This window comes from Saccopteryx leptura, chromosome 9 (assembly GCF_036850995.1).
Source record: "Saccopteryx leptura isolate mSacLep1 chromosome 9, mSacLep1_pri_phased_curated, whole genome shotgun sequence".
NCBI classification, from domain to species: Eukaryota; Metazoa; Chordata; class Mammalia; order Chiroptera; family Emballonuridae; genus Saccopteryx; species Saccopteryx leptura.
The window spans coordinates 42,659,949-42,800,628 of record NC_089511.1 but is presented as its reverse complement, the minus strand read 5'-3'; the positions used below and the strand labels follow the sequence as shown (position 1 = coordinate 42,800,628).

The 140,680-nt window shown below is 46.5% G+C and overlaps 6 protein-coding genes, 1 non-coding gene and 1 pseudogene across 18 annotated transcripts in view; 7 read left to right on the top strand and 1 right to left on the bottom strand.

Moving 5' to 3' along the window:
* Positions 1–37,394: 37,394 nt before the first annotated feature.
* FAM187B (family with sequence similarity 187 member B) lies at positions 37,395–41,225 on the bottom strand. The gene is made up of 2 exons (XM_066350215.1): positions 40,516–41,225; positions 37,395–37,773 (listed from the first exon to the last, which is right to left on the bottom strand). The coding sequence occupies exons 1-2, from the start codon at positions 41,223–41,225 to the stop codon at positions 37,395–37,397; spliced, it is 1,089 nt and encodes a 362-aa protein (XP_066206312.1).
* A 4,511-nt stretch (positions 41,226–45,736) lies between these two features.
* On the top strand, positions 45,737–46,198 carry LOC136380983 (ubiquitin-ribosomal protein eS31 fusion protein-like; annotated as a pseudogene).
* A 16,692-nt stretch (positions 46,199–62,890) lies between these two features.
* On the top strand, positions 62,891–75,688 carry LSR (lipolysis stimulated lipoprotein receptor). 6 transcript variants are annotated; one of them, XM_066349925.1, is made up of 10 exons: positions 62,893–63,275; positions 64,551–64,895; positions 70,069–70,188; positions 72,265–72,321; positions 72,840–72,986; positions 73,977–74,132; positions 74,296–74,352; positions 74,441–74,569; positions 74,843–75,459; positions 75,551–75,688. In XM_066349925.1, the coding sequence occupies exons 1-10, from the start codon at positions 63,074–63,076 to the stop codon at positions 75,584–75,586; spliced, it is 1,866 nt and encodes a 621-aa protein (XP_066206022.1). In that variant the 5' UTR covers positions 62,893–63,073; the 3' UTR covers positions 75,587–75,688. The 6 variants fall into 6 exon arrangements, with proteins under 6 accessions (XP_066206026.1, XP_066206024.1, XP_066206022.1 ...); XM_066349924.1 differs by having other exon boundaries at positions 62,894–63,275; positions 74,438–74,569; XM_066349928.1 differs by lacking the exon at positions 72,265–72,321 and having other exon boundaries at positions 62,896–63,275.
* A 1,078-nt stretch (positions 75,689–76,766) lies between these two features.
* On the top strand, positions 76,767–89,645 carry USF2 (upstream transcription factor 2, c-fos interacting). Of its 3 annotated transcripts, none has more exons than XM_066349931.1 (10): positions 76,767–76,847; positions 77,109–77,155; positions 77,263–77,381; positions 77,518–77,637; positions 78,124–78,274; positions 78,391–78,478; positions 78,748–78,806; positions 88,543–88,637; positions 88,762–88,890; positions 88,982–89,645. In XM_066349931.1, the coding sequence occupies exons 1-10, from the start codon at positions 76,786–76,788 to the stop codon at positions 89,069–89,071; spliced, it is 960 nt and encodes a 319-aa protein (XP_066206028.1). In that variant the 5' UTR covers positions 76,767–76,785; the 3' UTR covers positions 89,072–89,645. The 3 variants fall into 3 exon arrangements, with proteins under 3 accessions (XP_066206028.1, XP_066206027.1, XP_066206029.1); XM_066349930.1 differs by having other exon boundaries at positions 77,518–77,718; XM_066349932.1 differs by lacking the exon at positions 77,518–77,637.
* A 2,544-nt stretch (positions 89,646–92,189) lies between these two features.
* On the top strand, positions 92,190–93,634 carry HAMP (hepcidin antimicrobial peptide). Its single transcript, XM_066349933.1, has 3 exons — positions 92,190–92,347; positions 93,284–93,343; positions 93,425–93,634. Exons 1-3 carry the CDS (start codon positions 92,264–92,266, stop codon positions 93,527–93,529), a joined length of 249 nt encoding a protein of 82 aa, XP_066206030.1. The 5' UTR covers positions 92,190–92,263; the 3' UTR covers positions 93,530–93,634.
* Positions 93,635–99,305: 5,671 nt separating this feature from the next.
* Positions 99,306–113,125, top strand: MAG (myelin associated glycoprotein). Of its 3 annotated transcripts, XM_066349529.1 has the most exons (12): positions 99,306–99,370; positions 101,108–101,236; positions 101,712–101,778; positions 101,935–102,303; positions 103,368–103,664; positions 103,759–104,016; positions 105,149–105,409; positions 110,012–110,299; positions 110,649–110,745; positions 111,524–111,623; positions 111,868–111,906; positions 112,607–112,706. In XM_066349529.1, exons 3-11 carry the CDS (start codon positions 101,733–101,735, stop codon positions 111,892–111,894), a joined length of 1,743 nt encoding a protein of 580 aa, XP_066205626.1. In that variant the 5' UTR covers positions 99,306–99,370; positions 101,108–101,236; positions 101,712–101,732; the 3' UTR covers positions 111,895–111,906; positions 112,607–112,706. The 3 variants fall into 3 exon arrangements, with proteins under 3 accessions (XP_066205626.1, XP_066205624.1, XP_066205625.1); XM_066349527.1 differs by lacking the exon at positions 111,868–111,906 and having other exon boundaries at positions 112,607–113,125; XM_066349528.1 differs by lacking the exon at positions 111,868–111,906 and having other exon boundaries at positions 101,105–101,236; positions 112,607–113,125.
* A 20,872-nt stretch (positions 113,126–133,997) lies between these two features.
* TRNAA-UGC (transfer RNA alanine (anticodon UGC)) lies at positions 133,998–134,073 on the top strand. The gene has a single exon. It is a non-coding gene; the product is annotated as a tRNA-Ala (tRNA).
* A 4,251-nt stretch (positions 134,074–138,324) lies between these two features.
* CD22 (CD22 molecule) overlaps positions 138,325–140,680 on the top strand; it is a 17,667-nt gene continuing 15,311 nt past the window's right edge. For all 3 annotated transcript variants that reach the window (XM_066349560.1, XM_066349561.1, XM_066349559.1), the window contains exon 1: positions 138,325–138,449. The gene's annotated coding sequence lies outside the window, so the exon portion shown is untranslated. The remainder of the gene's footprint in view (positions 138,450–140,680) is intronic.

Here is a 140,680-nt window from a genome sequence, read left to right as displayed (position 1 = left end):
AGGAATATTTTATGAGTACAACCATCCCACTTTTTCCTGGTGTTAAAATACTGAGAGTGGTGACTGATCAGTGACTCATGAGATCAGTGTAGTAGGTCACAACAAGCATTTTGTCTTTTAATGAAGTCAAGTAGAAGAGAAGAAAAATTTCCGAGTATCAGAGTTCATCCCAGGCGGCAGGAAATGTTGTGTTGGGAACTTTTTGTTGTGATCATGTGTTCATCCTGAATTGTGATGTAAGGTGACCTTCTTAGAGTCAAGAAATTTTGAAAACCACTGTGGTTGATGGCAATGCTTTTTCTTTTTAATTAATACATTTTATTTTTATGGCAATTTTAGACTCATAGCAAAATTGAGTAGAAAGTACAAAGAGTTCTCATATACTCCCTGTCCCCACACAGGCACGACTCTCCCATTATTAACAAGCAGAGTGGCTCATTCGTTACAGTTGATGAACCTGTATGGATACCTCACTATCAGCTGAAGTCCACAGCTGACAGTAGGGCTCGCGCCCTTGGTGTTGCGCATTCTGTGGGTTTGGACAAGTGTACAATGGCATGTATCTATTATAGCAGTATTTGTACAGAGTAGCTGCACTGTCCTAAAGATCCTCTGTGCTCTGTCTATTCATCCCTCCCTCACCTGACCACTAATCTTTTTATTGTCTTCTTAGTTTTGCCTTTTCCAGAATGTCATAGAATTGTAATCATATTGTGTGTTGCTTTTTCAGATTGGTTTCTTTCACTTGGTAATATGCATTTAAGTCTTTGTCATGGCTTGATGGCTCTTTTTTTTTTAACACTGCATAATATTTCATTGTCTGCACTGTGCCACAGTTTATCAGTTCATTCACTTACTGAAGGACATCTTGGTTGTTTCCAAGTTTTGGTAATTATGAATAAAGCTTCTATAAGCATCAGAGTGCTGGTTTTTGTGTGGACAGTTTTTTAACTTCTCTGGATAAATGTTAAGGAGTGCAATTGCTGGGTTGTATGTAGAGTATATTTATTTATTTATTTATTTATTTATATTTTGTATTTTTCTGAAGTTGGAAACGGGGAGGCAGTCAGACAGACTCCCACATGCGCCCGACCAGGATCCACCCAGCATGCCCACCAGGGGGGAGATGCTCTGCCCATTTGGGGTGTCGCTCTGTTGCAACCAGAGCCATTCTAGCGCCTGAGGCAGAGGCCACAGAGCCATCCTCAGCGCCCGGGCCATCTTTGCTCCAATGGAGCCTTGGCTGCAGGAGGGGAAGAAAGAGACAGAGAGGAAGGAGAGGGGGAGGGGTGGAGAAGCAGATGGGTGCTTCTCCTGTGTGCCCTGGCCGGGAATCAAACCCGGGACTCCTGCACTCCAGGCTGACACTCTACCACTGAGCCAACCGGCCAGGGCCAAGTATATTTAGTTTCTCAAGAAGCTGATGGCCCCAGCCAGTTGGCTCAGTGGTAGAGCATTGGCCCAGTGTGTGGATATCCCGGGTTCAATTCCCAATCAGGGCACACAGGAGAAGTGACCATCTGCTTCTCCACCCCTCCCCCCTTTTCTCTCTCTCTCTCTTCCCCTCCCCCAACCATGGCTTCATTGGTTCCAATGCATCAGGCTCGGGTAGGTACTAAGGATGGCTCTGTGGAGCCCCCACCTCAGGTGCGAAAAAATGTATGGTAGCTCAGTTACAAGCATGGCCCCACATGGGCGAGCGTGGGCTCCAGATGGGGTTGCTGGATAGATCCCGGTTCGAGCACATGCGGGAGTTTGTGTCTCTATTTCCCTTTCTTTCACTTGGAAAAGAAAAAACAAGAAAAAACAAGGAGGGAACTGAGGCACAGAGAAGGCACTATCGCATTGGGGAGAACAGCATAGCCAGAATTAGGCCCCTGGCACTGCGGGGCTCTGAGCTGCTGGATCTTGAGCTCTCTGACATGTACTCTGTGCCAGGGTTTATGCTGGGTACTGGGGTGACAGTGTGACCACAACTGGCTCACAAACATGAAAGTTTCAGAGAAAGGAAGTGAGAAGGGTAGTATGACCCAGAAGGGGCTACGGGAGCAGGGGGTGGGGAATTAAGTTGGGGTAGTCAGGGAGGGCTGCACTGAGGAGGGGATACTTGGCTGAGACCTGAGAGCTAAGAAGGATCCAACCTTGCAAAATTCTTGGGAAAGGGTGTTCCAGGCAGAGGGAACAGCAAAGCACAAAGGCCCTGAAGCAGAAACAAACGTGGTATGTTTGAAGAACAGGAAAGAGGAAATGAGAATGAGGTAGGGGAGTGAGAGAGGGGGAAAAAGGCAGCTTGGGCCCGGGGGAGGGTTTCCACACTGCCCGGAGAGCCCAGGGAGGGAGGGATGTGGAGCCTGGTCACCAGGGCAGGGTCCACTGTCAACCCTGCCTCCTCACTCTAGAGGAGTCCAAAGCCCCCTTTCCCTTCTCCTCTCAGGTGTGTCTGCACCCCTCACTCCCACTGCGAGGTCTGCAGTCCAACCCCAGCTCCCACATTGCAACCAGGGCTAATGAGTCCCCTTTGAGCAGAAAGATGGGGCTCTCTCTACAGTTTCCACCTGATGGCATTCATTCATTCATTCATTCATTCATTCATTCATTCATTCATTTTGTGTGTGTGTGTGTTTTGTTGGGGTTGTTTTTTTTTTGTATTTTTCTGAAGCTGGAAACGGGGAGGCAGTCAGACAGACTCCCACATGCGCCTGACCGAGATCCACCCGGCATGCCCACCAGGGGGCGGTGCTCTGCCCATCTGGAGCATAGCTCTGCCGCGACCAGAGCCATTCTAGCGCCTGAGGCAGAGGCCATGGAGCCATCCTCAGCGCCCGGGCCAACTTTGCTCCAATGGAGCCTCGGCTGTGGGAGGGGAATAGAGAGACAGAGAGGAAGGAGAGGGGAAGGGGTGGAGAAGCAGATGGGCACTTCTCCTGTGTGCCCTGGCCGGGAATCGAACCCAGGACTCCTGCACGCCAGGCCGATGCTCTACCACTGAGCCAACCGGCCAGGGACCCATTCATCCATTAAATATTGATTTGCCTCAGGTATTTTGCCTTTGCAGTTTCCTCCACTTGGAACACCAACTTTTATCTCTCAGTGCTGTGCTTTCATCATTGATTTTTCCGAGACCCCTTTCCTGACCACCCCCAGCTAACTTAGCCCCTTCACCTTTTTAGCAGCTGTGCCTCTCTTGTGATAAAACAGGATTAGTAACTGCTCCCAGGGATTCTCTCTCTCTCTCTCTCTCTCTCTCTCTCTGTGTGTGTGTGTGTGTGTGTGTGTGTGTGTGTAAGGCCAGTAGCCATGGCCGCCTGTAATGACGGTAATGAAACAATGGAACCAAGAACTGGTGGGCCATTACCTTTAATCCTAGTTAGCACCCAGCGGGCGAGAAATACACAAAGTGGGAAAACACTTCCCTTTCCATTCAGGGCTCCTAAAGCCACTGACTCATCCGAGTTTCCTAGAATCAAAGGTTTCTACCTCACTAGCCGTATTCACCTCTGTTCCCCATCTCCTTCTCTCTGCTCAAACTCTGCACAAACTGGCTTCTCCTTCAGCACTCCGCTATCTTGGCTGCCTCTCCTATGCAATGCTAATCTCAGGAACCGAGAGAACAAGCCCGGTCTGCCCCATTTTATAGTGTAGAAATCAAAACCTTTAAGTCAATATATACAAATAAGGAAGTCTCTGATACAAAATCACTTATCTGAGGCATAAATGGGATTCCTCATAAGAGTGCACCACCCCACATCATGCAATAGTCAAGGGTGTGGGGAAAAGCTTAGTTTTGAAAAGATCTTAGTATTAAAAGGGCAAGGAAGGATTAGTCTTAAAACTAAGCCTTAGGCTATAAGGACCCTGCCTGCTTACAGCCTGTCTCCCACACCTAATGCAAACTATAACCGAGCAAATATATATGTCATATTTACAAACTTATTTGACCGACAATATGCATATGATATATTAATGTGATGGGCATTCATTTCCTCTTCTCACTTGGTTAATCCCACTTTTCAGCTCTAGAAATTAGCAGGTCATCTGTGGGTCAAATAAGGATGAGTCAGTGGCTTTGGGAGCCCTGAATGGAAAGGGAAGTGTTTTCCTGCTGTGTGTATTTTCTCGCCCACCAGGTGCGAGCTAGGATTAAAGGTAATGGCCCACCAGTTCTTGGCTCCATTGTTTCATTACCATCTGTCCAAATCAAATGCAAACCTGCACTGGCCAGGCGGCTGTGATGGTGGCCGTGGCTACTGGCTTTACATCATCCAAGCAAAGTCAATAAGAGACAGCTGCAGGACTTGCTGGAACTATGGGAAACTGAATTTGTGGTCTGCCAGGGTTACTTATCTGGTAGGCTGTGAGGCTGGAACTATTGGGAACGGAGAGGATCTGCCTGAAAATGAACTCAATATTAAAGAAAGCTGAAATGAGAGGGAGAAAGGTACAGTCCTTAGTGTGTCTGAACACCTGGTTTCAGCCACACGAGATGTCCAGACTCCACCTGGACTTTTCCATTATAAAAACCAATAAATCCCCTTGTGTTTAGGCTAGTTTGGGTTTCAGTCACTTGTGACAGAAGGCGTGATTGATAAAGCCTCAAACATCCGCAGGCAGTCAAGCTTAGGCACTTTCCCTTTGAGGGATGTGGGCAGGTCCTTCCTCAGGCAGAAGGCACTACTCCCCTCACCAGCCCCCTCCCATCCCTGAAAGCTCCTATTCTCAGGTTTCTTCAACCAGAAGCAGAAAGTCAGAATCAGAGCTCCGGACTGGAGCCGAGTGACTACAGAGGCAGCCTCCCAACCAGCAGCAGGACTGCCAACCTGTATTATTAACAAGCAAATCCACTTCCTTCTCTCTTCTTTATAGGCAGAACTCTGATTTTATTAACTTGTTTATTAGCTGTCCGCGTGTTCAGGAAACATGGTCTAAGTCAGTCACAGATCTCTAGTTTCCTCATTAGTGATTCATTCTAGAAAAGTCTGTGACATGCTCTTGGCCCAAGATGTGAGGGGAAGTCACTGGGGAGTGGTTAGTGGGAGGTTTCTGAAGTAAGATTTTTTGCTCTTAAAAAATACTGTAGTCCCCCTTATCTCTGGTTTTGGTTTTCATAGTTTCATTTACCCACAGCTCAAAAATAATAAGAGGAAAATTCCAGAAATAAACAATTTTTAAGGTTTAAATTGCACGCCATTCTGAGTAGCATGATAACATCTAGTGCTGTTTTGCCCTACCCCGCCTGAGACATGACGCATCTCTGTCCAGATTATCCATGTTGTGTACACTCCCCACACCTTAGTCACTTAGAAGCTATCTCCGTTATCAGATGGACAGTGTGGGCCCTGGCCGGATAGCTCAGTTGGATAGAGCGTTGTCCAAACACACCACAGTTGCTGGTTCAAACAATGAATGCATAAATAAGTGGAACATCAAATTGATGTTTCCCTCTCTCTTTCTCAAATCAATAAATAAATTTTAAAAATTTTAAGCATACACACACAAAAACAAATAGACTGTGTGGTCTCACAGTGCTTGTGTTCAAGTCGCCCTTATATTATTTAATAATGGCCCCAAAGCACAAGAAGAAGGATGCTGGCAATTCGGGTATGCCAGAGAGAAGCTGTAAAGTGCTTATTATGCATGTGTAGTCGAATGTCAGCTATAGCTAAGTCACAGTGCCTGTGTCATTCACCTCACTTCATCTTATCGTGTAGATACTGTATCATCTCATCACAAGAGTAAGGGAGAGTACAGTATGATGACATACTGAGAGAGACCACATTCACCTAACTTCTATTACTGATATAATTGTTCTATTTCATTATTATTGTTGATCTCTTACTCGGCCTAGTTTATAAATTAAACTTTATCATGAGTATGTAGGATAAGAAAAGCATAGTGTATTGGCCCTGGCCGGTTGGCTCAGTGGTAGAGCATTGGCCTGGCATGCAGGAGTCCTGGGTTCAATTCCCAGCCAGGGCACATAGGAGAAGCGCCCATCTGCTTCTCCACCCCTCCTCCTCTCCTTCCTCTCAGTCTCTCTCTTCCCCTCCCGCAGCCGAGGCTCTATTGGAGCAAAAGATGGCCCGGGCGCTGGGGATGGCTCCTTGGCCTCTGCCCCAGGCACTAGAGTGGCTCTGGTCGCGACAGAGCAATGCCCCAGATGGGCAGAGCATCACCCCCTGGTGGGCGTGCCGGGTGGATCCCGGTCGGGCACATGCGGGATTCTGTCTGACTGCCTCCCCGTTTCCAGCTTCAGAAAAATACAAAAAAAAAAAAAAAAGAAAAAAAAAAAAAAGATAGATAGAAGGTTCAAGTTTTCTTTCAGGAGATGTACCAATCATCTCTGAAGTCCCTGTGTCCTACAAAGGATATTTGTGTTACCAAACCCAAGGGGTTCTCTACTTGGGGTGCTCTGTTTAAAAACTAGGCATTGTTGCAAGGTAGCTTTAATTACCTGCAGCAAGTAAAAGAGACTGGGGATTCACATTCAAAGCTGTCTCCAGGAAGGGAGGCATAGCCATTGCTTATACACACTATTTGGTCAATTACATGTTGATTTCTTCTTTATAGTTGGCTACATTTATCTGTTTGAGTTTCTGTCAGCTCATTCTGTTTATTGCTGATTCTGCAAAATACTGTGCTACATTTTAACATTTGGCAAGATATAATATTTAAAACTGCCCAGACCTTGACACCTTTGTCCTATCTAACTTTTGCAAAAGAAGTTTTATGATGTTGAGGATTGTCCTTCTGCAGTTGCACAGAAAGATATTTTTACTTATCTTTCTGCCATTTCTTTCACAAGCCCTTAGAAGAGTCTATAATCCTGAAAGCCAAGAGCAGGAATTTCACTGATTAGTACCAAGAGCAAGATCAGAGAGGCTAAACACTTAAGAGATTGCGGGAGGGGGTTTAGGATTAGGGTTAGGTAAAGTTGTAGTGTTTTGCATCTATAGGAAATGATGGCTGGAACTGTGGCAACTATGTTGTGACCCTGAGGCTTGTGAACATGTCAAGTGCATGGCCAGTAGCCACGGCCACCATCACAGCCGCCTGTGCAGGTTCACATTTGATTCAAACAGATGGTAATGAAACAACGGAGCCAAGAACTGGTGGGCCATTACCTTTAATCCTAGCTCACATGTAAAGCCAGAAGTCACGGCCAGGGCCACCATCAGAGCAGCCTGGCCCATGCAGGTTCGCATTGGATTCGGACAGTCGGTAAAGAAACAGCGGAGCCAAAAACTGATGGGCCATAGTCTTTAATTCTAGCTTGCACCCGGCGGGCAAGTAAAAATACACACTGGGCTCCAAAAGCCAGTCACATTCAGTGCTCACAAAGCCACTGACTTATCCGAGTTTCCTAGAATCAAAGGCTTCTAGCTCACCAGACGAATTCATCTCTGTTCCCCATCTCCTTCCTTATCCCAAATACAAACTCTACACAAACTGGCTTCTCACTCAGCACTCCACCATCTTGGCTGCTTCTCCTGGCCTCCTCCACGTGGCCTTTCTCTGCTCTCCTCTGCTCTCTCTTCTAATGATAATCTCAGGAACCAAGAGTGCAAGCTCCCGCTCCGACCCCATTTTATAGTGTAGAAATCCAAACCCTTAATCCAATATACATAATAGGGAAGTCTCTAATACAAAGTCACTTCTCTGAGGCATGATAGGATTGTACCACCTCACACCAAAAAGGGTGGGAAAGGCTTAATCCCAAAACCAAGCCCCAGGCTACAAGGATTCTCAACACACATTAATATCACCTGGGCGACGGCCTCCCCGTGGGCAGCGTAATCTCCAACAAAGTGAGCATAATACATTTTATCTGCCCAACATCACACCCACTGGGCGAGAAAATACACAGAGTGGGAAAACACTTCCCTTTCCATTCAAGGCTCCCAAAGCCACTGACTCATCCGAATATTCCTAGAATCAAAGGCCCCACCAGCCTATTCACCTCTGTTCCCCATCTCCTTCTCTCTGCACAAACTGGCTTCTCCTTCAGCACTCAGCCATCTTGGCTGCCTCTCCTCTACAATGCTGATGGCAGGATCTGCACAAGCGTGCCCCAGGTCTGCCTCATTTTATAGTGTAGAAATTAAAACCTTTAAGCTAATATATAAATAAGGAAGTCTCTGATACAAAGCCCCCTATCTGAGGCATAAATGGGATTCCTCATAAGAGTGCACCACCCCCCATCATGCAACAGTCAAGGATGTGGGGGAAAGCTTAGTTTTGAGATCTTAGTCTTAGGAGGGTGGGAAAGGCTTAGTCTTAAAACTAAGCCTTAGGCTATAACGACCCTGCCTGCTTACAGCCTGTCCCCCACACCCAATGCAAACTATAAGCGAGCAAACATATATATCATATTTACAAACTTATTTGACCTACACCAAGGATTCTTTTTTTTTTTTACTTTAAGATTTTTGTTTATTCATTTGAGAGAAGAGACAGAGAAAAGGGGGGGAAGGAGCAGGAAGCATCAATTCCCATATGTGCCTTGACCAGGGAAGCCCAAGGTTTCTAACTGGCGACCTCAGCATTCCAGGTTGATGCTTTATCCACTGCGCCACCACAGGTCAGGGGTGCCAAGGATTCCTAGTCCTTAAGGACACAATTCAAGTGATGCACTGACCACTGTAGAACCTTCCAACCTTGGTGAGACTAGTTGTTTTATAAAATCATAAAGACCCTTATTTTTTAAGATGTTTAGAATTTGTTCTCCCTTTACTTGCAGCCAAGAGCATTCTACATGATACACGCAGGGTGACTGATGCACACAAGATGCCGCAGGAACTTCAGTATAGTGGTGCTCAGACCACTGCCCTCACCAGTCATGGTCCCAGTTGTTAGTACCGAGAGACCCTCATCTTCTCCAGGCCCACTAACTGTTGGCATCATAATGTTGATTATGGTAGAAGGGGACAACAAATTTTCCTTCAATTTGTTACCAACCCACACACTTTAATACTCCCAAAACATACATGTCATCAATCCTCATAATTTAACAGTAAATGCATAAGAAGATCAGAGCCATGATTGCTCTTGGGATTGGGGTAATAATGAGAATAATATGGGAAAGAGTTTTAAAAAAAATTATAAGATGATGGGAATATTCTTTCTTTCTTTCTTTCTTTCTTTCTTTCTTTCTTTCTTTCTTTCTTTCTTTCTTTCTTTCTTTTTTAGTAAGAGGAGAGAAGGCAGAGACGGACTCCTGCATGCACCCTCACCGTGATCTACCCGGCAAGCCCACTAGGGGGCAATGCTCTGCACATCTGGGACTCTTGCTTTATTGTAACTGGAGTCATTTTTTTTTGAGCACCCAAGGTGGAGGCCATGGAGCCATCCTCAGCACCCAGGGCCAACTCACTCCAATCGAGCCATGGCTGCAGGAGAGGAAGAGAAGAGAGAGAGAGAAGCAAAAGGGGCTGGGGTGGAGAAGTAGATGTGTGCTTCTCCTGTGTGCCCTGACCGGGAATCAAACCTGAGACATCCACACACTGGGCTGACACTCTACCGCTGAGACAACAGGCCAGGGTCGGAAATGTTCTTTATCTTTTTTAATTTTTATTTTTAATTTTATTTTTTTGTATTTTTCTGAAGTTAGAAATGGGGAGGCAGTCACACAGACTCCTGCATGCGCCCGACCGGGATCCACCCGGCATGCCCACCGGGGGGCGATGCTCTGCCCATCTGGGGCATTGCTCTGTTGCAACCAGAGCCATTCTAGCGCCTGAGGCAAGGCCATGGAGCCATCCTCAGCGCCCAGGCCAACTTTTGCTCCAATGGAGCCTCAGCTGCAGGAGAGGAAGAGAGAGAGAGAGAGAGAGAGGAAGGAGAGGGGGAGGGGTGTAGAAGCAGATGAGCGCTTCTCCTGTGTGCCCTGGCCGGAAATCGAACCCAGGACTCCTGCATGCCAGCCAACGCTCTACCACTGAGACAACCAGCCAGGGCCCCCCTTTTGTTCTTTATCTTAATAAAAGTTTATACTGTATTACATAGTATATGCACTAGTCAAAACTCAGAAAATTGGCCTTGGCCAGTTTGCTCAGCAAGTAGAGCATCAGCCTGGCGTATGGATGCCCCAGGTTCAATTCCTGGTCAGGGCACACAAGAGAAGCGACCATCTGCTTCTTCCCTCTCCCCTTTCTCTCCCTCTTTCCTCCTGCAGCCAGTGGCTCGATTATTTCCCACATCAGTGCCAGGTGCTGAGAATAGTTTGGTTAGTCCAAGCATCAGCCTCAGGCACTAAAAATAGCTTGGTTAATTCAAGCATTGGCCCCAGATGGGGGTTGCTGGATGAATCCTGGTCAGGGCACATGCAGGGGTCTGTCTCTCTATCTCCTCTCCTCTCATAAAAAAACAAACAAAAACAAACAAAAAAAACACGCCCTGGCCATTTGGCTCAGTGATAGAGCATCAGTCTGGCATGTGAATGTCCCAGGCTTGATTCCCAGTCAGGGCACACAGAAGAAGCGCGTATCTGCTTCTCCACCCTCTCCCCCCTCTTGCTTCTCTTTCTCTCTCTTTCTCTCTTCCTCCTCTCCTGCAGCCATAGCTCAATTGGATCGAGTTGGCCCTGGGTGCTGAGGATGGGTCCATGGCCTCTGCCTCAGGTGCTATAAAAAATGGCTCCAGTTGCAAACAGCCTCGCATAGGCAGAAGCATCGCCCTGTGGTGGGCTTGTCAGGGGAATCCGGTTTCAGGGTGCATGCGGGAGTCTGTCTCTGCCCCCCCGCCACTAAAAAAATAAATAAATAAAAATACAGATTAAAAAAACAAAAAGACTTAGCAAACTTATTAAGATGAGCGCATTATACTGTGTGCAAATTTTACCAATAAAGAACTATAAACACTGAACTCTAGTTAGTAACATAAATGCCGAAATGTTTATGGATTAAGAATACTGATTTTCACTTTAAAATACTTCACTTTAGCTTATTTAAAAATGCACCAACCCTGGCCTGTTAGCTCAGTGGGGTAGAGCATTGTCCCCAAAAACCAAGGTTGTGGGTTCAATCCTCAATCAGGGCACATATGGGAAGCAATCGGTGAATGCACAACTACGTGGAACAAAAAATGGATACCTACCTCTCTTTCTCTTTCTTTCTCTCTTTATTCCTTTCTCTGTCTAAAATCAATCAATAATAAAAAAAAATAATAAAAATCCACCAAAGAAATCATATGGATTGAAGAATAAATAGATGGACTGATAAGTATATAATAAAGCGAATATAGAAAAATGTTAACAGTTGCAGAATCTATATGATGGGCATATAGGTAATATGGTAAAAGTCACTCAACTTTTGTATAGGTTTGAAAATTTTCATAATTAAGTGTTGGGAAAGAAATCAAAGCCTATGTTTAGTTAGGAAATTGAGCCCACTGCTTTGGAAGACACACAAAATAATGGCGGCTCAAATCAGGCAGAAGTCTGGATCTTTCTCCGTAACAGCCCAGCTGGCCCCTCTCTCCTGCTGCAGTGCCACCCATGATGCTGTCCTCGGTAGCTCACAGGCACCCTGCTCACATTCCAGGCCAAGGAAGGAAAAGGCAAGAAGAAATGGAGATCCACCTGTAATTGAAAGTCACAGAGATAATGAATATGGAAACCAAAAATGATGAGGATGATTATAACAACAATGATAACCAACACATCACCCTTACTTATGGGCAAGACCCTATTCTAGGGGCTTCACATGAATGAGTTTATTTAGTACTAACAACGACCTTATGAGATAGGTCCTATTATAATTCTCATTTATGGATGTGGAAACTGAGGCCCAGTTAGGCCGGGTGGTATCAGTACCTCAGAAGGTGCATGTATGAATCAAATCCTCTTCTTGTGGCAGGAAGTCAACAGTGCGTGGCTTTGTGGGTAACACTGATGAATCAAAAACCGGGGGCATAAACATCTCGTTAACAGATGTGAAAGCTGTGATGGAAGATTAACAGCAGAAGCTGTGACTGTTGCTTGCCTCTGGAGGGAGGAAATGGTGGAGGGGGTGAGTGGGGGAGCAAGGCACATTGCAACATCAGCATGTCGGCCATCAGGAAATGAGGCTAGAAGTCATGAGTCTAGAGACTTGGCAGGCTCCCCCCTGAGATCCCAAGTGTCTGCATATCACATTCATTTGAGTGTCCACACCTTATTGATGATAATTTTGGAAGAAGGGGTAACAAAATCACAGCTGATGATCGAGGTTCGGAGGCCGCTATTGGAGCCTGGACAGCCTGCCTGCAGGCAAGGCCCAGAATAGTAGCATGAAGCCAGGAACAGTCCCTGTGGGCACATCCACAAAAACTCTGCCCAGGGCTCTACCCCCGCTCTCCAAAGCCACGATTGAATGATTGTAGCACCAGCTACCACGGCAAGCAGCCATGAAGCCTGTGCTCTGGGCCAGGCAGTGTTGTAAGCGCACATGCATGGATTCCTTTGATCCTCCCAACAGTAAGGATGAGGAGGGAAACTGAGACACAGAGCTGTGACCCCATGAAAGGCCACAGAACTGGGGACTCCTCTGTGAACCTCCTGCCACAAATGATCACTGCAGAGTAAGAATAAAGCAAACATTAGATTCCCCTAAAGGCAGACACACTCTTGACTCATTTCTGTGCCCTCGCTTGCATTTCAGCCACAGTGGTCACGTGGCTAGGAAAGTGCTGAGGGGCCATGCGAATTCCCAAAGCGCTGGGGAGACACCGCGGGGAGGAGCGCCAGGCTTCTCTAACTGAGGTGGGTGTGCACTCACCTGGAGCTGTAAGATGTGGATAATAATGGAATTTACTAGAGAGTCAGCTCAGGCTGGGTGAGTTACCTGGACCCTTTCTAATGCTGGCTACCATTGGTGTTATGATTATGGACTGGATTAAAAAAAAGATAAATGAAGAAAGAAGAAAGGAAGGGGGAGGGGATTAAGAAAAGAGAGACAAGAAAAAAGAAAACATTTTAATTCAAAGAGGAAGGAAAAGAGGAAGAAAGGATAAGGTTAAGGGATGAAACGTTTCCAAAGATTCCCACAAACAACTAAATATAAAGTTTTGTCCTTACGCGTCTTGGCCACGCAGCTGAGGCACATTGCTGGGCTGGCTAAACGTCCACCTGCATTACATCCCTAGTCCTGCCATGTCTGGCTCTCTGGGCTTCAGTTTTCCACACCCACAGGTTGCCATGGGAACCTGAGAAGTCACGTGGCCAAGGACACTTGCTGTCTGTGTTAGGGAGCAGGTGGCATCACCTGGATTTTGCTCCCAGTTCTCACTTAGCGGACAAATCCAAAGGCTATAAATAGCCACATCTTGGTTTCTCATAAAGGCATGAAATATGTGTTGACATCTTGTGCAAGCTCCCTGTTGGGTGGTGGGACTATTCCAATGGTCTAGCAAGTGTCAAGGTATGACTCAAAAGGAACCCCACTGCTCTGTGGCACCAGGCATTGTCCCTTCAACCCAATTCCCTCCTTAGCAAAGGCTCACACCGGCCACGCTGGGCCCTGGCGAGTTCTGCCTGCTGACTCGGGCCTGGTCTCTACCTCTGCGCCTGGGCTCAGCTGTGAGGCCCAGCCTGCATTAGGTAAGTCTGTTCACAAGTGGGCTCTGGGGAGGCTGTACCAGGCGGCAGGGGGCGGAGAGGAGGGAGGGGTGGACACACAGAGCGCTGGCTGGGCTGGGCCTCCCTCTGTCTCACTGCATGAAGTTCTCAGATGCTGACCTCACCTCCTTGCATATCTTCACACTCCTTGGTATTTATCCAGAGGAATTTAAAACTTATATTTGTACAAAAACCTGCATACAGATGTTCATAACAGCTTCATTCATGATTACCAAAACTCGGAAGCAACCAAGTTGTCCTCCAGTAGATGAGTTGATAAATAAACTGTGGTACATTCAGACAGTAGAATATTATACAGTGCTACAAAGAAATGAGCTAGCAAGCCATGAAAAGACATAGAGGAATCTTAAATTCATATGGCTAAATGAAAGAAGGCAGTCTGAAAAGGTGACATGCTGTGTGATTCCAACTGGAGTCATGCACTGCATAACAGTGTCTTGGTCAACAACAGACTGAATATATTATGATGGTTCTATAAGATTATAATGGAGCCTGACCAGGCGGTGGTGCAGTGGATAGAGCGTCAGACTGGGATTGGAAGACCCAGGTTCCGGAACCCAATGTCGCCAGCTTGAGCGCGGGCTCATCTGGTTTGAGCAAAGCTCTCCAGCGTGGACCCAAGGTCGCTGGCTCGAGCAAGGGGTTACTCAGTCTGCTGAAGGCCCGTGGTCAAGGCACATATGAGAAAGCAATCAATGAACAACTAAGGTGTCGCAATGAAAAATTGATGATTGATGCTTCTCATCTCTCTCCATTCCTGCCTGTCTGTCCCTATCTACCTCTCTCTCTGACTCTCTCTGTCTCTGTAAAAAAAAAAAAAAAAAAAAAAAAAGATTATAATGGAGCTGAAAAATTCCTATCTCCTATTGACGTAACTGTCTTAATGTGGTAGTGAAAAGCATTACTAATGTGTTTATGGTGATGTTGGTGTAAACAAACCTACTGCACTGACAGTCATATAAAAGTACAGCACATACAATTACATATAGTACATAATACTTGATAATGATAATAAGTGACTATGCTACTGGTTAATGTACTTACTATACTGTATGTACTCTTACTCATTGTTTTAGAGTATACTCTTTATACTTATAAAATTCCTGTAAAACCTGACCCGTGGTGGCGCAGTAGATAAAGCATTGACCTGGAACGCTGAGGTCACCAATTTGAAACCCTGGGCTTGCCCATTCAAGGCACATATGGGAGTTGGTACTTCCTGCTTTTTCCCCCTTCTTGCTCTCTCTCTCTCTCTCTCTCTCTCTCTCTCTCCTCTCCTCTCCTCTCTAAAATGAATAAACAAATATCTAAATAAAATTTAAAAAGGAATTCCTGTAAAACAGTATGTTGTGTTATGTCAGCAGCAGCCTCATACATCTCATATTTATAGTCTCAATTGCATCATTTTCCTAGTGCTTGATTTAATCTCGTGTTGTTTTGTACAGTAACATACTGTACAGGTTTGTAGCTTAGGATCAATAAGCCAAACCATGTAGCCTAGGTGTGTATGTAGCAGGCTACGCCATCTAGGTTTGTTCATTGTACTCTACGATGCTCACACAATGACAGAATCACCTACTGCCATATATCTCAGAATGTATCCCTGTTATTAAGCTGCACATGACTGTGTATGACATTCTGAAAAAAGCAAACTATAGAGACAGTAAAAAGATCAGTGGTTGTTAGGGGTTAATGGCGGAGAGATGACTGGCAGAGCAGAGGATTTTTAGGGCACTGCAGCTACCCCACCAAGAGTGAGCTCTATGGACTTTGGGTGAGAACATTGTGTCAATGTAGCTTTACCAATTATAATAAATGTGCCTGGTGGGGGGGTTGATATTGGGAGAGGCTGTGCAGGTGTGGGGGCCGGAGGTATGTGAGAAATCTCTGTCCCTTCTCTCAGTTTTGCTGTGAACCTAAAACTGCTCTTTAAAAAAGTCTCTAATGGCCCTGGCCGGTTGGCTCAGTAGTAGAGCATCGACCTGGCGTGCAGGAGTCCTGGGTTCAATTCCCGGCCAGGGCACACAGGAGAGGCGCCCGTCTGCTTCTCCACCCCTCCCCCTCTCTTTCTCCTCTGTCTCTCTCTTCCCCTCCTGCACCCAAGGCTCCATTGGAGCAAAGTTGGCCCAGGCACTGAGGATGGCTCTGTGGCCTCTGCCTCAGGCGCTAGAATGGCTCTGGTTGTAACAGAGTGACGCCCCAGATGGGCAAAGCATCGCCCCCTGGTGGGCATGTTGGGTGGATCCCGGTCGGGCGCATGTGGGAGTCTGTCTGATTGCTTCCCCGTTTCCAACTTCAGAAAAATACAAAAAATAAAAAATAAATAAAAAAGTCTCCAAGAAATGACAGTATGAAAAGGAAAAGGGCAGACTGGATGGTTAAACGGAATGTGGGGCATGCTGTGTGACACTGCACTTGGGAAGACGGCCTTGCCTCTTCTTCTGCTAGGTGATGAAAGCTTCTCATTGTCCAGAGGGCCACATGGAGACTGGCTGCTACTCCCTGCTGCAACCTGAGGGCTTCCTTGTGCTTACCTGTAAAGAAATCCACCTTGTCAGAATCACCTGTTTAAATGAATATCAGATCACACCCCTCCACTGCTCAAAAGCCCCACATGGCTCCCATCTCACTTCAAATAAAGTCCAAAGCCCTCATCTAGGGTCTTACAAGATTTGGCCCCTGGATATCTCCTTTAAGTCCTCCCTGCCCCAGTCAGCTCCATCCAGCAAACATTGCTCAACCATCCCAGAGCCCTTATAAATGTTGCCTCTTCCTGGACCACTTGCAGGAGGCTGAACAATGGCCCCCCAAAGAGCTCTGTTTCTAATCCCCAGAACCTGTGAAAATATTCTGAAAGGAATTTTGCAGTGTGATTAAGGGAAGGATCTTGAGATGGAGAGATTATTTTGGATTATTTGGTGAGCTCAGTTTAATAACAAAGGTTTGTTGTAAGAGGGAAGCAGGGAGGTCAGAGTCAGAGAACGAGATGCAACCCTGACAGCATAGGTTAGAAACTCGGAGAGACAGACTTGGACATGCTCTGCTGCCCCCTTGAAGAGGAGGAAGACCTGGAGAAGGCAAGCCAATGGATTTCCCCCCTCAAGTCTCCAGAGGAATCCAGTCCTGCCGATACCTTGATTTTAAACCCATTTAAGACCCAAATAAGACTCATTTTGGGGCTTCTGATTCCCAAATCAGTCAGATTATAAATTTGAATTGTCTTAAGCCACTAAATTTGAAGTAATTTTTTACAGCAGCCACAGGAAACTATTGAATTATTTCTTCATAATTATACATGTTCACTTCTTTCTTGTTACTTGGGCTCTTCTGAAATTCCATCTCTTCAGAGAAGCTACCTGTGTCTGGCTACTCCAGCTCAATAAATATTTGTTCACTGAATAATTGAAATGGCCTTGGTTGGGTAGCTCAGTCAGTTAGAAGACCCTCCAGAAGCACCAAGGTTGCAGGTTCAATCTGTGGTCAGGGCACATATGGGAAGCAACCAGCGGATGTATAACTAAGTGGAACAACAAATGAATGCTTCCCTTTCTCTTCCTTCCTCCTTCTCACTCTCTCTCTCTCTCCCTCCCTCCCCTTTCTTTCTCTGTCTCTCTAAAATCAATCAATAACTGATTTTTTAAAAATGGTAATGTAGGCCCTGGCCGTTGGCTCAGTGGTAGAGTATCGGCCTGGCGTGTGGAAGTCCCGGGTTCGATTCCCAGCCAGGGCACACAGGAGAAGCGCCCATCTGCTTCTCCACCCCTCCCCCTCTCCTTCCTCTCTGTCTCTCTCTTCCCCTCCCACAGCCAAGGCTCCAGTGGAGCAAGGTTTGCCCGGGCGCTGAGGATGGCTCTGTGGCCTCTGCCTCAGGCGCTAGAATGGCTCTAATTGCGGCAGAGCGATGCCCCAGATGGGCAGAGCATCACCCCCTGGTGGGCATGCCGGGTGGATCCCGGTTGGGCACATGCGGGAGTCTGACTGCCTCCCCGTTTCCAACTTAAGAAAAATACAAAAAGAAAAAAAATGGTAACGTACACTTGACCCAAATAAAGGTTAAAGCAAGATCTCACAAACACCCTTGGGCTGAATGCAACCTGCAGCTATGTTTTATTTGGTTGTATTTGAAAACTCTTTTGAGGCAATAGTCATACATTGAACAGTTTCACTCAAACATCTCAATTTCCAGAATCATTCAAGACTTTCCAAGGAACCAGGCCTGCATTTGTGCATGGCGAGAATAAGCAAGACTGTGGCCTAGCTCCATAGTCCCTCTTCCCGAAGCCACTATAAAAACTTTTACATCATGACAGTTCCACAAGGCCTTTCCCCTTATTTTTGTTTTCTACTTGGCTAATGGAGGCAATTAAGTTAACAACTCTGTTTCTTCAGTTAGGGTTCCCTCAAAAGCAAATATTAAAATAGAAAGTGTCAACAAGGAGATAGAAGGTATAAAGAACAACCAGATGAAAATTTTAGAACTAAAAAATACAATAGCCAAAGTAAAAGGCTCACTGGGTGGACTGAATAGCAAAATGCAGGTGACGGAGGAAGGATTCAGTGAACTTGAAGACAGACATTCTCTAATCTGAACAACAGAGACGTTTGAAAATGAACAAAGTCTCAAGGACCTGTGGGACAACAACAGGTCTACCATTTATGTCTTCAGAGTCCCAGGAGATAGAGAGAGGATATGGGGCTAAAAAGTATTTAAAGAAGTGAAGGAGAACAAGGCAGGGAGAGGGTATACGCTGATAATTGGATTTTAATTATTTGGTTGCAGCTCTATCCACCTGAAGCTCAATGCTTCTGGGGCTCTTTCTGAGAGAATGTGCAGCATGTGCCTCAGAGTTGTACCATCCAGGGATAGGGAAGCTGGATGTCTATCCTCTACTCCCATCCCTTGTGGGAAAGACTTGCTCCTGGGGCAACAACTGCCTGGCTTCCAGTCTCCCCTCAACCCCTCCCTGGCCCAGCAGGCTCCTGAGGGGAGTTAGGAAGCCATTGGTGCCTACAGGATCCATCCATGCAACTGATGAAGCTCCAAGCGCCTTCAGGATGGGCTGAGGACAATGGGTGGGTTTATTAGCTGCCTGTCACTGCATAACAAGTTGCCACACATTTAGAAACTTAAAGCAGCATGCATTCATGATTCCTCAGTTTCAGTGCATCAGGAGTCCAGACATGGCTTGACTGGGTCCTCTGCTCAGGGTCTCCCAAGGCTGGAGTCAAGATGTTCGTCAGGCTATATTCTCGTCTGGAGCATGAATGGAGAAGAATCTGCTTTGATCTTATTCGGGTTTCTGCACAGTTCATTTCCTCGTGGCTGCAACTGAGGCCCTGGTTCTTTGCTGACTGTCATCCGCAGGTTCTAGAGACCACCTGCAGCTCCCTGTCAAATGGACTTCCTCTGCATGCTGCTTACTCCCCCAGGCCGGCCAGCCTCTCTCACACTAGTTGGCTAAAATGGAGGCTTACATAATGTAACCCAATCAAGGGAGTGACATCCCAATACCTTCACCATATCCTACTGGTTAGAAGTGAGTCACAGATGTCATCCTTATTGAAGAGGAGGAAATCACACAAAGGCAGGAACTGTGGGAGGTGGAAATTATTAGGGCTACCTTAGGGTTTATGTGCCACAGGGGGCACCAGCAGCTCTGGGTATGGATTATGTGACCTTCATTCATAGCCTGCGCATCAGGCTCTGGCTTGGCTCCAGCTGCTCCACCTCCAGCTGTGTTGTGGATGCGGGACACCAGGGATTTCCTGAGAGCAGGTAGGGTGGGGACTCAGGTGTTGTCTTCCGCTCTCCTGTTCCTGGTCCTTTCTCAAGTTTACTGTGTGACTCAGGCAGGCTGCCTAAGCCCTCGGTGCCTAGATGTGCTCAGCTACAAATGAGGTTCATAGAAACCGCAGCCTTATGAGTAGCTATGAGGACATAAAGTTTGTGAAGTGTGTGAATTCTGACCTTGCCAGAAGGTCCAAATATTTGCTTTTACTGTATTATTATTGTTATACTGTTTCTGTTTCCCAAATGCACTGTCCTTTAAGTCTCCATAAACATTCCCTCATTTTACAAGATTCTTTAGGTCTCTGGGCACTTGTTACATGAAACAAAAATCCTAATTTATAAGTTACTCACTGGCTTCAGTTCCTCTAACAATGAAGGAGACAAATTCTGGCTTTCCGTCCGATGTGGCGGCTCCGGGAGGTGGGCTGGCCTTCATCCGAACGAATTGTGCCACGGACTCCCAGCCCCCTCCTTTTGATTCCTTTGTCCTAATTTTGTTTATTCTCCCCTCCATCCGTACATAAACCCTTGCCTACAGGAGTCCCCCCATCTTCTCAGGTGGCCAGCACTTGAATAAACCTCTTTCGTTTGCGCCAGCACCTGTGTCATGGTTTTCATGGCAACAGGCAGACAGACCTGAGGGTCATTTTTCTGGTTGCAGTTTGGTGAGTCAGCCAGGAGAGTGGGGGAGGTACCCTGGTAAGTTCCTGGACTTTGGATGGAGTTCCCCAGGCTACCTGTGACTGACTGACCCCATATAGACTTTGGGAGTTCCTAGCGGCTGCCAAGTGATTTTACTCACAGTCTGTCCTTCAGTGTCTCTTGACCGTGGTCCCCTGCTACACCCAGCTGATGAAAGGTAATGGGTTTCTGGTTAAGTCACCCGGTACCTCCACAGGAGGAGTCAGATGTCTGTTTGTGTGTTTGTCTCTACTAACTTTGGAAGAGAGATAATGAGCTCCAAAAGGTAAGCTCACTGGTGTGCACACTGGGAGCCCTCTGCCTTCATCATTTGTATTGGTCCATTATCGCAATGGTCCCCAACCCCTGGGCCGCGGACCGGTACCGGTCCATGGGGCATTTGATACCGGTCCGCAAGGAAAGAATAAATAACTTACATTATTTCCGTTTTATTTACATTTAAGTCTGAACAATGTTTTATTTTTTTTTAAATGACCAGATTCCCACTGTTACATCCGTCCAAGACTCACTCTTGACACTTGTCTCAGTCATGTGATACATTTATCCGTCCCACCCTAAAGGCTGGTCTGTGAAAATATTTTCTGACATTAAACCGGTCCGTGGCCCAAAAAAGGTTGGGGACCACTGCATTATCAGACTTGAATTTTCTGCACCATGTTGAAGATGGTAAGGCACAGCGTAGAGCAGGGGTCCCCAAACTTTTTACACAGGGGGCCGCTTCACTGTCCCTTAGACCATTGGAGGCCGGACTATTAAAAAAACCTATGAACAAATCCCTATGTACACTGCACATATCTTATTTTAAAGTAAAAAAACAAAACGGGAACTAATACAATATTTAAAATAAAGAACAAGTAAATTTAAATCAACAAACTGACCAGTATTTCAATGGGAACTATGGGCCTGCTTTTGGCTAATGAGATGGTCAATGTCCGGTTCTATATTTGTCACTGCTAGCCGTAACAAGTGATATGACGCGCTTCTGGAGTCGTGACACGTGCGTCCTGCGTCACTGGATGTAGTACCGTACGTGAGTGACGCCAAGCTTTGCTGTGCTGCCACATACAGTACTCCAGGAGCACAGGATGCGGGGTGATCCTCTCACTGACCACCAATGAAAGAGGAAGTGTGGTGGGGGTGGATAAATGGCCTCAGGGGGTCACATGCAGCCCGCGGGCTGTAGTTTGGGGACCCCTGGCGTAGAGGCTGGTAACCCCATTTGAATGTGCAGAGCTCATGTCTGTCTGTCTGTTCAGTATCTCTACAGGAGGAGTTGGATGTTTGTCTGTCTGTTCAAGTACTCAGAGAACTCTGTTGGTTTGGTTTGGTCTAGTTGTATATACTACTGTTCTGATTGTATACACTCTGTAGAATAGTCTCATTTCTGCATTCAGATACTCTGGACATTATTGCATTGAAAATGGAATATTTTAGGAGCACTCATTTAAATTTAAATAGAATGGAATTTTTGATCTTGAACTTGTTTCTTTGTTCTTATATTCTGCAAGGTCTTGCCATGCTGATTATTGTGCTATTGAGTGTCAGGGGCCAAGTAACAGACCTCTGCTCTGTGGCTTGATTAGTTTTTATTTATGTATATGTCATGCTCATGTTCCTGTATTGCAGGGGTCCCCAAACTTTTTACACAGGGGGCCAGTTCACTGTCCCTCAGACCATTGGAGGGCCGGAGTATAAAAAAAACTATGCCTAGCGTGCGGAGGACCCAGGTTCGATTCCCGGGCAGGGCACACAGGAGAAGCGCCCATTTGCTTCTCCACCCCTCCACCGAGCTTTCCTCTCTGTCTTTCTCTTCCCCTCCCGCAGCCAAGGCTCCATTGGAGCAAAGATGGCCCGGGCGCTGGGGATGGCTCTGTGGCCTCTGCCTCAGGCGCTAGAGTGGCTCTGGTCGCAACATGGCGACGCCCAGGATGGGCAAAGCATCGCCCCCTGGTGGGCAGAGCGTAGCCCCTGGTGGGCGTGCCGGGTGGATCCCGGTCGGGCGCATGCGGGAGTCTGTCTGACTGTTTCTCCCTGTTTCCAGCTTCAGAAAAATGCAAAAAAAATAAAACAAAAAAAAACCCTACGAACAAATCCCTATGCACACTGCACATATCTTATTTTAAAGTAAAAAAATAAAACGGGAACAAATACAATATTTAAAATGAAGAACAAGTAAATTTAAGTCAACAAACTGACCAGTATTTCAATGGGAACTATGAGCCTGCTTTTGGCTAATGAGATGGTCAATGTGCTCCTCTCACTGACCACCAATGAAAGAGGTGCCCCTTCCGGAAGTGCGGCGGCGGGGGCCGGATAAATGGCCTCAGGGGGCCGCATGTGGTCCGTGGGGCCGTAGTTTGGGGACCCCTGCTGTATTGCATTTGCCTTGTTTGCATGTAAAACTGCACTCAGGTCTATGAAATAGAGAGTCAGTTTCAACTTGAGAGCTCTCTTCTGGTTATCTGGGTATCTGTCTGAAATTCTTGCTGTTCTATGCACACTGGGAATCCTGTCTCCACTAGTCTTTGAGCCATCTGCATCTTGTAAAGGTCACTTGCGATACCAGTTAGTGTGACGTAAGGTTCTAAGACTAGTGTCTCCGTCCCTCCTAGAGGATTTGGTTTATAAATACTTGTTTGTTTGAACTTTGCTTTGGATTTTGTTTAGGTTTAAAAATAGATGGCTCAGTCTTGGTTCCACCAGAGAGTCCATATACCTAACTGGTCAACTTATAGCTGTCAAAATTACTTTTTGCACCAGTTTTCATGTTGTTACATAAAGAGGATTTCACTCAGAAAGGAAACAAATCAATAGTTCAAAGTGGGGGAAAAGATCCCATTCCCTTATCAGACAGTAAAACTCAGGAAGAGAAAAAAAGAGAGAAAGGAGTCTTTTAAACATCGTAGAGCCTCCTCTTGGAGGTCTGGGAGTTGCTGTGGTCACCGGGACAATAGGGGCATTAATGCCACTCCAAACCCTGTGCGGGCTGTGGGAGTAGGAGGGATGATAGCATGACCTCAATGTGGGGGGGAAAACGATGCAAGTGCCTCTATTAAAATTCAAGTGTCTCTAAGTTGCCCATATATAGTACTTCTCCTTCCTCCTCTTCAGCCTCCTTGGAAAGTGGTCAAGGACAAGTAAAAAAATCTTGCCTTTTCTACAACTGTTAATAATACTGTTTATATGTATGGTAAAAATGTTAAATTGTTCCCAATGCTTTTTTAGAGTCAGGTGGTCTGGGAAAGCATTTGATATTACTACTGGTTCAAATTTAATGTCTTTCTTAAAAATTTTTTTTTTTCTTCTTTCCCAAGTGAGAAGAGGTAAGATAGAGAGACAGACCCCCACATGAGCCCCAACTGGGATCCACCTGGCAGCCCTGGTCTGGAGCTGATGCTCTCCCATCTGGGGCCATGCTTGGAACTGATCTATTTTTAGCACCTGAGGTAGAGTCTCCATGAAGCCATCCTCAGCGTCCCAGGCTGATGCACTTGAACTAATTGAACCATGGCTGTAGGAGGGGAAGAGAGAAAGAGAGCAAGAAGGAGGGGGAGGGGTGGAGAAGCAGATGGTCGCTTCTCCTGTGTGTCCTGACCAGGAATCAAACCCGGGACATCCACACAATGGGCCAGTGCTCTACTACTGAGCAACAGGTCAGGGCCATAATTAATGTCTTTTAAAGTCATGAACATAAGATATGTGTTTGTTTTGCCTGGGTTTACAAAAGTTTCCTGTTATCTCTGTTAGGTCTTAAAAATTTGAGTGTGTTTACCAGTGAAAGAACTGTTTCTAAAAGTTATAAAATATGTTCATAAAAGTATCAATCTAAAGAATGCTAATTACTTACTTTTGTCACTAAAGGTTAACATTTCTGAGAATTGTAGTTGGAAATGAACTGTATGGTTTTAGTAATAAAAATATAAGGTATAAAAATATGTTTTAAAAGGACAAAAAACTGAAAATGCATGTTCTGAAATAGTTATTTCTGAATGAGTTAAAGAAGAGACTAGAAAAGTCACAGAAGGTCTGTGCAAGTTGCAAGAGGTTTGTACAGAGGGAAGAGGCAAAAAAAGAGAAAGAAATGAGGAAGTAAAAAATATGAAAAAAAGGATATAAAAAAAGGCACCTACATATTACAGGAAAGAAGGACATTGAAAGAAGAAAACTCAGTAAGAAAAATGAAAATGGGGAAAAAGAAATGTAAATAGATAGTAAAGCTGAGTGGTGATTTTGACAACAAATGGAAAAGCCTAAGAGTTCCCTTTGCTGTTTTAAAAAAACTGTTAATTTCCTACAGAAATGCCCCAGGGATAATTAACAATGGGGAACAAATTGATTGATTTCTTTTTTTTAACTTAAAACTTTATTTTTTTGGCCCTGGCCAGTTGGCTCAGTGGTAGAGTGGTCAGCCCGGTGTGTGGAAGTTCCAGGTTCAATTCCTGGCCAGGGCACACAGGAGAAGTGAGCGCCCATCTGCCTCTCCACCCCTCCCCCTCTGCTTTCTCTCTCTCTTCCCCTCCCACAGCCAAGGCTCCATTGGAGCAAAGTTGGCCCTGGCGCTGAGGATGGCTCCATGGCCTCTGCCTCAGGTGCTAGAGTGGCTCTAGTTGCAACAGAGCGACGCCCCAGATGGGCAGAGCATCGCCCCCTGGTGGGCATGCCGAGTGGATCCCGGTCAGGCGTATGCAGGAGTCTGTCTCTCTGCCTCCCTGCTTCTCACTTCAGAAAAATAGAAAAAAAAAAAAAAAAGTAAAATCTTTATTTTTAATTCATTGTGTTGACATGGTTTCAAGTGTCCCTCTCAATATAACACCCTCTACACACCGCATTGTGCCCCTCATTCCCCAGGCAAAGTCTCTTCCCACCTCTGTTTTACCCCCCTTGCCGCCTAACTCCACCCTCTCTTTCCCCTGGCTATTGCTACCCTGTTTTCCGTATCTGTGTGTTATGAATATGTAATTTGGCCAATTCTTTCACCCTCTCTTATCCTGTCCCCTCTTCCCCTTTCCCTCTGACAACTGTCCATATGTTCCCTGTGACCCTGCCTTTGTTTCTATATTGTTCCTCAGTTTATTGTGTTTATTAGATTCCACATATAAGCAAGGTCATATGGTATTTGTCTTTCTCTGTCTGATTTATTTCACCTAGCGTAATAACCTCCAGGTCCACCCATGCTGTCACAAAAGGTAAGAGTTTCTTCTTTTTTCATGATTGCATAGTATTCCATTGTGTAAATATACACCAGCTTTTTTATCCACTCATCCACTGATGGACACTTAGGCTGTAAACAATGCTGCAATAAACATGTGGGTGTATATATTCTTTTGAATCGGTGTTTTGGTATTCGCAGGATATATTCCTAAAAGTGGTATGGCTGGATCAAAAAGCAGTTCCATTTTTAATTTTTTGAAGAATCTCCATACTGTTTTCCACAGTAGCTGCACGAGTCTGTATTCCCACCAGCAGTGCACGAGGGTTTCCTTTTCTCTGCATCCTCGCCAGCACTTGTTTGTTGATTTATTAATGAAAGCCATTCTGACGGTGTGAAGTGTTATCTCATTGTGGTTTTAATTTGCATTTTTTATGATTAGTGACATTGAATGCTTTTTTCATATGCCTATTGGCCATCTTCATGTACTCTTTGGAGAAGTGTCTATTTAGGCCCTTTGCCTCCCCCCCCCCCCTTTGTGTGTGTGTGACAGAGACAGAGAGAGAGTCAGAGAGAGGGACAGATAGGGAAAGACAGGAAGAAGTGGAGAGAGATGAGAAGCATCAATTCTTTGTTGCGGGTCCTTTAGTTGTTCATTGACTGCTTTCTCATATATGCCTTGACTTGGGGGCTACAGCAGAGTGAGTGACCCCTTGCTCAAGCCAGCGACCTTGGGCTTCAAACCAGTGACCTTGGGCTCAAGCCAGCGACCTTTGGGCTCAAGCCAGCAACCATAGGGTCATGTCTATGATCCCATGCTCAAGCCAGTGACCCCACACTCAAGCTGGTGAGCTCACACTCAAGCCAGATGAGCCCATGCTCAAGCCAGTGACCTCAAGGTCTCGAACCTGGGTCCTCCGCATCCCAGTCCAATGCTCCATCCACTGCGCCACCACCTGGTCAGGGTTATTTTGCCCATTTTTTAATTGGATTGTTTACCTTAGTGGTTTTGAGTTTTAGAAGTTTTTTAAAATTTAGATATTAACTCCTTATTAGACATATTGGGGAATACGTTCTCCCATGGAGTGGGTTGTCTTTTTATTTTATTAATGGTGTCTTCTGCTGTGCGAAAACTTTTTAATATGATATAGTCCCCACCCTTTTTTTTTTTTTTTTTGACAGAGACAGAGAGAGTCAGAGAGAGAGACAGACAGACAGGAAAGTAGAGAGATGAGAAGCATCAATTCTTCGTTGCAGCATCTTAGTTGTTTGTTGATTGTTTGTTCATTGATTGCTTTCTCATATGTGCCTTGACTGGGGGGCTACAGCAGAATGAGTGACCCCTTGCTCAAGCCAGTGACTTTGGGCTCAAGCCAGAGACCATGGAGTCATGTCTATGATTTCATGCTAAAGCCGGCAACCTCGGGGTTTTGAACCTGGGTCTTCCAAGTCCCACTCGGATGCTCTATCCACTCACTGTGCCACCACTTAGTTAGGCTATTCCTATTTGTTTATTTTGTCTTTTATTTCACTTGCTTGAGAAGATATATTGGCAAAAATATTGCTATGAGAGATGTCTGAGAGACTACTGCTTATGTTTTCTTCTAGGATTTTTATGGTTTTGCAACTTACATGTAAGTTTTATCCACTTAGAGTTTATTTTTGTGAATGGTGTAAGTTGGTGGTCTAGTTTCACTTTTTTGCATGTACCTGTCTAATTTTCCCAACACCATTTATTAAAGAGACTGTCTTCACTCCATTGTATACTCTTGCCTTCTTTGTCAAATATTAACTCACCACAAAGGCTCTCTGGGTTCTCTGTTGTGTTCCATCGGTTTGTATGCTGGTCCTTATGCCAGTTCCAGGATGTTTTGAGTACAATGGCCTTGTAGTATAACCTGATATCTGAAAGTGTGATACCGCCCACTTTTCTTTTTTTTTTCTTTTTTTTTTCTTTTTTTTTTTTTTTAGTGGAAGGAGAGGAGGCAGAAACAGATTCCTGCATGCACTCTGGCCATGATCCACCAGGTAAGCCCACTAGGAAACGATGCTCTGCCCATCAGGGGCCCTTGCTCCATTGCAACCACAGCCATCTTTTAGTGCCTGAGGCAGAGGCAATGGAGCCATCCTCAGCGCCTGGGGCCAACTCCAATCAAGCTATAGCTGTAGGAGGAGAGAAGGAGGAGGAGGAGGAGGAGGAGGAGAAGGAGGAGGAGGAAGAGGAGGAGGGGGAGAGAGAGAGAGAGAGAGAGAGAGAGAGAGAGAGGCGAGAAGAAAGGGGGAGAGAGAAACGAGATGGGGAGGGGTGGAGAAGCAGATGGGTGCTTCTCCTGTGTGCCCTGACTGGGAATCGACCCAGTACTTCCACACACTGGGCCGCTGACACTCTACCACTGAGTGAACCGGCCAGGGCTTCCACTTTGTCCTTCATTTTCTTTCTTTCTTTCTTTATTTTTTTTTTTTTTTGAGACAAGAGAGTCAGAGAGAGGGATAGATAGGAACAGACAGACAGGAACGGAGAGAGATGAGAAGCATCAATCATCAGTTTTTCATTGCAACACCTTAGTTGTTCATTGATTGCTTTCTCATATATGTCTTTACCGTGAGCCTTCAGCAGACCGAGTAACCCTTTGCTCAAGCTTTGCCTCCCTGGAAAAGGTTGGGTCCAGGCTGGTGAGCTTTGCTCAAACCAGATGAGCCCGCGCTCAAACCGGCGACTTCGGGGTCTCAAACCTGGATCCTCCGCGTCCCAGTCTGATGCTCTATCCACTGCACCACTGCCTGGTCAGGCTGTCCTTCATTTTCAAGATTTCTGAGGCTATTTGGGTTCTTTTTTTTGGTTTCATATAAATTTTTGGAATATTTGTTCTATATTTTTGAAGTATGCCATTGGTATTTTAATAGGAATTGCATTGAATCTATAGATTGCTTTGGGTAGTAGTATGGACATTTTAATGATGTTAATTCTTCCTATCCATGAACATGGTATATGCTTCCACTTGTTTGTATCTTCCTCGATTTTTTTTTCAATGTCTTATAATTTTTTGTGTACAAGTGTTTTACTTCCTTGGTTAAATTTATTTCTAAGTACTTTATTATTATTATTTTTGTTGCAATAGTAAATGGAATAGTTTCCTTAATTTCTCTTTCTGACAATTCATTATTGGTGAATAAAAATGTCACCAATTTCTGAATGTTAATTTTATATTATGCCACTTTGTTGAATTCAATTGTCAGGTCTAGTAGTTTTTTGAGGAGACATTAAGGTTTCCTATGTACAGTATCATGTCATCAGCAAATAATGATGGCAGTTTTAGTTCTTCTTTTCCTATTTGGATGCCTTTTATTTCTTCTTCTTGTCTGATTGCTGTGACTAAGACTTTCAGTACTATGTTGAATAAGAGTGGTGAATGGGGGCACCCTTGTCTTGTTCCTGATCTTAACAGGTTTGCTTTTCATTTTTGCCCATTGAGTATTATGTTGGCTGTCAGTTTGTCATATATTATGTTGAAGCATGTTCCCTGTATTCTCACTTTGCTGAGAGTTTTTATCATATGTAAATGCTGGATTTTATCAGATGCTTTTTCTGCATCTATTGATATGATGGTGGGATTTTTATCCTTCATTTTGTTTATGTGATGAATCACATTTATTGATTTGCAAATATTGTAACAGCTTTGCCTCCCTGGAATAAATCCCACTTGATCATGATGTATGATCATTTTAATGTATTGCTGGGACCAGTTTGTTAATCTTTTGTTGAGAATTTTAGCATCTGTGTTCATCAGGGATATTGACTTATAGTTTTCTTTCTTTGTAGTGTCTTTATCTGGTTTTGGAATTAGGATAATGCTTGTCTTGTAAAATGAGCTTGGAAATCTTCTCTTCTCTTGAATTTTTGGAATAGCTTGAGGAAGATAGATGTTAGTTCTTCTTTGAATGTTTGGTAAAATTCACCTGTGAAGACCTCTGCTCCAAGACTTTTGTTTGTTGGGAGTTTTTTGATAACTGTTTCAATTTCATTTGTTGTAATCAATTTGCTCAGGTTTTGTGATTCTTCCAGATTCAGTTTTGGAAGATTGTGTATTTCTAGGAATTACCCATTTTGCCCAGGTTGTCCGATTTTTTGCATATGGTTCTTCATAGTATTTTTTTTACAGTCCTTTGTATTTCTTTAATGTTAGTGGTTATGTCTCCTCTTTCATTTCTGATTTTATTTATTTGGGTCTTCTCTCTTTTTTTTTATTGATAAGTCTGGTTAAAAGTTTGTCCATCTTGCCCTGGCCGGTTGGCTCAGCGGTAGAGCGTCAGCCTGGCGTGCGGGGGATCCGGGTTCGATTCCCGGCCAGGGCACATAGGAGAAGCGCCCATTTGCTTCTCCACCCCCCCTTCCTCTCTGTCTCTCTCTTCCCTTCCCACAGCCAAGGCTCCATTGGAGCAAAGATGGCCGGGCGCTGGGGATGGATCCTTGGCCTCTGCCCCAGGCACTAAGAGTGGCTCTGGTCACGGCAGAGCAACGCCCCGGAGGGGCAGAGCATCACCCCCTGGTGGGCAGAGCGTCGCCCCTGGTGGGCGTGCCGGGTGGATCCCGGTCGGGCGCATGCGGGAGTCTGACTGTCCTCCCCGTTTCCAGCTTCAGAAAAATACAAAAAGAAAAAAAAAAAGAAAAAAAAAAGTTTGTCCATCTTGTTTACCTTTTCAAAGAACCAGATCTTGCTTCATTGATATTTTGTACTGTTATATTTTAGCCTCTATGTCAATTATTTACACTCTGATCTTTATTATTTCCTTATTACTTCCTTCCTTCTACTTCTTCTGGGCTTTATTTGTGGTTCTTTTTAAAGTTCTTTTAGGTGCAGGATTAGATTGTTTATTTGACCTCTTTCTTCTTCTTAAGGTGTGCCTGCCACGCCCTCTCAGGACTGTTTTCACAGTGTTCCATAGATTTGGGGTTGTTGAATGTCCCGTTTCATTTATTTCAAGCACATTTTTTATTTCTTCCTTGATCTCATTGTTAACCCATTTGTTATTTGATAACATGCTATTTAGCCTCCAAGTGTTTGAATGTTTTTCAGTTTTTCTATTGTAGTTGATTTCTAGTTTTATGCCATTGTAGTCAGAGAAGATGCTTGATATAATTTTAATCTTCTTAAATTTATTGAGACTTGTTTTGTATCCTAACATGTGGTCTATCCTAGGGAATGTATCATGAGCACTTGAAAAGAGTGTATATTTTGCTACATTGGGGTGAAATGTTCTAAAGATATCAAATAAATCCAATTGATCTAGTATGCCATTTAAGGCCACTGTTTCTTTGTTGATTTTCTCTCTGGAAAAATATTTCCGATGGCTTTAGGCGACCCCTGTGTTTTGGTCATTCGACCCCCGCCGGGGTCGCAACCCACAGGTTGAGAACCACTGCTCTGGAGGATCTATCTATTGATGTTAGTGGGGTGTTAAAATCCCCTACTAAGCAAGAAGAAGTTGATTCTTATACAGGTTGGCTCCTCCCACAAACACACAGGCACAGAAAATAAAGGCACAAACAGTGAATATAGTGGTAGCTCCAGACAAGTAGCCCACAGTGGGTTACAAACAACATTTGACATCAACACATACCCAAACCCCAGCCAGGACGACCCAGAACCAACACAGCCAGTAGTGAGTGGCAGACCACACCAACACTAGACTCAATTAGCCACATAAGCTCTGTCTTTGGATATGTTGCTAGTAAGGTCAGTTGGGTCCTACTCTGATGTTGTCTGGTCTGTAGCTGGGCCTCTTAGGAGGGAACCTGGTGCAGACCAGTATAAGACACTGCCTGTGACTGGCTCTCATCAACCATTTTGGAGATATAAGAAATACAGAATTTGTGGCTCCCTCTGCTAGGCTTAGGTGCACATGGGAGACCAATCTATACACCTACATCGGCTTTTATCAGTAACGGGCCTGGGGCAAGTCAGCAAAAGGGCCAAAGTTCCCTGAGATCCACCTCCTGCTGCCTCCATCTGTTGATTGCTCGTTGAGTTTGGCCCTTGAAAAAAACTCTGGTAGACTCTAGAGGCTGGGGCAATTCAGGCATCAGAGAAGGTGGTAGGTGTGGCTCCAACCCCAGGCTCCAGTTCTTGATTTGTCCTGAATTTTTTCACAGACCTCAGTAGGATGTGGTCACTAGAAGTCCAGTGGGAATGGCCTCTGAAGCCCAGAGATTTGGTCTGCCCACAGTCCAGACACTTTCTACTGAATCTCTCCTCCATGAAGCAGAAGCAGCAGTCATATTCTCAGGAAGGTATGTGTGTGGGGGGGTACTCCAGCTTCAACATCAGACACTTGAGTCATTATAACTCCCTGAGTCTTTTTAGCCCCTGCTTCTTGGCCAAGGCTGCTTACTTCTCAGCAGGGCCCAATCTCCATAGGGTGGAGCAAGAGAGATTCCAGAAGGTGAGGTAACTGCTTTCTCCTAGGCTGATGGTTCCTGAAGGACTCTGCTCCACCCAAGAAAGATGGCATGACTGCGGTATTGGCAGATGACAGTGGCTGTCCCTCACCTTTCTCTCCACGAGGCCTCCAATTTCATACTTTCTTCATGTGACTCCAGTACTCTTAGGCCTCCTTCTGCTGGAGCCCAGGGTAAGTGGCTGTGAATGAGATTTTCTGCATTGGTCCTTTAAGAGGGTGCCTGCATCTCTGAGAACTCCCATCTCTTTCTTGCTGACAGAAATCTCACTTCTTTTCACTACTGCATGCTATGTGGGGACCTCTTCTAGTCTCTGTGCTCTAGGCTGGGGCACCTACCCTGGGGCTTAGGACCCACACTTGTCAGGGAAAACCTCCCCACAGTTGGTATGTCCCTCTGAACCCTCAGCCGCTACTCACTACTGGGAGCGGGGGCAACATTTTCATGACTCCACCCTTCCTACCATTCTTGATGTGGCTTCTTCTGTGAATCCTTGGTTATAGACTTCTCTTCATTTAGTCCTGAATTGGCTTTTCTGGATGATTGTTCTTAAATTTAGTTATAACTTCAGTTTGGTCCTGAGAGGAAGTGAATGGAACATCCATTCACCTACTTCGTTGCCATCTTGAATTTTTTTTTGATTTATTTATTAATCAATAGTGTAGCCACTTATTTAATTTTAGATACAAAATTAGTCAAAAGGAGTCAGGCAGCTATCTCAGTAACAGCAATTGCTGAACAGATGCAACAAAAGGCCTTTCTCCAACCTTCCCAGTGTTTAAATTCTGAGAGACAGAGTGACTTTGGGTTAATCCAGTCACCCCTGGAATACCTCAAGGATTTGTTTTCTCTCCTAGTAAAAGAGAATTTTTGGACTAATCAGGCCTATTTGATATGCTTGAAATTATGTAGGAAGCTTTGCAAAGATATAATAATAAAAATCTATATTCTATTTACATACATATATTAAGTAGGCATTCCGGAAATTCTGTGAAAATCTCTAAGAGTCTATAAAGTTTTGAAATACCTTTGTTTGTATGGTAATTCTGATTGTTATCTTAAACTGTGGTTTAAAAAAGAGGACAAATTCCTTTTGTCAATTGCATTGTAATCACATCTAAAACCATGTAATTTTAAGTTTTTCTGTTTGTCATTTTAAGACAGCTGCTGTTCTGTTCTGATGCACTTGCTGGTACAGTCGTCCCTTACCATATCGCAGTTCAGTTTTCACGGTCTCACTGTATCACAGATTTTAAAATTGTATACAGTATATCTAATTTTGTATCGTGGATTTTTTGCTATATCGCAGGATTTTGCAGTATATAGGTATTTTATATATTTGTTATTTTAATTACATTTGTGGTAAAATAAGCAAAAAAAAGTGTGGAAAAGGTTAATAACAGTGTGAGATAGGTTTATAAGAGTGTGGGGAGGGTTTATAAAGTCTTAAAATATATATAGATAATAAAATAAATATAAGGTTGCTACTTTTTGGGTTTTCGCCTACTGCGGAGGTTCTGGAACCTGACCCCTGAGATAGATGAGGGACCGCTGTATAGTACATCTTCAGGAAGATCCATGGAAAGGACTCAGATTTATTCTAAAACATGCATTTTCAAGAATAAATATTCAAATCAACCATTGGACTGGATGAAGATTTCTAAAATGCTAAGGAATAACTGGATTCATAAAAATATTGATAAATAGCCTGACTGGGTGGTAGCACAGAGGATAGAGTGTTGACCTGAGATGTTGAAGACCCAGGTTCAAAACCCTGAGGTTGCTGGCTTGAATGTGGGCTCTTCCAGCTTGAATGTAGGGTTGCCAGCTTGAGCATGGTATCATAGATATGACCCCAGGGTCGCTGGTTTGAGCCCAAGGTTGCTGGTTTGAGCGAAGGGTCACTGGCTTACCTGGAGCCCCCTGGTCAAGGCACATATGAGAAGCAATCAATGAACTAAAGTGCCGCAACTATGAGTTGATGCTTCTCATTTCTTTCCCTTTCTGTTTGTCTGTCCCTGTCTGTCCCCCCCTCTCTCTTTCTCTCAAAAAAAAAGGAAATGTTGATAAATAATCAGGATAGACAAAGTCAGTTTTATAGAATTGAATGAACAAAGAATAAGTATTATTTTTCTGACTCTGTTCAAAATATTATTGATTTTTAAATCATTTTGTTTTCCAAGTAGAAGAAATATTTTTTCTTAAAGCAATTTAGTGAATTGGGCATTTATGAACAATATTGGAGCATTTATATTTTTCTTCCTCCTTGATCCCTCCAGAATCTAGCAACTTTTAATGAGTAAATATTATTTTCATAGTAATATATTGGTTTGCATAAACCCAATAAAAATCTGCTCTCTTTACAGTAGGACACAAAAGCCAGTTCCCAATTGTGGTGTTATTAACCAAGACTTTGACTCAAGTGTGATGAGACATGCATGGACTCTGAATGTCACCAGAAAGCCATAGTCCAATGAATAAATAGCCTCGTAGTTTTCTTGTTCATGTGGTTTATAGCAGTCTTGCCAGGTAAGGGACAAAGGTTGTTCTCCTGAAAAATGGCAAGAAAGGGATCTCAAGACATCTTTGGGGACCTCAAGGACTTGAGAACCTATAGGTACTGCAGGCAAAGCTTGACAGCAAGGGTGGGGTTTGGTTTCTTCATGTGGAAGGGCTAATTAAAGCTCAATCTAAAGATTCCTTATGATATTCCTGCAAAGCAGATTTGAAAAAACTTATATAATCAATTGCTATTTTTGTTGTGTTTATGGAAATAATCAGGCCAAATTGAAACTGGACTTAATGCAGCAAATAGTCTTAATTTGAGTATCTTTGGTATAAATTAGAGTGATTTTAGGGGAAAATTGTGTTTCAATGCAATCTATAACACGGTTATAAATATCAGACTGTTGACTGGATCTTGAATTTTTCTAGTTTTGTTGAATATTTCAGCTTCAATCCTCTGAACTTACGTTTTTTTTTTTCTTTTATTCTCTGACTTGAAATTACTGAAAACTAAAACTCTTTTTTTTTTCTGAACTTTGCAGTTGCAAACTGCAACTAAAGGACATACATACGCTTGAAAAATTGTCACCATTAACAAACTTGGTGGCTAAGCTATCTGAACCATACAGAAGTTACCTAAGCACCTGATGGTATCACCAAAGAGATTTAAACTGAACATAAGAAAAATCTATCCAATTGCCACTGCTTGCTTTCCCTCCAGCAAAAGAAACCATGAGCTTTGCATTCATTCCAACTGAGATAAATATAAGACACAAACACTAGAGACTAGTTTACAATTTATCCTCAGAGATATCACAGGAATTCCAGTCCATACTTGGAAAGATTTTTAAGTGAGACTAACTCTCCTGTGTTTAATTTTACTTGTCTTTATTTACCTAAAGCTTTTTATAACCTGTTTTTCTTACCAGGTAAATGCTTTTTTTAAATTTATTTTTTAATTGTATTGACATGGTTTCAAGTGTTCAGGCAAATTCATTTCTGCTCAACATATGCTGTTAAAAAATAAACCTGCTTTTAACTCACAAGATTTTGCTTTACAACAGGCCCAAGTTTTTCACTCCCCTAGAAGATTTGAAAAACCTCAATAGCGCCATAGAAATGGAGCCAGAATTGGCACTGGGGAATTGTAACTAGGAATAAATATGTTATATTACTGACTTCCTGATATTAGTCTGACTAACCATAAAATAGAGCTAAATAAGAGTGTACTAGCAAAGTAAGCTTATAAAAGAGTTTCGGTAAAATGTTAAATCCAGTTTGTTGCTCTTATAACGATGATTCCATAGCACCAGTTTAGTGATCACAGTTATGTATTCTGTAACAAATCAATAGTACATAATCAATCTTGTGCTTTCACCTCTGGACACACTCTCATTACAGTTAAAAGGCCCGTTCACTCAGCTGACGCACATTAAGGACTAACATTCAGACAAGAAGAATAAGCACAAGCTCCTGCCCTTCTCCTCACTCCCACTGCTCTGGGGCTTGCAGTTCTCATTCTCACTCACTCAAGGCCAAAGAGGACAGCTTGACTGTGGGAACCTGTGGACACTTGTGACCTAAAACAAAACTCCTAATTTATAAATGACTCGCTAACTTCATTTCCTGTAACAATCAAGGAGACAAATTTCTACCTTTCAGCCTGACCAGGTGATGGTGCAGTGGATAGAGCATCGGACTGGGATGCAGAAGACCCAGGCTCGAGACCCCAAGGTCGCCAGTTTGAGCGCGGGCTCATCTGGTTTGAGCAAAGCTCACCAGCTTGGACCCAAGGTCGCTGGCTCGAGCAAGGGGTCACTCGGTCTGCTGAAGTCCCATGGTCAAGGCACATATGAGAAAGCAATCAATGAACAACTAAGGTGTCACAACAAAAAACTGATGATTGATGTTTCTCATCTCCATTCCTGCCTGTCTGTCCCTATCTGTTCCTCTCTCTGACTCTCTGTCTCTGTGTAAAAAAAAAAAAAAAAAAAATTTCCACCTTTCAGATGTGGCAGCTCCAGGAGGTGGACTGACCTTCATCCACTTACCTGAACAAATTCCCTCAGCAAGGAACTCTCAACCCCCTCCTTTTGATCCCTCTGTTCTAGTTTTGCTTACTCCTCCCTCCTTCTCCCTGTCTGCACCAAAAGGGGTGATGGGTTTTTGAGGGCAGGAGTCCCCACATCTTCTCAGGTGGCCAACGCTTGAATAAACCTCTTTCCTATGCAACAGCGTATGTGCCGTGCAATTGGTTCTCACGGTGACAGGCAGATGGACCTCAGGCTCATTTTCCAGTTTCAGGGTGAGCTGCCCTCTCCTCAGTGACAGAGCTTATGTTCTAGAAGTTTCAGATCTGCCCTGTAGTTGCTTCACAATGAACTATCTGAGCAACGGATTTTACAAGGCATTCACATTTTATTTCTCTCTTGAACTCTGTTAAGCAGTATATATGATTTCTGGCAGAGTCGGTGCTGGTGATTTCTACGGATTGCCTGGACCAGGCCTGGTTCCTTGTCCTGTGAAGGGATCTGCCTCCCTTTCTCAGGATCTGAGGGGGCTCTTTCCACTACAAAAGCCAGGAAGGGTGGTGTGTGTCCCACATCCTGGGCCACCACTCTAGCAACACCTTCTGACTTTGGGAGATAGAGCTAAGCCTCAAAGCCATAGGCACAATTAGGGAAGGGTGGGGCAAGGGACAGGCAAGGAGAGGCAGTGGACCAGTGCAGCTTGGGGGGGGGGGGGGCTGGGGTTGCCTGCTCACATCCCTGTCTCACCTTTTCCTTAAGGGAGTGCAGTGATGAGGTGTCTACAGTTTACCAACCCCAGAAATTCATCTCCCAAATAGCCTCATTCTACCCCTCCTTTTCTCCCTGTGAGGAACACAGGGCTTGATTCAGGCAACCTGGATTTGAATGGGAATCTCCTTCCAATTACTAGGCAGGTAGTCTTGCCTCAATATTCTTATCTGTGAAATGGGGATTGCTAATGAGCTCACAGAGTGGAATCTGGGATGAGGACGATCTCAGTCACTCTTAGCGGTGGCCATGGGTGTTTGGCCTACATGCATTCAGAGTGTATTGTGGGGCAGGCGCAGGGCAGAGGCCCTGGAAAGGACAGTTGAAGCAAAGAAGGCACAGGGAGCCAGGTCTCCTCAGCACTGTGGGTTCACTTTATTTCACCAGTGGCGCCTGGAGCTTCTTTTACTCCGTGAAGAGCAGAACAGCTTGAGCAGTCCTAGCAGGCCCAGGACGGCGCCTACCAGCAGCATTAGCTTTAGCCCCTTGAGGATGGAGTAGGTCTTCCCCTGCCGGACCTCCCCTGCCTCCTGCTGTTTTCTAGCTTCCTCTCTCTGCAGAATCTCCAGTACATGCAAATCAGGCCTGGGGTTGAATCGAGCCCTGAGCTTCTGCTGCACGAAGCACTGATAAATGGCTCGCCGGAAAACCTGCAGGTGGCTGCCACCACTGGAGGGGTCCAGGATGGTGCTCACTTCCTGGCCAGAGAGCTGGCCCTGCCAGGTCAGGGGCTTCCTGTTGGCTTCCCAGATGACAGGCCTGCAGAGGAGGACAAGGTCAGCTGCAGAGTCCAGGGAGAAAGGGGACAAATGTCTGAGGGGGGTGGAGCCAGCATCCTCCTCCTCCCTGGGAAACAGAAAACAGCACCCTCTCTGAGAAGCTCTATGCAGCAGTGAGCAAGGGGGGGGGGCCAAGATGGCCAGGAGTTCTTGGAGGCCTACACCTTAATGAGCAGGCCGCCAGGCCAAAGGCCTCCAGCTCTCTCTGAGTTCCCACTTCCCCAGCTGCACACTGGGGGTGGAGTAATTGTACCTACCGCCAAAGGTTATTTGGAGGAATTAGCAAGAGTGCTCTCTAAAGGATTTGAGCCCCCCATTTATCTGCCTGGACTCAATCTCCCCACTCTGCCCCTCACTTCTTCCTCCGTGATGGTCCTCCGACATGCTGGGCATGGCTCCACCTCAGGGCCTTTGTCCTGGGTACTCCCCTGCCTGGGACATTTGCCCTTAGTGCACTTGGCTCCCTCACCTTCTTTCGGTCTTGGCTGAAGTGGCACCTTTTCAGAAATGCCCTCCCTGACCTCCTTATTTAAAACTTCCACCTTGCCTACCCCCAACCCCTTCCCTGCCTTTATCACCATCTAGAATATTGGATGTTTTATTCACGTGGTTGATTATTGCATGGCATCCCGGTTACTTAGAACAGTGCCTGGCTTATAAATGCTCAGTAGTAAGTGAATGACATTGTAAGTGAATAATATGGAAAGTGAATAAGTGAATCAGGCATATAACCTGCCCGCTGTGGCTGAAGAACAGAGGGGACACTCAAAAGACAACGTGGGCAAGGCCAATAATCCTACAAGATTGCTTGTATATAACTAACAATAACTAACATCTATCGGTGTGGAACAGTTTGTCAGACATTGTTACATCTTTCCAGTCATTTGCTCCCTTAGACATCACAGTTATCCCATGAGATTTCTGTACTGAGTTGGATAAAGTGTCCTCCCCAAATTCATGTCCCAATGGGCCCCAGAACGTGATGTTATTTAGTAGGTCACTGTAGATGTCATTAGTTAAGATAAGGTCAAAATGCAGTAAGGTGGGCCCTAAATCCAATATGACCTGTGTCCTTATACGAAAAGGAGAAGAGACACAGGGCTAACGCCAAGTGGCGACAGAGGCAAAACCGGAGAGATGCAGCTTTCAACTAAGGAAGGCCCAGGATTGCCAGAGGCCATTAGAAGCCAGGAAGAAGCAAGGATTCTACCCAGCATCTCAGATAGTCCATGGCTTTACTGACACCTTGATTTTGGACTTCTGTCCTCCAGAACTGTAACAGAGTAAATTCTTGTTGTTTTAAGCCACCCAGTTCGTGATACTTTGTAATGGCAGACCTAGCAAACTAATACAACCCTTACCCTACAGATGGGGAAACTGAGGCCTAGAGAGATGCCACAGGCCAAAGTTACACGGCTGGAAAATGGCAGAGTGTGGATTGGAATCCAGGCCTGGCTGAAACCAGAGCGTAAGAACAAAAGCCTCACAAGAAATGCCACTCCACTCAAGTCCCCAGACACAGAGGCAATTCCTGAAGCCTCAGTGACCTTCCTTGCCTCAAGTTCCCAATTGACTGTCACTTTCTGTCTTGCAAATAACGTGGAGTAGGTGTCCCATCTAGATTGGAGGAGGGATTCATCATGCCCTTTCCTGCACTTCTGAACTGTGGCACTCTTTAGGGAGTAGGTTTTATACTTAACGGGGGAGAAGGAGGAAAGGAAACAAAATGATATGAGAATGAGAGAGAGGAATAGAATCCACGGCTGCAATGAACAAGGAAAAGAAAACCAGATGGTGGTGGTGAGGCCAGATTCCACAGAGCCCGTAGCTGCGGACGCCCGCCCCGAGAGGTTGCAAGGGCTCAGGGCTCTCTCCCTGCAAGGGAGGGGCTGCCACTAGGCTGCAAGGGGAAGAAGGACAAGGGGACTCAATGGTATATGTGAGATTACGGCGGCACTGCCACCTCCCACCACAAGTATTCCTTGGGCAAGGACGGCATCCCTCTGAGTGGCAGTTTCCTCATCTATAAATGGACCTCCTTGGAGTCCACAGTCCTGGGGCTCCGGAGTAGGGCTGGGAAGGACGGGTCTGTGAAGAGAGTTTTCTAGGGCCAGCCCCCAGTGAAAGTGCTGCACCACAGGTTGTAGTTTTATTACTGGGGCAGGGGCAGGGGAGAAGAGGCAAATGGGGAGACTCCCCGGGGGCTCCAGGCAGGAACACAGGAGCACGCATGTGAGCTGCAGGAGGCAGGCCCTGAGGCCTTGGGCTCTGTCCTCTGCTCCAAAGCCTCCTGACCCTCCCCAATGAGTCAGAGGGCTCAGAGCCACAGCTCCCCAGGCTTCCCACAGAAAGCCCCTCCACTTGCCTCGGCTTCTTCCATCCCAGCCCTGAGCACTCTGGGCTGCCTCCCTGCTGGGCTGGTGGCTTCCTGAGGGCAGGAAGTCTGAGAACCACCATGTCCACAGCACTGGCCAGCCCAGGGCAGGCCCAGTCAGCCGTGCCCTCCCTGAGCGTTAGCTGTCCTTGCTCTACCTGTGGGAAGCAATGGTGTGTGGGCGCCAGGGGATTCTTGCCAAAGGCACATCTGAAGAAGCCAGTGGAAAGAGACTGGGGCTGATTCAGGCAGAACCCCTCCTTCTCTGCACGGATTAACCATGAAGGTTCCCAGACTGGAAGAGCCTGGCTAAGGGCCAAGGGCAGGGCTGGTGCATACTTCCATCACCTGTAGATGGATCCCAAGGGGCAGGTGAGCCACGCAGATCCTGACTCCTCATTGAGCTCAAAGTCGTCAAAAACAACTCTCTCCATAGCTGGTGTTTTACACCGGGCGTGGCATGCTTCTATCTGCATCTCAGGCCGCATGCGGCTGGACCACAGCTCGGTGTCTCCCAGGTACAGCCAGCAGGGCACGGGTTTCTCCAGTGGCTCCTGGATGTAGCAGTAGCCCAGGCGCTTACGCTCACCCGGCTCCCCACAGCGGTTACAGTCCTGCCAGGGCTCCCAGTGGGTGAAGATGAGCTCCTTGCCTCCCAGACTCAGGGTCTCATTCTGCAAGGGCTTTTGGCCTAGGTCTTTGTGCGTAATGTGCAGGGTGCTGACGTCCTGGAAGTCAATCTCATACTGTACCACTTGGATGCCTTTTTTGTCCCAACAGTTGTAGAAGCCCGTCTGGGATGGCAATGGGCTTCTAATGAGAAGACCGCCTTCAGGCATTGTTTCTATGTTTGAAATATTGAGGGGATGGTTGAACCAGTTGGTCCCATCTCGCAGGAAGTAGTACCACCGTGCCCCCGAAGTGTTGCAGTGCAGAAAGACATCATTGTTGGAAAGTAGGGCCCGTTGGCATTGCTTGTCATGGGGACAGCTGATGGAAACATAGAACCCCAGCAGTGGGACAGCAAAGCTAAGCAGCAGCCACAGGGGGGTCACCATGATGGACTGGGACTGTGGCAGTGGGCTGGGCATGCCCTGGACATTGTGAGGTCACCCATGAAACTCAGGCTTCAGCCCCCTGGGCAGCAGAATGGACTGGATGGGATGTAAGGTCACAATCCCCACTTATTTTGTGACAAGTTAACAACAACTCTGTTTAATTTCTCTTCCAAGTCTTCTGCTTTGCTGGGGTACGAGGAAATTTAATTTGTCTATTCAGGATTTTTCTCTACCACTCAGTGCTTTGGCATTAAAGTGCCATATATAAATATTCAACACATTTTTTCCTGAACACCTACTATGTTTTGGGCACACTTCTTAGTACTGGGGATGGAGATGTGAATAAGTCCTCTGGTTACCATTCTGACTTCCAATATCTCCCCACCAACCCCTCCGGCCATGTGACTTCCCTGCTGTCCCCTGAACACAAAGCAAAGAGCTCCTGCCTCAGGGCCTTTGCACATGCTGGTCTCTGGCTCTTCCTGTAGAAATCTACATGACTCAATTCATTTTAAATAAATATTTTTTTTTATTTTCCCCTTCCTAAACCTCTTAGTCCTGGAATTAAAAATAATTATTCTGAAAGCTTGATCTGCTTTCATTTAGTCATTTCACAAATGTTTACTAAATGCCCACTACGTGCTGGCCATTGTTCTAATCACAGCAGGGAACAGGTTAGACAAAGCCTCTGTCCCCCTTGAGCTTACCTTCTAGTGCAATAGACAGATAAAAAAATAAATATATAATACATAATAAGGTCAGATACATTAGATTCTTGTTATTTATAGTAGTTATTTTTAAGAAAAATAAAAATTTTATTATAATTTTATTTAAAAAACATTTCATTTTATTTCATTTCATTTATCAATGAGAGGAGGGGAGGCAGAGACAGACTTCTGCCTGCGCCCTGACTGGGATCCAGCCAGCAAGCCCACTAGGGGCTGATGCTCTGCTCATCTGGGCATTGCTCCGTTGCTCAGCAACTGAGCTGTTCTGAGGCAGAGGCCATGGAGCCATCCTCAGTGCCTGGGCCCAACTTGCTTCAATCGAGCCATGGCTGCAGGAGGGGAAAAGAAAAAGAGAGAGAAAGAGGAGGAGAGAGAGATAGAGAGAGAGAGAAGCGAGAAGGGGAAGGGTGGCAAAGCAGATGGGGGTTTCTCCTGTGTGCTCTGACTAGAAATCAAATGTGGGACGCTCTACCACTGAGCCAACCAGCAGGGCCAACAACTTTATTTATTTTTTAAAAAAATTTTTATGTTTTATTTATTCATTTTTAGAGAGGAGAGAGAGAGAGAGAGAGAGAGAGGCAGAGAGGGAGAGAGAGACAGAGAGAGAGAGAAGGGAGGAGGAGCTGGAAGTATCAACTCCCATATGTGCCTTGACCAGGCAAGCCCAGGGTTTTGAACCAGTGACCTCAGCATTTCCAGGTCGACGCTTTATCCACTGCGCCACCACAGGTCAGGCCAACTTTTTTTTTTTTAAGTCACTGAACTAGCAATCCTGAAACTCCGCTCCTAGGAGAAATACAGGGTTAGGGTCTTTCAAGCCTTTGGTCATAAGTGTTTTGTCAACACATAACCTTGCTTTAGGTGTGTTTCTGTTTAAGGACATCTTATATAATATATATTGCTGATTCATTTACACTGAACATGTATTCAACAGCTATAACTCATGCTTGAATAAAGCTTATCTAACACATGTATTTTTTTTTATATGGCACAACACAGACTTCTTGCACTTATGGCCATTAGCACTTCAGAACTTTGGAAGTCATTTTAAAAAGCAAAAGCACCCAAAAAAGCATTAAAAAAAGTGGCACCAAATAGATTGTGAAAAGAATAGTAATTAACAGAATGAGAGCTAAAACAAGAAGGAGGAGTGTCACCTCGTTTAACCTCAGCTTGGAATGTGCGTTGTTTGGTGACTCGATCTTTTCATCATCACTCTGTGCTGGTCTGTAAATGACTATGAAAGCATTGTGGATATGGATTTGAGGGTTACAAATGAATTTTAGTGAGTAGGTGAATTCACAATTATGGAAACATTGAGTAATTAGAACCAATTGTTTTGATTTTTAAAATTTTATTTATTTACTTATTTTTATTCAGTGAAAGGAGGGGAGGCAGAGACAGACTCCTACATGCACCCTGTAGGATCCACCCAGCAAGCCCACTAGGGGACAATTCTCTGCCCATCTGAGGCATTGCTCCGTTGCTTAGTAACCAAGTTCTTCTCAGTGCCTGAGGCAAGGACATGGAGCCATCCTCAGCACCCATGGCCAACTCGCTCCAATCAAGCCATGGCTGCAGGAGGGGGAGAGGGGGAGAAAGAGAAATGAGAGGGGGAAGGGTGGATAAGCAGATGGTGGCTGCTCCTGTGTGTCCTGACTGGGAATCGAACCTGGGATATCGACATGCCGGGCTAATGTTCTACCACTGAGCCAACTAGCCAGGGCTAGAACCAATTGTAATAACTGCTAAAGAGAAAACTAGAGTAGGGAAATGGGGATAGAAAGTTCAGGTTGTCTGAACAGTCTCTGAAAAGGTGAAGTTCTTTGTTTTTTGGTTTTTTTTTTTTCTTAAGTGAGAAGCAGGAAGGCAAAGAGACAGACTTCCACATATGCCCCAACTTGGGATCCACCCAGCAAGCCCTCTATGGGGTGATGCTTTGCCTATCTGGGGTCGTTGCTCCATTGCTCAGCAATTGAGCTATTTTAGCACCTGAGTCGAGGCCATGGAGCCATCCTCAGTGCCTGGGACCAAGTTGTTCCAACTGAGCCATGGCTGCAGGAGGGGGAGAGAAATACAGAGAAGGGAGAGGGAAGGGGTGGATATTGATTTGAGGGTTACAAATGAATTTTAACCAGTTGGCCGGGGCCTGAGAAGGTGAAGTTTCATAAACCTCAAATAAATTGATATAAAGAGTCGTGTGAGCCCTGGCTCACCTAGGCTGTGGGTTCAATCTCAATCAGGGCCCAAACAGGAAGCAACCGATGAATGTACAACTAAGTGGACAACAATGAATGCTTCTCCTTTTCTTCTTCTCTCTCTTGCATCCTCATCTCTCTAAAGTCAATCAATAAAAATAAAAAAAAGCCATGTGAATATTTGAAGGAAGAGTATTCTTAGAAGAGGGCTAAACCCTAACATGGCTGCCTAGTTAAAAGATGTGAAGGCCAGAGTAACTATGGAGTAGACAAGGACAGAGTGGTGAGTGAGTGAGGTCAGAGTTCATTGAGTCTTTGCTAAGACATCTATCTTCTTCTTTACTTGGGTCCTTAAGGCTGGGGCCTCTCTTAGCTATGCCCTTGCCCAACAGGCTGTATTTGGCATAAGCTGTATGCCTAGACTCCAGAACTGTTGCTTTTTATGCTATCCTGATGCCAACCCACCCTAGGGGTGGCATATCCCCTCTGGTCTCACACTCCCTTTGCTCTCAGAACTACAAAACCATCTCAATTTTATTTTGTCTTCTTCCCAGGACCTTCTAAAGTCCCTCTATCTAAGCCACATTAACATTTATACCGCTATTGCTTTCCCCCCATCTCCCTCCCTCTCTGTCTTTCTCCTCAGCCCAAGGACTATTTTCTAAACAGGTAATAGGAGTTATGCAGAGACTATGAGGAAGTCCACTACCAACTTTCATTTTATCTAGGTGAGAAGTCACAAACTGGCTGAAAACATGTTTTAGTTAGCATTTAGGGTGTTTTTAGAACATGTAAACATGTCAAATGCAAGAGATATCGTACAAGAATCCAGATTTCCTGCTATTATTTAAGTAATATAGGTGATATTTCTACTTACTGCTACAATTGAGTAACTCAGATTAACCCTCTTGATAATAACTGTAGACTTTACGATAATATGATTAACATGTCTAACAGATGACGAGAGGATTGTGAATCTATACAAAAGAATCAAATGAAAATACCAGAATTAAAAAATAAAAATTTTCTGAAAATATCAGGATTAAAAAATAAAAAAGGATTCACGAGAAAGGTTAACAGTTTATTACACACAACAGAAGAGAGAACTAGGAAAATGTAAGGTGGGTGTGAATAGAAAAATATACTGAAACATGCAAAGGAAAAAGATAGGAAAAATACAGAAAAGAGTGTGAGAAACTTATAAAACATGGTGAAAAATTCTAACATTCATGTAAATGGAGACTCAGAAGAAAAAGAGAGACAGAGTGTAAGCAATATTTGAAGAAATACTGAATGAAAACTTTCCTAGACTGAAGAAAGACATCAAGCCACAATTTTGAGGTCTTCAGCCAAATAGCTGCCAAGATACAGGGTTTTGCCTGAATTGTGGTGGTGCAGTAGATTGAGCATCGGCCCAGAATGCTGAGATTGCTGGTTCAAAACTTTGGGTTTGTGGGCTTGCCCAGTCAAGGCACATAAGAAAAGTAACTAGGAGTTGATGCTTCCTACTCCTCCTGTTAATTTCTCTCTTTCTCTCTCTCTCTTCCATTTTTCTAAAATGAATAAATGAAATATTTTTTAAAAGATGCAGATTTTCATGAAAACTCTCACAGAAAATACCATCTCCCTCAAGGTTGAACCCTCGGATACAATGAAAATGTAAAAGCCAAGATCCAGGATAAGGAAGAAATTCCTCCCAATCAGCAAAGACTGATTTTTCTTGGAAAGCAACTGGAAGATGGACATACTTTGACTACAATACTCAAAAGAAGTTCACTTTTCATCTTGTGTTGAGACTTAGCGATGGTGTTAAGAAAAGGAAGAAGTCTTATACCACTCCCCCAAATAATAAGCATAAGAGAAAGAAGGCTGAGTTGGTTGTCCTGAAATACTACAAAGTGGATAAGAATGGCAAAATTAGTCACCTTTGTCAGGTGTGCCCTTCAGATAGATGTGGTGCTAAAGTTTTATGGCCAGCCACTTTGACAGACACTATTGTGGCAAATGTTGCCTGACCTGTTGCTTCAACAAACTGGAAGAAAAGTAATTGCATATAGGTTAATAAAAGACATGAACAAAAAGAAGAAGAAAAGGAAAAGAAAGAAGAAGGAGGAGGAGGAAGAATAAGGAGAAAGGTCTTCAAATCCCACAAAGGATAAATATAATGAAAAGCACTTTACAAGAAAACATTGCGAAAAACCAAAGAGGAATTCTTTAAAAATGACCAGGGAAGAAAAAAAAATACATGACTTTCAAAGCTACAATCATAAGACCCTACACTAACTTTTAAAAAGAAATAATGGAAGCTGGAAGACAATGGAATGACATCTTTAAAGCACTAACAGAAAATGACTGCCAATCTAGAACTCCACATATAGAGTTTTATATATTACAATGAATATATCCTTCCAAGATGGAGGCAAAAATAAAGATATTTTCAAATGAAAACAGAGACTTCACCACAGTAGAGCACAACAGAAGTAATACTAAAGAGAATTCTCCAGGCCGCAGGAAAATAATCCTGAATAGAAGCAACATAGCACAGGAAAGAAAAGAAATTACTAGAAGAGTAAAATGTGAGTAAAACTAAATATTAAGAGTGTTTCAAAATAATGTCTCACGGGGTTTAAATTATACATGAAATAAAAATACATGATAACCAAAGCACAACAGATGGAAGGGGAATAAATGGAACTATGAGGTTATAAGCTCTCTGCATTGCTTAGGAAATGGTACAACTACAGATTTATAATGTATTCTAATGAGTGAGAATTCATGTAATCTCTAGCAAATAAAAGAATAACAAAAGAATGCATATCTAATAATCTAATAGAGGGGGGAAATGAAATAATCATTTTAAAAATACTTGGTGAATCCAAAATCAAGTAAAACCAAAAGAATCAAAGAGAGAACAAGTAGCCTGACCAGGCGGTGGTGCAGTGGATAGAGCATTGTACTGGGATGCGGAAGACCCAGGTTCGAGACCCCGAGGTTGCCAGCTTGAGCGCGGGCTCATCTGGTTTGAGCAAAAAGCCCACCAGCTTGAACCCAAGGTCGCTGGCTCCAGCAAGGGGTTACTCGGTCTGCTGGAGGCCCACGGTCAAGGCACATATGAGAAAGCAATCAATGAACAACTAAGGTGTTGCAACATGCAATGAAAAACTAATGATTGATGCTTCTCATCTCTCTCTGTTCCTGTCTGTCTGTCCCTGCCTATCCCTCTCTCTGACTCACTCTCTGTCTCTGTAAAAAAACAAAAACAAAAACAAAACAAAACAAAAAATACCCCAAAAGCTGGTGTGTTAAAAAGAGAGATTGATAAAGCCCAGCAAGACTGATCAAGAAAAGAGAAAACCCTACATAACTAATATCAGTAATGAAAAATGAGACATTACTACAGATCTTAGATATAAAAAGATAGAGGATATTACAAACAAATTTAGACCAAACCTTCTAAAAATTTAGATGAAATGAATAAATTCATTTAAAAACTCAACATTGGCACACAAAAACTAATCTGAACAGTTCTACATTTACTATTGAAGAAGTAGAATCTATAAAACTGTGCTGTGCACAAAAGTCTTCTAAGTTTAGAAAGCTTTACCAGTGAATTCTTCAAAAACATTTAACAATTAAGAAATGACATCAATCTTTCAAAACCTTTCCAGAAATGGCAAAAAAAGGAAACACTTCCAAACTTCTATGAGGCCTGCATCACCTTGATACTAAAACCTTACAAGGACGTTATAACAAAGGAAGTCCTCAAGCCAATCTTTCTTGAACATGGACACAATATCCTAAACAAAATATTAGTAAATCGCCTCCAATGGCAAATAAAAAGGATAAACATCATAAACAAGGAAGGTAAAATTGGGTTTACATATAAACATCAATTGATGTGATTCACCACATTAACAGAATAAAGGACAAAGCCATGTTATCTCAGTAGATGTAGAAAAAGCATTTGATAAAATTAAACATTCATTCATGACTCAAGTCTTGGCAAACTAAGAATAAAAGGAATTTTTCTTAATCTTTTCAAAGCTTTTCTATTAAAAACCTAGAACAATTATACTTCATAGTCAAATATTAGGAATAACATAAGCATATCTGCATCAACTTTTCCATTCAGCATTTTACTGGAGGTAGGTGAATTTACCAAAATAATTACAAGGTCATACACAAATACTAAATATATTTCTGTATGCCAACAATAAACACTTAGAAGATAAAATTTAAAAGGCACACTTTATATGCACAGCTAAATGGAACAACAAATGAATGCTTCTATCTTCCTCTCTCTGTCTCTCCAATAACAATCTATAAAAACAATAAATAAAAGACAATTTGTGATAGCATAAAAATATCAAATACCTAGGAATAAATATAATAAAATATATGTAAAACCTCTACATTAATAACTGCATATTAGGAGAAATTAACAAAAGCCAAAGTAACAGAAGCTGATTTCAAAATCTGTATATGAAGGGCCAGGAGTAACCAAGACAGTTTTGAAGAAGATAGCTGGAACATCTATACTACCAGACGTCACGACTTACTATGAAAGTATAATAAGGAAGATACTGTGGCATTGGTGTAAGGATGGAAAGACAAATCGCATCAGAGCCCCCTAAGGAGACAGAAACCACAGTAGCGTCTATGTTGGCACAAACATAGTATCTCCAGAGTATCTTGTCCTCTAGGTACTACATTTGGTTTCCCCCTGATTATCCGGAGCTTTTGAGGGCAGGGACTAGGTCTTTGTTGGTCACCACTGTGTTCACAGCATCACCCACCTGCCCCTGGCTCAGAAGGGGCACCAGGGAATTCTTGCTGAATGAACATCTGAACAAGCCAGTGAATAGACACCTTCGTGCACAGACTGACCATGAAGGGTGATGGGCTGATAGAGCCTGCTTTTCCATGGGAGGGTAACCCCTGTCCCAGGTGAGCACAAGAAACAGAGCCTGGGTGAGGGCCAGAGGCTGGCTGATGCCCTGTAGATGGAGGCCAAGGGGCAGGTGAGCCACATGTTGTTTGTTGACTGGTTGGTATCCTTGAAGTGGCCACAGGGTACAAGGCAGGCTTCCACCCTAGCCGCAGCTCAGGCCACATGCAGCTGCCTTGCACCTTTTCTGCCCTCAGGTAGAGCCAACAGGGAATGGGTGTGCCATGGGCTCCTCAGTGTAGCAGCACCCCTGGCATTTAGCTCTTCAGGCTCTCCACAGTGCTTACAGTCCTGCCAAGACTTCCTGTGGGTGAGGATGAGTATACTGCCACCCAACCTCAGGCTCTCATTCTTCAGGGGCTTTTGGCCCAGGCCTTTGTGTATAATATGCAGAGTGGTGACATCTTGGAAATCAAACTCATAATCTCCCACAGGGCACTGTCATTGTCCTGGCAGGGACAGAGGCCTGTCTGGGAGGACTGAGCGTTGGTCAGCTGGAGGTTGCGCCCAGGCAGGTTCTTTAGGGCAGGCATTGAGGAGATCAGCGAGGGATTTTCCCCCAGAATGGAAGAAAAGTACCAGAGTGCCTTGGGATGGTTACACTGCAGGACAACATCATTGCCCAAGCTGTAGAGCCTGCTAGGAGACTCATGCAGGTGCAGATGATTAATACCTGGGTCTACAAAGTGGAAAGAGAAAGGCTAAACAGCAACAGTGTTGCTAGCATGGTAACCCAAGACTACACAAGGAGGCTGGGAATCACCCTGGGCATTGAGAAGTTACCCACAGAACTCAGGCATCAGCCCTGGGCAATGGAATGAACCTTGGTTCACTGGACAGGAGTACAGTTCACTTCATGGCACCAAATAGCTTGTTATAGGTTGCAGGGTCAAAAATTCAAAGGTCCACAATAGCTGGGCAGGAAACAAAAATGAGTGAATTTTTCTTCTTTTTTTAGTGAGAGAGATAGAGACATAGAGAGAGAGACAGGGAGAGGGACAGATAGGAAAAGACAGGAAGGGAGAGAGATGATAAGCATCAATTCTTCATGATGGTGCCTTAGTTGTTCATTGATTGCTTTCTCATATGGGCCTTGACAGGGGGCTCCAGCAGCGCGAGTGACCCCTTGCTTAAGCCAGTGACCCTGGGGTCATGTCTATGATCCCCACACTCAAGCTAGTGAGTCCTCTGTGACTGAGGCTGACATTCTAGCCAAAAAAAAAGTTAAGTCAGAATAAGTGAACTAAAAAATCAAATTATTTGTCCTCCACAAACCCAATAGCGAATAGTGAAATGGGACAGAATGTCTTCATGTCTATCAGAAAGGGCAAGAAAATGCAGTGAGAAGATTCTGCAAGGGTCTCCTATCTTGTAGATGGGGAGAATAATTAGCACCAAATCAGGGGTTTCCACACTTGTGTTCTCTGTGGTCCTATCTCCACTCTCCAGGGAGATATCTCCTTTACCATAATCCTCCTTGGCTACATCTGAGGCGGCATTGGAAGATGTGCCCTCCTTGGCACATGAGTATTTCTCTCAGCCTGCTTGCTGTCTTTCAAAGTTTAGAACCTAAGGATTCTTAGTCAACTCCATGTGCAAAAGACCCCATATTCACAGTTCTGTTCAAGATGTTCCCCTCCCCCATCCCCCTGCTCTCTCTTTCTCCTGTTCTCTCCCTCCCTGCCTCTCTCTCTGTCACAACAGGCACCTTAAAGTCAACCAGGCATCCATGGAGAACCATATGCTTCATCTCTCATTCACTGAGACATTTTATCTGGGACTATCTTAAGGATTTTCTGGGATATCTTAATTCATTCAGAGATTTTAACAGTGGTTAATAATGATTTAATTAGTGATTTATCCTGATTTTATCCTTGACAAGAGCTGAGTTCTAACTGGGCTTTATTTCTCAAAGGTCTTCCTAGTTTTTGGCCAAGTTTGGCAAATGTTCACCCTAATGTTCTATATTTCAACTGTTTCCCCTAAAGCTGCAAATTTATTAAATACATTATCTCTCTTCCAAGGTATCTCAGGCAACAGTCTCCGTGCTTCTGGTTTTAAATAAGTTTTCTTGTTCCCTTTGCTCTGTGTCCAAGCCAACGCCATGTTTTTATTTTTAATTATAGCAGCACCCCACTCCTAATGCTAATTTCCATATTACTAAAGATAGGCTATCTGCCACTAAACAGTAATGACTTACAAAAACAATGGTTATTTCTCATTCACGCTCCATGTCCATTGTGGGTTGGTGGTATAATCATCAGGGATCCAGGATGGTGAAGCAACTGCTCTCACTAACATTTCCAATTTCATGGCAGAGAAGAAAGAGAATTCTGCAGTATTTTATGCCTATAATTAAATGCTCTGGCCTTACATGACACATGTCACTTGCTTACAAACCATTGGCCAGAAACATTTATATAGCATCACCAATTCACCAACCCACCATAGAAAAATGGAAAGCTACATGTCCCTAAAACAGTCAGCAAATGGCAATTAGTAATAATTACCACAGCTAATGTCTATTTAAAGGAACATTCTTTTATAGCACAGTTAAAACCATTTCCAAAATCCTCCCATCAGGTCACTCCTAAGTTCCATTGGCCAAGATTAGGTCCCATGTGCAGATCCAAAGCAATCCCTAAAAGGAAATGAAATACCCATGATTGGCTTAAGCCAATCAGAATTTGTTCTTTAAGACTGAGAAAGGACAATCTTCTCTGACCACAGAAATCACTGAAGAGTCAAATTAAATCAAGTCTTTGTATGCATGAGAGATGCAGAAGAGAACATTTATTTGGTGTAACCAATCATGTTTGCCACAGCATACACTGATACGATCATGGTAGGCACTGTATGAGCTACATAACCTTAGGCAAGTGGGTGGAACTTGCTAAGCCTCAGTTCCCCCATCTGTAAAATAGGACATAAGAATTTTCCAACACAAACTATAACTGTTACAAAGCTTTCAGAAATTATTCATGTCAAATTCTTGGCACAGCCTGAATTTGGAATAAGACAGTGGTTAGGATAATGGAAATGTGGCCAAGGTTTATTTTCATTCCTGGGCTCTGCAATCAGTTTCATCTCTTGGCCTACCTTTTATTAATTTGGGCCCAGCACCTTCACTTTCTTGTGCCTGGCATATTCATTTACTCCATAAATAACTATTGCTTACTCACTTGCATGAGGCACTAATAATCCAGGCTAAGTCCCCACCTTCTTGGAACCTATGTTCTAGTGGAGATGTATTATTCAGAATACGTTAGATTATGCTGTATAACAAAAGAATTCTTAAAGCTGTGGCTTAACACAATTTTCTTTTTGTTAATGCTACATGTCCAAAGTGGGCTGGTGGAAAGTGCCACTCCAAATAGTCCTTTCAAACGCCATAGATTATGAAGGCTGTACCATCTGCAACATCATTAGCTGCTATGGCAAGAGAAAGGAGGATAGTGAGTCATGCACTGGCAATCAAATGCCTTGGCCTGGGAGGGATCTATATCACTTTTCATTGCAGGCCAGTGACTAGAATTAATCACATATCCCTACCTAACTTCAGAGGGACAGGGAAGTATAGGGCAGAATGTGGAATATTTGCTAAGCAATAACAGTCTTTGCCTTGGGGAAAAACAGATGGTTAACAAATAAGTGACTGATAAAACATCAGGTCATGGTAAGTGCTTTGAAGGGGAAAAAAGTGGTAGGTGAGAGAGAGAGATAAGGACAGAGACTTTTATGGGATGAATTGTGTCTCCTAAAATTCATATGTTGAAGTCCTAATCCCAGTACCTTAGAATGTGAGTTATTTGGAGATAACACCTTTAAAAAGGTAAATAAGTTAAAATTAAGTGGTTAGGGTGAGCCCCAATACTATATATCTGGTATCCTTATAAAAAGAGATCAGGGCACAGACAACACAAACAGGAGAATAACCATGTGAAGACACAGAGAGAAGGTGGCCATCTGCAAGCCCAGCAGAGAGGTTTCAGAAGGAAACAAATCTTGCCAATACTTTGATTTTGTACTCCTAGCTTTTTGACTGTGAAGAAATAAATTTCTGTTAAGCCACCCAGTCTGTGGTATTTGTTATGGCAACCTTATCAAGCTAATAGAGAAACTTTTTTAAAGGGAGTGAGGCGAGAAGTCCTCTCTAAAGAAGTGACATTTGAGCAGATCCACAAAAGATGAGCCATGTAGATTCCAGAGGAAGCAAGGTCTGGACTAAACAGAGAGCAAATGCAAAGGCCTTCGGGTGGGAACATGTTTGACATGTGTCAGTGCACTTCAGTCAGAGACCATCAGGAATGTACCTGCAGCTGAACAAAGTTGTGTTAAATGACTAAATGCAGTGGGGGAAGATGCATAACATGGGGAATAGTGCAATGTCTCAGTAAAAAGGTGCTAGGAAAGACTTACAGAAGTTGGGAGTGTGTTATGTAATTTAGGGAAGGGTTCAAGGAAGTGAGAATTGCTTTGAATTTGGTGCTGTCAGGAAGTGGGAGTAATTCCATATTAAGATAAGAATAATACAGTGAAGTTAAAGCAGCTATCACTCATATTATCTGAGAGAGGAGGATGTTTGGTATTTTGTGGCTTGGACAATATTCCTGGTTTCTCTTGTGTTCAGACATGATTATAAAGTGATTTTGTTTTGGTTTTGGTTCATCACAGTCACAGAGAGGCCTTATGTAATGTATAGCCCATTAAAAGGAAGAAAACAATAAACTATCACTGAGGAAACCCAGGTGGTAGACATACTAGACAGAGACTTAAACTGCCTTAAAATGCCCCAAGAGCTTAAAACAAACAAACAAACAAAAGACTTGAAGGAAGACAGGAAAATGATCTCTAAACAGAATGAGAATATCAATAAAGAGGTAGAAAATGTAAAAAAGAACCTAAAAGAAATTCTGGAGCTGAAAAATATAATTACTGAAATGAAAACTTCACTTTAGAAACAGAGGTGAAGCCTGACCTGTGGTGGCGCAGTGGATAAAGCGTCGACCTGGAAATGCTGAGGTTGCTGGTTCGAAACCCTGGGCTTGCCTGGTCAAGGCACATATGGGAGTTGATGCTTCCTGCTCCTCCCCCTTCTCTCTCTCTGTTTCTCTCTCTCTCTCCCTCTCTCTCTCTCCTTTCTAAAATGAATAAATAAAATAAATAAAATATTAAAAAAAAAAAAGAAAGAAAGAAACATTTAAAAAAAAAAAAAAAAAAAGAAACAGAGGTGAACAAGCAGAAGACACAATCAATGAACATGAAAATAAGACAAGTGAAATTATTGAGTCTGAGGAACAGAAGAAAAAAATAAAAGAAAATCGAACATAGCCTAAGGAACCTCTGTAACACCATCAAGTGGACCAGCATACATATTGTGGGAGTCTAAGGAGAAGAGAGAGAGAAAGCCATAGAAATAACTACATTTAAAAAAAATAGCCAAAAACCTCCTAAATTTGATGAAAGACATGAATCTAGAAATCTAAGAAGCTCACAAACTCAAATAGGAAAAACTCTAAGATGCACAAGACACATTATCATCAAATTGTTGAAAGACAAAGAGATAATCTTGAAAGCAGAAAGATAGAAGCAACTTGTGACATAAAGGGATCCTCAATTAGAATACTAGGTTATTTATAACAAGAAACCTTGGAGACCAGAAGGCAATAGGTTGAAATACTCAAAGTGCTGAAAGAAAAAAGAAAACTTTCAACCAAGAATTCTAATACTGACAAAACTGTCCTTTAATAATGTGGGAGAAATTAAATATACCCAAATAAGCAAAAGCAGATAGAGTCTGTTGTCATTATACCTGCCCTGCAAAAAATGCTAAAGGGAGTCCTTTAAGTTGAAATGAAAGGATACTAGACAGTAACTTAAAGCCATATAAAGAAATAAATACCTCTAGTATAGATAAATACATGGGCAATTATAAAAGCTAATATCATTGTACAAAAATCCACTTTTAATTGTCCACATGACTTTAAAATGCATAAAAATAATTATTGATCTTTATTATTGAGCAAATAATGTATAAAAATGTAATCTGTGATGTCAATAATAGAAAGAAGGTGATGAAAATGTACAAAAGTAGACTTTTTACATGCTATTGAAATTAAGCTGGTATAAATTCATATGGCAGTGTTATAACTTTAGGGAGTTATATGTAATATAATCCCTATGGTAACCACGAAGAAAATAGCCATAGAATATACACAATGGGAAATCAGAAGGTATTCAAAACATTTCATTACAAAAACATTAACTAAACCCAAAAGAAGGCAGTATAAAGTAAATAAGAGTGGGAAAAAAGCTATAAGGCCTATAGAAAACAAACAGCAAAATGGCATAAGTAAATCTTTCCTTATTAGTAATTTCTTCTAATAAAAGACAGAGATTGGCAGAATGGATTTTTAAAAATACATGATCCAGGTATATGATATCTACAAGGGACTTACCTTAGATCCAAAGACACAAATAGATTGAAAGTAAAAGGATAAAAAAGGATATTCCATGCAGATAGTAACCAGAAGAGAGCTGGAGTGGCTGTACTCATATCAGACAGAATTGACTTTATATAGAAAAAGGCTTTAAGAGATGAAGAAGAACATCATATATTAGTAAAAGGTTTGACACAACAAGAAGCCATAACCAGGCCCTGGCCAGGTTGCTCAGTGGGAGAGCATCGGCCTGGTGTGTGGATATCCAGGGTTAGATTCCTGGTCAGCACACGCAAGAGAAGTGCCCATCTGCTTCTCCACCTTTCCTCCCTCTCACTTCTTTCTCTTCTCCTCTCCTCCTGCAGCCATGGCTCTATTGGCCCCAGTGCTGAGGATGGCTCTATCACCTCTGCCTCAGGTGCTAAAAAAATGGCTCTGAATGTAATAGAGCAAGGGCCCAGATGGGCAAGCATCGCCCCCTAGTGGGCTTTCCAGGTGGATCCCCGTTGGGGCGCATGTGGGAATCTGTCTCTGCCTCCCCTCTTCTCATTAAAAGAATAAAAAAAAAAGATGCTATAACGAATATAAACATTTACACACCTAATAACAGATCCTCAAAATATAAAGTAAATGTAGACAGAACTGCAGAGAGAAATAGTTCTACAATAAAAGACACTTCAATATCCCACTTCCAACAATGGATAGAAGAGACAGATGGTAAGTAAGAAAATAGAAAACTTGAACAACACAGTAAATCAAGTAGAACTAACAGACATATACAGAACACTCTACTCAACAACAAAATACAACTGCATGTTGAATATTGTCCGGAATATACCATATGTTAGGCCATCAATTAAGTCTCAGTAGATTTTAAAAAATAGATATCCTACCTAGTATCTTCTTCAACTACAATGGGATAAAGTTAGAAAGCAATAGCAGAAGAAAAACTGGGAAGTTTATAACTATGTGGCAATTAAGCAACACTCTCTTAAACAATCAAAGAAGAAATTCCATGGGAAATTTAAAGATACTTAGAGACAAGTGAAAATGGAAATACAATATACTGAAATTGTGTGATGCAAAGAGAAATTTATAGTTTTTAATATCTACATTAAAAAGGAAGAGATATTTCAAATTAGTAACCTAACTTTTCACCTTAAGAAATAGGAAAAGACGAGCAAATTAAACTTAATTAGCAGGAGGAAGAAAGTAATGAAGAGTAGTAGAGAGATAAATAAAATAGAGAATAGGTCTGACTGATGGTGGTGCAGTGGATAGAGCATTGACCGAAGATGCTAAGGTCCCAGGTTTGAAACCCCAAGGTCACCAGCTTGAGTGCGGGCTTGCCAGCTTGAACACGGGGTTGCTGGCTTGAGTGCAGGATCAAAGACATGGTCATAAAGTTGCTTGCTTGAGCCTAAAGGTCACTGGCTTGAAGCCCAAGGTCATTGGCTTGAGCAAGTAGTCACTGGCTCTGCTTCAAACCCCCCCCCCCCCCCGTCAAGGACATATGAGAAGTAAGCAATGCATAACTAATGTGATGCAACTACGAGTTGATGCTTCTCATATCTACCCTCCCACTCTCTCTTTCTCTAATCAATAAAAAAATAGAGACTAAAACATAATGGAGAGACTAGAAAATAATGGAGAGATATGGAAAATATCACATTGATAGAAACAAGTCTAAATATATCAATAATAACAATAGTTGTAAATGAATTAAATACCAGTTAAAAGAAAAATATCAGTTTTTTTTCTTAATATACTTGTACAGGTCAAAATACTCACATCTAAAATACAAAAATGTTGATAGGTTAAAAGTACAAAGACAAATACCAAAATAATGCAGAGATCAAAACATATTAATGTTAGATAAATAAAGAAATAAAATAATGGAGAGTGTCATCCCAATGTGCAAAGGTTGCAGGTTCGATCCTAGGTCAGGGTGCATACAGGAACAGATGGATATTTCTGTTTCTGTCAGTCTCTCTCCCTTCCTCTCTTTCTAAAATCAATATATAAATTAAAAAAATAATGGAAAAAAACAATGAGACCATTTTTTGAAAAAAAAAAAATTGATAAACCTTTGGCTATATCTGAACAAAATTTTAAAAAAAAACACCCCAAAGCCCTCACAAAATATAGCAGACACAAATAACTAAAATCAAAATTGAAAGTAGGGATATTACTATTAACCTTATAGAAATAAGATCATAAGAGAGTACTAGGAAAAACTGTAGGCCAACAAATTAGATGATGTAGAAGAAATGGACACATTCCTAAACATACACTTACCTAAACTGACTCAAGAAGAAACGAAAAATCTCAACAGACTATAACATATAAAGAGACTGTATCAGTAATTTCAAACCTTCCAGCAAAAAAAAAGTCCTGGAACAAATGGTTCACAGATGAGTTCAAGCAAACATTTAAAGAAGAATTAACACTGATCTTTCTTAAAAACAAACAAACAAAAAAAACCCCCAAAAAACTGAAGAGAGAGAAACACTTTCTAACTCATTCTAGACAGCCAGCATTAACATGATATCAAGGCTAGATAAAGATATTACAAGAAAAGAAAAATTTTTTTCTCTCTCTCTCTCTTTTTTTTTAGAGAGACAAAGAGAGAGAGAGAGAGAGAGAGAGAGAGAGAGAGAGAGAGAGAGAAGGAGGGAGGAGCAGGAAGCATCAACTCCCATATGTGCCTTGACCAGGCAAGCTCAGGGTTTTGAACCGGCGACCTCAGTGTTCCAGGTCGACGCTTGATCCACTGCGCTACCACAGGTCAAGAAAAGAAAATTAAAGATCAATGTCTCTTATGAACATACATACAAAAATTCACAACATAATATTAGCAATGTGAATCCAATGGCATTTTAAAAGATCATTCACCACAATCAAGGGGGATTTATCCAAGAATATAAGGGCGGCTGAACATAAGAAAATCAACCAAAGTAACACATTATATTAATGGAATGAAAAGAAGAAAACCACATGATTATCTCAATTATTGATTAGTGGCATTTGGCAAAGTTCAATCTTTTCATGATAAAAACTCTCAAAAAACTAAGAACACCGTAGAAGAAAAATTCCTCCACCTAATTGAGGGTATTATAGGACATCTGCAGCTAACATGCTCAATGGTGAAAGGCCGAATGCTTTCCCTGTAAGGTCAGGAACAGGATAAAAATGCCTACTTTCATTGCTGTTATACAACATTGTACTGGAAGTCCTATCCACAGCAATCAGACAAGAAAAACAGTAAAAGGCATCCAAATTGGAAAGAAAGAGGTAAAACTACCCCTATTTGCAGATAACAGGATCCTATAGAGAAGAAAAAAAATCCAAAAGCAGTAACAAGAAAGCCATCAGAGCTAATTAACAAATCCAGCAAACTTGCAGAGTGTAAGATCAACCCATAAAAATCAGGTGTGTTTCTACACAAACCATTAAACAATTTGAAGAGAAAATTTTTAAAATTCCATTTACAGTAGCATCTAAAGAATTAAATACTTAGGAATGGCCCTGGCCGGTTGGCTCAGTGGTAGAGCGTCAGCCTGCCGTGCGGAAGTCCCGGTTCGATTCCCAGCCAGGGCACACAGGAGAGGCGCCCATCTGCTTCTCCACCCCTCCCCCTCTCCTTCCTCTCTGTCTCTCTCTTCCCCTCCCGCAGCCGAGACTCCATTGGAGCAAAAGATGGCCCGGGCGCTGGGGATGGCTCGGGCGCTGGGGATGGCTCCTTGGCCTCTGCCCCAGGCACTAGAGTGGCTCTGGTTGCGACAGAGCGACGCCCGGATGGGCAGAGCATCACCCACTGGTGGGCGTGCCGGGTGGATCCCGGTCGGGCACATGCGGGAGTCTGACTGATTGCCTCCCCATTTCCAGCTTCAGAAAAATACAAAAACAAACAAACAAACAAACAAAAAACCTTAGGAATAAATCTAACCAAGGAGGTGAAAGACTTGTATGCTGAAACTACAAAAGATTGCTGAAAGAAATTAAAGAACATCTAAATAAATGGAAAGACATTCCTTGTTCATGGATAGGAAGGCTTAACATTGTTAAGCTGTCAATACTACCCAAAGTGATGCACAGATTCAATGCAATGCCTATCAAAATTCCAACAGCCTTTAAAAAAAAAATGAAAGCAAATCTTCACATTCATATGGAACTGCAATTAACAATGAATAGCCAAAACAATCTTAAAAAAAAAAAAAAAGAATAAAGTTAGAGGATTTATATTTCCCAACTTCAAAACTTACTACAAAGCTTTAATAGTGGATATATGGACCAATGGAACGGAATAGAGAACCCAGAAATAAACCCTGACATAAATGGTCAATTGATTTTTGACAAGAATGCCAATATCATTCAATGGGTAAAAGACAGTCTTTTCAACAAACCGTGATGGGAAAACTTGATAAGCACATGAAAAAAAAATGAGGTTAAATCCTGACCTTATTCCATATATAAAAATTAACTCAAAATGTATCAAAATCCTAACTTAAGGGCTAAACCTATAAAACAGTTAGAAGAAAACATTGGGAAAATCTTCATGACCTCAGATTTAGCAATAATTTCATAGATTTAATACCAAAAGCACAGGCACCAAAAGGAAAAATAAGATAAACTTAACTTCATCAAATTAAGGACTTTTGAGGATCAAAGGACATTATCAAGAAAGTGAAACAATAACCTACAGAATGGGAAAAATATTTGCAGATTATTTATCAGGCAAGGGATTAATATTCAGAACATAAAAAGAACTACAACTCAACAAAAAACCCAAACAACCCAATTCAAAAATGGGCAAAGATTTGAATAGACATTTTCCCAAAAACCATATACAAATGGCCAGTAAGTACATGAAAAGATGGTCAACATTATTAGTTTTCAGGGGAGTGAAAATGAAAGCCATGATGAGATGCTACTTCACACACACTAGGATGGTTATACTCAAGAAAATGGAAAAGGAAAAACTTTGGTGAGGATGTAGAGAGTTTGGAACCCTCCTGCATTTCTGTAATATAACGTAAAAAGTGCAGCAATGTGGAAAACGGTTTGACAGTTTCTCAGTATTAAAAATAGAACTACATATGATCTAGGAATTCCACCGCTAGTTATATATCCAAAATAATTAAAAGCAGGTATCTGTACAGCAAACATTCACAGCGTTATTTTCAATAAATAGCCAAGTCCTGATCAGATAGTTCGTTTGGTTGGAGCATCCACCCAGAGCGTGGAGCGAAGAGGTTGTTGGGTTTTATTCCCTGGTCAGGGCACATACAGGAGCAGCTCGAGGTTCCTCTCTTTCTCTCTCTCTCTCCCTGCCTGTCTGTCTGTCTCTCTCTCTCTCTCAAATATAAATAAATAAACAAATAACCAAAAGGTGAAACAACCCAAGTGTCTAACAACAGATAAATGGATATACAAAATGTGGTAGATAGATACAGTGAAATACTACTCAGCCATATAAAGGAATGAAGTTTTGATTGTGATATATATATACTATAACATGGATGGACTTGAAAAACATTATGCTTAGTGACTAAGACAGACAGAAGGACAAATGTTATGATTCCACTTATATGAGGTACCTAGAATAGGCCATTTGATAGAGAAATAAAGTAGAATAGAAATAACCAGGGGATGAAGACAGGTAGGAACGGGGAGTTATTCAGAGTTTATATTAAGGATGATGAAAAAAGGTTAGGGTGATTAATATATAGTGGTGATGAGTACGCAACATTGTGAATGTAATTAAAGCTGAATCGTACACTTACCAATGGTTACAATGATACATATTTTGTTATGTTTATTTTACCACAATATCTTTTTTTTTTTTTTTTTAAGTGGATGTGAAAGTTGCTAAGGTATGTTGAAATTTTATAGAAAGTGGCCAGTAGACCTGTGGTGGCACAGTGGATAAAGCGTCGACCTGGAATGCTGAGGTTGCCAGTTCAAAACCTGCACTTGTCTGGTCAAGACACATATATATGGTCAAGACACATATGGGAGTTGATGCTTCCTGCTCCTCTCCTCTTTCTCTCTCTCTCTCTCTCTCTCTCTCTCTCTCTCTCTATCTCTATCTCTATCTCTCCCTCTAAAATGAAAAAAAAAAAAAAGTGGCCTGGGTAGATGTCACTGCTAAGGTGACCTTTAAGTAAAGCCCTAAAGGAAGCTAAAGAAAGTGGAGTAACCTGTGGCCACCTTCGGAAAGGGTATCTCAGCAGAGGGAGTAGTAAGGACAATGGACCTGAAGTATAAGCGTGAGAGACACATTCTGGAACAGCGGAGGCCAGGGTGACTAGTGGGAGGGGATGAGGGCAGAGAGGGAGCAGGCTACGGTTAAGTACCTGTATTTTGGCTTCTGCCAAGAGCGGGAGGCACAATAAGGTTCTGAGCAGAGGTATGCGATCCTAGTTGAGTTTTAACAAAATCAAAACAAAACATCCCTGGTTATCAAATCAGTAAGCCAGAGAGGCCAGTTCGCGACTTCCAGTCCAGAGTATAGTCCGGGGAGCAGTATACCCCAGGTCGCGCTTCTCCTACCCGCCACTGTGGGGCAGCAGAGTTGCGCTGAGCTCCCGGCGTCCCGGCGGCCTCGCCCTGCTCCGCCCTAGCGCGCAGGTGGTCCAATCTTTGGAAATCTTGGGCGAAAACCCGAATTTCGTCCTGCGCTTCCGCTCCGCCCCTTTGAGAGCCAGAGTTTCCGGAGGCCTAACCTGGGGATAGAGATGCCCAGGGGCAAACCATGAGATGGGAATGGGGGAGGCGGAGGAAACTTCCGAAGTAGAATTCCAACTTTTCCCTGTCTTGATTCCCCTTGGACGTCCCAAAGGGGACAGAGCTTCCCCTTCCGGAACTTCACTAGGTTTTTTAATTCATCTAAGTGAAATACACAAGAGGCCCGTACCGCTGCGGTCCACCAGGACCGGAGGGACCCTAGGACTAGTGGAAAAGTCGGGCGCTATCAACAAGTCTCTCCCGGCGCCAGCCTCGGCTAGCCTCGCCCCGCCCCGCAGGGTGTATCTAGGCCGGTCCATCGCCGGCCCGGGAGAGGGGCGAGAGGGAACAGGTGCGCACGAACCCCGCCCCCCTCAACAGGTGAATCACCCCAGTTGAGTATCGGTTCTAGAGAGTCACACTCCTCTCAGCTTGGCACTAGCAGAAGGGGGTTGGACAGGATCCCAGGTCTGTAGCCGCCCTCCCGCTGGCTGGCCACTTGGTTCTGACCCCAGGGGCCGAAGCGCACCTGACTCAGCCCACTTCCGGATAGGGAGGTGGAGTACCCCTTCCACTGCCCACCCCTTTGGCCGGCCCACTGTTCTCACCCAGTATACCTGGGCCAATCCATTCACCAGAGCGCACAGGGGGTGGAGTGATTGAAAGAAGCACAATGACTCAAGAAAGTTTCTCCGAGAAAGCTGGAAGCGTTTTTTGTTACTTTGTTTCCGCTCATTAAAATCTTAGAACAGGGCAGGGTGGGCTTGAATTAGGGACAAAGAACAAAACCGGGAAGAGGAGGCGCATGCACCCCTTCCAGCCTTGGTGCGCACCGCGCCCCCTACCCTCCGGGTACCCAGCAGGGGACGCGCGGACCCAACTATCCCAGACCGCCGCGATGGCGCCAGTGGTCCACCCGCTGGCGTGGGTTCTGGGCTTTTATCCGGGCACCCCGGGTTGGGGCGCGATCGTCTTCATGTGGCTATTTCTTGGCACTCTGTGCACAGGTACGGAGAGCGGGGACCCTGGTGCCGCGGACGGGCGTGAGGGCTTTATAGGGAGGGGATGGATGAAGGCACTACACCGCCGAGGGGCCAGGAGAGCTGGGGTAGGAGGATCAGAAAGATCAGGGCCTTCCGATCCCCAGGATCTCGGGAGATCCCTGTGTGCCAGTGTGAGGGGAATTTCCCTACCCGCGTTGGAAGCGCTCCCTGGCCCTTGTTCAGAGATAGCAGGAAGTGGAACTCCGGGACTGCAAACGCTGGAGCGGCAAGGAGAATGGAACTCTTTTTAGGGCAGGGGTGAAGGGACTACTGGATCGCTGGGAAAGGCTGGGATGGAGAGTTGGGCGCACGCGGAGACTTAAAAGTCTTGGGGTAACGGGGAGCAGGCTCTCGAGGGCTGGATCAGACACTTCCTGAAGAGAGATCAAGAAACAGTGTCCAGGCCCTGGCCGGGCTGGTCAGTTGGTTAAAGCCTATCCTCCCCCCCTCCCCCAGACTAATGATTGATCCCGTGTCAGGGCAGATACAAGAATTAACCAATGAATGCGTGGGTTCAGGATTGGGGAGTCCCTAACCATGTCCCTTGAGCTCCGGAGTATCTGTGCCTAAGGGTCTGGTGAGATGGACTTCTTGACCTGATTTGAAACCATCTTCTGCTAGCAAGCTTTTACTGGGTGGGATGTTTGTTTGGATGGGGATTTGGGGGGAATTTGCCCTTTCTACAGGCACTTTTGGCATGTTTATTTGAGGTGGCTTTGGGTAGGATGAGGTGGGAGGCTGATGGAGACATTTTGGGGCTTTAGCTGCTTCATGGCAAAGCAGTTCAGTCATACAACTCCAAAATTTACCCTCCAATACACAAAACTTGGAACCTTGGTCGTGGTTTTTGAAGTGGGGCCTCCAGCACTTTGTGGAGGCCATTTGGGCTTGCCTGTACAGGCCACATAGAGGAACCCTTTCTGAGAGAGAATGGCTAAGGTAAGAGGGGTCTGGGGAGGTTCAGAGTACTCCCTCTGGGAAGGGAGATGGACAGGATGTTCCAAGAAATCTGGCTGTGTGACCTTGCACCTGTCACTTCAGCCCCATGGGTCTATAAAATGGGCATGATTATCGGAGCTGCCTCACCAGTCCTGGGGATTAAGGAACAATGTGTACCAGGCTCTCTGTAAAACCTTGCACTTGTAAGTGTTAAGTTAATGACAAGTGATGTTGCTTATTTTTGCCGAAGCACTTTCCAGAGCTCAGGGTGGTCCCTACTGACTCTGCTCTTATGCTCAGCCCCTGCCAGTGCCATCCAGGTGACTGTGTCAGACCCCTATCATGTGGTGATACTCTTCCAGCCTGTGACCCTGCCCTGCACCTACCAGTTGACCACGACCCCCACGGCACCCATCGTGATCTGGAAGTACAAGTCTTTCTGCCGGGATCGCATCGCTGACGCCTTCTCTCCAGCCAGTGTTGACAACCAGCTCAATGCCCAGCTGGCAGCTGGTAACCCGGGCTACAACCCCTATGTGGAGTGTCAGGATAGCGTGCGCACCGTTAGGGTTGTAGCCACTAAGCAAGGCAATGCTGTGACCCTGGGAGACTACTACCAGGGCCGGAGGATCACCATAACAGGAAGTATGTTGGGTTGGGCAAGGGAAAAGGCGCAGGGGATGGGGTCAGGGACAGGCTCGCGTGGGTTCCCTTATGTGCAACCTGGAGTCCCCACCTGGAAGCTCGTTAGTGCTAGTGTCTGAGATGACTGACAAAGGGAGGGTCCTTTCTTGTAGTCATCCATCCGTTCCTGCCTTTCCTTTATTTAACAGCAAAGACTTATTGAGCACCTAACATATGCGAGGTGTTGTTTGAAGCCCTGAAAATACAGCAGTAAAGAAAATGATCAAATCTCTTCCCTCATGGAATTCACAAACCAGTGAGGGAGATGAGATAAACAAAACACATGTTGTTAAGTGCATGGAAATAAAGAAGAGTGGGTAATGGAGAGAGAGCCAGGGGTTCTATAATATTAATCCTACCAGCATAGTAAAGTTTATATAAGTAGCAACTTATAAAGGGCCTCCTATGTGCCAGGCTCTAATCCAGGTTTACGTGGATTAACTCATTTAGACCACACAGTGATTGTTTGAGTAGGTTTTGTTATTGTCATTTTACATAGGCCCAGAGAGGCAAAGTGACTTTCACAGGTTGACACAGCTCGTTACAGAGCTGGGATTCTGACTCAGCCCCTTTGGGTCTAGTCTCTTAGCTAACTGAACTGAAAAGGTGAGAAATGTTAATGGAGAAGTCTATGATTTGCCAGGCGCTTGACACATTCTCCCACCAAGTCCTCACAGTCACATTTGACACTGTAAAACTGAGGCACAGAGAAATTAAGTAGCTCATCTAGGTATACAGCTAGCAAAGAACTAGAGCTGGGATTTGAACCCAGGCAACCCGGAGAGCCCTTGGCCATAACCTTAATGCTGCCTAATAATAGGAAGTGCCTGTTGGGACTAAGTAAGGGGTGATGGGCAAGTTCATTCATTTATCTGTTCAGTTGGTATTTATCTAGCATTTACTAATTGCCAGGCACTGTTGTTGCTGGGGATGGAGTGGTGATCAGAACATCTGATATCCCTGCCCTCAAGGAGGAGGTGATGTGCTAGTGGGGCGAGGTAGGCAGTAAACAGCAGATAAAGAAAGAGTAAGAGAATATTAGAGAGTGCTAAGTGCTACAGTAAAACAGACCTGGTGATGTGCTGTGTGGAGTGACTCAGGAGCACACCTGAGGCCTCTGAATGTGATTTGAGGAGGGACTAAGACTGTGTCCTACACAATCTAGAGGGCAGAGAGGTGGGGGGCACCAGTGGGTGAGGAGTGAAGGCTCGCTCAATGGATTTATCCTTTCACTGTCTTAAACAAGATGAGTGTTCTATCTTGAGTGTGGGGGCAGAGGGGCAAAGGGAGCATCCCTTTGCAGACCTGAAGAGACCAGGGCATGGGCACACTCCTTCCCTCACTCTGTTTAGACTGAGGATGAAAGGCAGGGTTCCAGACCAAGCCTGTCAGTCCTGTTTTTAGGAGGCACCGAACCTACTTGCCCTGAATTTCCACGGGCAGCGCAACTCAGAGCATCCTCCTTGGACAGAGGGCTTCTTGGGGATTCATCCCATCCTGTCCCCCCTCTCATATCTCAGTGACCTCTCCCACTTGGACCAGGCATGACTGGTTGTATGGCAACCTTGTCAGGACAGCTCAAGTACTGAGTGCCCTTGAAGGCTGACTGGAATCACGCCTCTTCTGCGGAGTCCAGAACTGGGGAGTGACCCCCCTGGCTCTGGCTGGGGCAGATTCTACATACTCCGGGGCCTCACAGTCCCAGGCCTTTCAAGTTGCCTTGATCTGGGCCCATGTTTGATGCAGGCTGTGAGCATCCATTGTGTGTACTTCCTCCCAGGAAACCCAGTAGCCATGGGGGCTTCCTCCATTTAAGCTTTGAGAATAGAGAAAAGGGGACTTCCTTGTTGTGTTCCGAGGTCACCAGCCATCAGGTTTTAAGTGAAAGGAGTTCCAGGCAAACTATAACAGTGGATGACCCTAGAGTCCCTCAGCTGGGTGGGGTGGGGCCCACCCCCCTTCCATTCTTCCCTGCTTTGGGTGACATGAGGTGCCTAGATAGGAACCCTCTAGACCTCCTGAGGCTCCTTGGAGCTCATGTGCCCTCTCCACTCAGTTACACTGGGCCAGAGAGTCCACAAGACCCCTGCGATCGTGAGGGCTGCTTCTGCTGTGTGCAGATAAGGAACCAGGGGCGTAGAGGTATGGAGGAGGCCCAGCTTCTATCCCCAACTGGAGATCCGGTATCTCTTCCCTGATAGCAGTGCCCAGTCCAGTGTGTCAGGACCAGACACAGAACGGTCCAGGAGCAGGGTGCACCTGCAGGAGGGAGTTGGGCCCAGGCATGAGAGTTGATCAAAATAAGCTGGAAATCCATATTTTTCTTGGGTTTGGGAACATCATGCAGCTCAAACTAAAGGCATTGAGGCCCAGGTCAAGTCCGCGGGAGCCTATAAGCTTTTGCTGTGGCAGGGAGTCCCTGTCCACCTATTCAGCACTGGGCAGGGCCCTGCCCTTGAGCTCTGGTTTTGGAGAGGTATGGTCAAAGTCTGGTTTAAAGATAGGGTGGGAAAATAATGGTATTCTGGAGAGCCTGGAGGGTTTGGGGGAATGTAGTTAAGAGTTTTATGAGGATTCAGTGAAAGAATACTTGGAAAGGGATCCAGCACACAGCAAGAAAGAATTCAGTAATTGGTAGCTAGATACATGACCTAGGAGGGGAGTCATGTCCTCCACTCCACCTCTGCTCCGAAGGTCAACCTGCTTATACTTGCACAACCCCCATCTCCACACTGGCAGTTTCTCTTTTCCTTCCTGCTTATACCATGTGATATGCTATATATTTAATTTTTTTACTTGTCTCTCTTTGCCAGTTGAGCTCTGAGTTCCATAAGGGCAGGGGTTTTATCTGCTGTCTATAGCAGTGGTTCTCAAACTGTTAGTCTTAGAGCCTCTACACTCTTACTGAGGTCCTCAAAGAACTTTTTTTTTTTTTTTTGTATTTTTCCGAAGCTGGAAACGGGGAGGCAGTCAGACAGACTTCCCCATGCGCCCGACCAGGATCCACCCGGCACGCCCACCAGGGGGTGATGCTCTACCCATCTTGGGGCTTTGCTCTGCTGCAGTCAGAGCCATTCTAGCGCCTGAGGCAGAGGCCACAGAGCCATCCTCAGCGCCTGGCAAACATTGCTCCAGTGGAGCCTTGGCTGCAGGAGGGGAAGAGAGAGATAGAGAGGAAGGAGAGGGGGAGGGGTGGAGAAGCAGATGGGCGCTTCTCCTGTGTGCCCTGGCCGGGAATCAAACCCGGGACTCCTGCATGCCAGGCCAATGCTCTACCACTGAGCCAACCGGCCAGGGCCAAGAACTTTGTTTTTATATCTAGCAACAAACTGAGAGAAGTATAAAAAGTATTTAACATGACAATGATAAACTCCTTATAGGTTAATACGGATAACATTTTTAATGAAAATACTACCATATTTTCCAAAACAAACAAAAAACTTGAATGAAAATTACATGTGCAAATTTATATTTTTGCACATCTCCTTAAAGTCTAGCTGAATAGAAACGATTCTCAAAGCTGCTTCTGCATTCAGTGTATTGTGATAGCATGTTATATTGCCTCTGAAAAACTCCACAGTACATTCAGAGATTAAGTGAACAGGGTAAATAACATTTTAGTAATATGCAAGTAACTGACCGCTGGGATCCTGAAAGGTCTTAGGGAACCCCAGGACCGACAGATTACTCTTGGATTACACTTAGAGAACTGTTGCTCTCAAGTGAGAATCCAACGGGCCTTAGACACTGCCTGGCACCTGGATGCTTTCAGTAATTATGTGTTGCATTTTGAATTTATCAAGGGTCTATTTGAATATAATCATATACGTAGAATGCTGGAACAGACAACAAAAAGCTAAGGGAGGTTAACACGGAGAGAGAAGGGGTTCATTTCTGAGTCCAGGCCAGCCCTGTGTCAGGCACTGGGGATTCACTGAGGTAGACAGGTTTCATGGAGCCCACATCCTGGGAAGGATCAGGGATGCTCAGCCCCTAAGGTGGCTGATAAAGCTCAGCAGTGGTGGTGGTGATGGTGGTGGGAGCTGTGTGAGCAGAGTGGAACCAGCCCTGTGAGTCTGAGGACACAGTGCCAGGCAGAGGTGCTAGCGTGAGGCAAGCTGAGGTCGTGTGGGCCCCGCATACTGGGGCACTGTGAGGAGGCCAGAGTGTCCAGAGTCTAGTGAGTAAAGGCGAATGGTGGGGATGAGGCTGGTTTTAACCATTAGCCAGATCGTGCCCAGGACTTTGTGGACTCCAGGGTAAGGCTTTTGGAGTGGTGGAGGTAAACATTGTTGAAAGGGTTGTTTTCCTGTGGATGTGAGGTCGTCCTTCCAAAGAAGGAAGGCTGGCTCTTTCATTCCTTTGGCAACTCGCTGATGCCCAGGTGGGTGCCAGGGGCTGCAGACTGGGGCACACACAGTTACTGCCCTCAGCTGTCATGGAGAGGGCAGAGGGCACGTGGGGCAAGGTGGTACGCAGGTCAGCAGGGGCCAGGGTGCAAGAGCATCCGGGAGGAAACCGGCTGGGCCACTGTGGGGGTGTTCCTATCTCCAGGCCTCGAGGAGCTCAGGTGGCGCTGCCCGTTGGGTCCCACCCTGGCTCCCACCCTGGCTCCCACTGCTGGATGGCTGAAGGGCTTTAACTAATTAGGGCCTGAGGAGTAGAGAGGAAATGAAATGCTGAGAGACTTTCATTACTGGTGTTATTAAGAGGCTTCTTGCCCCGGGCTGCTTGGGACCCCAGCGTCCCCACGCCCTGGGCCTGACCTGGACTGTGGGGCTTGATGGCTTCCTGGAATCTGAGCTACTGATCTCCGCCCCTTTGACCCAGCCCCAGGGCCTACACTGGCTCCCTGGTAGTTGATGTTGATGGAGTCAGCTTTTGCTTGGAGAGGTGGTACAGAGGATGGTGATAGCTCTGAAGTCAAGACCACTGATGAGCTGGACAGTTTGGGCAGGTCAGGTCATCTCATCTATATAAACCAGGAAAGGTAACACTGCCCACCTCAGTATTTCTTGAAATACTCTATGCCAAGGGTTTCGTACAGAACCTAAGAGGAAGCACTGCCTGATATGAATTATTTCGTTGTCACCTGGCCTCTCCATGGTGGCCTCACACTCTCCTCCTGATACAGATGCTGACCTGACCTTTGACCAGACGGCTTGGGGGGACAGTGGTGTGTATTACTGCTCTGTAGTCTCCGCTCAGGACCTCCAGGGGAACAACGAGGCCTATGCAGAGCTCATTGTCCTTGGTGAGTAAGCTGGGCCCTGCGGGCCTGGGAAGGGGTGGGGAGGGGAGCCCTTTCTCCCACTTCCGTGTGTCTCCCTCTGCCCTTCAGCTCACTCCCTGGGCTCTGTCGCCTGCTTCGCTCTCCCCTCATGGCACCACCAGTTACTGGGGCTTATCTGTGTCCTGCACCCCAGGCAGAGACTCCGCCCCCCTGCAACATTTCAAGTAAGCCAGAGCCAAACTAAGAATGGTTAGAGAGGCAGAGTGAGGAAGAAAAAGAGAGAGAGAGGCATTCACTTGTTATTCCACTGAGTTGTACATTCATTGGTTGCTTACCATATATGCCCTGACTGGGGATTGAACTCACCATCTTGTTGTTTTGGTACAATTCTCTAACTGACTGAGCTAACTGGCCAAGGCCCAGTCTCATTTATTTAAAATTCAGAAATGTTCAGTTGATTGGCAGTGCATGAGGTGGGATGATGGTGTGTACAATGGAGAGGAAGCAGGATTCGCCTTCTGCTAATTTCCCGGGCCACATCTGACCCTGGAGGCCCTTGGCAAAGTATAGGAACCTTGCCCTCTGCTCTGCTGGGATGGGATTTGTGGCTTATACAGTGAGTGCTTCTCTCAGGTTAGTCCCCTCAAGATGCCCAGGGGCAGGGTAGCGCAACTACCAGGAGCCTGTTTTGCTATAGGCACCCCGCCATATGTGGAAGAGATGTTGCTATTAGCCAGATGCTCTCTTCTCAGCCAGAACATACAGCCTCATGTGATGTGCTTTATGTAAGATGCTTCCGGTCACACATGGCCATCATCCTACGCATGATGCAAGGAAATGAATGTGTGAGTGAGCACACATGATGAGGGAGTGTGCTCCAGGGCACTTTCACGTGTTGGCAACAGAATGCATGTGCCAGTGACCCAGAGAACCTCTGAGTGTCCTTTGGTAAAATGCACAATCTGCTTTAGTGGTTCTCAAAAGGCAGTCTGAGGACCCACTTTTCACTCTGAAAAATATTGAGGATCTCAAGAGTTTTTATGGGTTATAGCTATAGTTGCTTAATGTCTTAGAAATTGAAACTGGAATATTTTTAAAGCAAGGAGCACAAGGATATAATCCATTGCCATCAAAATGATGAAGTATGTCATCACATGCCACAGCTGCTGGAAAACTCCACTGTACACCCATGACAGAAATTGAGTGAAAAGGGCAAATCATGGCTTAGTGATATTATGAAAATTACTTTGGCCTGGGGACAGGACCACACTTGGAGAACCATTGGTTTAGATGGTGAAAACCCTTTCAGTGGGGCATGTGGCATGGAGTATGTGAGCTCTAGATAGAGGTTTGTTGGCAGAGCTGGGTGTGTGGATACCCCTGTGATACACTAGTGTGTACAAAGCAACCATTTCACCTGAGGGAAGGCACTAGCTGGGCCATGAAACTTGAGGATGGGACAGAACGCGGGGACCGAGATGGGACACCCATGGGCCACAGAACCAGGGCCACACTATGACTTTTAGGGGCTATTAGGCACATTAGCCTTCATGGGCCTCTTCCTCTGTATTAAAACATATAGATATGATTTTTATGATTACCTTGCTATAAAGACAATTTGTTAGGCATTTGATATTATTATAATTTTTTTCAAATTTCAAAATAAAATTAAAACATTTTCAAGGGCCCTAGGATACTGTGCCTACTGTGCCCCCTAGGACATAACTCCCCTTATGACATGGGATGCAACCCTTTGGGGCAACAGGACCTGTGTATGTGGAAAAGGTGGAGTGCCCAAATTGAGGATGTACCTTTAGATCCCATGGGAAATGTACTGGGACCCTTTAGAGCAACAGATTTCCCTGAGGCATGAGAGAGGGTAAATTATCTGATGGAAGCCTTTCGGAAAACAGCACTCACAGAGGAGGTGGGGCGGGGTGGAGGGTGGGAACCATATGCTATGACCCTCCTAGGCCACCAACCCATCCTCTGCTTCAGTGCACACCTTCACCCTGATAAGCCTGGAGCTGGGCATCTGGGGAGGGGCGGCCCGGCTGGCCCTTGCCAGCATAATCTGTCTCTCTTTTGTCCCTCCAGGCAGGACCTCAGGGGTGGCTGAGCTCTTACCTGGTTTTCAGGCGGGGCCCATGGAAGGTACGGGGTGTAGTCCCCTACACACACCTTACTGCTTCTAAGTATCTCCCCCACCCTAAACTCCGCTCGCTGTGGACCCCCACTAACCTCGCCTGACTCCAACTCATGGCATCTAGTGACCTGGCTCTAGGCTTTGGGGTGTAGGCAGGAGGCTTCAGTGACTGGAGTGGTGCCTGTAGTACTCTTCTCGGGTTTGGAATCTGGGCAGCTGGCTCTCTGTCCCCTCTCTAAGGCTATAGCCTCTCTTGCTCTGGCCCAGTCACTTCTCCTTTTCTGCCTTGCTCTGATGAGCCCAGGGCCAGTTCCCTAATTCTGGCACTGGCCTGGGTTGTAGAGTGGGCATCCCTCTGTGCTGCACCTGAGCATCTGGCACGGAGACTCCAATGAGGGCTGCAGCTTCCCTGCCAAGCTTTGCAAATAGCTTTGCCCCACCCCTGTCTCTGCACTGCCCTGCTGTGCCTATGTCCCTGTTCCCACCCCGGCCTCCTGGCTCAGGGCCTGTTCCCATCTCTCTGCAGACTGGCTGTTTGTGGTAGTTGTCTGCCTAGCTGTCTTCCTTGTCTTCCTCCTCCTGGGCATCTGCTGGTGTCAGTGCTGCCCGCACACCTGCTGCTGTTACGTCAGGTGCCCCTGCTGCCCGGACAGGTGCTGCTGCCCAGAGGCTTGTAAGTGCCCCTCGAGTGGCCACCCCCACTCAGCAACTTCACTGGTCCCGGGGGAGGAGGTGCCACTGCTCTGGAGGTGATGAGGTGAGCGATTTGGGAGAAAGTGGGCCAAGGAAGATCAGCTGATACAGATTTTTATTTATATACGTCAACTTTTCATTTATTTTGAATCTTTGAGTTTTTCTTTTCTGAAAGTCTAGTCTATATACATGGTAAAAAAAATTTCAAGTAGTACAAAACAGTTACTTGAACATAAATCTCCCTTTAAAAACAAAATCTTAAGTGATAAAGGTAAGGAACCAAACAAGGTTTACAGCACCACATAATTTAAGCAAATTAAAAAAAACCACCCTATTCACACAAGCACAAGTGCTGGAAAAGTAGAGGCACTTTGCTACTTGGCTGAAGCAAGTGAACTCTGAGCTCCCCTGTCTTGCTTCCGACTAATCCGAATGACATCTAGGTCAGGAAGCCCCCAGGGGGAGGAGCCTACAGGCCTGAGAGGGAAGCAGGTGTGAGATCCTGCCTTCACCCAGATGATTCTTTTTTGAAGCTGGGGCTCAGCTCCCAATAGGAATATTCTACCATGTGGGCTTTATCTAAAGGGGCACTTTGCCCCCTGTTGTTCTGTAGGAATGCAGGCCCTGGGTGGCCATGTCTTCTAATAAGGGGGATAGAGTTGGCATTTTATGTAAAACCTCAACACATGTTGGTTAACTAGCACACTGTCAAACAAAACGTATTGGCTTGCAAGATTGGGGTCATGGGCTGCCAGTATACAGTCCTATCCTCTAACCTCTGTGAGGGATCACACACGGAAGGTGTTGCCTCAATGAAGATGATGTACCTGCAGAAGCCAAGCAAGTGCCCAGGGAAGCTCCACAACTGGAGGATGGGGAAAAGGTCCAGGCACATGTCCTTCCGGACTCTATCACAGGGAAGGGCAGTATTGCTCCTGACCATCATCTCATGCTGTGTGTGTCTTACCAGTGTATGCTGCTGGCAAAGCAGCCACCTCAGGAGTCCCGAGCATCTATGCCCCCAGCACCTATGCTTTCCCTGCCAAGACCCTACCTTCAGCAACCATGATTCCCATGGCCCCTGTCTATAATGGGTATTCTGGAGACTTCGACAGGAATAGTTCAGGTGAGATCTGGGGGAGCCAGGAGCAGCTGGGGTAGGATTAGGCTGGGCGTTTGGGCACTAAGGGGTGTGGGGCTAGAAGGAAAAGGAGACTGGGGTCAGGGGAGGGCTTTGCTCCTGGGGTGGGGGTGGGGCTAGCCACTGACAGCCAGTCTTCCTCCATTAGGTGGCTATAGCTCCCAGGTACCCCTGCTTCGTGATGCAGAGAGCAGTGTGACCTCTGGTAAGAACCATAAAATTGAACATGCCTATAGAGAAGGGGAGCTGGGTTAGCACCCAAACTGATCACCTCCATCTCCTGTCCCTAGAAGTTCGTAGTGGCTACAGGATTCAAGCCAGCCAGCAGGATGACTCCATGCGGGTCTTGTACTATATGGAGAAAGAACTGGCCAACTTTGACCCTTCTCGACCTGCCCCCCCCAACAGCCGTGTAGAGAGGGGTGAGGAGACTTGGGGTTTGAAGGGTTCCTGAGGGGAGGGGGAAACATGTTTCCCTGATTAACTGTCCCAGGGATATTTGCTGCAAATCCTGGATATAGTACGCCCTTCCCTACCATGGCCACAGTGAGAAATGTACGGGACACTGCATGTTATCCCTTAACAAATGAGAAGCCTAGGGCCCTATAGATTGTATGAGCCAAGTGATGGCACTGCTGGACCCTGGCAATAAGTCCTGACCTTTTAGCAGTCAGTGACAATTCCCTTCTCTACAGCCATGAGTGAAGTCACCTCCCTCCATGAAGATGACTGGAGATCTCGGCCTGCCCGGGGCCCTGCCCTCACCCCAATCCAGGATGAGGAATGGGGTCGTCACTCCCCTCAGAGTCCCAGGAGGTGGGAGCAAGAACCCCTCACAGAGCGGCCCAAGAGTGGCTGGGGCGCCGGGCGGCCCCGGGCCCGCTCTGTGGATGCTCTGGATGACCTCACACGGCCAGGCTCTATTGAATCTGGGAAGCGGTCTCCTCCAAGTAATGGGAGGAGAGGCCGAGCTTACGCATCTCCCCGAAGCCGTAGCCGTGATGACCTCTACGATCAAGACCACAGGGGATTTCCAAACTCCCAAGAACCCCACTTTGATGACTTCAAGTCTAGAGACCGACCTCATGCTGACCCGAGGTCCCGCTACCACCGCTCCCGGGACCCTCGGAATGATGGCTCTAAGTCCGGGGACCCCCACTATGATGGGCGGCTTCTGGAAGAGGCCTTAAGGAAAAAGGGGCCAGTAGAGAGGAGGCCTTATAGGGAAGAAGAGGAGGCCTACTACCCTCCAGCGCCTCCTCCTTACTCTGAGACCGACTCCCAGGCCTCACGGGAGCGGAGGCTTAAGAAGGTGAGTGGACTTATTGGCTTGAAGACCCTTCCAGGACCCTCTCCTCCAGTCCTCCTGAGCTCACACCCTTTTCTTTCTTTCTCCTTTTCAGAACTTGGCCCTGAGTCGGGAAAGTTTAGTCGTCTGATTTCATATTTTGTATGTAGTTTTTGTACTTTTTTAAAAATTTTCGAGGAACAGAGGATATTCCTCTTTTAAGTCTAATAAAATACATAATCACAAGGCCTAAATCTGGAAGGAAGTGTTTTACCGTGTTAGGTGGGTAACCTGGAGAAATACCATGTGTATCTGCACAGGCCGCGTGTCCCCTTCTCGCCTGGGTCTTGGGTCCCAAGAGCAGAAGACCACCTCTGCCTTCTCCCTCTCCCCTAGGCACGGAGTACGTACCCTACACTGACTCCACCCGGCCCTGCGTGCGCGCCCCAGCCCCGCCCAGACGTGCGCATGCGCCCCGGGCCTCCGACTTCGCGCACTTTAGCCTGTGCGCGCTCCTCTCCCGTTCCATTCCATTCCATTCACACCTTCACCCCCACGTTACTACTTTACAGTCTCCAAGCCCCGTAGCCTGCCTCGTCCCCCAGCGTTCCATCCGGGCCCGCGTTCCACCCGGGCAGCCCGCTGGCTAGTGCCAGAAGGCCCGGGGGACGGTGGCAGTGACCCCACGCCCCGCCGAGGCCGAGGCCCAGGCCGGCGCGCGCCCGACCGCCCGCCATCGGAGACAGACAGCGTGCGCGTTCCCCGGGGGCTGCCCTCCCCCCCGCGCGCGTCGGCCCCGGGCTCGCGCTGCTACCGCCGCCGCGCGCGCGCAGCTCAAGTAAAGGAGGAAAAAAAAGGAGGAAAAAATAGAAAGCGGCGGCCGCTGCAGCAGGGATCCGCCGCCGGACTGGGCCAGGCCGAGCGGCTGACGCTCGAGCCGGAGATCCAGAGAGGGGCGGCGGCCGTCCAGGGCGGACCGGGTTTAAAAAAAAAAAGTAGCGGCGGCGGAGGATCAGGGAAGGAGGCCCCAGGGCCGCGGGCGGGGGGCGGCAGCGCTGCGTTCCGGAGCCTAGAGCCGCCGCGAGTCGGCAGGAGGGCGGGCGGAGGCGGCGGCTGCAGGAAAAGCGGCGGCGGCGGCATCTCCTCCTCACATGACCCCACTGTTTGTCCCCGTGATCAGCGCGAGCGGCTCCCGTGTCTCCTCCGTCCCCTCCTGCCGCGCGGCGTGAGCGCCGGGCTCGGGGGGCCCCCCCGGCCGCCCGCCCCCTCCCCTCCCCTCCCTCCCTCCCTCCCCCTCCCCTCCCCTCCCCCCCCGGGCCCCGCGCCCCCCCTCCGTCCTTACCCCCCCCCATGGACATGCTGGACCCGGGTCTGGATCCCGCTGCCTCGGCCACTGCTGCTGCCGCCGCCAGGTAAGGGCGCCCGGCCGGTCCGTGCCCTTGCGCGCCCTGGCTCCGGCCCTTCGGCCTGGCCGCCATGATCCCGAGCGACCGCCAGGCCCCGCTCAAAATGGAGGCCGCGAGGGAGGGGGTATCGTGCTAATAATACCCCTGGCCCTGGGTGTTAGCAGTGCCCTAGCCCCAGAAAGGGCTGGGCAGGATGAGGGCCCTTCACCTGAACAGAGGGGCGGGGGTGCGGACGGCCCTGATTCCCTCTTCCTGCCCTATCCGCAGTCACGACAAGGGACCCGAGGCAGAGGAGGGCGTCGAGCTGCAGGAGGGTGAGTGCTCGCGGGACCCCACCGGGGTTGCGGCCTGCGCCCAGAGAGGGCACTTGGAGTGCTCAGGCCCACGCGACTGCTGACCCCCTACCCTCCTTCGACGGTAGGCGGGGAAGGCCCTGGGGCGGAGGAGCAGACGGCAGTGGCCATCGCCAGTGTCCAGCAGGCGGCGTTCGGTGACCACAACATCCAGTACCAGTTCCGCACAGAGAATAATGGAGGACAGGTGAGACGGAGGGCTGGGAGCTCGGTGGGCAGGGGGAGGGTTGAGCCGAGGGTAGAGTAGGGGTGTTGGGAGGGGCCGGGACCTAGCCCCTGCCTGGGCCCTAGCGCTGGTGTCGCTGCTCTGCCGCCCTCTGCAGGTGACATACCGCGTCGTCCAGGTGACTGATGGTCAGCTGGATGGCCAGGGCGACGCAGCAGGCGCCGTCAGCGTCGTGTCTACGGCTGCCTTTGCTGGGGGTCAGCAGGCTGTGACCCAGGTGGGTGTGGATGGGGCATCCCAGCGCCCCGGTCCTGCTGCTGCCTCTGTGCCCCCAGGTCCCGCAGCACCCTTCCCACTGGTAGGTGCTCAGCTATGCCTGGAGGGATGGAGAGGGGGCATTGACTCTGTTCTTGGGGAGCCCCATTGGGTAGGGCAGATGAGATACGGAGGCTGCTGTCAAGCTGTCAGGGTTACATTCTTGTTTTGCACAGTGAAACTTTGGCAAGATCTTTGGAACATCGTTTTTATTCTCCTGTAAAGTAGGGATGATGGCAGTAGATAAGTATCTTAGAGGTAACAATTGGTAGGTTCACCAGATGAAGGCTGAGTGTCTGCAAGTTCCAGGGCCGAATGAGACATAGGCATAGTGGCACTTACAGAGGGTTCTCATCCTCCAAAGAGGATGCAGTATCCAAACAGGGCAACAAGGGGATGGGTTGGAGAACGAGATGGCTAAGCGTGGCCTCTGTGTCCTACTCCTCAGGCTGTAATCCAAAATCCCTTCAGCAATGGTGGCAGCCCAGCAGCTGAGGCTGTCAGTGGGGAGGCACGATTTGCCTATTTCCCAGCGTCCAGTGTGGGAGATACTACGGCTGTGTCAGTACAGACCACAGACCAGAGCTTGCAGGCTGGAGGTAAAGGAGGAAAGGGCTGAGGTGGAAGGCAGGGGAGGCAACAGGCCTAGCAGGGAGGGAGCCCCCAGCCATTTTGACTGCCCCACTTCTAGCACTAACCCCAGTTTTCCCTGCAGGCCAGTTCTATGTCATGATGACGCCCCAGGATGTGCTTCAGACGGGAACGCAAAGGACGATTGCACCCCGGACGCACCCCTACTCCCCGTATGTGCAGGAGACCTGGGTCAACGAGCAGGAGACACTGGGAGGACCTGGTGTGGGGTGAAGGAAGGGAAGGTTTTCTGGAATACAAGCCAGGCAGTTGGTGTATTTTTTGGTCTGTTTCTATTTCTTGAGTATAGGAAAAGTATCATTTATTCTTATTTTCTGCATGTGGATATGTCTTCAAAGCTCATTGTTAAGTCTGACCCCTTAATAAACGCTTGTAAAAATGGGGCCTGAGATAACACGTGCTCATTTTTCCCCTTTTATAGGAAAATTGATGGAACTAGAACCCCACGGGATGAGAGAAGGAGAGCTCAGCACAATGAAGGTAAGGTCAAGGTGGAGCCTGAGGGCCAGCCCGGGCCTCGGCCTCACAGGCACAGCCAGGCCCTGGGGTTTGGAGGCACAGATCACCAGACACACTGCAAGTGTAAGAGATGTTTTTGAGTGTTGGAAAAGTAGAAACAGGTGGGGGCAGTTCATTGTCTGGAGTAGATGGGCAGGAGGTATGGACTGGAATGTCTTTTGTCGTCATAGCTAGTGATTTTGAATTAATAGCCAGCATCTAAAACAACAGATTTCACATTCACATGTGGATTTCCTGCTTCTCTTAAAAAACTGAATTGATCTGGCTCCCCTGGACCTACCTTTCCATTGGCAGCTGTTGTGTTCAAGTCTGTCATTTCCCTGCCTGCTTGCCAACCTTTCCAGCAGTCACTCTGGTCTGATAGGGAGCAAGCACATCTGAGGAGGAAACTACAGAAGCTGTGTCTCTAGCTAGCCAACGATGGAGCATCCTGCACTTCCCATAAACGAAATCCATCTGAAGGTCGTTTTGGTCCTCTTTGTTGTCCCCTAGTTTCCCACCTCAACCCCTGCCCCCAGTCATTAGCCACTGTGGTGGACAGCATTCAAGTCCTGGGGAATATTCACACCCAACCATTATTCAGCAGATACTGTCTGAAGTTAGATTTCAGGCTAGCAGCGTGTGCTCTGGGCCAGATATGGGGTGAGCTATGGAGTGTCAGGGAGGCTTAGGAGTTCAGGCCAGTGTCTGAACACCGGCCGGGAGATCAGGTGATGCTTCCCCAGGGAGGTAGTCTTGGGGAGGGCCTGTCAGACGGGAGCATAGGCTGGAAGGGGGAAGGCAGAGAGGAGTCAAGTTGCTTTGGAGGGTGCTGGTTTGATTGTTGCAGAGGTGCCATGTGGAGTGCTTGGGAGGGGAGCTGGGAGAGTCCAGGAGGCCCTGAATGCCAGGGTGAGACCCAGAGTCCTGAAGGTGTTCATCTGGGGATGGGCCTATACAGCTGTCATCGAAGCAGCTCACTAAGCTGTGGCAGTCACTCAGCATGTTCTCAGATACAGTGGGTAATCAAAGGAGATCTCGGCTCTTGTAGTGTTTATTCTGGTGGGAAATACAAATTAGGATTCTAAGGCCGAAGAATCAGAATTTCATGAATCTGAGTTTCATGATGGGATCAAGTTGGTTTGAAAGGGAAGGGGTGAGTTTCAGCTTGGTTTTTGGGTGTGGCAAGTGTGAGGGAACTCCTGTAGGCTACGCAGCAGTTCTGCCTCTACTGCTTATGTCATGTGACCTCAGACGGGTTTTTTTTTTTTTGTTTTTTTTTAAAGACTATTGATTGTAGAGGGGTTAGGAGGAAGCTAGAAAAAACAACCCAGTTGCTTCACTTTAGTTGTTCATTGGTTGCTTACCACTCATTGACCTCAGCACTCCAGGTCAACAATTCATCTATTATGTATGCCACCACAGGCCAGGCATATCTCAGACTGGTTTGTTTTTTTTTGTTTTTTGTTTTTTTGTTTTTTGTTATTTTTTAATTCAGTGAGAGGAGGGGAGGTAGAGACACTTCCACATGCACCCTGACTGGGATTCACCTGGCAAGCCCACTATGAGGCGATGCTCTGCCCATCTGGGGCATTGCTCAGCAACCGAGCTCTCCTTAGCACCTGAGATGGAGGCCATGGAGCCATCCTCAGCTCCCATGGCCACCTTGTTCCAATCTAGTCATGGCTGCAGGGTGGTGTGGGGGAGAGAGAGAGAGAGAGAGAGAGAGAGAGAGAGAGAGAGAAGCAAGAGGGGGAGGGGTAGAGAAGCAGATGGGCATTTGTCTTGTGTGCCCTGACCAGGAATTGAACCCAGGGCATCCACACACCGGGCCAATGATCTACCACTGAGCTAATTGGTCAGGGCCACAGACTGGTTTTTAATCTCTGCCTATTTAGTCCTCTGTACGATGATGTTAACTCAACTTCTGCACAGGCTCATAGTGAGGTTGCAGTAAGCTGAGACGTGTGAGCCCCCAGCAGTGTGGTGTGCCCCCCAGTGAGACTGCAGCAAACCTCTCTTGGGTTTGCAGCAAACTTTCTGCCTCACTCTCTCACTCTGCCTCTTACTGGGTTAATCCACCTGCGAATAGTCTGGAATCTTTTTACTACAAAAGGCAGTCTTTTTCTTTGTATTTTTTTTTCTGAAGTTGGAAACGGGGAGGCAGTCAGACACCTGCATGCGCCCGACCAGGATCCACCCGGCATGCCCAACAAGGGGGTGATGCTCTGCCCATCTGGGGTGTTGCTCTGTTGCAACCAGAGCCATTCTAGCGCCTGAGGCAGAGGCCACAGAGCCATCCTCAGCACCTGGGCCAACTTTGCTCTGATGGATCCCTGGCTGTGGGAGGGGAAGAGAGAGACAGAGAGCAAGGAGAGGGGGAGGGGTGGAGAAGCAGATGGGCGCTTCTCCTGTGTGCCCTGATCGGGAATCAAACCCAGGACTTCTGCACTCCAGGCTGACGCTCTACCACTGAGCCAACCAGCCAGGGCCAGCAGTCTTTTTCATAACTTTGCCCTTACCCTCCAACTGTCTTCTGCTGTCTCCTACCTTGGGAAATATTTGGGCCACCTTCTACCCATCCTGTACTCTTGACAGTCTGGCTCTTTTCTTTACCAGAATGGCTCCATTTACGGTCATCCATGGTGGCCTCATGGCCAGATCAGTTGGCTTCTTCCCTGTCTGTGTTTCAAGCACCTGACCTTGCCTCATCCTTTCCTTTCAGTAATGATCCTTCTGTTGTTCCTGTGATGATTCTACCAATAGTCTTTGCCTCTCCCAGCCTGCTCCAGGTAGCTTGTTAATCGTCAGGTTCTTCAGGGCTGTCCTCACAGGCTCTGAATGGGGAGGAGTCTATATTTTGACAAATTCCCCAAGTGATTCTTCACATTGGGTAAGGCTGGGAAACTGCTTTGGCTCTCGGTGTTTCTTAAGATCTGGTTTCCTTTCAGATCAGCCTGAGGAGAAGGAAATGTTAGGCGCAGGACTTGTCGATGTCCCCCAAACCCCATCCCTAGTTGTTGGTGTACAGTATTTCTCTGGGGAGGGGGTTCAGCTGGCTTCTCTGCGACTCCACAGAGGTGAGACCTGCTCCTCGATGCCCCTTCGGGGCTTCTTTGAACTCCAGACTCATTTTGAGCTGCTCACTCAGAATCTCCATTTCCGATGTCCTTGAGACACCTCAAACTAACGTGTCCGAAACAGAACCTGCTCTCTCTGCTCCCCAAAGGCTCCCACGCAACAGTCCTCTCTCCAGTGCAGCAAAAGGCACCCAGGTCAACTTTATCCGAGCCGGACTGACAGCCAGGCCCTTCAGCCCTGCCCTCTCCCCTCACATCCCCAAACCTGAGACTCTGTGCTGAAGCGGACTTCATATCAGCTTCTCTTTCTCCGTTTTACGTAGTTCCCACCATTTTGGGTTCTGCGGGAACCCATCTCCTACCCCTCAGTGAACTGGGGCATGTGTGTCCTGCCTGAAGGGTGGCTTTTGCAGCACCAGCTCATTGCTGCCATGTCAGAATTTGGGTCCACAGTTGCAAGAAACTCCTGAGTAGGTAGACATTCAGATCTTTAGAGAAAATATGTTTTTTGGTTTTTTTTAAATAAATGTTGAACATGCTCATTTAATCAATGATTTTGACTGGAAGGTGATGCTATTAGCATTTATACTTAGGATTACCCACTTGGTATTAATACAGTAGACATTTTGTCTATAAGTCCTTAAGGTCAATACCAAATTATTGCCCTATATTAATCATTAATAACTTAGAAGATAGTAATTTTCCAAACCTTGCTTGTTTTTCTAATGGAGGAGTATGAACATTGACTTTGCTTCATTTGCTATTATTAAAATGATTTGTGGTTAATTTAGTCTCAATATTAGATTGCTTACAAAAATAATTTGCTCTTTTTCTCTTCTTTCCCCATTTGGTCTTTTTTAAAAAATTAAATTTACTGGGGTGACACTGGTTAACAAAATTATACAGGTTCCAGGTGCTCAATTCTACAACACCGTATTCTGTGCCCATGTCCCCTGCTCCCGCCATCTCCAGTCAGGTCTCTGTCTGTCACCATCTGTCCCCCTATACCCTCCTCCACCTTCTCTGAAATCTGATTTTTAAATGGCAGATGGAATTATTTTTTCTAATTCATTAGTTTTCACTCTTACTGTTACTAATTCATTTATTTTACTTTGAGTTTAATTTGCTAGGGCAGAGATGGGTTCCCTGCCTTTTTTTTTTTTTTTTTTTTTTTTTTACAGAGACACAGAGAGAGTGAGTCAGAGAGACGGATAGACAGGGACAGACAGACAGGAAGGGAGAGATGAGAAGCATCAATCATTAGTTTTTTGTTGCAACACCTTAGTTGTTCATTGATTGCTTTCTCATATGTGCCTTGACCGCGGGCCTTCAGCAGACTGAGTAACCCCTTGCTGGAGCCAGCGACCTTGGGTTAAGCTGGTGAGCTTTTGCTCAAATCAGATGAACCCACGCTCAAGCTGGCGACCTCGGGGTCTCGAACCTGGGTCCTCGGCATCCCAGTTTGACGCTCTATCCACTGCGCCATCGCTTGGTCAGGCGGTTCCCTGCTTTTTAAAGATTATTTTAAACCTTTCTTTTTTCCTAATACAAACCTTTCTAGTTACAAATTTAGTGTTTCACACTAACACTTACTTTGTCTACATTCCATTTGGATATGTTGTGTTTCCATTATCATTTAGTTCAAAGTATTTTCTGGTTTTTCTTGTGATTTTTTTTTTCTTTGACTCATGGGTTATTTAGAAATATTTTGCTCAACTTCCAGATATTTGTGAGTGTTTTTGACGTCTTTCAATAGTGATTTTTTTTTTTGTATTTTTCCGAAGCTGGAAATGGGGAGGCAGTCAGACAGACTCCCACATGCGCCCGACCCGGGATCCACCCGGCATGCCCACCAGGAGGCGATGCTCTGCCCATCTTGGGGCGTTGCTCTGTTGCAACCAGAGCCATTCTAGCGCCTGAGGCAGAGGCCACAGAGCCATCCTCAGTGCCCGGGCAAACTTTGCTCCAGTGGAGCCTTGGCTGTGGGAGGGGAAGAGAGAGACAGAGAGGAAGGAGAGGGGGGCGGGGGTGGAGAAGTAGATAGGCACTTCTCCTGTGTGCCCTGGCCGGGAATCGAACCCGGGACTCCTGCACGCCAACGCTCTACCAGTGAGTCAACCGGCCAGGGCTCAATAGTGATTTTTAAATTAGGGTTTTTTGTTTGTTTGTTTGTTTGTTTTTGTTTGGGTTTTTTTTGTATTTTTTTGAAGCTGGAAACGGGGAGAGACAGACTCCCGCATGCGCCCGACCAGGATCCACCCGGCACGCCCACCAGGGGCGATGCTCTGCCCCTCCAGGGTGTCGCTCTGCCCCGACCAGAGTCACTCCAGCGCCTGGGGCAGAGGCCAAGGAGCCATCCCCAGCGCCCGGGCCATCTTTGCTCCAATGGAGCCTTGGCTGTGGGAGGGGAAGAGAGAGACAGAGAGGAAGGGGGGGGGTGGAGAAGCAAATGGGCGCTTCTCCTATGTGCCCTGGCCGGGAATCGAACCCGGGTCCCCCGCACGCCAGGCCGACGCTCTACCGCTGAGCCAACCGGCCAGGGCTAAATTAGTTTTATATTCTATATAATTTCAGTTCTTTGGAATTTATTAAGATTTATTATAAGTCCCCGAACATGGTGAAAGTTTCCATGTGCACTTGAGAGAATTTTTAGAATTAATTAACTATAGATAGGAAGGGAGAGAGATGAGAAGCATCAACTTGTAGTTGAGTCACTTTAGTTGTTCATTGATTGCTTCTCATATGTGCCTTGGCTTGGTGGGCTCCAGCTGAACCAGTGATCCCTTGCTCATGCCAGCAACCCTGTGCTCAAGCTGGTGAGTCCATGCTCAAGCCAGATGAGCCCGTGCTCAAGCTGGTGACCATGGAGCTTTGAACCTGGGACCTAAGTGTCACAGGTTGACACTCTATCCACTGCACCACCACTGGTCCTGCTGCACTTGAAAGAGTTTGTATCTGTGGGTGCTGTGGCGTGTGCTGTCAGTGTCAACTAGGTCAGTTTGGTTGATATTGTTCAAGTTTCTTATCCTGGTTTTTTTGTCTACTTGTTCTATCAATTACTGAGAGAGGAGTTTGATTAATCCGAATGTATTTGTGAATTTGTCCATTTCTGCTTTCAGTTCTGGCAGGTTTTACTTTTAAGCTGTGTTTTAAATACTGTATGGGTATAACTGGGGCACTTATGTGTAATACACGTGACCTTGGTCTTAACTGGTCTTCCTCCATTCAAATGTGCCATAATGGTGTTCCCAAGCCAGCAGTCTGATCACATCACCACCTGTTTAATGAAAAGCCCCCTACGCAAGGGCCTGAACTCCTAGAGTAAGAGATGAGGGCCAGACCCATTAGCAGGTCATTCAAGGCCTTCCCAACCTTTTTTCTTTTTAACCTATTTTACAACCTTTTTTATTACATTGTTCCATCATGTTTCCATATCATCATTTCTGGGATCGTGACACCAGTCTGCCTAATACCTCTCCCCGCAGAAACTAGCCCATAGGTTTTCTCCACCCCACTCCCATGCAGAAGTCATTGCTCTGCCTTGGAGTTCCCCAGGCACTTAGCACAGTCTTCAGTTATAACACAGATCCTTAGTGGAACGCATATCCTTTAGCGCTGGTATTACTGTCAGCTGTTCACGTGCACTTCACAGTGAGTGTCAGCAGGACAGAGACTGAGTTGACTGTGGACTCTGGCCTCTCAGTACAGTGCACACAGTTGGGCAGGCTCTACGTTTTTGAAACATGCGAACTGGAGGTGTGCCACACCCCATGCCCCCTGGTAGCTTGACACGAGGAGTACATGGGAGATGGAGCTGGTGCCTAGGCCCGAGAGTGCGGGACAGCACGGGGGAAGGAAAGCGGGAAGCCATCTGCTTTTGAGTTCCTCAGCTGCAGCCTTGGGAGTGGAGCACGTTGCAGAGGGGTGTGCTGGGCTGGGCCGCAGGCCTAGGCTGCACTCTTGGCTCTGCTTTAGCTTTTGGCCACAGAGTTCCCAGAAACTGTAAAACAGACATGGCTATTCTCCAAGGGAAGGTTCTTCTCACTATGACAGCAGCGGGGTCCAGGGACAGGTCAGCAGTGGTAGTCAACCTGGTCCCTACCGCCCACCAGGGGGCGTTCCAGCTTTCATGGTGGGCGATAGCGGAGCAACCAAAGTATAAATAAAAAGATAGATTTAACTATAGTAAGTTGTTTTATAAAGATTTATTCTGCCAAACTTAGCGAAAATCCAACATAAAGTACTTGGTAAGTAATTATTATTATATGCTTTAACTTGCTGTAACTCTGCTTTATAAATTTTATGAAGTAAAGTTACTTCCCTACTTTATAAATCACCATTACTGTGGAACCGGTGGGCGGTTAGAAAATTTTACTACTAACAGAGATACAAAAGTGGGCAGTAGGTATAAAAAGGTTGACTACCCCTGGGTCAGAGGAAGCTTTGTACTGGGCACCGTTCTTGTCATTATATTGGGACGGTTTCTGAGGAAAGAGGAGAGCAAGGGAGAAAGGGGCCAGGGAGGAGAGTCTTCCACATAGGAGGCCGTTGTCACCCAGGCCAAAGGGGGGGGGGGGCTTGGAGGTGGGAAGGACTGGTCAGCAATGAGTGGACAAAACTAAGTGCCAAGAGAAGACAGTGGGATTTGTCTCTTAGTGGCCAGGTGTGTTTTTGAGGGAGCACCAGGGTCAGGGCAGTGTTGTCTCAGAGGAGGTGAGGGGTGTACTCCTGGCCCATTCCTCCTTTCTCACCCTCACTCGGCCCCACCCCAGCCTCCCTTCGGCACCACCCAACCCTGAGAAAAGACCTTCTCGCCCTCCTTTTTTTTCAAATTTTGTCTATAGGCTAGTCCCCTCTCCACAAACACTGTTTGCATTTGTCCATGGGCCGTTGTGAAGGGGACTGAAAGTGTGGGTGAGAGTTGGGGACAACTGGCTTTCTTGTGTTTCCCCACCAGTGCCTAGTACTGGGTTGGAAGGGAAGGAAGGTCTAGGACAGGTTTGCTTCAGTAGGCCCCAAACCAGGGGCCTCGGGCTCCAATGCAGGCAGCCCTCAGGCAGCTGTCACAGGGCAGGACGTGTGGGCCGCTCAACTCAACTGGTGGAGTGAAACTGGTATTTTATAAAATAAAATCACAAATTTGGATTTTTTAAAAGTGAAATCCTCTATTAGTTTTTTATCCCTGGCCTTAAAGATAGGGTTTATTTTTAAATAAACCCTAGAGATATTTTTCCTCAGTGACCCAATGCCCTGATAGGCCGGGCCCCTGAAGGCCACAAGTGCCAGTCTGGGAATCTGGGACTTGCTGTGGGTTTTAAACACAAATGAGACATGGTCAGACAGTGATTTTAAAGATGAAGAAAAAGCAGAATCATGGGACTCGGTGCTCTGGGGAGACCTGAGGACCGGAGAATCAAATGTAGGTTAATGGGGACCAGAGAAGGACACTTGTTTCTCATGTAAAGGGAGTCTGGCCCATTCTTGCCTCCTAAGAATACATGCCAAGCCTAGCCACAACTCCTTTTTTTCAAAATATGTTAATTATGTGAGATTTCCTAATTTTTAGATGTTGAGTCCAAAGTTTTTAAAATGGGCAAACACCTGGCCGGTTGGCTCAGCGGTAGAGCGTCGGCCTGGCGTGCGGGGTACCCAGGTTCGATTCCCGGCCAGGGCACATAGGAGAAGCGCCCATTTGCTTCTCCACCCCCCCCCCCTTCCTCTCTGTCTCTCTCTTCTCCTCCCGCAGCCAAGGCTCCATTGGAGCAAAGATGGCCCGGGCGCTGGGGATGGCTCCTTGGCCTCTGCCCCAGGCGCTAGAGTGGCTCTGGTTGCGGCAGAGCGACGCCCCGGAGGGGCAGAGCATCGCCCCCTGGTGGGCAGAGCGTCGCCCCTGGTGGGCGTGCCGGGTGGATCCCGGTCGGGCGCATGCGGGAGTCTGTCTGACTGTCTCTCCCCGTTTCCAGCTTCAGAAAAATACATACACAAAAAAAAATTAAAAAAAAAAAAAATGGGCAAACAAAATGTGAACCCACAGCCTGACGAGGCAGTGGCGCAGTGGATAGAGCATCGGACTGGGATGCGGAGGACCCAGGTTCGAAACCCCAAGGTGGCTGACTTGAGCGACAGTTCATCTGGCTTGAAAGTGGGCTCACTTGAGTGCAGGGTGCCAGCTTGAGCGTGGAATCATGGACATGACCCCATGGTTGCTGACTTGAGCAAGGGGTCACTGGCTCAGCTGGAGCCCCCTGGTCAAGGCACATATGAGAAAGCAATCAATGAACAACTAAAGTGCCGCAACTATGAGTTGATGCCTCTCATCTCTCTCCCTTCCTGTCTATCTGTCTTTCTCACTTAAAAAAAATGAACCTGCAGCCCCTCGCTGTTGATTCTGCTTTAAAGGTATGTGTGGTACTTGAGAGGGAGGCTTCCTTAGCTCCTCTTGAGAAGCAGTGTGAAGCGGGCGTGCACGCCGGCCACCTGCGTTCAGATCTTGTATTTGCTAGCAGTGTGGCCTTTCTTGGGCCCACACTCTCCCTCAGCAGCCTGGGGTCTGCAAGCACCTGCTTTGGAAGGCATATCACCTAGGTGTGCAGGAAGTGCTGTAAACCTAGCTGTCGTTCCTGCTATTATTTCTACAGTGGAGCGGAGGCGGAGGGACAAGATCAACAACTGGATCGTCCAGCTTTCAAAAATCATTCCAGATTGTAACGCAGACAATAGCAAGACGGGAGCGGTGAGTGCCCCTGACCCTTCCCTGAAGGCCTGCCTGACCGCTGGGCACAGGAGTTTTCCTGGGGTGAGCCAGCGGGCAGAAGCCAGTGGACAGTGTTCACTCTAAGCTCTTACACCCCCCCCAGAGTAAAGGAGGGATCCTGTCGAAGGCCTGTGACTACATCCGGGAACTGCGCCAGACCAACCAGCGCATGCAGGAAACCTTCAAGGAGGCCGAGCGGCTGCAGATGGACAATGAGCTCCTGAGGCAACAGGTGAGCACCAGGGTGGGAGCTCGGTGGGGGACTCAGGACCCAAGGTGCAGGGAGCTATCCCTGGCTCCTTGTCCCCTGTCGTGTCTGCCAGATCGAGGAGCTGAAGAATGAGAATGCCGTGCTTCGCGCCCAGCTGCAGCAGCACAACCTGGAGATGGTGGGCGAGAGCAGCCGGCAGTGACGCCCACCCGCCGGGCAGCAGGGGCCTCCTCTGGTCCTCTGCTGCTCCCTTCCCCAGCCCTTAGCACAGAGAGGGACAGATGCCCCTCCCCCAGCTGCGTTTTTTTATAGTAGATTTTTAACAAAAAAATGGAGAGAAGTAATGCATTTCTGTGGATAAGCGCCCACTGCTCTCCTCAACGTGGAAATGGTATCCTCCCTCCCCTATCTGTGTCCCTCCTGGCCCCGCCAAACCCCAGCACTTCTAGTGGTTTCGCCTGGAGGCAAAAGGGAGGAGGACAGAGACCCTGCCATATCCCGCTGCCTCCTTGGTCTCTAGAGGTACTGAGACGGTGCTTACGGGAAGGATTTGGGGGCCATCCCCAGGACCTGGACCTAAGCAGGGAAACCATGTCCCACCCCACCTCTTGTTTCTGGATTCCTGCTCCCCTTTGGGTGTGTGTGTGTGTGTGTGCGCGTGCGTGCGTGCGTGTGTGTGTGTGTGTGTTTTAATTTTCTTTATGGAAAAATGGACAAAAAATAGAGAGAGAGGTATTTAACTGCAATAAACTGGCCCCATGTGGCCCCGCCTTGTCTGTCTGTGTCTCTGTCCATCTGAGGTGTGGGCAGGGGCATGGGGTCCATGCAGAGCTCTTAGCAGGGCAGGCCTCAGGTGTTGTGTTGATGGCTGTGTACCGGTCCCTGCCGTCCTGTACTGCACAGTCTGTTGGCTGTGTGGATGGAGAAATGAAGGAATGACTATCCTCTCTAAGGCCCCAGGTGTGTATATATGGTATGGGGTGTGGGAGTGGTTGGGTCAAGGACCTAATGTTTTTGAAGGAGATGCTGGGGTCTCCTGTGTCACCAGTTCCTAAAAACGGGACTGGCTTCTGGCCCTGCACTTCTGGGCTGAAGCCCTTCCCCTCTGCACCAGCCAATGGTGGGGCCTGGCCTTGAGCCCCCCACCCCCAAGGAAGGCAGATGGCCAGGAAGCCAGGCTTGGCCCGTCAGCCTGTCGCCTTGTGCTGTGGCTCTGGCGCCTGTGCTGTGACCCCTGCCCCTGGCTGATGATGAAACCTGGCCTCAGCAGAGATGCCGTGACACCAGGCAGTGCTGGGGGATGCTTCTGTGGTCTCCCTGCAGCTGAGCATGCGGCCCCTAACTGAACCCTTCCTCAGCCTGCAGCCCCTGCAACTCCCCCAACCCCAGGATCTCGGGATCTCGGCCAGCCCTTCTCTAGCTTGCTGAGTTCACCCTGTGTATACCCTAAGTTCCCCCACCTGGGTTTTTCTTCCCTGTGAGAGTCCTGTCTCCTTTTCCTGGCTGTTCCGCTGTATGAGGCCACCTCTGAGAGTGAGCTGTGTGCAGTAGGGAGAGCCTGACGGAACGGAAGGGGAGGCGGATGGCCGGGAGCAGCCTTTCCTTCCAAGGGCCCGCGTTCTTGTGGTCTTGAGTGGGCTTGGCTGTAGTTCAGGGCAGGGAGAAGTGTTTATTCCTTGGCAGCAGCATCTTCAGGCTCCAGTGGTAGGTGTGACACTGGGTGATCCTAGAACGAGGGAGGCAAGATGGCCCGAGCCCCATCTGTGGAATCAAGTCTGCGCCTCTGGGCTGTACACCCACTACTATTCAGGTAATGGGTAGTACAGGCAGCCTTGGTTCATCTTCCCACCCGGAGGTATTCTAGGGGACCAGCTGTCCCCCCAAAAAGCCCTGGTTTGTAGTGCTGACTGATGTCTGTGGTGTACATACCCCATTGTTGGGGTCAAGGTACCAACTCGATGCCACTGAATGTGGAGGTGGGATGAGATATGCACAGTGGCTCCATTGAGCCAGTATCCGCCAGGTCTTACACCTCCACTGTGTTCTATGCTTTTTGTGGGGGTTTTTTTCTATCTGAAGTTGGAAACAGTCAGACTCCCACATGCACCTGACCGGAATCCACCTGGCATGCCCACCAGGGGGCGATGCTCCGCCCATCTGGGGTATTGCTCTGTTGCAACCAGAGCCATTATAGCACCTGAGGCAGAGGCCATGGAGCCATCCCCAGCTCTGGGGCCAACCTTGCTCCAATGGCTGTGGGAGGGGAAGAGAGAGAGAGAGAGAGGAAGGAGAGGGGGAGGGGTGGAGAAGCAGATGGGCGCCTCTCCTGTGTGCCCTGGCTGGGAATCGAACCCAGGACTCCTGCACGCCAGGCCGACGCTCTGCCACTGAGCCAACCGGCCAGGGCCTGTGTTCTGTGTTTTGAGGAGGCAAGAAAGCCTGGTGGTAAGAGCATGGGCCCAGAGTCAGGCTGCTTAGTCTGCAATGCCAACTCTGTCTCTGGCTTGGGCAGTGCCCCAGTCTACCTTCGGTTTCTCTCCTGTCAAGTGAGGAAAACAAGACTTGGGCTGATAGCAGTGAGCAGTATCTGGGAAACCAGGTATCTGGGGGTGGGCTGAGTAGGCAGCTAGGGCCCCTGGGTAAGTGCGAGGCCAGAATGGGGTGGGCAGGCACTGCTTTGAGGACAGGTAGTACTGGCTGGTTTAACACAAAAATAAGTCAACACATCTGCTGAGGTGTATGAGGTGCGGCCACTACTGTTACTGCTATCTTTCATGCTCAAAATTCAGAGAAACACTTTCCAGATATAAGGGTCACATCTTAAGGTTCTGACACTTGTGAAAAATGATCACACATACTGGGAGTTCGTGCCAACTCAGACTTCCCATCTGGCTGTTGCAGTGTTCCCTGTAGAACAGAACCCAAAGCTCTGGGGTTTTGCTGGGTACCCTTCAGGGACCTGGTAAGAACTGCCATCCCCCCATGTGAATGAGGATGTCAGGGAAGGGTGGGGAACAAGGACACCTTGTTCCTGCTCATCAACCTGTTCAACTTCTGAGGCAAAAGGGAATTTTTTCTGAAATCAACAAGGTGATGTCATGTTAGGGAAAGTGTGTCCCAGGTGGCTGGCCAGAGGCATGTGGCTGTGGCCCCATTTGCCCCACCCCCTGGACACACCTCTGCTGGCTGAGGGTGACACAACCCTGTTCCCTGTCACTCTGTTCCCGCTTATCTCCCGCCTTTTCGGCGCCACCACCTTCTTGGAAATGAGTTAGGACAAAGGGGAGGGGGCTTAGCACCCCCGCCTCCCCCAGCAGGCCCCATAAAAGCAACTATAACAGCCCAGACACCAGAATGGTCCTAGCCCTAACATCAGGACAGCCAGACAGACACAATGACACTGAAGGTGTGGATCCAGGCTGCCTGTGTCCTGCTCCTGCTCCTGGCCAGCCTGACCAGTGCCTCAGTTCTGCACCAGGTGAGAGCCCACGGCCTGGCCCCAGCGGGCCGCCAGGACTGAGAGGCAGGCCCTGGGAGGGGACGCTGAGGGCAACTGGAGACCCAGAACTGGGCAGAGCACAAGGCAGGCAAAAGGGATGGGCAGCTGCTTCAAGGACAGACAGGGTCCGAGTGGCAGGGGCTGGGGGCCTGGAGCTAGTGCCACAGTTATTTAATGAGTGTCTACTCTGTGTAAAGTCTGTTTTAGATGGTGGGAGGATCAAACAATGAACAGGTAGATGAGAGATTTTTGCTCTCATGGTGCTTAAAATCTGGTCAGGGAATTAGTCAAAAAATATAAGTTCATGGTGTTTATTAACAAAAAACAAAAAATTGTAGTAGAGTGACCATGGTGGTAGTGGGGGTGGCAGGGCTGTAGGTGGGATCAAGAGCTATCAGGCAAGCAGGAATGTTTTGTGAGAAGCAGAGACCCCAGGTGGGGCAAGCGTGGTATACTGGATGATCAGAGGCTTTAGAAGGGGAGGTGGTGGTGCTTGGAGATGAGCTCAAGGGGTGGGCATGCCAAGTCTTACGGGCAATCAGTGCAAACACTGATATTCCTCCAAAGGCAGGAAGAGCCCTGCAGGCTTTTCTAATGGGTAAAGCCACAATCTGACTGACCATGCGTGGAGAATGGATTGTAGGGTCAAGAAGGAGGGAAATTTGTTATGGGTGAAGGCTGGCGCCCAGGCCGGGGACAGATGTCCCAAAGAAGAGCGGCAGCTGAGGAGGGAACCGGGGACCTGGGGTGTTTGTAGGAAGAAAATTGCCTGTGGGAAGGTGAGGAAAGGCTGGAAAACAAGGCTTCCAGCTGAGCACCAGACACTGACCCCTGAAGAGGCCTGGGTTGGTGGGGACAATTCTGAGACCTCTGCTGGGCCTCCTGCCATCCTCAATACCTCTTCTGTTTTCGCAGACAAAACAGCTTGCAGACACTCAGACCCAGGACACAGCTGGAGCCACAGCTGGTTTGACGGTGAGAACACCTGGGCCTCCCTTTGGAGCCCCCACAGCCTTCCCTGGGCCCCAGCCACTCACTCTTCCTTCTTTCTTATAGCCTGGGCTCCAGAGGCTGTGGCGGCGAGACACCCACTTCCCCATCTGCATCTTCTGTTGCGGCTGCTGTTCTAAGTCAAGGTGTGGATTCTGCTGCAAGACATAGAGCCTCCCTGCCCTCCCCCCACTCCCTTATTTATTCCTGCCACCCTCCAATGCTTGGCAAATGGTCTTGGAATAAAATAACTGGTTCTAGCTTTTATTTTCCAAACCAGAATGTCTCTGATGCCCTTTCTTTCTGCCAAAGGCCTATGCCAAAAGCTTGTTCTGACCACTGTCTTATAAGGGCCAATACTTGACGGAATGTGGGAGGTTGGTGTGTACTGGGGTTGTAGGGAAGCTTGGTGAAGGAAATATGTTTTCTCCCCCCCCCCTTTTTTTCTCTTTCTTTTAGCGAGAGGAACAGACAGACAGACAAACAGGAAGGGAGAGAGATGAGAAGAATCAACTTGTAGTTGCAGCACTTTAGTTGTTCATTGATTGCTTCTCATTCTCATATGTGCCTTGACCAGGGGGCTTCAGCTGAGCCACTGACCCCTTGCTCAAGCCAGTGACCATGGGCTCAAGCCAGTGACCTTGAGCTTCAAGCCAGGGACCTTTGGGCTCAAGCCAGTGACCTCAGGGTTTCGAACCTGGGTCCTCAGCATCCCAAGTTGACTATCCACTGCGCCACCACATGGTCAGGCTGTTCTTTAAGCTCCACTTCAAAAGACCTACTAGAATTTTTGTTGCCAAAGCAGGGAATGAAAACTAGACAAAGTTTCTTCTCCTTAAAGTCTTGAAACAGGTGACAAACTCCGTCAGGTCTGGGTTCTATATAAGGTTCCAGGGGCAGACACTAACACATTACTAGCCTCTTACACTCTCATTTTCATGAGTGTACACGGGGTTTTCCAGAAGCTCTGTGACACATGATGATATCATCGCTCTAATGGCTAATGGGTTGTGGCTGGTGCTTTAAAAACTTCCCAATTTTGCCCTGGCTGAATGGCTCGGTTGGTTAGAGCATCATCCCAAAGCACAGAGGTTGCTGGTTCGATCTCTGGTCAGGGCACATACAGGAACAGATTGATGTTCCTGTCTCTCTCTTCCTCTCTCACCGAAATCAATAAATTAAAATTAAAAAAATTTTCCAGTTTCAATTTCTAATATGTTAAGCAGCTATACATATAACCCACTTAAATGACAAAATTTTGAAAACCTTGATAATTTTGCAAAAAGTGTTCCTGATATGATGCAGTAAATGAGTGAGGTGTGGATTTGTTTCATAGGAGCATTTTAATCTCTTGATAGGGACACACTTTGCAAATGATACACATAAGAGAAGACTGTTCACCTCCACAAAGAATTAAGGTCCCTCCCATTCTTAAAAAATGTATCCCTCTCAATTTATCTGATTTCCCCACTTTTGATGGAAACAGATATTCCTTCACTACCTTTTCGCCCATAAGAAAACATCAGCAATAGTGTGATGATAAAGGTCAATAGTGTGTATGATGGGAAGTGGGGAGGCCTATATCCCGTCTAGAGGGGACCCCTGAGGGTGGCTGCCATGCTCAAAGGCACACCAAACATGACTAGAGCTTCTTTTCCAGAGGAGGTGGTAGTTCTTAATTTTTTATGAAATTTCTTGATTTTTAAAATTTTGGCAACTGATTAAAAGAATTTGATTTTTAAAAATCAAAACTATGAGTCAAGCTAAACCCAAATGGGAGCTGGATCAGTCTGGTGACCCACAAACTTCTGCCTCCTGCCTTCGAAGCCATGAAAAATCCTCTGAGAGAGGATTTTCTTTTCTTTTTTTAAAAATTTATTTATTTTAGAGAAGGGAGGGAGGGAGAGAGAGAGAACGGGGGAGGAGCAGGAAGCATCAACTCCCATATGTGCCTTGACCAGGCAAGCCCAGGGTGTTGAACCAGCGACCTCAACGTTCCAGGTCAACATTTTAGCCACTGCACCACCACAGGTCAGGCTGAGAGAGGGTTTTCTGAACTGAGACTGAGGGCCGGGGAGAGGAAGGCAAGTGGGAGAGCCTGGCCTCCCGATTGCTGTTGGATCTCGCAGGCACCTTCTCCCAGCCCCGAAGCCCCGCCTCCTCCTGTGTGAAAGGACAGAATTATCTCCACAGTTCCCACCCAGCTGACCGGGCTATTGAGCGGCTCAGCAAGGAATGAATGAGAAAGAGTTTTGGAAACTGTCAAATGTGGCATTGGACTCTGGGACCTCCTCGTTAAATACCTGGGAGGTGGGAAAGCTGAAATTACTAAATTCATTTAATGGCTCTGAGTACTGTCCGCTCACCTTAGCAAGTTCTCCAGGTGGGCCTGGAGTGAGAGACCAGAGTGCCGAGTGCCGAGCTCCTGACTCAGCAGGTTTGGGGTGGGGCTCTAGAACTTGCATTTTTAACCAGCTGGGGGCCACACTTTGAGGACTCCTGGTACAAAGCTGCCAACTCTGGCTGAGGGCAGCAAGTGCCTGCCTCTCGGGCTGGACCGAGCACCAGCTTCCACTTGAGAGCATTAAGCAAGGGGGCCTGAGGGCCTGATTCTGCCCTTCCGTGGATTTTACTTTGTCTGCACGGTATCTCAGATAAAATTGGATTAAATCTAAAAAGCAAGGTATTTCACATAAAAATATTTTTTCTTCTTCTTTTTTTTCAGAGACAGAGAGAGAGTCAGAGAGAGGGATAGACAGATAGGAATGGAGAGAGATGAGAAGCATCAATCACCAGTTTTTCGTTGTGACACCTTAGTTGTTCATTGATTGCTTTCTCATATGTGCCTTGACCGTGGGCCCTCAGCGGACTGAGTAACCCCTTGCTCGAGCCAGCAACCTTGGGTCCAAGCTGGTGAGCTTTGCTCAAACCAGATGAACCTGCTCTCAAGCTGGCAACCTCGGGGTCTTGAACCTGGGTCCTCTGCATTCCAGTCCGATGCTCTATCCACTGTACCACCGCCTGGTCAGGCCACATAAAAATCTTAACTCCTGATGTTATGGGTCAAGCTGTGTCCCCTCCTCCAAATTTCTAAGTTGAAGTTTTAACTTCCAGAACCTCAGATTGTGAGCTTATTTGGAGATAGGGTCTTTAGAGAGATCATCAAGTTAAAATGAGGTCATTAGGGTGGGTTCTAACCCCACAAAACTGGTGATTTTATTATAATAAGGGGAAATTTGGATGCAGAGACCCTTGCACAGGGAGAATGCCCTGTGAACATGAAGATGGTCACCCACAAGCCAAGTAGAGAGGCCGGAAGGAAAGGAATAGACCAGGGGTCCCCAAACTTTTTACACAGGGGGCCAGTTCACTGTCCCTCAGACCATTGGAGGGCCAGACTATAAAAAGAACTATGAACAAATCCCTATGCACACTGCACAGATCTTATTTTAAAGTAAAAAAAACAAAACGGGAACAAATACAATATTTAAAATAAAGAACAAGTAAATTTAAATCAACAAACTGACCAGTATTTCAATGGAAACTATGCTCCTCTCACTGACCACCAATGAAAGAGGTGCCCCTTCCGGAAGTGTGGCGGGGGCCGGATAAATGGCCTCAGGGGGCCGCATGTGGCCCGCAGGCCGTAGTTTGGGGACCCCTGGAATAGACCTTTCCTCACAGGCCTCAGATGCCACCCGATGCCAGCACGTTGACTTCAGACCTCCAGACTCCAGCACAGTGATATGGTGAACTCTCTGTGAGCCGTGCGGTTTGTGGTTGTTTGTCACGTCATGGTAGCCCTAGCAAACGAACACCCCTGCCTTGTCTGAAGGGTGGGATGACGGGCAGGCTCCTCTTCTTTCTGGGCAGGCGCGTGCCCTCCAGTCCCCCAGCCTGCTGTGGTCTGGCCCCGGAGTGTTGAGATTTCAGAGATAGTTGCCAGTGCTGTTTGTAGAACTCACTCGCCTGTGCATCCTTCTCCTAGGGGGAGCCTTCAGTTTATACCCACAAAAGAGATGTGCCCCCCAAACTGCAGACACATGAGCCCTGGGGAGGTACTGACACTGAAGGCTATGACATATGCGTACCCCAGGATCACGGCGTCCTCCCCCAAAGCCCAGGCACCAGGCCCCTCTCTTGTCCAGGACCCAGGCGTTCAAGCCCCACCCCACTCTCAATGGGCCTTTGTCCCTAACTGGGAAAGGCACGGGCAGAGTCTGACATCATGAAGCCTGAGGTGGGGGTGGGACTCTCCCTCCCCACTCCATCCAGCCTTCTCTGACTCCTCAATTCCCTGTCCGAGGGATTTCCCACCCATAACCCCCCCATCCACCCACCCAGCTTCTCCCTTGGGAAAAAGGCCCTCCTCCCCTCCCTCCCTCATTTCACACTGCTCTGGCCTAAAGGACAGAAGATGTCCCAGTGTGACGAGCAGCTCGTGGTCAAGCTACTACTACACTTAATTACAGCACTGCCAGCTCCTCACCACCACTTTGCAAAAATCATGACCAATGGGAGGCTGGGTGGCAGGCGATCACTGTGGAACCTGCCCACAGAGGGTCCCCATGCAGCTCAGAGTCAGCACAGCCCTCACTGAGCACCCTCTGGGCACTAGGTTCTGTTCTAGGAGATACAGGGTGAGTAAGGCAGCGACAGACAGATAGAAATTCTGCCCTCTGGAAGCTCTGGGCTAGTGGGAAAAAAGCTCATTGATAGTGCAGGAGGGTGATGCGCTGAGAGCTATGGAAGGACAGGGACACATTTATTTATTTTTATTTTATTTTATTTTAGTGAGAGGAGGGGCTGCAGAGACAGACTCCTGTATGTGCCCTGACTGGGATCCAGTCGGCCAGGCCACTAGGGGGCGGTGCTCTGCCCATCTGTGGCAACCAGAGCCATTTTTTAGCTTCTGATGTGGAAGCCATGGAGCCATCCTCAGTGCCTAGGACCAATCGAGCCATGGCTGCAGGAGGGGAGGAGAAGAGAGAGAGAGAGAGAGAGAAGTGAGAGGGGGAGGGATGGAGAAGCAGATGGGCGTTTCTGTGTGCCCTGGCCAGGAATCGAACCCAGGACATCCACATGCCTGGCTGATGCTCTACCACTGAGCCAGGGCTTCAGGGCCACATTTACATGAAGGGGCTTTGGCATGGTGAGAAGGCAGGCAGGCTTCCAGAGCAAGTGGCATCCACTCAGGGAGCGGCAGCTAGGGTGGAGTGGGGTAGGATGAGATAGGGGAGCTCTCCAGGAGGAAGGAGCAAGTGCAAAGGCCTCTGGGCAGAAGGTGCAACAGGTATTGGATGGACACATTCTTGTAACCACTCTGCATTTGTGAAGCTTAACTGAGCCAGGAGCCATTCTACAAGCAGGATAGGCAGGGAATGAGCAGGCAAAACCCTTGTTTTCCTAGAGGTCATGTTTTCATGAGGGGAGACAATCAATACCTTAGGTCATTTCCAATGACAAGAAGAGCCTTGGAGAAAATAGACCAGGATTCAGGCACCAAATGTGACCCAGGGAAGTGACTGACTATAAGGGAGGGTGGAGGTGACACTGAAGCCAAACATGGTGAGACACTGTCTCCTCCTCCTACCCACAGCGGCCTCTGTAGCCTCTCATGACAAGGGCTATACCTGTAGTTGCCGCCAAGATTCTAGGAAAACGCCTTCTGTTTCACAGTCAGTTCAGAGATATTAGAATGCCCTCCCAAGGCCTCAGAACCAGGGTGCACAAAGATGGAAGAGGGGGGACAAACGAGGCAACCCCCCCCCATCCCCTCCAGGAAGGAGCTAGTAGAACCCAGGCATCAGGCTGCCCAGTTGAGCAGCGGTGACAAGGGCCCCTTTGTGCCCCCCTCCCCCGGGGCACAGGGAGGAGCTGGGCCCTGGAGGCAGGCAGCCCCTGGCACCCAGGGGGAGGGGAGCGGCCAGCAAGTGGGGGCCTAGACCCTGGGAGATCAGGGGACTGTGAGCTGGGCTCAGGAGCAGAGGGTGCAGACACAAGAGCATCCTGGTGAGTACGTGGCAGCCCAGAGGGGCCAGGGCCAGGGTGGGAGTGGAGGGCAGGGCTGAGGGGTGGGAGCGAGGGTCAGGGCTGAGAGGGTGGAGCAGGGGCAGCAGAAGCACGTGCAAGGTAGAAATGGCCACTGTGAACTGCCACTAATTTAGGAAGGGGAAGGTTGTTCTTTAGGACTTTGTAATGAGCTGGGACCATGGCAGGACAGTGGCAAAGTAGCAAGACTTTGAGAAGAAACTGCAGGGAGAGAGAACTAAGGACCCCTCTCAGTACCCGCTGTGGTGGGGGCTCTGCAGGAGCAGCTGCCCTGGGGCTTCCAAGTTAGGGGCAGATGTGGTGGAAACAGCTGGGGGCTGGGGGAAAAGGGGGCTGGTACCCAGGTGATTAGACCCCAGCATTTTGCCCTCTGGGAGAGGATGGGGAAATGGGCTGTAAGTGAGAAGTTCCAACACCTGGGAAAACAACAAGGGGTGTGTGTGTGTGTGTGTGTGTGTTGTGTGTGTGTGTCCATATGCATGCACTTCCCCTCCTGGGTGGGTCTTAATTTACGTAAGAGTTTGTCAACTTTTATTTTATTACACCCCACTAAGGAAAATCTTTAGACCTGTTTTTCCTAAATCCCACCCCTATGAATTTCACTACTATAGATATGCTATACATGTTTATGTACTGTGGCCCTGGAGGGAGTCACAAATCACTGTTGAAGCTAAGGTTTTTCTGGCCCCCGTCTCAAGAACCAGTTTTCACTTCCATTAAGAATGCTTGGTCTGCATGACTGCTCCACATGTCTGCTCAGGCCCCGTACCTTCGCTGTACAGGTGCAAGCATGGCATCTGTCCTGTGTCCGTCAGCATGTCTGGGCGGGTCTGTCCGCAGCTACCCCTCAGTGTGGGTATGCGGGTCCACGTGTCTTCGTGAGCATGTCATGCAGTCAGGTCCACGTACATGCCTGTATACTGTGCCCATGTCGGTGCAGGTGCCAGGTGGGCAGGCGGGCAGGCGGTGCAGGTATGCACCTGTGCCTGTGTGCCGGCGCAGGGCTCTCAGTGCCTGTTTGTGTGTGCAGGGTCCTGACCAGGTGTCTGCACGAACTCCTGTGGTACAAGCCTGCTCCGCTGGCTGGGTCTAGCTCTATCATATTTCCTAGCAGCATTTGCATGTGTCTGACTGTGTATGCATTTGCGTCCGTGGGAAGAGGGTGGCGAAGGCTGGAAAAGCAGCTATTTGGAAACCCTGCTCCAACCCTAAGGGGACCCACAGAGCAGCCGAGTGCCAGGGTCTCCCAACCCCTGGTCCCTCCTGGCTCCATGTAGAGTCCAGTCAGGAGTGCAGACTTCTCTCACTCTACCTACCCCAGGAGTCCCCCGGGATGTGGCACCCTCCCTTGAGGGAACAGGGCTCTTTTGTGCTGGGCGACTGGCCTCTAATGAGGGTGGGGACAGCAAGGGCCGTCTGTGGGGTGGGAGCAGGCGGCAGGAATTCACGCGGCATGTTGGGAATGCTGATGTTGTGAAACCCAGTCATTGATGGCACCCGGTCCCTGCCTGCCACCCCCAGGCCTCACCCCACTCACCACAGCCCCCTCCCCGCCAATGCTCTGTCACTCCCTTTTCCTTCCCCAGTTTTCCCTGATAGCTTGGTGGAGGGGGACTTGACGTAGAGTAATTCCCAGGCTGTGTGGGAAGCTCCCAAGCATCCATGGGCAGCCTTACAATAGGCCACAACTCATAGCAGACGCTGAAAGAGAAGAACTGGGGCTGCTCCGGCTCCTGTCCCCTTGCACCTGTCTGACTCGTGCTCCGGGTTGGCTGGCTGACATCTTCAAGTGGCATCAGAAGACATTCCCAACTCGGGGAGACTGAGGTGAGCGGCAGAGTTCCTTCCTCCTCGCTTCCCTTCCTTCCTGCTGCTGGTCCAGCCTTGGTTCTGCCCTTACTTTCTGGGCGCCCCCAGGGGACAATGGTGATGAAGATCATTGTCAGCAGCTCGCTACCATGTAGAGACAGGACAGTGGGTGGTTAAGTCTGCAAACCTGGAACCAGGTAGACAGGGCTTGAATTCTAGTTGTCACTTACCAGCTGTGCTGCCGCGGACAAGTTCCTTAACCTTTCTAACCTCAGCTACAAGAGGAGGGTAACAATCGCACCTACCTAAAAGAGATCAAATGAATCAATAGAGCAGAGTAAAGCATTGAGGACTGGTATGTGATTAATGCCATATAAATGCTTGTAATTATAAATATTAATGGCAGCAGCACCTACTGTCTGAACAGGCTTTAATAGAAGCACCTCTCTCTTTACGCCCCCTGGCCCTTAACCCCCTCCTCTCCTTCCTCTAGCTGTCGCTCACTCTGTACAGAATGATATTCCTCACAGCACTGCCCCTGTTCTGGATTATGATTGCAGGTAATGCTGGGTTCTGGCTGGGGATCCTGGGGCCTTGGACCCGAGAGGGCTGGGATTGTCTCTGTGGGTCTCCGGACCCCTCAGGCTGATGGGAGTGGAGTGGGGTGATTCGGCCGGGACATGTCCCTCCGCCTCAACAGTCCTGCTCACCCACAGCCTCTCGAGGGGGTCACTGGGGTGCCTGGATGCCCTCGTCCATCTCGGCCTTTGAGGGCACGTGTGTCTCCATCCCCTGCCGCTTCGACTTCCCTGACGAGCTCCGGCCTGCCGTGGTCCACGGCGTGTGGTACTTCAATAGCCCCTACCCGAAAAACTACCCCCCGGTGGTCTTCAAGTCCCGCACCCAAGTCATCCACGAGAGCTTCCAGGGCCGCAGCCGCCTCCTGGGGGACCTGGGCCTACGCAACTGCACCCTCCTGCTCAGCAGCCTCAGCCCTGAGCTGGGTGGCAAGTACTACTTCCGTGGGGACTTAGGGGGCTACAACCAGTACACCTTCTCTGAGCACAGCGTCCTGGACATCATCAGTGAGTCCCCCGAAACGCCTGAGCAGTGGGCAGGGTCATCTCCGGGGCAGGCAGAAGGGCAGCGGAAGTCCTCCCAGCACAGATCCAGGGACTCGTTTGTTAAGCTGGGGGGGGGGGGGGGTGCAAAGCCCAGTGCCCACAGGGACCAGGCAGTTGACGGGAACAAGCAAAGCAGAGTCCCAAACAGTCTTGCTGCTTCAGAGGGAAAAGAGTGCTCTTACTGTTCTAGAAACACCTGGGGCAAGGCAGTGGGGCCCAGGGTTAGGGGTGAGGCCTCTTGGTCCCTGTGTTTGCTGGGCAACTGTGCGCAAGGTCTTTAACTTGTCTGGGCCTTGCTTTCCTTTTCTGTAAAGTGGGGCTAACAGTAGCAGTTACAGCTCAGTGAATGAATGGTTGTCACGTGCTCAGGGCAGTGCCTGGCACACGGCACCAGCTCTGCTAACTGTGCTGGGTGCGAATGCAGACCATCGCTGTCAGGCAGTGTGTCTTTTCAAAGGAAACCAGAGTTGTGTATTTTCCTGTAATTTTCCACTTCCTAGACATTAGCTGCTGATTTAGATATGTGTGTTTTTTCAATTCCTAAATTTAGGCCGAATAAAATGCAGCTCTGGGCCAGATTTGACAGCCAGAGGCCCACTGCTTGCTTTCGGGCATTCCTACTGCTTAGTTTCTGAGAAGCCCTACTGCCCGCAGCTCTTAGCTGAGACTCCCCGTCAGCACTGAGTGTGCACGAGGAGCCAGATTACTGGCCTAATGCAGAAAGAGACTCAGTCCTTGAAGCTCAGTTTTACCAGCTGTGGCTTCAGTTTCCTCAACTGCAGGATGAGTAAAGTAATATTACCTACCTGCCAGCATGGCTGGAAGGACCAGCAAGTTCAATGCTTAGTTTCAATACTGGAACATCCGTGGCTGGATCTGTGCAGGGCTCTGGGTGAAGGTATTCCGGTGGAGAGAAGGCTTTAGGAAATTCCGTATCCAGGGGGAGGGGACCCGGTACCAGGGCTGGCGTTGGGCAAGGGGGGGATGTCTGCCTCCTCCATCCTGCTTCTCCCTGCCTCCTGTAGACGCCCCCAACATCGTGGTCTCCCCGGAGGTGGTGGCAGGCACGGAAGTGGAGGTCAGCTGCATGGTGCCTGACAACTGCCCGGAGCTGCGCCCAGAGCTGAGCTGGCTGGGCCACGAGGGGCTGGGGGAGCCTGCTGTGCTGGGTCGGCTGCGTGAGGATGAAGGCACCTGGGTGCAGGTGTCCCTGCTGCACTTCGTGCCCACTAGGGAGGTCAACGGCCACCGGCTGGGCTGCCAGGCCTCCTTCCCCAACACCACTCTGCAGTTCGAGGGCTACGCCAGCCTGGACGTCAAGTGTGAGCCTGGGTGTGGGCCGGGGTGGGGGGTGCGGGGTTGGGGGTGGGGCGTGCGGCCACTGCCGGCTGACCCCACCTTGTCCCCGGGCCTCAGACCCCCCGGTGATCGTGGAGATGAACTCCTCGGTGGAGGCTATGGAGGGCTCCCACGTCAGCCTGCTCTGTGGTGCCGACAGCAACCCACCGCCGCTGCTGTCCTGGATGCGGGATGGCATGGTGCTCCTGGAGGCTGTGGCCGAGAGCTTGTCCCTGGAGCTAGACGAGGTGACCCCCCGGGAGGACGGCATCTACGTCTGCTTGGCAGAGAACGCCTATGGCCAGGACAACCGCACTGTGGGGCTCAGCGTCATGTGTGAGTAGATGCCCTGTGTGCACACTCGCTTGGCCCTGGCTCTGCAGAAGAGGGATTCGGGGAAAGGGGCTTCTCCCGGGGCTGGGCTGGGCGGGCCAGGACCGGTCAGGAACAGAATGTGGCTGAGGTGAAGATGGAGAGGAGGGTTGTGGGTCATCCTTCATTCTTTGCACAAATATCTAGTGAACAACTACTCCGCACCACTCTCATCTTGAGGACAAGAGCAGAAGACGGGAGGTCCCTGTCACCCAGGAAAGCCGGTTATATTGTCCCCTAGGGCAGCCCTGGCTGATCTGGGAGTTGATCTGGGCCTGGCCTTAGGAATGTGCATTTGAAAATGAGTCCCACTGCAATTCTAATGGGAGGATTCAGGTCCCCTTGCGCACACCTGCACATTAGGGGGCCCTGGAGGAGGGGGTTAGTCACACAGGCTTCTTAGCTAGGAACCCAGGAGAAGTCATTCATTCATTTATTCATTCACAAATACTTAACTGAGGCAAAATGCCAGGGCTGGGTATAATAATAATGACAGCTACAGCCAACATTTACTCAGCGGTTTCTGACTGCTTTACACAAGTGCTCTTCTCCCGGGCACCCCAGAGGCTGGCTCCGCCCGCCTCCTTCTGCTGCACCGAAGCCTTCCCTCCCCAGTCTAGATAACATTGTAACTACCCTGATTTCTTATCCTTCCCTTTATTTTTCTCCAAAGCACTTACCCCCAACTTGCCAGTGGTAGATTTTATTTACTTACATAGCATCTGCCCACATGGGCAGGGAGCTTTGTCTGCCTCGTTTCGGCTAGAGCAGTGCCTGTCACTTCAGTTCTCAGTGACCTCTATGAAGGTGAGACTATTATCAAGCCCATTTTCCAGATAAGAATAAATGAGGCCCAGACAGGTTAAGACATAAGTTCACACACAGCTGGAAGGGTCAGGGCCTGGATTCAAACACAAGCATTCTGGCTGCAGAGCCCCTGTTCTTGTAAACAGGACAGCCAGGCCTGGGGTTAGCCGAGCCATCTGAGCTGGTGAGCTTAGATTGGGTGTGTGGGGTCACAGCTCAGGGTGGGAGTTGGCTGGCAGAAGAGGTAACTCTTGGCTTCTGACCATCAGCCCCCTCTTTTGCCCCCCAGACGCACCCTGGAAGCCAACGGTGAATGGGACAGTGGTGGCTGTGGAGGGGGAGACCGTCTATATCTGGTGCTCCACACAGAGCAACCCGGATCCTATTCTCACCATCTTCAAAGAGAAGCAGATCCTGGCCACCGTCATCTATGAGAGTGAGCTGCAATTGGAGCTGCCTGCTGTCACGCCTGAGGATGATGGAGAGTACTGGTGTGTGGCCGAGAATCAGTACGGCCAGAGAGCCACCGCCTTCAACCTCTCGGTGGAGTGTGAGTGCTCCCCCTCCTCCGCCCTTCCCCCGCTGGGAGCTGGCTGGCCCGCGTCTCCCCTCCACCCCGAGGGGGATGGTTCAGTGGGAGAACAGCTGAGTATCGGAGGTTCCCACATATCCCAACCAAGGGTTAGCTTTACATCAGCAAATGAAGATGGGGAAGGAAGGGAAGTGGAATCCACAATAAGAAAATACAAGTCCCGCCTGAGAACACTGTATCTCCACATCCTGGGGTGCGCTTTCAACCAGAGAGATTCTGGATCCTGTGGCTGCTGCTCCTTTGCATTAATTAAAATGATGAACGTGACATCTAACCCTTGCGGAGTGTCACTATGTACCAGGGACTGTTGGAAGCTCTGTACAGGGACCCACTCATTTCATTCTCATGACATCCCTATGAGGGAGGTTCTATTAGTGTCCCTAGTTTCCAGAGAAGGAAGTTGAGACCCAGAAGGGTTATGCCACTTGCCCAAGGTCACACAGCTAGACAATGGCAGAATTTAGGATTCAAATCCAGGTGGTCTGATTACAGTCTTCTGTACTGCCCCAAGTTGACTTCACCCTGCATTCGTACATTAGAATGCAGTCAGTCAAGCCGTTGTTATGTGCGAGGGGCTGTATGGCTGAGTAGGAGGGGCGGATAGGATCAAGAGCACATCAAGCTTATTAACAGATAGAGTATAGCCAGATGGATGAGGTAGATGCACATAAAAAGCTAACTGCTTTGGACATGAAACTCATTATTCCACTGCCAGAATGCCTCTCTTGGCCTCCTCTGTATGGACGGCCCCACCAACACCTGGACCTCCAACCTGGCCACCATTCTGGGTTTTAGCTCCTAAGTCATTGTTTTGACTCCCCCCTCATCCAGCAGCTCCCTTTGGAATGTCACCTCCATATTTTCATTTCTCCTGCTTCCTCCTCAGCTCTGACCTGACCTCTGGCGCTAGTCACCAAACCTCACTCTCCCAGCTTCAGTTACTCCACTTACAATGGTCCCCACCACAAGTTTGCCAGGAGATAAGAAGCACAGTCCATGCTCAATATTCCGTATGCATGGCGCGAATCAGTACACAGTAGCTATAGATTCTTCTTGGAGTGCCGTCTTCCAGGGCTATACCATGGCCGTCCACGTGCCGTCTTCCAGGGCTATACCATGGCCGTCCACTCCTTCACTAAGCTTTCCTCCTCGCCCACATTCCCTCCAGTCTCTGGTCACTCACAGCGTCCAGTGTGGTCACAGCATAGGGCTTGTGCGGTACCCTTTTCTCTCCTTATGTGCCCTCGTGGGCCCAGCTTTCCTCTTCTGCTGGACCCTTTTCCCTGTCACATTCCAAGCCATTGACCCTTAAGTTTAAAAGTCAGAACCGCCTGAGAATCAAAAGCAGCCACTGAACGTACACACAACACCACCTCATGTACATTGTCAGTCACAGACCCCTCTGCTTAGTAAGAGTGATAGCAGCAAATGGTTCATTAAAGGCCTACTCTGGGCCATAATTATATCCTTTATAGATGTTATTTTGTCGAGTCCCTCTGGTGGCTCAGTGAAGCAGGTGTGTGTTATCATTAATCCTTAACTAAGGAGAAATGAAGGTCAGAATTTCCTTGTGGCCATTCAGTTCGGAAGGTTGGTCAGAGCCAGGATCCTTCTGGACTCCTATCTGCCCCAGCTGTTACACCTCTGGCTGCTTTACCTCCCCGCAGGTCTTAGCGCCCAAGGACTCACTTAATCTGGCTTCCTTTAAAAACAAACAGATTTGGAATATAAAGCCTACAATCCACTGGAACTGAGGAGCAGCTTTGACAACCTCCCACCCCCACGCCACCCGCTAAGCCCCTCATGCTTCTCCAAGGCCTGTGTCACAGTGTTTTCCCTCTGAGAGTGCAACCTTAGCCCCAGTCTGTCCCTAAAGTCTATGTCCCCTAGCACCTGGCTTTAGTGCTTCCTGGCAATGGTGGGTATTCCTGGCACCGTGTCCCCTGCTTTACCTGCCTACCCCAGAGCCCGCACGGCATGGGCAATGCGGGAGGCTCTCACCCTTAGAAGGTGCTTGTCACATGCAGGAACATGCAAGGGACAAGTCCAGGCTCTTTGCATATTTTGACCTATTTCATTCTCACAACAATGTAATTGGGGGAGGGGATCATTCTTGATCTCCATCGAATTTAAGAGAAGGAAACTGAAATGTTACTGGTGTCAAGTGCCCAAAAGAGCTGAGCCAACCTGGGTCAATATACTAGCTCTCTCTGTGTCTTGCTGCAGCATCTTAGACAAGTGACTTCACCTTTGCTGAGCCTAACTTATTTCCTTTGAAAAAAGGGTGTGATTACAGTATCTGACTCCAGATGGTGTGGGAGGACTAAGGAAATTATGGTGAGCACTCACAGCACCTGCCACTTCCTGTGTGTTCCATAAGTCTTAGATATCCTCATCATTTCTCACCACTTATCTTTCCTTGGGACTCCAGGCCAGATAGCCACCCTGCATTCTGAAGCCTAGGCTTTGCTCACGTGCTCCCTCTGCTGGAATGGTTCTATTTTTCTAATCACAAGCCCTTGGGTGGATGTTAATTTAAGCCTTTTCAACCCACTCATGCGCTTATCTTCAGAGTCCCCATAACTTTAACTCCCCTTGCGAGTTAAGGACCATTACCCCTGTTTGCACAAATAAGAACTCCATCTTAGAGGTCCCAGGAAGCTGAGGGCCTAATTGGAGCTGCCAGACAGTAAATGGCCACTTGAGGTTTGTCTAGTGTCAGCTGGGGTTTCCTATGTCTCCCAGGCTGCCTGCAGAGCTTTGAAGACGCTGAGCATATGCAGGCAGAGTGCTGGCATTCCTGCAGAATCTAGGGCAACACTGTCACCAGAGCGCCAGCGGTGCTATCTTGAATGAAGGGGTTTAAAAAAATTTAATCACTGTCAATTCATGTTTGTCATTATTGATTTAGTCTGTGCTGTGTTAATTTGTTAACACCACAGCAAGTATTGTGCATGTCTGCTTAAACAGAACCGGGGGTAGATAACTATTGATTTACTAGACTTAGATAATGTGTGTGCATTGAGGTTCTGATTAGAATCATCTCTATTGCGAATTCACTGAGTCACGTGACTCCCTGGCCCATCTTTTTTTTTTTTTTTGTATTTTTGTATTTTTCTGAAGTTGGAAATGGGGAGGCAGTCAGATAGACTCCCGCACGCGCCTGACTGGGATCCACCCAGCATGCCCACCAGAGGGCGATGCTCTGCCTATCTGGGGTGTCCCTCTGTTGCAACCAGAGCCATTCTAGCGCCTGAGGCAGAGGGCACAAAGCCATCCTCAGCGCCCAGGCCATCTTTGCTCCAATGGAGCCTTGGCTGCAGGAGGGGAAGAGAGAGACAGATAGGAAGGAGAGGAGGAGGGGTAGAGAAGCAGATGGGCGCTTCTCCTGTGTGCCCTGGCCGGGAATTGAACCCGGGACTCCTGCACACCAGGCTGATGCTCTACCACTGAGCAAACCGGCCAGGGCCTCTGCATGTCCTTTTTTGTTGGAAATGAAAAATAAATGGGTCTGATGAGCTGAGTGAGGGTCTTTTGCCCTGTGTAAGTGGGCATTGGTCAGACTTGATAACTGGAACTCAGGCTAGAGTGAACAGAGGGCAGTGTTGGACTCTCTAGGAAGGAGAGGATATAGTAATAAAAAGCAACATTCAAAGTTCTATTATAATTTCATATTTTGTAGAATGAAAGAAAATTATCATACCTGTACCATTTAAAGAAATTCAAATGGCAGCAAACGGAGCTTGAGTGGAGGGTGGTGCTTGGTGCCCGTGGCACTGGGGACGCCCGTGAGGGAGGGAGAGTTGGAATGCAAGGGGGCTTCTGGGCGCCAGCAGGACCATCTGCAGGATGGCCTAAAGTGGGAGCTGGCAGAATTCAACAGCTCACCCCCGCCCCCCCACCAAGGCTTCCCAGAGTTCTGCTACGTGAAAGGCGCGTTTTAAGTGTGGGTGAGAGTGGAGACAGAATAAAAGCCTGACTTGGTGGAAAAGAGAGATGAACCATATCAATGTATGACATGGGTAGGAATGCATGCAAGGAGAGGGGGCTGATGGAACAGGGAGAGAGGTTAGTGAAGCAGGTGGTGGGAGGAGAGAGTGTCTGAGTAGAACCTCAAGGAGCAAGGAGGTGAGTTTGGAAGGCACCTGCAGGGAATGCTCTAGGCTGAGGGGGAAACACAAGTACCTGGGTGGGAAACAGCTCTATGAACTTGAGAAACAGCAAGGAGGCCAGTGTGACCGGAAAGGAATGAACCTTCTAGGGTAGGAAAAGGAGATCAGAGTGCGGCTAGGTCCCCCCGGGCCTTGTATACCAAAGCAAAGAAGTTAGATTTTATTCTAAGTGACCCAGAGCAATTGGAGGACAGGTTTGAGCAGGGAGCACCATGACGTGATTTTATGTTTCTCACGGTGAACACAGTAAGAGAGGGTGCGAAGGAACATTGCAAAGGAGAAATGCAGCTCATTTCTGTGATAGCTACCACCCACTCTTGGCCCCCAGCCAAGGAGTCCTAGTTTCCGGTTGTCTCTAGCGCACTCTGTCTTGATTTTGCCCCTGCAGTTGCCCCTGTGATCCTTCTGGAATCCCACTGCGCAGCAGCCCGCGACACGGTGCAATGCCTGTGTGTGGTGAAGTCCAACCCGGAGCCCTCTGTGGCCTTTGAGCTGCCTTCACGCAACGTGACCGTGAACGAGACAGAGCGGGAGTTCGTGTACTCCGAGCGCAGTGGCCTCCTGCTCACCAGCATTCTCACATTGCGGGGACAGGCCCAGGCCCCGCCGCGGGTCATCTGCACCTCCCGCAACCTCTATGGCACCCAGAGTTTGGAGCTGCCCTTCCAGGGAGCCCGTGAGTGTGGCCTGGGGTTGGGAACCACAGGGACAGAGGGGGTTCCTCTTGGATCCAGGACTTTTTCCCCAAGGCTGACTGACCATCAGCCATTGAGCATGGGTCAGGTTACACAGGTTGATCACGCGGTAAAGAGGCCCTTCTGTATGGTAAGGGGAGGCTGCCCTCAGGTTGTCTATATGGTATTGGACCCTCCCCAGGCCCTCCGGGCTGATCAGTTGGTGTAAGGATGTGCCAGCTGTGCAAATATTTTTCACCATCACTGCTGTCCCAGCCCATCTCCTAAGAACGCAGGTGTTTTCACTCCCACCACCAGCCCTGAGGGCACCTGGGCTTTCTCTGATCTTAGACCGCCTGATGTGGGCCAAGATTGGGCCTGTGGGAGCCGTGGTCGCTTTTGCCATCCTAATTGCCATCGTCTGCTACATTACCCAGACGCGCCGAAAGTGAGTGCTTCACAAGGGTGACCTGGGGGAGGGGAGACTCCCAGGGTGGGGAGGGCGGCTCAGCAGTGGGCGAGGGAGGGCGGCCCTTTGTGTGTGTGCAGTGGGGAGGGCGGATTCTGCTCTGAGACTGTTCAGCTGGATGAAGCAAGGGGTCCTGCTGATACGAGCCACGTAGGGCAGCATGTGCCAGTGCCTGGGCCGAGCGCTCTGCACCAGTCATTGCCCGTGTCCCCACGCTCTCTGCTAGGAGCTCCTGCCCTCCAAGAGGTGTGATGGGGACAGCCGGCTTCCCCTGGCTGGCAGCTACAGTGTCAGTCATAGCTGCTTCCAGAAGCACCAATGACTACACACATCTGTGGCAACAAAAATGCCCTCCAGCCCCAAACCATACTCATCTGCCACAACTGTGCTGCTATTTTTTTTTTCCTGTGGCTCTCCTGAAAATGAATAAATCGCTCTGCTCCACTTCATGGCAGCAAAAGAGACAGACAGATCCAGACCATATAAAGAGAACCCAGAGAGGTCAGGCTGGGCTCTGGAAAAGTGGCAGAGATCAGGGGCCAGGTGACTCATCCTCAGCCACAAATCAGGAGACGCTGGGCAGTGGTGAACAGGAAGAGGCTGGTCGTTGAAGAGCCCATCTGCCCCATCTTAGAGAGATGGGTGGGAAGAACTCTGGGGTCCCTTGGGCCAAACTCCTAAGGTAGATGGGGGAACAGAAAGGGAGGAGGAGGGAGGCCTGGGAGTCCCACTGGGGCTGCTGTGTCCTGCCCTGCAGAAAGAATGTGACAGAGAGCCCCAGCTTCTCGGCGGGGGACAACCCCCCAGTCCTGTTCAGCAGTGACTTCCGCATCTCTGGGGCACCGGAGAAGTATCAGGTGAGGGCCAGGTCCCTGTGGCTCCTGGCTAGTTGTAAAAACCTTGATGTTAGGGGCACTGTGGGCCTTGGAGGGGTCTGCGAGGCCAAGGGGCAGAGGGAGGCCAGGTCCCTTAGGAGGGAAAAGGAGGAAGTGTGGACGGCTGGTTGGGAGGGGTGTGAGGGGGATGGTGGAAAGGGCTATGGGGCTCAGGCCCAAGGGAAGCCTTCATCTGGGTCTATGACCACATCTCCTTCTTCAATAGTCCAGAGAGGTCTCTCCCCTGGAATGAGCACTCCGGGAGGTAGGTTCGGGGGGGCCTCAGTGTGCCCGCCTCCTGGCCCTCGGTGGGCCTCGGGGCTGTCACCCATGTGTGTACGTTCCTGTCAAGAGTCCAAGATGGCCCCAGGTCAAGTCTGCCCTGCTCAGCATTCCTGGCCTTGTCTCTTCTGTCCCATCGCTACTCCCTTCTGTCTGTGTGTGGCCATTGTTCTATGTGTCTGTCCAAAGGCTGGTCAGGGGTCAGGGGTTGGGGGATGGGAAGCATGAGGGAGAAGCCAAATTCACAGTTGCAGAATCTCCAGGATTGAGGGGGGACCACATCAGACCTACACGTAGGGAAGGACTTACGAAGCCAGGCATGTATGTACATTTGGAAAGGTGGGATCTGACCAGGTGGCTTTACTCTGGGAAGGTGTTATGGACTGAATTCTGTGCCCCGCCCAAATTCCTGTGTTGAAGAGTCTTCCTGAAGGTGTTGAAGTTGTGGGCACCTTTCAGGCTTAGGGATGAAGAGGGTGTTGTGTAGAGGGATTGGTGCTGGCAAAGGCCCGAGAGTAGACCCGGGGACTGCGAAGCTGGCTGGGCTGGGGCGTCCTTGAGAGAACAGGTGCACAGAGGGCTTTGGGACTCAACTCTGGAACAGTGGGCGGTACAAGCGATCCAGCTTTTGCATCTGGAAAAAGTAGAACAGGATACTTCTAACAGGGTGGTTCCCTTCACAGAGCGAGAGGCGCCTGGGATCTGAGAGGAGGCTTCTGGGCCTTCGAGGGGAGCACCAAGAGTTGGACCTGAGCTTCTCTCACTCGGACCTGGGAAAGCGACCCACCAAGGACAGCTACACCTTGACAGAGGAGCTGGCGGAGTACGCCGAGATCCGTGTCAAGTGAGGGAGCCGGAGGCAGCCCGTGTGGCCACCACCCCTTCCAGGCCCTGGTCGGCCGCACTAGCCACGGGCTCCCCTCCTCTCAAATGCAGGCGGGGCTGGGGCAGGAAGGGGGAGGGCAGGCGACAGTGAGGTCCTGGGGGCCTGGCCTCCCCTTCCTTCCCAGCTGCCAGCTCACCCTGCCAGCACTGCACCCCCACAGTGTGGCTCCCCTCTAACCTCCTTTAACCTCGTCTGTCTGGAGGGGAGTTTCGTCTGTCTGTGTTATTTATTGCTACCCTCTGCCTGGTCCTCCTCCCTCATGCCTGGCCCCAGGCTCTGTATAGAAGGGACATAAAATAAATGCCCCAAAGCCAAATACCTGTCTATAGCCGGATGATTTCTGACCTGTCCTTGGGGGAGCCTTCCATTTCTCTCCTTGTGCTCTGCTGGGCCCGGTGTGGATTCTAGCCCTGAGCCCAGGCTGGCTGTCCTTAAGTTGTTCCCACTCTGAGCTGTGGGCTGGATCTGGCCCACAGCATGCCTTGTTTGACTTCTGGTTGATTTCACATAACAACCCTCTCATCTCTGCTTCTGCCACAGTCAGAGCAATTGACAGTATTGGGCTCGTACCTGCCCACAGCTGTGACTGACTGAAAGAGATAGTGCCCGCCCCTTCTGAAGGTTCATGGGCTCCCTATGTGCCACCGTCCCCACATTCCCTGTTGACCCACACCTGGCTGGCTTCACTCACTCACTGACATGCCCTCCTGTGCCCTACAGGTCAGGGGGAACTGAAGGTCTCAATGTTTCATTAGCCTGTGTTGGTTTGTCTGCCGTCCCTCACGTTCATGCTATACTCTGCAGTTTCGGTCTCCAAACTTTATTCCATTTGGTTCAAGAAACATTGCTTAGGCACCAGCTGTGTATTGGTCTCCTTCAGGAGGCTCAAGCTACCCTGGGAGGGGACCCCTAGGACAATCTTGTGAAGATGAAGACACTGAGACTAGGAAAAGCCAGGTGATTTTGGCAAGGCCCTGGAGCTAGGCAATGGTGTGGCCAGGTTCTGGACCCAGTTTTTCTTTTTCTATAACACCTTTCAGGAATACACAGAGGGAAGACCCAGATCTGTGCTGCATGGCAGAGCAGCACCACACCCTACACTAGCCCCACCCTCCCTCCGGACTTCTTGGAGGCCTCGCTCCGCCAAGGTTACACTTTGTAAAATTGTCAGCTGGCTGTGGCTAGCCTGGACCCGTGGTTCAGACTCTTCTGAAAAACTCTCAAGGAAGTCTGGGCAGACTCGCGGAGAGACAGTTGTGTGGTCTAGAATACGCAACTGATGCTATCATTCTTGTGCAGAGCCCTCCCTTCACATGGCAGAAATCTTGGTCTGTTTGGGCCTGATGACCTCGGCTGACCTCTCCCTGACAACTCCTTGAGAGCCCACTTAAACACAAAGATCTGAAAGCCCCTGGAAGGTTGGCCTTGGTACATCCTGAGACTCTTTGCTGAGTGGCCTCAACCCAGCACTGGTGCTGAGTTCGAGTGTGCATGAACATGGTGAACACCATCTGCCCCTACCCGGCCTGGTGACTCACTGAGAACCTCCTCTATGCAACTCGTGTGTTGCCAGACGTTCTTTCATTGGCTGAGCTTAACAGGCAGCCAGGAGGTGGAGCGGATCTTGTGTGTCTTAGGTGCTGACCAGCTTGATGCTAATGGAAGCTAGCGTTGGTATGCAGTTTAGCCCCTTCCTTGTGCATCCAGGCCAAGAAAAGGCAACCACAAAATGTGGATTACTTTATAGTTCCAATAAGATAGAATTGGGCTGGTCACAGGAAGCACCTGACATTGACCTGTACCAGAATCCTTCCCAAGAGGCCTAAGAAGTAACACACCTGGTGGTGGGCTTCAGACCACATCATAGCATGACACAGTTAGCTCCATAAACAGTACATCCAAAGGGGGAGATCTCAGCAGGGACCAGATCCTACTGGGGTGAATTGCACTTCAGGGGTCAGCCCCTTCACAGCAGCTAATACACTGTCGTCAGGCTCACTTCTCATAATCAGCCAAGCTGAGAGTCAACCCCACCCATGGATGAACCAACAGCAATCAAGAGTCAACTACAACAGAAGGGCTTCCATAACCCACACAAGAAGTATTCCTGGCATACCAAGTGCAGGTGATCAGGGAGACTCCACCCACAAGCCCAGAAGACTCCTACTATGTAAGGCCACAATACCAAGGCTGGATATATAGCAGATCTACCTAATACATAGAAACAAGTACACAGAGGCAGCCAACATGTGGGAAAAAAGAAACATGCCCCAAATGAAAGAATAGGAGAATTTCCCAGAAAAAGAACTAAATGAAATGGAGGCAAACAATTTACCTGATACAGATTTTGAAACAAGGGTTATAAAGATGCTCAAGGAACATAGGGCAAGAATAGATGTACTGATTGAGAAGTTAAGGAGATAGTAAGCATAAGAAAAGAACCAGCCAGAAATGGAGAATACAATGTCTGAATGAGAAATGCACTAAAATCAACTGCAGGTAAGATGAAGCAGAAAATTGAATCAGTGATTTGAGGGCAAGGTAGCAGAAAACACCCAATCAGAGCAGAAAAAAAATAAGTAAAAGAATATAAAAAATGAGGATAGTTCAGGAGACCTCTGAGACATCAGGCATAACAACAGTCACATCATAGGGGTACTAGAAGGAGAAGAAAGAGAACAAGGGACTGAGAACCTATCTGAAGAAATAATGACTGACAACTTCCCTAACCTTGTAAAGGAAACAAAACAAAAAACACATAAGTACAGGAAGTGCAGAATGCCCCAAACAAGAAAACCCAAAGAGACACACACCAAGACACACCATAATTAAAATGGCAAAGATGAAAGACAGAGATCACCTTAGAAGCAGCAAAAGATAGTTACTTACAATGGAGCTCCCATAAAATTGTCAACCGATTTCTCAACAAAAACATTTCAGGCCAGAAGGGATTAACACAAAATATTCAAAGTGATGAAAAGCAAGGACCTACAACCAAGATTACTCTAACAAGCAAGGGTATTATTCAAAATTGCAGGATAAATAAAGAACTTCCCAGGCAAAAAGAAGCTTAAGGAGTTTGTTACCACCAAATCAGTATTACAAGTAGTGGTAAAGGGACCTTTTTAGAAGAACCTGACTGCTGTTGGCCTGACCAGGTATGGCACAGTAGATAATGTTGACTTGAAATGCTGAGCTCCCAGGTTCAAGCCCCAAGGTGACCACCTTGAACATGGGGCCATAAATATTATCCCATGGTTACTGGATTGAGCCCAAAGGTCACTGGCTTGAAGCCCCAAGTCACTGGCTTGAGCCCAAGGTTGCTTGTCTGAGCAAGAGGTCACTTGCTCTACTGTAGCCCCCCCCAGTCCAGGCACATATGAGAAAGCAATCAATGAACAACTAAAGTGTCACAATTATGAGTTGATGCTTCTCATCTCTCTCCTTTCCTGTCTCTCTGTCTCACTCACTCACTAAAAAAAAGAAAAAAGAAAAAAAAAAGAAGAGGAATTGGTATTGTGGCCATAGTTATAAAGAATAAAATGACAATAGATACATACCTATTAATAATCACTTTAAATGTAAACGGTTTAAATGCTCTAATCAAAAGACATAGGGTAGCTGAATGGATAAGAAAACAAGATCCACATATATGCTGTCTACAAGAGACCCACCCCAGAAAAGAAGATACACCCAGACAGAAAATAAAGGGATTAATAAAGATATTTTATACAAATGGAACCAAAAAGGAAGCAAGGGTATCAATATTTATATCAGACAAAATAGACTTTAAAACAAAGACTATAATGAGAGACAAAGAAGAACACCACATAATGATAAATGGATCAATCCAACAAGAGGATAGAACACTTGTAGAAATTTATTCATTCAACAGAGCAGCACTTCAATATGTAAAGCAAATCTTGATGGACATAAAGGGAGAGATCAACAGTAATATAGTCATAGTCAGGGATTTAACACCCATTGACAACGATAGACCTTTCAGACAAAGAAAAAATCAACAAGAAAACTGCAACCTTAAATGACACACTAGACTAGATGGATTTAATTGATATTTTCAGAGCATTTCTTCCCAAAACATCAGAATATACATTCTTTTCAAGTGCATGTGAAACATTTTCTAGAATAGACCGCATGTTAGGACACAAAACAAGTCTCGATAACAAGCATCTTCTCTAGCCACAATGGCATGAAACTAGAAATTAATTACAAGAAAAAAAATCCCACAAAACACGTGGAGGCTAAATAACATGTTACTAAAAAAATGAATGGACTAACAATGAGATCAAAAGAAGAAATCATAAGATATTTTGAGACAAATGAAAATGAAAACACAACTCAAAATCAATGAGACATAGCAAAAGCAGTTTTGAGAAGTAAATTTATAGCATTACAAGCCTGCATCAAGAAGCAAGAAAACCTCATATAAACAATAACATTTACACATAAAGGAACTGGAAAAGAACAATGAACAAAGTCCAATGTGAGTAGAAGGAAGGAAATGAAAAATATTAGAGTGGAATTAAATAAAAATAAAATATATAACAATACAAAACAATTAAAAATACAAAAGAACTAGTCTTTTGAAAAGATAAACAAGATTGATAAACCTTTAGCCAGACTCACCAACAAAAAGAGGACCCAAATAAAATCAGAAAAAAGTAACAACTGATATTATAGAAAGACAAAGTATTATAAGAAAATATGGACAACTATATGAAAACAAATTGGATAATCTGGAAGAAATCAATAAATTCCTAGAAACGCACAATCTTCCAAAATTGAATCAAGAAGAAACAGAAAATCTGAACAAAGTGATTACAATTAATGAAATAAAAGCAGTAATCAAAACCTCCCAACAAACTAAAGTCCTGGACTGGATGGCTTCACATGTGAATTTTACTGCATAAACAAAATGAAGAATAAAAATCATATGATAATATCAAAAGATTTAGGAAAAGCATTTGACAAAAATCTAGCACCCATTTATGAGAATAAAAGGAATATACCTCAACGTAATAAAGGCCATGTTTGACAAACCCACAGCCAACATCATATTCAACAGGGAAAAACTAAAAGCTTCTCCCTAAAGATCAGGAGCAAGACAAGGGTGTCCACTTTCACCACTCTTTTTTTTTTTTTTTTTGTATTTTTCTGAAGCTGGAAACGGGGAGAGACAGCCAAACAGACTCCCGCATGCGCCCGACCGGGATCCACCCAGCACGCCCACCAGGGGCGACGCTCTGCCCACCAGGGGGCGATGCTCTGCCCCTCTGGGGCGTTGCTCTGCCACGACCAGAGCCACTCTAGCGCCTGGGGCAGAGGCCAAAGGAGCCATCCCCAGCGCCCGGGCCATCTTTGCTCCAATGGAGCCTCGGCTGCAGGAGGGGAAGAGAGAGACAGAGAGGAAGAGGGGAGGTGGAGAAGCAAATGGGCGCTTCTCCTATGTGCCCTGGCCAGGAATCGAACCCGGGTCCCCCGCACGCCAGGCCGACGCTCTACCGCTGAGCCAACCGGCCAGGGCCTCCCACTCTTATTCAACATAGTACTGAAAGTTCTAGACATAGCAATTTGAGAAGAAGAAATTAAAAGCCTTCAAATTGGAAAAGAAGAAGTAAAACTGTCATTATTTATAGATGACATGATACTGTATATAAACAACCCTAAGATTCCACCAAAAAACTACTAGAACTAATAATTTGGTAAAACAGCAGGATACAAAATAAATATCCAGAAATTGGTTGCATTTTTATACACCAATAATGAACTATCAGAAAGGAAAACTAAGAAAATAACCTCATTTACAATTGCATCAAGAAAATACTTAAGAATAAATTTAACCAAGAAGGTAAAAGACCTATACTCAGAAAATTGTAGGACACTGAAGAAAGAAATTAAAAAAGAAACAAATAAATGGAAACATATACCATGTTCATGGTTAGAAAGAATTAACATCATTAAATGTCCATACTACCCAAAACAATCTATAGATTCAATTCCTGTCAAAATACCAATGGTATATTTCACAGAACTAGAACAAATATTTTAAAAATTTATATGGAACTACAAAAAGCCCCAAATAGTCACAGCAATCTTGAGACAGAAGAACAAAGTTGGAGGTATCACACTACCTGATATTAAACTATCAATATATAACAAGGCTATAGTAATCAAAAGAGCCTTATACTGGCTTAAAAACAGACATATAGATAAAGAAAACAGAATAAAGAGCCCAGAAATAAACTCATATTTATGTGGTCACATCATATTTGACAAAAGAGGCAAGAATATACAATGGAGTAAAGAATAATCTATTCAGTAAACACAATAAATTAAAATCAATAAAAAAAGAAAATCTATTCAATAAATGGTGTTGGGAAAATTGAACAGATAAATGCAAAAAAGAAAAAGAAAAGAAAACAAGTCACTTTCTTATACCATATGCAAGAATAAACTCAGAATGGATTAAAGACTTAAATGTAAGACTTAAAACCATAAAACTCCTAAAAGAACATAAGTAGCAAACTCTTTAACATTGCTCTTGGTAATATTTATATATTTTGAATACATTTTCTTGCTCAAGGGAAACAAAAGAAAAAATAAACAAATGGGTCTGCATCAAACTAAAATGTTTTGCACAGTAAGGCAAACCATTGACAAAAAAGACAACCTACTGAATGTAAGAACATTATGTGTCAATAATACATTAAGGGATTATTTATTCCAAAAAAATTTTTTTTTACTTTTATTAAGTAAGAGGCAAGGAGGCAGGGAGGCAGAGAGACAGACTCCTGCATGTGCCCTGACCAGGATCCACCTGGCAAGCCTACTAGGGGGCAATGCTCTGCCCATCTGGGGCTGCTGCTCTGCTGCTCTGACCAGTGGTCAGCAAACTCATTAGTCAACAGAGCCAAATATCAACAGTACAACAATTAAAATTTCTTTTGAGAGCCAAATTTTTTAAACTTAAACTACATAGGTAGGTACATTCCTTATTGAGGTAGCGCCCGCACGTGGTATTTTGTGGAAGGGCCACACTCAAGGGGCCAAAGAGCCACAGTTTGCCGACCAGGGCTCTGAACAGTGATAGTTCAGCGCCTGAGGTGAGGCCATGGAGCCATCCTCAGAGCCAGGGACCAACTTGCTCAAACCATTTGAGCCATGGCTGCGGGAAGAGAAGTGGGGTGGGGAAGCAGATGGTCGCTTCTCCTATGCAAGGTGGATTTAAAGGCAGGCACACCAGATGTGTGTCCTAGGCCCTGACTTCTAAAGGGCCCCGCAAAACCTCAACTTTACACTTTTTTCTAATGACACCAAGTTTGGTTTCATATGTGCAATTTTTTTTTATATGTGCAATTTTTACATTAATAGTACATAATATTTTTTATTTATTTAAAAATATGGTTAACATGTATTTTTATTTTTCCTGTCTGTCTCTTTATTTTAAGGGGCTTGTTATTTTCTTCTGCACCTGGGGCCTCAATCAACCTTTCTCTCTCTGCTCCTGTGTGCCCTGACCAGGAATCAAACCTGGAACTTCCACACACCAGGCCAACGCTCTACTGCTAAGCCAACTGGCCAGGGCTATTATCCAAAATTTATAAAAACTTATACAACTCAACACCAAAATCCCCCAAACAATCCAATTAAAAAATAGGCAAAGAGGCCCTGGCCGGTTGGCTCAGCGGTAGAGCGTCGGCCTGGCGTGTGGGGGACCCGGGTTCGATTCCCGGCCAGGGCACATAGGAGAAGCGCCCATTTGCTTCTCCACCCCTCCCCTCCTTCCTTCCTCTCTGTCTCTCTCTTCCCCTCCCGCAGCCAAGGCTCCATTGGAGCAAAGATGGCCCGGGCGCTGGGGATGGCTCCTTGGCCTCTGCCCCAGGCGCTGGAGTGGCTCTGGTCGCGGCAGAGTGATGCCCCAGAGGGGCAGAGCATCGCCCCCTGGTGGGCGTGCCGGGTAGATCCCGGTCAGGCGCATGCAGGAGTCTGTCTGACTGTCTCTCCCTGTTTCCAGCTTCAGAAAAATACAACAAAAAAAAGTAGGCAAAGAATATAAGTAGACATTTCTCCAAAGAAGATATATAGATGCTAATAGACATATGAAAAGATGCTCAACATGACAAATTGTTAGAGAAATGCAAATTAAAACCACAACGAACTATTACCTTACACCTGTCAGAATGGTTATAATCAATAAAACCACAAACAACAAGTGCTGACGCAGATGTGGAGAAAAGGAAACTTTCGTGTACTTGCTGGGAATGCTGACTGGTGCAACCACTGTGGAAAACAGTATGGAAGATCCTTAAAAAACTAAAAGTGGAACTGCCTTATGACCCAGAAATTCCACTTCTGGGTATATAGCCAAAGAAACACAAAGTACTGATTCAAAAGAATATATGCATCCCTATGTTCATTACAGCATTTTTTTTTACAATAGCTAAGCTATGGCAGCATTTTTTACAATAGCTAAGTAATGGAAGCAAATACCCATCAATAGAGGAATGAATAAAAAAGTTGTGGTACATATATACAATGAAATATTACTTGGCCATAAAAAGAATAGTCTTATTTGCAATAGCATGTACAGACACAGAGGGTATTATGCTAAGTGGAATAAGTCAGTCAGAGAAAGACAAGTACCATATGGTTTCTAAAGAGTAATATAAATGAGCAAACAAGACAAAAATAGACTCATAGATAGAGAACAGACTGTTGGTTGTCAGAAAGAGGTTAAGAGACTGGGTAAAAAAGGTGAAGGGATTAAGAAATATAAACTGGTAGTTACAAAAATAAAGTACAGCACAGGGAATATAGTCAATAATATTATAATAACTATGTACAGTGCCAGGTGGGTATTGGAAATATTGTGTGAACACTTTGTAACATATACGATTGTCTAACCACTATGCTGTACACTTGAAACTAATACAAAATAACATGAAATGTAACCAGAGGTGAATTAAGGTCAGTTGAGGCCCCGGCACAGAAGAAAATATTGGGCTCCTTAAAAAAAAGAGAGAGAGACAGGGAAAATAAAAATACATGTTAACCATATTTTTAAATAAATAATAAATATTATGTACTATTAATGTTAAAATTGCACATATGAAACCAAATTTAGTGTCATTAGAAAAAAGTATAAAGTTGGGGTTTTGTGGGGCCCTTCAGAAGACGGGGCCCAGGGCACGCATCTGGTAAGCTCACTGTTAAATCCTCCTCTGAAGGTAACTGTAATTAAAAAATACAAAGTTCTTTTAAAAACAAATTAAATAAGCCTGACCAGGCAGTGGCGCAGTGTATATAGCGTTGGACTGGGATGTGGAGGACCCAGGTTTGAGACCCTGAGGTCGCCAGCTTGAGCGCGGGCTCATCTGGTTTGAGCAAAAGCTTACCAGCTTGAACCCAAGGTCGCTGGCTAAAGCAAGGGGTCACTCGGTTTGCTGAAGGCCCCCGGTCAGGGCATATATGAGAAATCAATCAATGAACAACTAAGGAGCTACAATGAAGAATTAATGTTTCTCATCTCTCTCCCTTCCTGTCTGTCTGTCTCTATCAGTCCCTCTCTCTGACTCTCACTGTCTCTGCCATAAAATAAAATAAAATAAAATAAAATAAAATAAAATAAAATAAAATAAAATAAAATAAAATAAAATAAAAAATAAAGAGGGCCAGACCATCTAGTGAAAGTGGTATTAACTAGCAGTTGTTGAGAACTTGCTTTGTGCCTCATTATTCTACCGGATTTACATTAATTCACCGCCATTTCCCTTCCCTGACACGATGGCAATGGTTCTCAGGGTGGGGTCCCTGCACCAGCTGCAGCAGCATCCCATGGGCACTTGTTAGGAAGGCAGATTTGCAGGCCCTGTTCAGACTACAGGAATGAAAAACTCTGGGGTGGGGCCCACCAATCCGCGCTTTGCTGAGGCCTCCAGCTGCTTCCAGCGCACTGATGTTTGAGAACCTGCAGGAGCCGCGGCACGAAGAAGTTAAATCACTTCTTTGGGGTCCCCAAGCTGGTAACCATGCAGCTCTGGTTTGAACCCCTAGCCCTGGTTCTCAGTCCATGCCTTTACCGCTGTGCTCCACTGCCATTCTGGTGAGATGCCCCAGGGGCTCAGGGCCCAAAGGTGCCGAGGGAGCAGTACAAAGAGAACCGCAGTACTGTGGGCAGTTCAGGTGGTTCCTGCAGAAGGCAGCTCTCCCCTGGGTTTCCAAGAAGGCAGAGGACTCAACAGGGGCCAAGTCGAGGTCTAGAGGCAGGAATACACAACCAATTCGGGAAGGAAGATGACAGACAGAGGCTGCTTGGTCCCCGTGCAGGAGAAAGGAAGAGATGGGGTGGTGACTGCTGTGAGTAGTGGGGAGGGGCCCTGCCCCGCCGCGCACCCAAGCCCTCTCCTCACAGTCCTGGCAGTCTCGCAGGGAGGACATTAGACAGGTTACCTCGCATGTAGTGCCTAACTCGTGACACCTGCTCCCAAGGGAAGTGGAAAATAGACTTTTAGAGCATAGAATATAAGTGTGCCTTAGGGCTTCAGGGGCCCGGGGTCCTGTGGAAAGAAAGTCATGTGGGAACAGCCTGCATAAGGGCCCCAAGTGGAATGTGTTTGGAAAGGTTCCAGGAGCTGAACTGAGGCCAGGTGGTTTGAGATGAGGCAGAGAACAGCAGGGGCTTCACAGCAGCCGCAGTGGAAATTTCGATCAGATCTCTTGCACATGCAGGGGCCCCGCCCTGGCACACCTGTCCTCTGACAACAGACCCTGGCTCCAGCAGGTCTGGCCTGGTAGGAATGTCCCCAAGGACTTTGCCCTGAGGAGCAGAGCAATGTCAACAACGAGGGACTCTGAGTAACCTGTGCTGCCCAAAGTCCCACCCAGCACAGTGCCAGACAGCCAGATGATCCGAGGAGGGAGTGGTAATGACTTTTCAGTTAATATTTAGGTTTTATTTAGTATATATTGGAACAAAAAGAAACTAGCATATCAAACTGGTGATTTTTTTTTTCTATAAAAGGAAGAGGTTAATTTTTAAAAAGAAAATCAATCAAATGAATTGGAAATTATTTTTTTTTTTAATTGTATAGAGAAGAAGGGAGAGAGAGAGAGAAAGAGGAAGGGGGAGAGAGAGTGAGAAGCATCAATTTGTAATTGCTTCTCTTTAGTTGTGCTTTGATTAGTTCTCATACTTGCCTTGACTGGGGAGCTCAAGCCAGCCAGCGACCCCTTACTCAAGCCTTGGACTTAAGCCGGCAACTTGGGATCTTGTCAAGGATCCGTGATCAAGCCAGAGATGCTGCGCTCAAGCTGATGAGCCCATGCTCAAGTCAGTGACCTCAGGGTTTTGAACTGGCACCCTCAGCATTCCAGGTTGATGCTCTATCCACTGTGCCACCACCAGTCAGACAATCATGTGAATTGATTTAAAGAAATGTATAAAATAAAAATAACCTAGGTGTGCCCTGGCTGGATAGCTTGATTGGTTAGAGCATTATCCGAAGCACATAAGTTGCTAGTTTGATCCCCAATCAGGGCACATACAGGAACTGACCGATGTTCCTGTTTCTCTCTCACTCTCTCCCTTCCTCTCTCTAAAATCAATAAAGTAAACATTAAAAAAAAATAGTGTATTTTACAGAAATAATAATAATAATAATCCAGGTGGGTCATAGACCAGAAAAAGACTTGGAGGTCCTAGGCAAACCTCTAAACCTTGAAAAATAATGCAGTGTTTTGACACAAAGACTAATAGTGATGCCACATACTAGGACCGGAACTAAGGTGTCACACAGCACCCAGCTCCTGGACCCTCCTCCCCAAGAATTCTTCTGCTCCATCAGTATGTTTACTGAGCACCTACTGTGTGCTAGGCTAGTCTAGGGACACCACACTGACCCAGAAGAAACACTGACCTCAGGGAGCTGATACTCGGTGGAAGAGATCAGATAAACAAGTCAGATAGGACAGACAGGACGGAGTATTCTGTGCACGGCTGCCATTTTAGAAAGAAGTAATTTGAGCAGAGATGAGAAAGAAGTGAAGGAGGGAATTGTGTCATCACAGGAGGGCTTGTGGTGGGGATGTATGTGTTATGTTCATGGATCAAGAAGAAAAGCAGCCTGACCAGGTGGTGGCGCAGTGGATAGAGCTTCGGACTGGGATGCGGAAGGACCCAGGTTCGAGACCACGAGGTTGCCAGCTTGAGCGCGGGCTCATCTGGCTTAAGCAAAGAGCTCACCAGCTTGGACCCAAGGTCGCTGGCTCCAGCAGGGGGTTACTCAGTCTGCTGAAGGCCCACGGTCAAGGCCACGGTCAAGGCACATGTGAAAAAGCAATCAATGAACAACTAAGAAGTCGCAAAGCGCAACGAGAAACTGATGATTGATGCTTCTCATCTCTCTCCGTTCCTGTCTGTCTGTCCCTGTCTATCTCTGCCTCTGTAAAAAAAAAAAAAAAAAGAAGAAGAAGAAAAGCAGCATGCCGGAAACACAGTGATGGAGCCCAAGGGAACCTGATATCAGAGGGCCTTGTAGGCCACTGTCGGGACCCAGGCCTTTTACTCAGTGAGAATAGGGAAGCTGTGGGAATTATACAAAGAGGAGTGTTACAGAGGGTCTTGAAATTTCAAAGACCCTGCTGGCAGCTGTGTAAAGATTGGGAACAGCTGATCAGCAGACAGTTGTCCACGAGAGAGAAAGTGAAGATGGTGACAAGAAATGGGATCAGAACCTATTTTGGAGAAGGAGCTGATAAGGCTTGCTAATGCTAGGGGGAAGGGAAGAAAGAAGTCTGAGATGACTGGCCACTTCCTCAGTGCCAAAAAAACAAAAAGCACATGTTCAGTAAACATAAGTGTGCTCTACTTTGGCCATGTCCAAGGTCAGGAAAGGCTGGTGCAACCCTTTCCTTGGGAACAGCTAGGCTGAAGGACAGTCAAAACTCATGACACAGTGACTCAGAGTGGCAAGGACAGATGCACAGAATGAGGTCTAGCTGGGCTAGAATAGAGGTGAAAGGTCTCATGTCTTGTAAGCCACTTGTTGCAAGAGGAAGGACATTCAGGCACCACGCCAGGGTCAGGACAACGCAGTCCTCTTGGTCCCTCCTTGTCCCTTTCTTCCCACCTACCTCCCAAGCCGCTTCTAGCTGAGATGCTCCTGGCTGGAGGACCATGCCTGGAGAAGCAGCACCGTCATTCATTCTCGGTGATGAAAGGGTTCCAGGTTGGTGCTGGCGGCTCCGACCTCCTTCCCTGGACCGGGGTCGGATTCTCAGAGCACTTCTGTAGCAAAGGTCCAAGCCTCCTTCTTCCACACTCATCTCACTCTCAACTCCAGCCTGCTCCCTGAAAAGGAGGTGACAACCTGAGTTCACAGACTGGGCCGCAGCTAAGCAGAAGAGCCCTTCTCATCCCCAGAGCTTCGTCTGCCTGAAATCCTAACTTCCCTGGGGAGGGGAACGGAACCACAGTTTAGTCTCAAAGGGACACTCGGTCAAGCTCAGGTGAATGGCCACAGGTGTGTGATTCAAGGTTACCAGAGAGTGCTAGTTAAGCAGAGAAAGTGACAGTGTGCATAAGTCACAGTCAGTGACAGCTCACTGTTACAGAACACACATGCCAAGACAGTCACCGTGAGGGTGCTTTAGGCACACGACTCCTCACAGCACACCCACCAACTCGGTACTGCCAATATCAACATCCCCCTTAGAAAGGAAACTGAGGGAGATCACAGCTGACAAGTGGCAGGACTGGAACTTGAGCCCTGGTCTGTTTACCACATGCTTGTCACATGCTGTGCATGTAGCTGAGCGCATCACACGTGTGAGCTCACTAACCCTGTGCGGTAGGCACTCTCATTACCTCTGAGTACAGTCTTGGGCAGGAAGTGAGGAGTGACAGCCCAGGGCTCTCAGTGAGGCCTACTGGCCTGGCTCCATTGCTTCCCTGGTAGTGGTAGAGTGGGTACAGTCAAGTCACCCAAAATGGAGACCATCTACCACTTTGGAAGGAAGTATGAAGGCATCAAAGCTACTGTTCTCAGAGTTCCGCTCCCCAAGGGCTGCAGTTCTGCCTTCTTCATGCAACCCTTGGCCTCCAGAAATCACGCACATCCATGAGCCTACTGCCCAATGTCCTGTTACAGTGCCTGTTACAGTGCCTGGAGCTGTGCCTGCAGAGGCCTCAGACGCTCCTTCTAGGTCAGTGGTTCTCAACCTTTCTAATGCCGTGACCCCGCAATACAGTTCCTCATGTTGCGGTGACCCCAAACCAAAAAATAATTTTGGTGGCTACTTCATAAGTGTAATTTTGCTACAGTTATGATTCGGAATGTAAATACCTGATATGCATTATATATTCTCATTGCTACAAATCAAACATAATTTAAACATAGTGGTTAATCACAAAAACAATATTTAATTATATATTGAGAAATATTTATTACTAATTCCAATAAATAACATTTCACCATGGCATAGCATGGGTTTAAATATAACAACAGTAATATAACAGTAAACAACAGTGCAATATTTTGCAACAGTATGCTGCCAAATTCAGTGAGATGGTTGTGGTTGCTTCTTGCTTACCAATTCAGAAATTCTTGGGGCAGTCTTTGCAAGGGCACAGTGAAGATCATTTTTCACAAGTCTACTTCAGTATTTAGACTTGATTACCAGCAAGCTGGAAAACCCTGTTTCGCAAAGATATGTTGTTGGAAAAGGAAGAAGAAGGTGCAGCACAGTCTCAGACAGAATGAGATATAACTGTAAACACTTAATCCAGACTTTTGTCAGTAGCATCGTAGAGAAATCTGTTCTCGCTGCATCATTGTTAATTAGGTCAATGAACTCTTCTTGCGCTGTCTCTGGAACATCTTCACCTTTCACTGTGAATGGACTTCTGGCAAGTGCAAATGGGGTGTCAGGTAGATTAGGAAAGTATGATGAAATTTCGTCTGCAAGCATGTGCAAATGTTCTTTCACAGAAGTCGAGCGCCTTAAACAGCCAGCTGTTTTGGCAACTGTGCAATGAGCTAGATGCGCCAAACAATGCTCTGTTATTTCACACTGAAGTCAGATGGTTGTCAAGAGGAAAAGTTTTAAAACGTGTCTTTGAGCTTTGTGATGAACTGAAAACATTTTTTAATCAGAAAGCAAGACCACAATTCGAAGCACTTTTTGGCAATAAAACTGAGCTGCAGAAAATAGTTTACTTGGTGGACATCTTTGTCATCTTGAATGACTTAAATTTATCACTGCAAGGAACAAATGCAACGTGCCTCGATTTGTCCGAAAAAATTAAATCATTCCAAATGAAACTTCAGCTTTGGAAAAATAAATTGGATAAAAATAAAATTTACATGTTTCCTACATTATCTGCCTTCTTTGAGGAACATGACATTGAGCCAGACTTCTATAGGAGGCAGATCTTTTACACTGCAGAATCCGCACAGCAGATTCCTCAGTGTGAGGCCTCTTTCAGTCTATTGGGGGTGGCGGATTCCACCTTTGGAATTTTTCTGCTCTAGGAAAAGTTCTAGCGTGAAAAAAATTAAGCAACATGCTCTATATTTGAGGGGAATCTGCTGCGGCCTCCCATTGACTTTAATAGGAGAGGAAGAAATGTGTCGGAAACTGTCATTTCTCCGCCTCTTATTGAAATCAAAAGGAGGCTGCGGTGGACTGTGTGGTAACCCGAGATTCTCGGGAGCTCTCGTCCACAAAATCCACCGCACTCCCAGTGAAATCAATAGGAGGCAGATTCAATGCTGGAAACCGCTGATTTCAGCAGTTTCCTCATTCAGAATATGGGAAAATAGTGGGAGGTATGGGAGATAATTATACATCGGGGAACAGTGTGAACTACATCTTATAGCGGTCTCTTATAGTATAAGACTGATGTAGTTCACACTGTGTAAATGTATGGTGCTTTATGTAAGTGTAAGCTGCTTTGTGTACTGTGTAATGATTACACACAAAGCACCTTACACTTACACAGTATTGTGTGTATGGCGTGTGTACTGTTTTTACATTATTAACCTTTTTTACACCAGCAGGCTGTCTCGCAGGCTCTCTTGGCTCTCCGCCTCCTAGGCTTCTGTCCTCCGGCGCTTGCTGCACCCGCCCACTGATGACGTCGGCAAGCGCCGGACACGTAATGCGCTGCTATGGACAGCAGCCATGCTGCTATGGACTGTGGAGCGTCCCTCCCCCCCCTTCCCCCGCCCCTTAGGCCCGGACGGATGATGCAATCACGTCTGCGCATGACCGCAGGCATTCAATTTGGAATGCACGTCCATACCGGCGTGCATTTAAGCTGAATAGCACTGCTGCAGATGGTAGCACGGCTTCTCAGTGGCTAAAGCCATCGGGAATATGTATTTTCCGATGGCTTTAGGTGACCCCTGTGTTTTGGTCGTTCGACCCCCGCTGGGGTCATGACCCACAGGTTGAGAACTGCTGCTCTAGGTAATGAATAAGGATTAAGTCCCCAGTGGGTCCTCTGCTGAACACCTTTGGGACCTTGTCCCCTAGCCTGAAGCCTCTATTGAGATCGTTGTTTTATTTTTTTAACTTCTAATTTTGAAATAATTGTGGATCCATAGGAAGTGGATCCATCAGAGAAAACAGATATGATGTGCCCTTCACTCAGTTTCTGCCGATGGTTACTTCTTCTTACTTAAATATAATTAAAAATCAAAACCAGAAACTTGGCATTGGTCCAACACGTGTGTACAGTACTAAGTCCTTTCATTACATATCTAAATGTATGTAACCAGTACTGCAATCAGGACACAGAACCATTTTGTTACCACAAAGATCTCCCCATCGTCACATCCACTTCCCTTTCCCTCACCATCCCTAAACCCTGGCAACCAGCAATCTGTTTTCCATCCCTCTGATTTTGTCATTTCAAGAATATGTATTACATAAAGGGAATCGTTTGGTATGTGACCTTTGGAGATTGGCATTTCTTTTTTTGACAGTTTCAGAGAGAGTCAGAGAGAGGTACAGATAGGGACAGACAGACAGTAACGGAGAGAGATGAGAAGCATCAATTCTTTGTTGTGGCTCCTTAGTTGTTCATTGACTCATATGTGCCTTGACTGGGCGGCTCCAACAGAGCTAGTTATCCCTTGCTCAAACCAGTGACCTTGGGCTCAAGCCAGCGACCTTGGGCTTCAAACCAGCAACCTTTGGGCTCAAGCCAGCAAACATGGGGTCATGTCTATGATTCCATACTCAAGTCAGCGACCCTGCGCCCAAGGTGGTGAGCCCACCATCAAGTCGGCAACCTCGGGGTTTTGAACCTGAGTCCTCTGTGTCTCAGTCCAACACTCTATTCACTGTGCTACCACCTGGTCAAGCTGGCCTTATGTCTTCATCAGGCCCTATGTTCCCCAAATTTTCTCCCATGTTATCCTCTAAAGTTTATAATTTAATATTTCACATGTAAATCTGTGGTCTATGTTGAGATAATTTTTGTATGAAGTGTGAGGTTTAGGTTGAGGTTCACATTTTGCCTGTGGATGTCTAATTTCTCTGCCATCAGATAATTTTATAGAAAAAGCTATCTTTCATCCATTGAATTGCTTTTGATCCGTTATCAAAAATCAGTTGCCATACTTCTGTGGAGTTATTTTGGGGTTCTTTAGTTTATTCAATTGATCTATATACTGTTTATACCCCCACCTATACCACACAGTTCTGATTACTGTATATTACTTCATAATAAGCCTAGAAATCAGGTAGAATGATTTCTCTGCCTTTATTCTTCTTTTCCAGAAATATTTTCTAGTCTAGTTCTTTTCTCTTTCGTATAAATTTAGCATAATCTTGTCTGTAACTACAAAAATTCTTGCTGGGATTCTGATAATAATTGGACTAAATATGTATACATATTTTGGAGGAAATGACATCTTTACTATGTTTAGTCTTCCAACTGATTAGCATGGTATTTATTTAGGTTTCTTTGTTTGTTTTCAGCAGTGTTTTCTGGTTTTCAGTATTCAAATCTTGTATATGTTTTGATAGATTTACTACACCTAAGTATTCTTTTTTAAGCCATTATAAATGAAATTGTATTTTAAATTTGTTTCCATATGTTGTTAGTACAAAAACGTGTGACTAATTTTTGTGTTGATCTTGCATTCTGTGACCTTACTAAACTCACTTACTAGTTTGAAAATTTCTTTGTAGGTTCCTTGGGATTTTCTAGATAGACCATTGTGCTATCTGCAGATAGTGATGGCATATGCTTTTACAGCTAGTGCTCGACTTACGACCATGATTGGTTATGGCAGACCGGTCGTAACACAATTTGGTCGTAAGTTGAGTAGGCTATATGTACAGTACTGTGAAATGATGTTATAAAAATCTTTAAGTCATAATTTATCATAAATTTATTTCATTATTGTTATATATCATAATTTTCTTTGTTCATTTTATGCCATTTATATCATCTCTACACCATTTTGTTTCTTATTTTTACATTCGTCAGGTTTAAGTAAAACACTGCATTACCAGTACAACTGGTTTAATATTTGCAAAGACAATTTCCTCTTGGTAGACATCTTGGGAAGGGTTTGATGAAAAACATTGAAGACATAAAACACAAATTGCTGTACCGAGTCTGGGATAACAGTTGAAATGGTGCACGCGGAGATGGTAGTGCTGCTGGAAGCTGGTCCGCACTGTTGTACACCCAGCTGGGCAATGCTTGCGCTGCCAGACACAGAGCAGTCGTGGCTAAGCAATTGTGGTTGTAAAGTCGAATGGTCCTAAGTTGCACAGGTCGTAAGTCGATCAATATTTGTAATTGCCTTTCTTTAGCTAATGGTGCTGTCTAGAACTTTCAGTACTATCTTGCATAAGAGTGGTGAGAGTGAACATCCTTGCCTGTTCTTTCAAAAAAATTATTCTTTTGAAATTAAATTTAATGGGATGACATTTGTCAATAAGAATAAATAGATTTCAGGTAAATATCTCTATAGCATTTGAACTGTCGATAGCTTTGTGTGCCCATCACGCAAAATCAAATAATTTTCATTTTCTATCACCATATATTTGTCCCTCTTCACTCCCCTCCATCCCATCCTCCTCCCTCTGGTAACTTCTTCACTTTTGTCTATGTTCTTAATTTTAGGGGAGAAAGTATTCATCTGTAAGTACTGCAGTCTTTGTCGGTTAGTTATAGGCTATTAAGTTGAGGAATTTCTTTTCTATTTCTAGTTTTCAGAAAGTTTTTACCACAAAACTGTGTGGAGTATTATCAAATTTATTTTCTGCAACAATTTATATAATCATGTGATTTTTCTTCTTTACCTTATTAATATGAGATTAGATTAGTTGATTTTCAAATATTGAACCAGCCCTGTATAATTCTTTTTATATATTGCTGTATTATATCTGCTAATATTTGTTAAGGATTTTTGCATCTATATTTATGAGGAAAATTTGTCTCTCATTTCCTCTTTTGTACTATTTTGTTTTGTTTTGTTGGTCTTTTTTATTTGGTTTCATGGTAATACTAACTTCATAGAATGAGCTGGGAAGCATTCCCTCTACTACTTTCTGGAAGAGATTATATACAATTGGTGTTAATTTTTTTTAAATGTTGAGTAGAATTCTTCAGTAAAATCATATGGGCCTGGAGGTTTCTGTTTCAGGTTTTAAAATGCCTCAGTAGTTACAGGGCTACTCAGGTTATCTAATTCATGTTAAGTGAATTGTGGTAGGTGAATTGTGCTTTTCAAGAAATTGAACCATGTAATTTAAATTGTCAAATTTATGTGGGTAAAGTTCTTAATAGTATTCCCTTATTATCTTTTTTTGGTGTTTATAGGGTCTGTAGTGATATGCCCTGTTCCATTCTTTTTTTATTATTATTATTGATTTTTAGAGAGAGAGGAAGGGAGAAAGCCACACAGAGAAACATAGATTTGTTGTTCCACTTATGTCATCACTGATTGGTTGTTTTATGTGCCCTGACTGGAATCAAACCTGCAACCTCAGCATGTTGAGACAATGCTCTAACCAACTGAGCTATCCAGCCAAGGCCTGTCTCATTCTTAATGGTCTTCTTTCTTTTTTGTCAGTCTTATTAGAGGTTTGTCAATTCTGTTGATCTTTTCAGTGAACCAGATATTTTATTTTCTCTATGATTATTATTATTATTTTGATATTTTTCTGAAGTGAGAAATGGGGAGGCAGAGACAGACTCCCACATGAGACCAACCACGATCCACTCGGCATGCCCACTAGGGGGTGATGCTCTGCCCATCAGGGCATTGCTCCGTTGCCACCAGAGACATTCAAGCACCTGAGGCAGAGGCTATGGAGCTGTCCTCAGTGCCTGGGCAAACTTTGCTCCAATGGATCCTTGGCTGTGGGATGGAAAGAGAGAGAAAGGACAGGGGTAGGGGTGGAGAAGCAGATGGGCACTTCTCCTGTGTGCTCTGGCTGGGAATCGAACCCAGGACTTCCACACACTGGGTCGATGCTCTATCACTAAGCCAACCGACCAGGGTTTCTGTATTATTTTTGTTTTTAGTTTCATTGATTTCTGCTTTTATATTTATGATTTTTTTCTTATGCTTTGCTTTGTTTTTTTTTCCTCTTATATTTCTAGTTTCTGGAGGTGAAATTTTATATTATTAATTCTAGACTTTTTCTTGTTTTACTGTACGCATTTACTACTATACACTTCCCTCAAGTACTTTGGCCTGTCCCACAAAATTTGATAAGTTTTAGTTTTGGTTTCTTTTAGCTCAGTGTATTTTTATTTCCCTTGAGATTTTCTCTTTGATCTATAGATTATTAAGAAGTTTGTTGTTTAGTTTCCAAGTGTTTGGAAATTTTCCTGTTATTTTTCTGCTATTAATTTCTAGTTTAATATCATTGTGGTCAGAAAATATATTCGGTATAATTTAAATTATTTCAAAAATTTTTAGACTTGTTTTATGGCCTAAATTTGGATTATCTTGGTATATGTTCCATGGGTGCTTGAAAAGAATATGCATTAACCTGTTGTTGGGTGGAGGGTTCTATAAGTGTCAATTAGATCCTGTTGGTTGATGGTATTGTGGAGTTTTTATTCTTGCTGATTTTCTATCTAGTTGGTCTATCAATTGTTGAGGGAGGAATATTAAAATTTCCAACTATAGGCCCTGGCCTGTTGGCTCAGTGGTAGAGCATTGGCCCTGCATGTGGATGTCCTGGGTTCAATTCCCAGTCAGGGCACGCAGGAGAAGTGACCCTCTGCTTCTCTACCCCTCCCCCTCCCCCTTTTCTTTGTCTCTCTCTCTCCCCCTCCTGCAACCATGGCTCCATTGGTTTGAGCGCATCAGCCCTGAGTGCTGAAGATGGCTCCATGGAGCCTACACCTCAGATGCTAAAAATAGCTTTGTTGTGAGCATGACCTCAAATGGGCAGAACATTGGCCCTAGATGGGGATTGCTGGGTGGATCCTGGTTGGGGCACATGCAGGAGTCTGTCTCTCTATCTCCCCACATCTCAACTAAGAAAAGAAAAAAATTTTTTTAAATAAAAAATTTCCAACTATAATTATGAATTTGTCTATTTCTCCACTCATTTCTCTTGGTCTTAACTTACATGTTTTGCAGTTTTGTTGTTTGGTGTGTACACGTTTAGGATTGCTATGTCTCCTTGGTAGACTGACTCCTTATATAATACCTTCCTCTGGCTTTGGTAATTTTTCTTGTTCCACAGTCTACTTTATCTGTTATTAATATGGCTACTCCTACTTTCTTTTGACTAATGTTTGCATGGTATATCCTCTTACATTATTTTATTTTCATCTTACCTATATAATTATATTTATACTTATTTTCTTATAAACAACACATAGTTGGGTCATGTTTTTTATTCAGTCTTAGAAAACTCAAGAAGAAAAGTCTATTGTATTTCCCTGTAGATTTGTTCTTTCCATGTTTTTGCTTCCTTCTTGATGTTCCTAGATTTTTAAAAATATTATTTTCTTTCTGTTGACAGAATTTCTTTTAGCCATATTTTTTTAGGATAAGTCTCTGTTGGTTAACAATTCTGTTAGTTTTCTTTGATCTGAGAATGTCTTGATTTCCCTTTCTCCTTGAAGAATATTTTAATTATATATAGGTTTCTGGGTTGATAATTCATTTCTTTCTGTATCCAAAAATATTTTGTATCACTTCTTTGTGGCCTCTACGGTTTTTGATGTGAAAACTACTGTCATTCGAATGGGTGTTCTCTCTATAGGTGATGTGTCATTTTTTCTGTGGTTGCTTTCTATATCCTTTGTCTATTATGTGTCTTGACATGGAATTCTTTGAGTTTTTCCTTTATGGGATTCATTCAGCTTCTTAAATTTTGCAGATATATGTTTTTTGTTTATTTATTTTTTTGTTAAATTAGACATTTTTAGCCTTTATTTATTTGAATACTTTCTCAGCCTCACTCTCTTTCTCTTCTCCTTATAAGCCTCCAGTGGCATTAATATTAGATCTTAGGTCACGCATGTCCCTGAGGCTCTGTTCATTTTTTCAGTTTATATTTCTCTGCTGTTTAAATTGGGTTATTTTTATTGTTCTGTTCAATTTCACTGATGCTTTCTTCTGAACTCTTTTTTCTGCTGTTGAGCCGATTCATTAAGGCTTTTATGTCAGTTAATGTATTTTTTAGTTCTAAAATTTCTTTTTGATTCTTTTTATGTTTTCTATTTCTTTGCTGAGACTTTCTACTTTTTCATTTGTTTCAAGCATGTTTGTAATTGCTCACTAAAGCATATTTATGATGGCTGCTTCAAACTCTTTGTCAGATAATTTTAACATCTGTGTCATTTTAGCATTTGTCTGTGTTGATTATTTTTTTATTCATTGAGAAGTTTCCTGGTTTTTAGTTTGATGAGTGATTTTTCAATTGAAACCTGGAATTTGGGTTATTATGTTATAGGACTGGATCTTACTTTTGTCTGTGTTATAGCAAGCCTACCCAACACTACTCAAATGAAATGAAGAACACTGCCTCACTACTGCTAAGTGGGGATAGAAATCCATATTCTCCATTCAGCCTCCCTTGACACCTGGGGGTAAAAATTCCTTGCTATTGTTGGAAAGGAGTGGGAGTTCAGGTTCCCCATTAGGCACCCACCATTTCCACCCTAGTTGGGAAGGGGGAGGGATACTTTATTATGTCTGTCCACGTGGCCTCCACACAGATTCCACTGCAGGAGGTAGGCTTGTTACCACTGAATGATGGTGGAAGTTCTGACTATCCACTAGATCTCCTCTTACACAACCCCAGTGAGGAAGGGAGGAATGTTTCATCACAATGAGGTGGGGTGAATGTTAGTGCTCTCCCTGTGGTCTCCACTGTGGGGAGAATGAGCCCAGTGAGGATGGAGGGTCCAGCTCTACACTCAGCCTCCTCTGGCACCACTTAGATGAGGTGTAAGGGAGTGGCCTGACGATCTTTGTTCCAGAAGTCTAGGCTCCCCACTCAGCCTTTCCTGTCAGGGGTACGAATGAAGCTTCAGGTTCGTCTGGAGCAGAGCAGTATTGCCTGAAGGATTTTTGTCTGTTTAGACTCCCTTTTCCTGGTTCTTTGACTACTAAAAGGGGAATTTGCTGGAACATTTTTTTTGTCTGTGCCCATTGGTATTCCAGTTGCTGGTTTCTCCAGAATGTAGTCTGGGATATATGGAAACAAAGAGGAAACCTGTGGAATTCACTGTCATATCATTCCTGTCCTGAGGTCCCTAACCAGTGTGTCTTCTTTCCACTTTTCAGAGTCTTCTTATGTTTGTTTTATAATGTCTAGGGTTTTTTTAGTTATACTTAGAAGAAGAAATAGAGGAAAGTACATCTCTATCTTTCCAGAACCGTGTCTGGTATTTTTGTTTTTAGATTTTATTTATTTATTTTTTTAGAGAGAGGAGAGAGAGAGAGAGAAAGGGGGTAGGGAAGAGCAGGAAGCATCAACTCATAGTAGTTGCTTCCCATATGTGCCTTGATCGGGCAAGGGTTTTGAATCGGCAATCCCAGCATTCCAGATCAATGCTTCATCCACTGCAGCACCACAGGTCAGGCTGTGTCTGGTAGTTTTTGCCAGTATAATTTTTGTTGCAAACATTATTGCCACATAAATAATTGGCCATAAGGCAATTTTGTCATAAAAAGATGAAATAACTTGTTGACAGTTTTTTTATTATTATTATTTGTGTTTGGTTTCATTTCTTCATTGACTAAAAAAAGAAAATAACTGGTTAACAGTTTGGTGTATTTGTTTGTTTGGTTTCATTTCTCTATTGACAAAGTTTTTTCAGTTACATTTTTGTATTATAAATAAATCTTAGGCAGCCTTTGCATTGGTCTATGTAGTGATGAGTAGACACAGTGCTGGTCTTAAAATAGTTAACATTTCTTCCAAGTGATGATTTGCCCCAAGAGTTGGTTTCCTTTTTTGAAACACTCTATATTAAGAGGAAAAATAAAGGTCAAGAACCCTCCTTGAAGGTACAGAGTTGAATCCATATTTTCCATGAAACAAAGTCAAGTGCTTAGGTACAAAATAAAGCCAGTTATTTGCACAGTATTGCTAAGGATCTACACACAGTGTAAATGTATTCAAATAGTTTGTATTTCTCAATAATGTCTTTTTAATTTTGTTATGTTTGATTTTATTTTTAATCTTCCTCTTTTATTTTTTGTGATTTTTATCTTTTCGATGGCCAGATTGCCTTATGGCAAATTAATTATGTGGCTAAAACATTTGTGGCAAAAATTCTTGTGGCAAGGAGGCTACAGTAAAAGTACTTAGAACCTCCAAGAACATCACTGCTTTTTGAAGAACTTGTTCTTCACTCTTTCTAGTTCCTTCTTAATGCCAAGCAGTCGGTAGAGTGTGGTGATGCCAGAGACTTCTCAGAAGCTCCCTTCATCATCTGTTAGGACTTGCATGGTTTTGCCAGTTGTCTAGTTCTGGTCTCAAATACTCACAGACTAGACGCCTGAGAAAAGTGGTGAGGTTTTAGTTCAAGACTTTCCCACTCAATAGCACTTCACATAAGTTATCTTCCTCCTCACATAAGTTATATAATGTCTGTGTGGTCCTTCTTAACCCCTGGGGGTTGCTGAAACATCAATGTCAGTGGTCAGATTCCCTACCTTTCAACCCTATGGAGGAAAGTAGCAGGAATGAAAGTAATCGGATGGTGAAACTAAACCACAAATACTTGCAAGTTGAGCTGTGCCTTTTTCAGCAGGATGGCGGCTATAATCTGCTTGGGTTGTGTCAATAGCATTTCTGAAGAGCTGAATAGAGGGTAACTTGTGATAGAGCCCACTCTGAAGCTCATCTGATGTTGAAATTCCATTCACTAAAACAAAAAACTGACGATAGATAGTCAAGCGTTCCTTCTGATCTGACTCCAAGCCCATCTGTCTCATTACCTCTTTTCCCCACTCCCCAGCTCATCATGCCTCTTAGTGGCCCTCAGTCACAGAGAGTCAGGAGGTGTGGCCAAAGAGGGTGAAAAGTAGTTACTGGAGACTTCACTGTGCTTCCCCTTTCACTCTCAAATGCTGCCAGCATCTCTGAAGAAGGAAGACACTGGGAAAAAGGTAAAAACAATTTTTTTGTTTTCTTTTGCATTCAACAAGCAAGAATAAAACTGCTACTATGTTCCAGGCACAATTCTTGGGGCTGGAATACAGTGGAGACTTCCTACCTCTCTCTTGCTGTGTTATAGCAGGTTGTAGAGCCCTGTCTTTGAGTATGTCCTCTGCTGGGCTTGGTGAGTCTTCTAAGAATAGGATGGGTCAGTGGCTGCCCAAGAGGGAAGAATGAACTGAGGGAGAGGCTTGTTCAGAGGTTGTGTAGGCCCAAAACAAGCCTGAACGGTGTGGCCTTCTTCTGAGTCTTTGTGCCTATGCCTACTGCCCCTAGCATCCATGTTCTACCATGCCTCAACAGCCTTTCAATTCTGGGCCCAGAGCCATGCCCTGTGCTCCTTTGGGTAAGCACACAGCCTTTCTCCCGCTCATCCTGAGATTCCTTTTTTTGTGTGTGTGTGTGACAGAGACAGAGAGAGGACAGATAGGGACAGACAGACCAAAGGGAGAGAGATGAGAAGAATAAATTTTTCGTTGTGGCACCTTAGTTTCTCATTGATTGCTTTCTCATATGTGCCTTGATCAGGAGGGGGAGGGGCTACAGCAGACCGAGTGACCCTTTGTTCCAGCCAGCAACCTTGGGCTCAAACTGGTGAGCCTTGTTCAAACCAGATGAGCCCGCGCTCAAGCTGGTGACCTCGGGGTCTCGAACCTGGGTCCTCTATGTCTCGGTCTGATGCTCTATCCACTGCGCCACCTCCTGGTCAGGTCATCCGAGATTCTTAAGCCAGTTCCCAGTAAAGGTGTGGCTGTTGGCTGCTGGCAGATGGAGCACAATTGTCCAGCTACTGGAGGCTAGTCTTTGCTACGGGGCATGGAATCTGGCCCTGGTCACAGCCCCTGTGGACACTTAAAGGCGATATAAAGCCTATCTCCTGAAACACTAACCCTGTTTTTCATGGAAAACTTAAAATAGTTCCCATGGCTAAAGAAGTGTACTCTAACCCTCATGATGGGAGATATATGAAACACACACCGTTGCTTAAAGGGTTTGAAAAGACCTGCAGTAAAGGGTCATTTAACTTTTTAAAACCCAGTTTCTCTCAAATGGATCTGACCTTGAAGACTTTTTGTGTGTGTGACACTATTAGCACCTGCAGAGCCGCTATCATCTCTGCCTGGAGAGTCTGCCCCAGTTCAGACCCCTGACCCTACTCCCTGCCTGGGTCGGGCCAGCAAAGCCACCAAGCCTGGAGACAAGCCCCTTCCTGATTTCAGCAAGGAGCTTAGCTTTCCTCACACCAGGTACCAGATATGCAATAGCCTTTGCAGAAACCACACAACCAGTGGGTGGCTGGGTGGGTGGGGGACACTGATGTGTGGGAAATGTTGTCTGGGTGGGTGGGGGACACTGATGTGTGGGAAATGTTGGCTGGGTGGGTGGGGGACACTGATGTGTGGGAAATGGTGGCTGGGTGGGTAGGAGGGGCACAGATCTGTGCTGAGAACGGAGACACACTCTGTGGGACACATCCTGCCTGGCTCCCCGGAGACCAGCACTGAGGACACTGCCATGCAAATTGGGACTTAAATTTAACTCTATGCAAATGTAACTTTGTAAAAGTATAGTAAGGTAGCGGGCCAGCTCACTGCGGAGAGAGAGAGGCAGTTGCACACTGGCAGAAGCACACTGGACTGCTTCTAGTCCACAGACAGGTTTTGTTTGACCAACACGACAGTTTTTGTTTTTTTTTAAAGCAGGACATTTCACATGACAATCTGGCTTCTTACCTCTCTTAAAACAATGGGAGATCAGGCAGTGCTGAGTCCACATTCCCACTTGGCAACAGTTGGCTAGAACTGAGATGATCATCCTCTTTACAAAAGCATGACCCATGACCTTGGTCCCCACCTGGTTATGTTCCTACCCAGCCCCTGGGGCTATCTGAGATGCACCCGTGGACCACATTCTCCTGAATCCTTTCAGACCCCTTTAACTGTTCTCCTGATATACCTAATTATTGGTTTTAAAGTTATTTTTTGCTTGGTTTTTAAAATCAAGTTTTGTCCTTGTCTCTCCCTATGTACAACTCTTCATTAGTTGCCCCAGGGTGAGCTCCAAGTTTCCCAGGCTTGGCGCTTGCAGCGCTCAGTCTGGTGCTGCTAAAAGCCTGAGAACTGGGCAGCACGCTTCTACAATCATGGATGGATAGATGGGTGGATGGATGGAAGAAAGAAAG

What these genes read in the sequence shown, in the direction of transcription:
- LSR (XM_066349924.1), top strand. Translation starts at nt 63,074, where the DNA reads ATGCACCCCTTCCAGCCTTGGTGCGCACCGCGCCCCCTACCCTCCGGG. An exon ending in TCTTGGCACTCTGTGCACAG is followed by an intron (nt 63,276 to 64,550) that starts GTACGGAGAGCG and finishes TCTTATGCTCAG; the next exon opens with CCCCTGCCAGTGCCATCCAG. An exon ending in CAACAGCCGTGTAGAGAGGG is followed by an intron (nt 74,570 to 74,842) that starts GTGAGGAGACTT and finishes CCTTCTCTACAG; the next exon opens with CCATGAGTGAAGTCACCTCC.
- USF2 (XM_066349930.1), top strand. Translation starts at nt 76,786, where the DNA reads ATGGACATGCTGGACCCGGGTCTGGATCCCGCTGCCTCGGCCACTGCT. An exon ending in ACTGCTGCTGCCGCCGCCAG is followed by an intron (nt 76,848 to 77,108) that starts GTAAGGGCGCCC and finishes CCCTATCCGCAG; the next exon opens with TCACGACAAGGGACCCGAGG. An exon ending in CAGAGAATAATGGAGGACAG is followed by an intron (nt 77,382 to 77,517) that starts GTGAGACGGAGG and finishes CGCCCTCTGCAG; the next exon opens with GTGACATACCGCGTCGTCCA.
- MAG (XM_066349527.1), top strand. Translation starts at nt 101,733, where the DNA reads ATGATATTCCTCACAGCACTGCCCCTGTTCTGGATTATGATTGCAG. An exon ending in CAGCGTCCTGGACATCATCA is followed by an intron (nt 102,304 to 103,367) that starts GTGAGTCCCCCG and finishes TGCCTCCTGTAG; the next exon opens with ACGCCCCCAACATCGTGGTC. An exon ending in CTTCAACCTCTCGGTGGAGT is followed by an intron (nt 105,410 to 110,011) that starts GTGAGTGCTCCC and finishes TTGCCCCTGCAG; the next exon opens with TTGCCCCTGTGATCCTTCTG.
- HAMP (XM_066349933.1), top strand. Translation starts at nt 92,264, where the DNA reads ATGACACTGAAGGTGTGGATCCAGGCTGCCTGTGTCCTGCTCCTGCTC. An exon ending in GTGCCTCAGTTCTGCACCAG is followed by an intron (nt 92,348 to 93,283) that starts GTGAGAGCCCAC and finishes CTGTTTTCGCAG; the next exon opens with ACAAAACAGCTTGCAGACAC. An exon ending in GAGCCACAGCTGGTTTGACG is followed by an intron (nt 93,344 to 93,424) that starts GTGAGAACACCT and finishes TCTTTCTTATAG; the next exon opens with CCTGGGCTCCAGAGGCTGTG.
- FAM187B (XM_066350215.1), bottom strand. Translation starts at nt 41,225, where the DNA reads ATGGTGACCCCCCTGTGGCTGCTGCTTAGCTTTGCTGTCCCACTGCTG. An exon ending in CCCTTGGGATCCATCTACAG is followed by an intron (nt 37,774 to 40,515) that starts GTGATGGAAGTA and finishes CCTCCTCTGCAG; the next exon opens with GCCTGTCATCTGGGAAGCCA.